The sequence below is a fragment of the Pongo abelii genome, chromosome 11 (genome assembly GCF_028885655.2).
Source record: "Pongo abelii isolate AG06213 chromosome 11, NHGRI_mPonAbe1-v2.0_pri, whole genome shotgun sequence".
Taxonomy (NCBI): Eukaryota; Metazoa; Chordata; class Mammalia; order Primates; family Hominidae; genus Pongo; species Pongo abelii.
The window spans coordinates 697,014-841,192 of NC_071996.2; the positions used below are offsets into that span (position 1 = coordinate 697,014).

Here is a 144,179-nt window from a genome sequence, read left to right on the forward strand (position 1 = left end):
TGTGTGTGTGTGTGTTGTGAGGTATGTGCTCCTCAAGAAAATGGAAATAAACCAACCAATGAGACAGACAGACAGACAGACAGACAGAGATACACTTACCCAAGTGTTCTGTCCTGTCCTCTGAATCCGCCTCCAGGTCGCAAGACGCTGTAAGCTCCAAGTCCACGCAGAGCCCGCAAAACGCTCCGGCCGCTGCTCCGCTCTGCGAAGATCTGAGGACAGGCCCGCCAGGGTGGGTTTAAATAGCCTCGGGCGCAGCCTAGCAGCGGAAAGGGCGGAGCTTCGCTCCTCCTTTCCATCAGTCACCCCCAACTTTCCCAGGCTACACCTCCTAGGAAACTCTTCTCCTGATTTGATTTCATGCGCCACATTTGGGACAATCTAAGAACTTACAAGATTTCTTGGTCAAATATATTATGAATGAAATGCACTGAAACACTGAAAACCAACTAGTGGTTCTGTGGTTCTCACCTTGTGGTTTTGACAGCAGCAGCGTCCTTGCAACCCTTAAACCCCGGAGATCCACAGATCTGTGTTGTAACAAGCCCTCCCCCGACCCTGATGCATGGCAGTTTAAGAATTACCCGTGGAAGCGAAAAGACTTTGAAGAAAACGTGGAGATATGCCTTGTATAAACATTCCTTTGCTCTGGAACCACGTAGAGACTTGGGAGCCAGTTGGGTGGAGCATTCGTTGGATGAGGGTGCTCGGGTTAGGAACATCAAGGTGTGGCTCCGGATAATTCAATCACCTAATTAAGTTTCCAGCTATGCTAATCTCTTTTAAAATTCCGTTCATGTAAATTCCTTTACTCAGACTGAGAATGGGAAAGCCTCAACCCCAATTTCCAGGGAGGGTTGAGAGCCTCAGGTTGAGTTGCTCACCAATAGCCTATGGTTTAACCCATCATGCCTATAGAATGAGGTCTCCATAAAAACCCGAAAGGACTGGGTTTAGAGGGCTTCTGGATAACACTTCCTGGAAGGTAGTGCGCCCCTCCCCACATGCCGGGCCCAAAGTCTTTTTTCTGAATTTTTGGCAACATCCGCTATAATAAAATGGTAAATGTAAGTGTTTCCCTGCTTGCTGTGAACTCTTCCAGCAAATTAATGCAACTAAAACTGCGAGTGGTGGAAACCCGATTTATAGCCAGTTGCTAAGAAGCAGAGGTAAAACAACGCTGGGCTTCCCATTGTTAATAGAGTGGGAGGCCAGTCTTGCGGGACTGAGCCCTTTGGAATCTAATGCTGTGTCCCGGTAGATAGCGTCATCCTTGAATTAGAAGACACACATATGTTGAGAATAACTTTTCTAGTCATTTGCTGTATGTCTTATTTACAATATGTAACCAAATTCTTTATCCTGACCTTATGGCACCTGGGTTGAGAACCATGATTTGAACCAAAGTGGGTCCGTCACATTCTGAGTTTGAAACTTTAGTTTGCCGCTAGCCTTCTGTTATTGTGTTTCCGTTTCGTTTCGTTTCGTTTCTAAGTTCTGGGGTATATGTGCAGGATGTGCAGATTTGTTACAAAGGTAAACGTGTGCCATGGTGGTTTGCTGCACCTGTCAACCCATCACCTGGTTATTAAGCCCGGCATGCATTAGCTGTTTTTCCTAATGCTCTGCCTCCCGACAGGCCCCAGTGTGTGTTGTTCCCCTTCCTGTGTCCATGTGATCCCATTCTTCAGCTCCCATGATAAGTGAGAATATGGTGTTTGGTTTTCCTTTCCGAATTACTTTGCTGAGGATAATGACTACACATCACAAGTGTTTTTTTTTTTTATTTTAAAAAATAGTATTTTATTGAATAAGATTTATTCGCAGAAAAATAAGCTTTAATCTACAATGAATGCCAGACTCTACAGCAGAAAGTAATTTTCTCAGCTTTCCGCACACAAAGGTTCCTACTCAGTGAAAAAAGCCATAAAATTTCATTCACAAATGTACTACTCTGTCTCAAAACATTTCACTTAATCATTCACCGTGCTAATACAATTAGATCAGATATTCAGTCAGGTTAAAGTATCCCTCTAATAACTGTTTTTTAAAATGCTATCAAAATCCACTCCCCAACAGTCTGCCACTGTTAATGGTGTACAGCATTATTGAATACAATGGAATTGATGAAGCCCATATCCACGGACAAACCGTGACTTATGATGGTTTGATTTATGATTTTTCAATTTTGTGATGGGTATATTGGGATATTAGATGAGTTTTTGAGTTACACAGTGTTTTTGAGTATGTGACCCTGTACTCCAGAAATGGCTGTATAAAGAAAATCAGGCGTACCTAATTAAAATATACTTAGTGACTCGGGAAAAACCAATAGAGGTTTACAATTGATGGAGAATCATGAATGAGAGACAGCGGTAAATAGTAACAATAACACAATTTTCCGGAAACTGCCGAGGATTTCCCAAAAAAAACGCAGAACGTAGGATGCAGCTAAGGCCTATGAAGCAGACAGGGCAGAAGGTGTAAGAGAGAAATAGGAGGAAAGAAGGAAGGAAGGAAGGAAGGAAGGAAGGAAGGAAGGAGAGAAGGAAGGAAGGAGAAAACACCCGGTGTTACTAAAACCAAAAAGAAAGAAAATGGTTTCCCACTGTGGGTATGGCTAGAATGTGGATGAATCTTGAAAATATTGTGCTAAGTGTAAAGTCAGTCACAAAAGTTCACATATTGTGCAATTGTGTTTATATGAAATGCCCACAATATGGAAATCTATGGATATGGGGTTGATCGCTCTATGTAGTTGTTACCTAGGGCTGAGGGTCAGGGAGAGGGTTTGAGAGAGAATGAGGAGTGACCAATGTTTACAGGGTTTTTCTCTGGTCGGTGGTGATAAAATGTTCTAAAATGGATTGCGAATTAAAATGGAATGTGCACAACCAGAAATAGAGTAAAAGCCACTCAATTCATGACTTTTAATGGGGGAATCTTATGTGGCACACTCTCATCGAGACCACGGCAGACATAGTGAAAGAGACAAAGGTGAGTAAATATCTGAAACGGAGGCAGAAACAGAGAGAATGAATAGCCCTGTGAATGGAAGAGAGAGAGAAAAGGGGAAACGGCCTTATGTACAAATGACAGATCTGCGAGTGGGGCTCACATCAACAGTGTCACTGCCAGGGAGGAGGGTCATGCTAGCCATGTCACCGGTAGTGTCGCCGGCAGGGACGCCGACGCGCTGAAGGTTCGTGTCCGCATGGGCTCTGGCAGCCAGGTGGGCCAGCAGGAGGGTCCCGCTGCACAGCTGTGGGGTGAGGATAGCCTGGGTGGTGATATCGGCCAATACAGGGGCCTCTTCTGCTGGCAAGAGTGTGACAGTAGCAAGTAGATGGACAGGCCTGTGTGTGAGGACGGAATGCAGGAGAGGCTCTTCTGCGGCTGGGTGTGGGGCCCGCACCAGAAATGTGGAGAAATGGCCAGGTAACTGCGTCATGTTGGCTAGTAGATTGGCCAGGGCTTCGAACTGAAGGACAATAACGGGGAGTAGCTGTCAGGCCCTGGGAGTGTCTGAGTGTAAGTGGAGATGGGTTTGGGGTCACTGAGGGATAGGTGGGAGCCATCCCTGTATAGATACAGGTCATAGGGAGATAGTCTCGTGAGGCCTGTGAGTGTCTAGGGTTCTCCTGGGTGCCTGGGGCTGACTGCGGCAGAAATCTGGGGAAGGCTGGAGAGAAGCTGGGAGACGCAGGAGAGTCCCTGAGGGCTGGGAGTGAAGAGGTGAAGGAAATGGGGGAGGGATGCAGTAAGGTCCGTGAGTCTGCAGGTGATTCCTGGGTGTGGGAAGCTGACTCCAGGTGAAATCGGGAGAAGGTTGGAGAGTAGCTGAGGGAGACAGAAGAGTCCCTGAGGGCTGGAGGTGACAACATGAGCGAGAATGGGGAGTAAGTCAGTGAAATTGGTGAGTTTGGTGTTGTGTCCTGGGTGCCTGGAACCGACTCCAGCTGGAATCTAGAGAACTTTTGAGAGTAGCTGAAAGAGACACAAGAGTCCCTGTGGGCTGAGGGCAAAGACCTGAGAGAGACCAGGGAGGATCTCAGTGAGGTCTGTGAGTCTGTAGGTGACTCCGGAATGCAGGAGGCTGACTCCCGCTGGAATCTGGGCGTGGCAGGAGAGTAGCTGGGACAGACAGGGGAGTCCCAGGGGGCTGGGGGTGAAGACATGAGAGAGACCGGGGAGTAACTCAGTGAAACTGGTGAGTTCGTAGGTGATCCCTGGGTGCCTGGAACTGACTCCCGCTGAAATCTGGGCGTGGTTGGAGAGTAGCGGGGACACACAGGAGAGTCCCTGAGGGCTGGGGGTGAAGACATGAGAGAGACCGGGGAGTAACTCAGTGAAACTGGTGAGTTTGGTGGTGACTCCGGGGTGCCTGGAACTGACTCCAGCTGACATCTGGGCGTGGCTGGAGAGCAGCTGGGACAGGCAGGAGAGTCCCTGAGGGCTGGTGAAGACATGAGAGAGACTGGAGAGTAATTGAGTGAAACTGGTGAGTTTGGTGGTGATTCCGGGGTGCCTGGAACTGACTCCCGCTGAAATGTGGGCGTGGTTTGAGAGTAGTTGGGACCCACAGGAGAGTCCCTGAGGGCTGGTGAAGACATGAGGGAGACTGGGGAGTAATTGAGTGAAATTGGTGAGTTTGGTGGTGATTCCGGGGTGCCTGGAAGTGACTCCCGCTGAAATGTGGGCGTGGTTGGAGAGTAGCTGGGACAGGCAGGAGAGTCCCTGAGGGATGGTGAAGACATGAGAGAGACTGGGGAGTAACGCAGTGAAATTGGTGAGTTTGGTGGTGATTTCTGGGTGCCTGCAACTGACTCTCGCTGAAATGTGGGCGTGGTTGGAGAGTAGCTGGGACAGACAGGAGAGTCCCTGAGGGATGGTGAAGACATGAGAGAGACTGGGGAGTAACGCAGTGAAATTGGTGAGTTTGGTGGTGATTTCTGGGTGCCTGCAACTGACTCTCGCTGAAATGTGGGCGTGGTTGGAGAGTAGCTGGGACAGACAGGAGAGTCCCTGAGGGTTGGGGATAAAGACGTGCTAGAGACTGGGGAGTAACTCAATGAAAGTGGTGAGCTTGCTGGTGATCCCTGGGTTGCTGGAACTGACTCCCGCTGAAATGTGGGCGTGGTTGGATAGTAGTTGAGAGAGACAGGAGAGTCCGTAAGGGCTGGGGGTGAAGACGTGAGAGAGACCGGCGAGGATCTCACTGAAGTCTGTGAGTTTGTAGGTGCTTCTGGGGTGCGGGAGAACGACTCCCGCTGAAATCTGGGCGTAGTTGGAGAGTAGCTGGGACAGACAGGAGAGTCATTGACGGCTGGGGGTGAGCTGCTGGATGATGGCAGTAGGAACATATGGTATATTATTGATGAATGAGGTGACTGTGAAGAATCTCCGGAGGAGGACACGGGAGAGCACAATGACATGAGTGATTGTCCTGCTTGGTTAGGAAAGGGAAATCTAACGTTGTGAAATTCTGTTGATGATGGATGTGAGAGTGGTGAAGCCCTGCGGGATGATGTAGAGTACTTCCACATCCCTGGTGGGGAGCTGACCCTTGGGTCTGAGTTTCTGGGAGGGGAGAGGGAGAAGCTGGGTGAGGCGGGCATGAATCCTGAGGCGTCAGGGACGGGGGACCGCTCACAATCTCCCGAAACCTGTGAGTCTCTGGGGGACTCCTGGGTGCATGGGGCTGACTCCCGCAGAAACCTGGGGATGGCTGGAGAGTAAGTGGGAGACACGGGAGAGTCCCTGAGGCCTGGGGTTGAAGAGATGAAAGACATACGGGAGGAGCACCGTGAGGCCAGTGAGTTTGTAGGTGATTCCTGGGTGTGGGGGGCTGACTCCAGCTGAAATCTGGGGTTGTTTGGAGAGTAGCTGGGAGACACAAGAGTCTCCCCGAGAGCTGGTTGAGAGCTGCTGGGTGATGGCAGTAAGAACATGTGGTATATTATTGATGAACCTGGTGACTCTAAAGAATCCCCAGAGGAGGACACGGGAGAGCCCAAAGGCTTCATTGATTGCCCAACACGGTGAGGAAAGGGAAATGGGAGCTTGTGGGATTCTGGTGATGACAGAGGTGAGGGTGGTGAATCCCTAGGGGATGGTGAATGGTAGCTCCGGATCCCTGGTGAGGAGCTTTCTCTTAAGTCTGAGTTTCTGAGAGGGGAGAGGGAGAAGCTGGGTGAGGCTAGCATGGATCTTGGGGAGTCCGGGCTGGGGGACCTTTCATAAGAAGAGGCAGACAAGACCCTACTGTTCTTAGGTGCAGACATGACTAGGAAACCTGTAGCTCCCAGGGACCCCTACCAATTTTCTAACCCGCAGAATGAACGAGTGTGTGTGTGTGTGTGTGTGTGTGTGTGTGTGTTTGTGTGTGTGTTGTGAGGTATGTGATCCTCAAGAAAATGGAAATAAACCAACCAATGAGACAGACAGACAGACAGAGATACACTTACCCAAGTGTTCTGTCCTGTCCTCTGAATCCACTTCCAATTCGCAAGACGCTGTAAGCTCCAAGTCCACGCAGAGCCCGCAAAACGCTCTGGCCGCTGCTCCGCTCTGCGAAGATCTGAGTACAGGCCCGCCAGGGTGGGTTTAAATAGCCTCGGGCGCAGCCTAGCAGCGGAAAGGGCGGAGCTTCCCTCCTCCTTTCCATCAGTCACCTCCAACTTTCCCAGGCTACACCTCCTAGGAAACTCTTCTCCTGATTTGATTTCATGCGCCACATTTGGGACAATCTAAGAACTTACAAGTTTTCTTGGTCAAATATATTATGAATTAAATGCACTGAAACACTGAAAACCAACTAGTGGTTCTGTGGTTCTCACCTTGTGGTTTTGACACCAGCAGCGTCCTTGCAACCCTCAAACCCCGGATATCCACAGATCTGTGTTGTAACAAGCCCTCCCCCTGACCCTGATGCATGGCAGTTTAAGAATTACCCGTGGAAGCGAAAAGACTTTGAAGAAAACGTGGAGATATGCCTTGTATAAACATTCCTTTTCTCTGGAACCACGTAGAGACTTGGGAGCCAGTTGGGTGGAGCATTCGTTGGATGAGGGTGCTCGGGTTAGGAACATCAAGGTGTGGCTCCGGATAATTCAATCACCTAATTAAGATTCCAGCTATGCTAATCTCTTTTAAAATTCCGTTCATGTAAATTCCTTTACTCAGACTGAGAATGGCAAAGCCTCAACCCCAATTTCCAGGGAGGGTTGAGAGCCTCAGGTTGAGTTGCTCACCAATAGCCTATGGTTTAACCCATCATGCCTATAGAATGAGGTCTACATAAAAACCCGAAAGGACTGGGTTTAGAGGGCTTCTGGATAACACTTCCTGGAAGGTAGTGCGCCCCTCCCCACATGCCGGGCCCAAAGTCTTTTTTCTGACTTTTTGGCAACATCCGCTATAGTAAAATGGTAAATGTAAGTGTTTCCCTGCTTGCTGTGAACTCTTCCAGCAAATTAATGCAACTAAAACTGCGAGTGGTGGAAACCCGATTTATAGCCAGTTGCTAAGAAGCAGAGGTAAAACAACGCTGGGCTTCCCATTGTTAATAGAGTGGGAGGCCAGTCTTGCGGGACTGAGCCCTTTGGAATCTAATGCTGTGTCCCGGTAGATAGCGTCATCCTTGAATTAGAAGACACACATATGTTGAGAATAACTTTTCTAGTCATTTGCTGTATGTCTTATTTACAATATGTAACCAAATTCTTTATCCTGACCTTATGGCACCTGGGTTGAGAACCACGATTTGAACCAAAGTGGGTCCGTCACATTCTGAGTTTGAAACTTTAGTTTGCCGCTAGCCTTTTGTTATTGTGTTTCCGTTTCGTTTCGTTTCGTTTCTAAGTTCTGGGGTATATGTGCAGGATGTGCAGATTTGTTACAAAGGTAAACGTGTGCCATGGTGGTTTGCTGCACCTGTCAACCCATCACCTGGTTATTAAGCCCGGCATGCATTAGCTGTTTTTCCTAATGCTCTGCCTCCCGACAGGCCCCAGTGTGTGTTGTTCCCCTTCCTGTGTCCATGTGATCCCATTTTTCAGCTCCCATGATAAGTGAGAATATGGTGTTTTGTTTTCCTTTCCGGATTACTTTGCTGAGGATAATGACTTCACATCACCAGTGTCTTTTTTTTTATTTTAAAAAATAGTATTTTATTGAATAAGATTTATTCGCAGAAAAATAAGCTTTAATCTACAATGAATGCCAGACTTTACAGCAGAAAGTAATTTTCTCAGCTTTCCGCACACAAAGGTTCCTACTAAGTGAAAAAAGCCATAAAATTTCATTCACAAATGTACTACTCTGTCTCAAAACATTTCACTTAATCATTCACCGTGCTAATACAATTAGATCAGATATTCAGTCAGGTTAAAGTATCCCTCTAATAACTGTTTTTTAAAATGCTATCAAAATCCACTCCCCAACAGTCTGCCACTGTTAATGGTGTACAGCATTATTGAATACAATGGAATTGATGAAGCCCATATCCACGGACAAACCGTGACTTATGATGGTTTGATTTATGATTTTTCAACTTTGTGATGGGTATATTGGGATATTAGATGAGTTTTTGAGTTACACAGTGTTTTTGAGTATGTGACCCTGTACTCGAGAAATGGCTGTATAAAGAAAAACAGGCGTACCTAATAAAAATATACTTAGTGACTTGGGAAAAAGCAATAGAGGTTTACAATTGATGGAGAATCATGAATGAGAGACAGCGATAAATAGTAACAATAACACAATTTTCCGGAAACTGCCGAGGATTTCCCAAAAAAAACGCAGAATGTGGGATGCAGCTAAGGCTTATGAAGCAGAGAGGGCAGAAGGTGTAAGAGAGAAATAGGAGGAAGGAAGGAAGGAAGGAAGGAAGGAAGGAAGGAAGGAAGGAAGGAAGGAAGGAAGGAAGGAAGGAGAGAAGGAAGGAAGGAGAAAACACCCGGTGTTACTAAAACCAAAAAGAAAGAAAATGGTTTCCCACTGTGGGTATGGCTAGAATGTGGATGAATCTTGAAAATATTGTGCTAAGTGTAAATTCAGTCACAAAAGCTCACATATTGTGCAATTGTGTTTATATGAAATGCCCACAATGTGGAAATCTGTGGATATGGGGTTGATCGCTCTATGTAGTTGTTACCTAGGGCTGAGGGTCAGGGAGAGGGTTTGAGAGAGAATGAGGAGTGACCAATGTTTACAGGGTTTTTCTCTGGTCGGTGGTGATAAAATGTTCTAAAATGGATTGCGAATTAAAATGGAATGTGCACAACCAGAAATAGAGTAAAAGCCACTCAATTCATGACTTTTAATGGGGGAATCTTATGTGGCACACTCTCATCGAGACCACGGCAGACATAGTGAAAGAGAAAAAGGTGAGTAAATATCTGAAACGGAGGCAGAAACAGAGAGAATGAATAGCCCTGTGAATGGAAGAGAGAGAGAAAAGGGGAAACGGCCTTATGTACAAATGACAGATCTGCGAGTGGGGCTGACATCAACAGTGTCACTGCCAGGGAGGAGGGTCATGCTAGCCATGTCACCGGTAGTGTCGCCCGCAGGGACGGCGACACGCTGGAGGTTCGTGTCCGCATGGGCTCTGGCAGCCAGGTGGGCCAGCAGGAGGGTCCCGCTGCACAGCTGTGGGGTGAGGATAGCCTGGGTGGTGATATCGGCCAATACAGGGGCCTCTTCTGCTGGCAAGAGTGTGACAGTAGCAAGTAGATGGACAGGCCTGTGTGTGAGGACGGAATGCAGGAGAGGCTCTTCTGCGGCTGGGTGTGGGGCCCGCACCAGAAATGTGGAGAAATGGCCAGGTAACTGCGTCATGTTGGCTAGTAGATTGGCCAGGGCTTCGAACTGAAGGACAATAACGGGGAGTAGCTGTCAGGCCCTGGGAGTGTCTGAGTGTAAGTGGAGATGGGTTTGGGGTCACTGAGGGATAGGTGGGAGCCATCCCTGTATAGATACAGGTCATAGGGAGATAGTCTCGTGAGGCCTGTGAGTGTCTAGGGTTCTCCTGGGTGCCTGGGGCTGACTGCGGCAGAAATCTGGGGAAGGCTGGAGAGAAGCTGGGAGACGCAGGAGAGTCCCTGAGGGCTGGGAGTGAAGAGGTGAAGGAAATGGGGGAGGGATGCAGTAAGGTCCGTGAGTCTGCAGGTGATTCCTGGGTGTGGGAAGCTGACTCCAGGTGAAATCGGGAGAAGGTTGGAGAGTAGCTGAGGGAGACAGAAGAGTCCCTGAGGGCTGGAGGTGACAACATGAGCGAGAATGGGGAGTAAGTCAGTGAAATTGGTGAGTTTGGTGTTGTGTCCTGGGTGCCTGGAACCGACTCCAGCTGGAATCTAGAGAACTTTTGAGAGTAGCTGAAAGAGACACAAGAGTCCCTGTGGGCTGAGGGCAAAGACCTGAGAGAGACCAGGGAGGATCTCAGTGAGGTCTGTGAGTCTGTAGGTGACTCCGGAATGCAGGAGGCTGACTCCCGCTGGAATCTGGGCGTGGCAGGAGAGTAGCTGGGACAGACAGGGGAGCCCCAGGGGGCTGGGGGTGAAGACATGAGAGAGACCGGGGAGTAACTCAGTGAAACTGGTGAGTTTGGTGGTGATCCCTGGGTGCCTGGAACTGACTCCCGCTGAAATCTGGGCGTGGTTGGAGAGTAGCGGGGACACACAGGAGAGTCCCTGAGGGCTGGGGTTGAAGACATGAGAGAGACCGGGGAGTAACTCAGTGAAACTGGTGAGTTTGGTGGTGACTCCGGGGTGCCTGGAACTGACTCCAGCTGACATCTGGGCGTGGCTGGAGAGTAGCTGGGACAGGCAGGAGAGTCCCTGAGGGCTGGTGAAGACATGAGAGAGACTGGAGAGTAATTGAGTGAAACTGGTGAGTTTGGTGGTGATTCCGGGGTGCCTGGAACTGACTCCCGCTGAAATGTGGGCGTGGTTTGAGAGTAGTTGGGACCCACAGGAGAGTCCCTGAGGGCTGGTGAAGACATGAGGGAGACTGGGGAGTAATTGAGTGAAATTGGTGAGTTTGATGGTGATTCCGGGGTGCCTGGAAGTGACTCCCGCTGAAATGTGGGCGTGGTTGGATAGTAGCTGGGACAGGCAGGAGAGTCCCTGAGGGATGGTGAAGACATGAGAGAGACTGGGGAGTAACGCAGTGAAATTGGTGAGTTTGGTGGTGATTTCTGGGTGCCTGCAACTGACTCTCGCTGAAATGTGGGCGTGGTTGGAGAGTAGCTGGGACAGACAGGAGAGTCCCTGAGGGATGGTGAAGACATGAGAGAGACTGGGGAGTAACGCAGTGAAATTGGTGAGTTTGGTGGTGATTTCTGGGTGCCTGCAACTGACTCTCGCTGAAATGTGGGCGTGGTTGGAGAGTAGCTGGGACAGACAGGAGAGTCCCTGAGGGTTGGGGATAAAGACGTGCTAGAGACTGGGGAGTAACTCAATGAAAGTGGTGAGCTTGCTGGTGATCCCTGGGTTGCTGGAACTGACTCCCGCTGAAATGTGGGCGTGGTTGGATAGTAGTTGAGAGAGACAGGAGAGTCCGTAAGGGCTGGGGGTGAAGACGTGAGAGAGACCGGCGAGGATCTCACTGAAGTCTGTGAGTTTGTAGGTGCTTCTGGGGTGCGGGAGAACGACTCCCGCTGAAATCTGGGCGTAGTTGGAGAGTAGCTGGGACAGACAGGAGAGTCATTGACGGCTGGGGGTGAGCTGCTGGATGATGGCAGTAGGAACATATGGTATATTATTGATGAATGAGGTGACTGTGAAGAATCTCCGGAGGAGGACACGGGAGAGCACAATGACATGAGTGATTGTCCTGCTTGGTTAGGAAAGGGAAATCTAACGTTGTGAAATTCTGTTGATGATGGATGTGAGAGTGGTGAAGCCCTGCGGGATGATGTAGAGTACTTCCACATCCCTGGTGGGGAGCTGACCCTTGGGTCTGAGTTTCTGGGAGGGGAGAGGGAGAAGCTGGGTGAGGCGGGCATGAATCCTGAGGCGTCAGGGACGGGGGACCGCTCACAATCTCCCGAAACCTGTGAGTCTCTGGGGGACTCCTGGGTGCATGGGGCTGACTCCCGCAGAAACCTGGGGATGGCTGGAGAGTAAGTGGGAGACACGGGAGAGTCCCTGAGGCCTGGGGTTGAAGAGATGAAAGACATACGGGAGGAGCACCGTGAGGCCAGTGAGTTTGTAGGTGATTCCTGGGTGTGGGGGGCTGACTCCAGCTGAAATCTGGGGTTGTTTGGAGAGTAGCTGGGAGACACAAGAGTCTCCCCGAGAGCTGGTTGAGAGCTGCTGGGTGATGGCAGTAAGAACATGTGGTATATTATTGATGAACCTGGTGACTCTAAAGAATCCCCAGAGGAGGACACGGGAGAGCCCAAAGGCTTCATTGATTGCCCAACACGGTGAGGAAAGGGAAATGGGAGCTTGTGGGATTCTGGTGATGACAGAGGTGAGGGTGGTGAATCCCTAGGGGATGGTGAATGGTAGCTCCGGATCCCTGGTGAGGAGCTTTCTCTTAAGTCTGAGTTTCTGAGAGGGGAGAGGGAGAAGCTGGGTGAGGCTAGCATGGATCTTGGGGAGTCCGGGCTGGGGGACCTTTCATAAGAAGAGGCAGACAAGACCCTACTGTTCTTAGGTGCAGACATGACTAGGAAACCTGTAGCTCCCAGGGACCCCTACCAATTTTCTAACCCGCAGAATGAACGAGTGTGTGTGTGTGTGTGTGTGTGTGTGTGTGTGTTTGTGTGTGTGTTGTGAGGTATGTGATCCTCAAGAAAATGGAAATAAACCAACCAATGAGACAGACAGACAGACAGAGATACACTTACCCAAGTGTTCTGTCCTGTCCTCTGAATCCACTTCCAATTCGCAAGACGCTGTAAGCTCCAAGTCCACGCAGAGCCCGCAAAACGCTCTGGCCGCTGCTCCGCTCTGCGAAGATCTGAGTACAGGCCCGCCAGGGTGGGTTTAAATAGCCTCGGGCGCAGCCTAGCAGCGGAAAGGGCGGAGCTTCCCTCCTCCTTTCCATCAGTCACCTCCAACTTTCCCAGGCTACACCTCCTAGGAAACTCTTCTCCTGATTTGATTTCATGCGCCACATTTGGGACAATCTAAGAACTTACAAGTTTTCTTGGTCAAATATATTATGAATTAAATGCACTGAAACACTGAAAACCAACTAGTGGTTCTGTGGTTCTCACCTTGTGGTTTTGACACCAGCAGCGTCCTTGCAACCCTCAAACCCCGGATATCCACAGATCTGTGTTGTAACAAGCCCTCCCCCTGACCCTGATGCATGGCAGTTTAAGAATTACCCGTGGAAGCGAAAAGACTTTGAAGAAAACGTGGAGATATGCCTTGTATAAACATTCCTTTTCTCTGGAACCACGTAGAGACTTGGGAGCCAGTTGGGTGGAGCATTCGTTGGATGAGGGTGCTCGGGTTAGGAACATCAAGGTGTGGCTCCGGATAATTCAATCACCTAATTAAGATTCCAGCTATGCTAATCTCTTTTAAAATTCCGTTCATGTAAATTCCTTTACTCAGACTGAGAATGGCAAAGCCTCAACCCCAATTTCCAGGGAGGGTTGAGAGCCTCAGGTTGAGTTGCTCACCAATAGCCTATGGTTTAACCCATCATGCCTATAGAATGAGGTCTACATAAAAACCCGAAAGGACTGGGTTTAGAGGGCTTCTGGATAACACTTCCTGGAAGGTAGTGCGCCCCTCCCCACATGCCGGGCCCAAAGTCTTTTTTCTGACTTTTTGGCAACATCCGCTATAGTAAAATGGTAAATGTAAGTGTTTCCCTGCTTGCTGTGAACTCTTCCAGCAAATTAATGCAACTAAAACTGCGAGTGGTGGAAACCCGATTTATAGCCAGTTGCTAAGAAGCAGAGGTAAAACAACGCTGGGCTTCCCATTGTTAATAGAGTGGGAGGCCAGTCTTGCGGGACTGAGCCCTTTGGAATCTAATGCTGTGTCCCGGTAGATAGCGTCATCCTTGAATTAGAAGACACACATATGTTGAGAATAACTTTTCTAGTCATTTGCTGTATGTCTTATTTACAATATGTAACCAAATTCTTTATCCTGACCTTATGGCACCTGGGTTGAGAACCACGATTTGAACCAAAGTGGGTCCGTCACATTCTGAGTTTGAAACTTTAGTTTGCCGCTAGCCTTTTGTTATTGTGTTTCCGTTTCGTTTCGTTTCGTTTCTAAGTTCTGGGGTATATGTGCAGGATGTGCAGATTTGTTACAAAGGTAAACGTGTGCCATGGTGGTTTGCTGCACCTGTCAACCCATCACCTGGTTATTAAGCCCGGCATGCATTAGCTGTTTTTCCTAATGCTCTGCCTCCCGACAGGCCCCAGTGTGTGTTGTTCCCCTTCCTGTGTCCATGTGATCCCATTTTTCAGCTCCCATGATAAGTGAGAATATGGTGTTTTGTTTTCCTTTCCGGATTACTTTGCTGAGGATAATGACTTCACATCACCAGTGTCTTTTTTTTTATTTTAAAAAATAGTATTTTATTGAATAAGATTTATTCGCAGAAAAATAAGCTTTAATCTACAATGAATGCCAGACTTTACAGCAGAAAGTAATTTTCTCAGCTTTCCGCACACAAAGGTTCCTACTAAGTGAAAAAAGCCATAAAATTTCATTCACAAATGTACTACTCTGTCTCAAAACATTTCACTTAATCATTCACCGTGCTAATACAATTAGATCAGATATTCAGTCAGGTTAAAGTATCCCTCTAATAACTGTTTTTTAAAATGCTATCAAAATCCACTCCCCAACAGTCTGCCACTGTTAATGGTGTACAGCATTATTGAATACAATGGAATTGATGAAGCCCATATCCACGGACAAACCGTGACTTATGATGGTTTGATTTATGATTTTTCAACTTTGTGATGGGTATATTGGGATATTAGATGAGTTTTTGAGTTACACAGTGTTTTTGAGTATGTGACCCTGTACTCGAGAAATGGCTGTATAAAGAAAAACAGGCGTACCTAATAAAAATATACTTAGTGACTTGGGAAAAAGCAATAGAGGTTTACAATTGATGGAGAATCATGAATGAGAGACAGCGATAAATAGTAACAATAACACAATTTTCCGGAAACTGCCGAGGATTTCCCAAAAAAAACGCAGAATGTGGGATGCAGCTAAGGCTTATGAAGCAGAGAGGGCAGAAGGTGTAAGAGAGAAATAGGAGGAAGGAAGGAAGGAAGGAAGGAAGGAAGGAAGGAAGGAAGGAAGGAAGGAAGGAAGGAAGGAAGGAGAGAAGGAAGGAAGGAGAAAACACCCGGTGTTACTAAAACCAAAAAGAAAGAAAATGGTTTCCCACTGTGGGTATGGCTAGAATGTGGATGAATCTTGAAAATATTGTGCTAAGTGTAAATTCAGTCACAAAAGCTCACATATTGTGCAATTGTGTTTATATGAAATGCCCACAATGTGGAAATCTGTGGATATGGGGTTGATCGCTCTATGTAGTTGTTACCTAGGGCTGAGGGTCAGGGAGAGGGTTTGAGAGAGAATGAGGAGTGACCAATGTTTACAGGGTTTTTCTCTGGTCGGTGGTGATAAAATGTTCTAAAATGGATTGCGAATTAAAATGGAATGTGCACAACCAGAAATAGAGTAAAAGCCACTCAATTCATGACTTTTAATGGGGGAATCTTATGTGGCACACTCTCATCGAGACCACGGCAGACATAGTGAAAGAGAAAAAGGTGAGTAAATATCTGAAACGGAGGCAGAAACAGAGAGAATGAATAGCCCTGTGAATGGAAGAGAGAGAGAAAAGGGGAAACGGCCTTATGTACAAATGACAGATCTGCGAGTGGGGCTGACATCAACAGTGTCACTGCCAGGGAGGAGGGTCATGCTAGCCATGTCACCGGTAGTGTCGCCCGCAGGGACGGCGACACGCTGGAGGTTCGTGTCCGCATGGGCTCTGGCAGCCAGGTGGGCCAGCAGGAGGGTCCCGCTGCACAGCTGTGGGGTGAGGATAGCCTGGGTGGTGATATCGGCCAATACAGGGGCCTCTTCTGCTGGCAAGAGTGTGACAGTAGCAAGTAGATGGACAGGCCTGTGTGTGAGGACGGAATGCAGGAGAGGCTCTTCTGCGGCTGGGTGTGGGGCCCGCACCAGAAATGTGGAGAAATGGCCAGGTAACTGCGTCATGTTGGCTAGTAGATTGGCCAGGGCTTCGAACTGAAGGACAATAACGGGGAGTAGCTGTCAGGCCCTGGGAGTGTCTGAGTGTAAGTGGAGATGGGTTTGGGGTCACTGAGGGATAGGTGGGAGCCATCCCTGTATAGATACAGGTCATAGGGAGATAGTCTCGTGAGGCCTGTGAGTGTCTAGGGTTCTCCTGGGTGCCTGGGGCTGACTGCGGCAGAAATCTGGGGAAGGCTGGAGAGAAGCTGGGAGACGCAGGAGAGTCCCTGAGGGCTGGGAGTGAAGAGGTGAAGGAAATGGGGGAGGGATGCAGTAAGGTCCGTGAGTCTGCAGGTGATTCCTGGGTGTGGGAAGCTGACTCCAGGTGAAATCGGGAGAAGGTTGGAGAGTAGCTGAGGGAGACAGAAGAGTCCCTGAGGGCTGGAGGTGACAACATGAGCGAGAATGGGGAGTAAGTCAGTGAAATTGGTGAGTTTGGTGTTGTGTCCTGGGTGCCTGGAACCGACTCCAGCTGGAATCTAGAGAACTTTTGAGAGTAGCTGAAAGAGACACAAGAGTCCCTGTGGGCTGAGGGCAAAGACCTGAGAGAGACCAGGGAGGATCTCAGTGAGGTCTGTGAGTCTGTAGGTGACTCCGGAATGCAGGAGGCTGACTCCCGCTGGAATCTGGGCGTGGCAGGAGAGTAGCTGGGACAGACAGGGGAGCCCCAGGGGGCTGGGGGTGAAGACATGAGAGAGACCGGGGAGTAACTCAGTGAAACTGGTGAGTTTGGTGGTGATCCCTGGGTGCCTGGAACTGACTCCCGCTGAAATCTGGGCGTGGTTGGAGAGTAGCGGGGACACACAGGAGAGTCCCTGAGGGCTGGGGTTGAAGACATGAGAGAGACCGGGGAGTAACTCAGTGAAACTGGTGAGTTTGGTGGTGACTCCGGGGTGCCTGGAACTGACTCCAGCTGACATCTGGGCGTGGCTGGAGAGTAGCTGGGACAGGCAGGAGAGTCCCTGAGGGCTGGTGAAGACATGAGAGAGACTGGAGAGTAATTGAGTGAAACTGGTGAGTTTGGTGGTGATTCCGGGGTGCCTGGAACTGACTCCCGCTGAAATGTGGGCGTGGTTTGAGAGTAGTTGGGACCCACAGGAGAGTCCCTGAGGGCTGGTGAAGACATGAGGGAGACTGGGGAGTAATTGAGTGAAATTGGTGAGTTTGATGGTGATTCCGGGGTGCCTGGAAGTGACTCCCGCTGAAATGTGGGCGTGGTTGGATAGTAGCTGGGACAGGCAGGAGAGTCCCTGAGGGATGGTGAAGACATGAGAGAGACTGGGGAGTAACGCAGTGAAATTGGTGAGCTTGGTGGTGATTTCTGGGTGCCTGCAACTGATTCTCGCTGAAATGTGGGCGTGGTTGGAGAGTAGCTGGGACAGACAGGAGAGTCCCTGAGGGTTGGGGATAAAGACGTGCTAGAGACTGGGGAGTAACTCAGTGAAAGTGGTGAGCTTGCTGGTGATCCCTGGGTTGCTGGAACTGACTCCCGCTGAAATGTGGGCGTGGTTGGATAGTAGTTGAGAGAGACAGGAGGGTCCGTAAGGGCTGGGGGTGAAGACGTGAGAGAGACTGGCGAGGATCTCACTGAAGTCTGTGAGTTTGTAGGTGCTTCTGGGGTGTGGGAGACCGACCCCCGCTGAAATCTGGGCGTAGTTGGAGAGTAGCTGGGACAGACAGGAGAGTCATTGACGGCTGGGGGTGAGCTGCTGGATGATAGCAGTAGGAACATATGGTATATTATTGATGAATGAGGTGACTGTGAAGAATCTCCGGAGGAGGACACGGGAGAGCACAATGAAATGAGTGATTGTCCTGCTTGGTTAGGAAAGGGAAATGTAACGTTGTGAAATTCTGTTGATGATGGATGTGAGAGTGGTGAAGCCCTGCGGGATGATGTAGAGTACTTCCACATCCCTGGTGGGGAGCTGACCCTTGGGTCTGAGTTTCTGGGAGGGGAGAGGGAAAAGCTGGGTGAGGCGGGCATGAATCCTGAGGCGTCAGGGACGGGGGACCGCTCACAATCTCCCGAAACCTGTGAGTCTCTGGGGGACTCCTGGGTGCATGGGGCTGACTCCCGCAGAAACCTGGGGATGGCTGGAGAGTAAGTGGGAGACACGGGAGAGTCCCTGAGGCCTGGGGTTGAAGAGATGAAAGACATAGGGGAGGAGCACCGTGAGGCCCGTGAGTTTGTAGGTGATTCCTGGGTGTGGGGGGCTGACTCCAGCTGAAATCTGGGGTTGTTTGGAGAGTAGCTGGGAGACACAAGAGTCTCCCCGAGAGCTGGTTGTGAGCTGCTGGGTGATGGCCGTAAGAACATGTGGTATAATATTGATGAACCTGGTGACTCTAAAGAATCCCCAGAGGAGGACACGGGAGAGCCCAAAGGCTTCATTGATTGCCCATCACGGTGAGGAAAGGGAAATGGGAGCTTGTGGGATTCTGGTGATGACAGAGGTGAGTGTGGAGAAGCCCTAGGGGATGGTGAATGGTAGCTCCGGATCCCTGGTGAGGAGCTTCCTCTTAAGTCTGAGTTTCTGAGAGGGGAGAGGGAGAAGCTGGGTGAGGCTTGCATGGATCTTGGGGAGTCCGGGCTGGGGGACCTTTCATAAGAAGAGGCAGACAAGACCCTACTGTTCTTAGGTGCAGACATGACTAGGAAACCTGTAGCTCCCAGGGACCCCTACCAAATTTCTAACCCGCAGAATGAACGAGTGTGTGTGTGTGTGTGTGTGTGTGTGTGTGTGTGTGTGTGTTGTGAGGTATGTGCTCCTCAAGAAAATGGAAATAAACCAACCAATGAGACAGACAGACAGACAGACAGACAGAGATACACTTACCCAAGTGTTCTGTCCTGTCCTCTGAATCCGCCTCCAGGTCGCAAGACGCTGTAAGCTCCAAGTCCACGCAGAGCCCGCAAAACGCTCCGGCCGCTGCTCCGCTCTGCGAAGATCTGAGGACAGGCCCGCCAGGGTGGGTTTAAATAGCCTCGGGCGCAGCCTAGCAGCGGAAAGGGCGGAGCTTCGCTCCTCCTTTCCATCAGTCACCCCCAACTTTCCCAGGCTACACCTCCTAGGAAACTCTTCTCCTGATTTGATTTCATGCGCCACATTTGGGACAATCTAAGAACTTACAAGATTTCTTGGTCAAATATATTATGAATGAAATGCACTGAAACACTGAAAACCAACTAGTGGTTCTGTGGTTCTCACCTTGTGGTTTTGACAGCAGCAGCGTCCTTGCAACCCTTAAACCCCGGAGATCCACAGATCTGTGTTGTAACAAGCCCTCCCCCGACCCTGATGCATGGCAGTTTAAGAATTACCCGTGGAAGCGAAAAGACTTTGAAGAAAACGTGGAGATATGCCTTGTATAAACATTCCTTTGCTCTGGAACCACGTAGAGACTTGGGAGCCAGTTGGGTGGAGCATTCGTTGGATGAGGGTGCTCGGGTTAGGAACATCAAGGTGTGGCTCCGGATAATTCAATCACCTAATTAAGTTTCCAGCTATGCTAATCTCTTTTAAAATTCCGTTCATGTAAATTCCTTTACTCAGACTGAGAATGGGAAAGCCTCAACCCCAATTTCCAGGGAGGGTTGAGAGCCTCAGGTTGAGTTGCTCACCAATAGCCTATGGTTTAACCCATCATGCCTATAGAATGAGGTCTCCATAAAAACCCGAAAGGACTGGGTTTAGAGGGCTTCTGGATAACACTTCCTGGAAGGTAGTGCGCCCCTCCCCACATGCCGGGCCCAAAGTCTTTTTTCTGAATTTTTGGCAACATCCGCTATAATAAAATGGTAAATGTAAGTGTTTCCCTGCTTGCTGTGAACTCTTCCAGCAAATTAATGCAACTAAAACTGCGAGTGGTGGAAACCCGATTTATAGCCAGTTGCTAAGAAGCAGAGGTAAAACAACGCTGGGCTTCCCATTGTTAATAGAGTGGGAGGCCAGTCTTGCGGGACTGAGCCCTTTGGAATCTAATGCTGTGTCCCGGTAGATAGCGTCATCCTTGAATTAGAAGACACACATATGTTGAGAATAACTTTTCTAGTCATTTGCTGTATGTCTTATTTACAATATGTAACCAAATTCTTTATCCTGACCTTATGGCACCTGGGTTGAGAACCATGATTTGAACCAAAGTGGGTCCGTCACATTCTGAGTTTGAAACTTTAGTTTGCCGCTAGCCTTCTGTTATTGTGTTTCCGTTTCGTTTCGTTTCGTTTCTAAGTTCTGGGGTATATGTGCAGGATGTGCAGATTTGTTACAAAGGTAAACGTGTGCCATGGTGGTTTGCTGCACCTGTCAACCCATCACCTGGTTATTAAGCCCGGCATGCATTAGCTGTTTTTCCTAATGCTCTGCCTCCCGACAGGCCCCAGTGTGTGTTGTTCCCCTTCCTGTGTCCATGTGATCCCATTCTTCAGCTCCCATGATAAGTGAGAATATGGTGTTTGGTTTTCCTTTCCGAATTACTTTGCTGAGGATAATGACTACACATCACAAGTGTTTTTTTTTTTTATTTTAAAAAATAGTATTTTATTGAATAAGATTTATTCGCAGAAAAATAAGCTTTAATCTACAATGAATGCCAGACTCTACAGCAGAAAGTAATTTTCTCAGCTTTCCGCACACAAAGGTTCCTACTCAGTGAAAAAAGCCATAAAATTTCATTCACAAATGTACTACTCTGTCTCAAAACATTTCACTTAATCATTCACCGTGCTAATACAATTAGATCAGATATTCAGTCAGGTTAAAGTATCCCTCTAATAACTGTTTTTTAAAATGCTATCAAAATCCACTCCCCAACAGTCTGCCACTGTTAATGGTGTACAGCATTATTGAATACAATGGAATTGATGAAGCCCATATCCACGGACAAACCGTGACTTATGATGGTTTGATTTATGATTTTTCAATTTTGTGATGGGTATATTGGGATATTAGATGAGTTTTTGAGTTACACAGTGTTTTTGAGTATGTGACCCTGTACTCCAGAAATGGCTGTATAAAGAAAATCAGGCGTACCTAATTAAAATATACTTAGTGACTCGGGAAAAACCAATAGAGGTTTACAATTGATGGAGAATCATGAATGAGAGACAGCGGTAAATAGTAACAATAACACAATTTTCCGGAAACTGCCGAGGATTTCCCAAAAAAAACGCAGAACGTAGGATGCAGCTAAGGCCTATGAAGCAGACAGGGCAGAAGGTGTAAGAGAGAAATAGGAGGAAAGAAGGAAGGAAGGAAGGAAGGAAGGAAGGAAGGAAGGAGAGAAGGAAGGAAGGAGAAAACACCCGGTGTTACTAAAACCAAAAAGAAAGAAAATGGTTTCCCACTGTGGGTATGGCTAGAATGTGGATGAATCTTGAAAATATTGTGCTAAGTGTAAAGTCAGTCACAAAAGTTCACATATTGTGCAATTGTGTTTATATGAAATGCCCACAATATGGAAATCTATGGATATGGGGTTGATCGCTCTATGTAGTTGTTACCTAGGGCTGAGGGTCAGGGAGAGGGTTTGAGAGAGAATGAGGAGTGACCAATGTTTACAGGGTTTTTCTCTGGTCGGTGGTGATAAAATGTTCTAAAATGGATTGCGAATTAAAATGGAATGTGCACAACCAGAAATAGAGTAAAAGCCACTCAATTCATGACTTTTAATGGGGGAATCTTATGTGGCACACTCTCATCGAGACCACGGCAGACATAGTGAAAGAGACAAAGGTGAGTAAATATCTGAAACGGAGGCAGAAACAGAGAGAATGAATAGCCCTGTGAATGGAAGAGAGAGAGAAAAGGGGAAACGGCCTTATGTACAAATGACAGATCTGCGAGTGGGGCTCACATCAACAGTGTCACTGCCAGGGAGGAGGGTCATGCTAGCCATGTCACCGGTAGTGTCGCCGGCAGGGACGCCGACGCGCTGAAGGTTCGTGTCCGCATGGGCTCTGGCAGCCAGGTGGGCCAGCAGGAGGGTCCCGCTGCACAGCTGTGGGGTGAGGATAGCCTGGGTGGTGATATCGGCCAATACAGGGGCCTCTTCTGCTGGCAAGAGTGTGACAGTAGCAAGTAGATGGACAGGCCTGTGTGTGAGGACGGAATGCAGGAGAGGCTCTTCTGCGGCTGGGTGTGGGGCCCGCACCAGAAATGTGGAGAAATGGCCAGGTAACTGCGTCATGTTGGCTAGTAGATTGGCCAGGGCTTCGAACTGAAGGACAATAACGGGGAGTAGCTGTCAGGCCCTGGGAGTGTCTGAGTGTAAGTGGAGATGGGTTTGGGGTCACTGAGGGATAGGTGGGAGCCATCCCTGTATAGATACAGGTCATAGGGAGATAGTCTCGTGAGGCCTGTGAGTGTCTAGGGTTCTCCTGGGTGCCTGGGGCTGACTGCGGCAGAAATCTGGGGAAGGCTGGAGAGAAGCTGGGAGACGCAGGAGAGTCCCTGAGGGCTGGGAGTGAAGAGGTGAAGGAAATGGGGGAGGGATGCAGTAAGGTCCGTGAGTCTGCAGGTGATTCCTGGGTGTGGGAAGCTGACTCCAGGTGAAATCGGGAGAAGGTTGGAGAGTAGCTGAGGGAGACAGAAGAGTCCCTGAGGGCTGGAGGTGACAACATGAGCGAGAATGGGGAGTAAGTCAGTGAAATTGGTGAGTTTGGTGTTGTGTCCTGGGTGCCTGGAACCGACTCCAGCTGGAATCTAGAGAACTTTTGAGAGTAGCTGAAAGAGACACAAGAGTCCCTGTGGGCTGAGGGCAAAGACCTGAGAGAGACCAGGGAGGATCTCAGTGAGGTCTGTGAGTCTGTAGGTGACTCCGGAATGCAGGAGGCTGACTCCCGCTGGAATCTGGGCGTGGCAGGAGAGTAGCTGGGACAGACAGGGGAGTCCCAGGGGGCTGGGGGTGAAGACATGAGAGAGACCGGGGAGTAACTCAGTGAAACTGGTGAGTTCGTAGGTGATCCCTGGGTGCCTGGAACTGACTCCCGCTGAAATCTGGGCGTGGTTGGAGAGTAGCGGGGACACACAGGAGAGTCCCTGAGGGCTGGGGGTGAAGACATGAGAGAGACCGGGGAGTAACTCAGTGAAACTGGTGAGTTTGGTGGTGACTCCGGGGTGCCTGGAACTGACTCCAGCTGACATCTGGGCGTGGCTGGAGAGCAGCTGGGACAGGCAGGAGAGTCCCTGAGGGCTGGTGAAGACATGAGAGAGACTGGAGAGTAATTGAGTGAAACTGGTGAGTTTGGTGGTGATTCCGGGGTGCCTGGAACTGACTCCCGCTGAAATGTGGGCGTGGTTTGAGAGTAGTTGGGACCCACAGGAGAGTCCCTGAGGGCTGGTGAAGACATGAGGGAGACTGGGGAGTAATTGAGTGAAATTGGTGAGTTTGGTGGTGATTCCGGGGTGCCTGGAACTGACTCCCGCTGAAATGTGGGCGTGGTTGGAGAGTAGCTGGGACAGGCAGGAGAGTCCCTGAGGGATGGTGAAGACATGAGAGAGACTGGGGAGTAACGCAGTGAAATTGGTGAGTTTGGTGGTGATTTCTGGGTGCCTGCAACTGACTCTCGCTGAAATGTGGGCGTGGTTGGAGAGTAGCTGGGACAGACAGGAGAGTCCCTGAGGGATGGTGAAGACATGAGAGAGACTGGGGAGTAACGCAGTGAAATTGGTGAGTTTGGTGGTGATTTCTGGGTGCCTGCAACTGACTCTCGCTGAAATGTGGGCGTGGTTGGAGAGTAGCTGGGACAGACAGGAGAGTCCCTGAGGGTTGGGGATAAAGACGTGCTAGAGACTGGGGAGTAACTCAATGAAAGTGGTGAGCTTGCTGGTGATCCCTGGGTTGCTGGAACTGACTCCCGCTGAAATGTGGGCGTGGTTGGATAGTAGTTGAGAGAGACAGGAGAGTCCGTAAGGGCTGGGGGTGAAGACGTGAGAGAGACCGGCGAGGATCTCACTGAAGTCTGTGAGTTTGTAGGTGCTTCTGGGGTGCGGGAGAACGACTCCCGCTGAAATCTGGGCGTAGTTGGAGAGTAGCTGGGACAGACAGGAGAGTCATTGACGGCTGGGGGTGAGCTGCTGGATGATGGCAGTAGGAACATATGGTATATTATTGATGAATGAGGTGACTGTGAAGAATCTCCGGAGGAGGACACGGGAGAGCACAATGACATGAGTGATTGTCCTGCTTGGTTAGGAAAGGGAAATCTAACGTTGTGAAATTCTGTTGATGATGGATGTGAGAGTGGTGAAGCCCTGCGGGATGATGTAGAGTACTTCCACATCCCTGGTGGGGAGCTGACCCTTGGGTCTGAGTTTCTGGGAGGGGAGAGGGAGAAGCTGGGTGAGGCGGGCATGAATCCTGAGGCGTCAGGGACGGGGGACCGCTCACAATCTCCCGAAACCTGTGAGTCTCTGGGGGACTCCTGGGTGCATGGGGCTGACTCCCGCAGAAACCTGGGGATGGCTGGAGAGTAAGTGGGAGACACGGGAGAGTCCCTGAGGCCTGGGGTTGAAGAGATGAAAGACATACGGGAGGAGCACCGTGAGGCCAGTGAGTTTGTAGGTGATTCCTGGGTGTGGGGGGCTGACTCCAGCTGAAATCTGGGGTTGTTTGGAGAGTAGCTGGGAGACACAAGAGTCTCCCCGAGAGCTGGTTGAGAGCTGCTGGGTGATGGCAGTAAGAACATGTGGTATATTATTGATGAACCTGGTGACTCTAAAGAATCCCCAGAGGAGGACACGGGAGAGCCCAAAGGCTTCATTGATTGCCCAACACGGTGAGGAAAGGGAAATGGGAGCTTGTGGGATTCTGGTGATGACAGAGGTGAGGGTGGTGAATCCCTAGGGGATGGTGAATGGTAGCTCCGGATCCCTGGTGAGGAGCTTTCTCTTAAGTCTGAGTTTCTGAGAGGGGAGAGGGAGAAGCTGGGTGAGGCTAGCATGGATCTTGGGGAGTCCGGGCTGGGGGACCTTTCATAAGAAGAGGCAGACAAGACCCTACTGTTCTTAGGTGCAGACATGACTAGGAAACCTGTAGCTCCCAGGGACCCCTACCAATTTTCTAACCCGCAGAATGAACGAGTGTGTGTGTGTGTGTGTGTGTGTGTGTGTGTTTGTGTGTGTGTTGTGAGGTATGTGATCCTCAAGAAAATGGAAATAAACCAACCAATGAGACAGACAGACAGACAGAGATACACTTACCCAAGTGTTCTGTCCTGTCCTCTGAATCCACTTCCAATTCGCAAGACGCTGTAAGCTCCAAGTCCACGCAGAGCCCGCAAAACGCTCTGGCCGCTGCTCCGCTCTGCGAAGATCTGAGTACAGGCCCGCCAGGGTGGGTTTAAATAGCCTCGGGCGCAGCCTAGCAGCGGAAAGGGCGGAGCTTCCCTCCTCCTTTCCATCAGTCACCTCCAACTTTCCCAGGCTACACCTCCTAGGAAACTCTTCTCCTGATTTGATTTCATGCGCCACATTTGGGACAATCTAAGAACTTACAAGTTTTCTTGGTCAAATATATTATGAATTAAATGCACTGAAACACTGAAAACCAACTAGTGGTTCTGTGGTTCTCACCTTGTGGTTTTGACACCAGCAGCGTCCTTGCAACCCTCAAACCCCGGATATCCACAGATCTGTGTTGTAACAAGCCCTCCCCCTGACCCTGATGCATGGCAGTTTAAGAATTACCCGTGGAAGCGAAAAGACTTTGAAGAAAACGTGGAGATATGCCTTGTATAAACATTCCTTTTCTCTGGAACCACGTAGAGACTTGGGAGCCAGTTGGGTGGAGCATTCGTTGGATGAGGGTGCTCGGGTTAGGAACATCAAGGTGTGGCTCCGGATAATTCAATCACCTAATTAAGATTCCAGCTATGCTAATCTCTTTTAAAATTCCGTTCATGTAAATTCCTTTACTCAGACTGAGAATGGCAAAGCCTCAACCCCAATTTCCAGGGAGGGTTGAGAGCCTCAGGTTGAGTTGCTCACCAATAGCCTATGGTTTAACCCATCATGCCTATAGAATGAGGTCTACATAAAAACCCGAAAGGACTGGGTTTAGAGGGCTTCTGGATAACACTTCCTGGAAGGTAGTGCGCCCCTCCCCACATGCCGGGCCCAAAGTCTTTTTTCTGACTTTTTGGCAACATCCGCTATAGTAAAATGGTAAATGTAAGTGTTTCCCTGCTTGCTGTGAACTCTTCCAGCAAATTAATGCAACTAAAACTGCGAGTGGTGGAAACCCGATTTATAGCCAGTTGCTAAGAAGCAGAGGTAAAACAACGCTGGGCTTCCCATTGTTAATAGAGTGGGAGGCCAGTCTTGCGGGACTGAGCCCTTTGGAATCTAATGCTGTGTCCCGGTAGATAGCGTCATCCTTGAATTAGAAGACACACATATGTTGAGAATAACTTTTCTAGTCATTTGCTGTATGTCTTATTTACAATATGTAACCAAATTCTTTATCCTGACCTTATGGCACCTGGGTTGAGAACCACGATTTGAACCAAAGTGGGTCCGTCACATTCTGAGTTTGAAACTTTAGTTTGCCGCTAGCCTTTTGTTATTGTGTTTCCGTTTCGTTTCGTTTCGTTTCTAAGTTCTGGGGTATATGTGCAGGATGTGCAGATTTGTTACAAAGGTAAACGTGTGCCATGGTGGTTTGCTGCACCTGTCAACCCATCACCTGGTTATTAAGCCCGGCATGCATTAGCTGTTTTTCCTAATGCTCTGCCTCCCGACAGGCCCCAGTGTGTGTTGTTCCCCTTCCTGTGTCCATGTGATCCCATTTTTCAGCTCCCATGATAAGTGAGAATATGGTGTTTGGTTTTCCTTTCCGGATTACTTTGCTGAGGATAATGACTTCACATCACCAGTGTCTTTTTTTTTATTTTAAAAAATAGTATTTTATTGAATAAGATTTATTCGCAGAAAAATAAGCTTTAATCTACAATGAATGCCAGACTTTACAGCAGAAAGTAATTTTCTCAGCTTTCCGCACACAAAGGTTCCTACTAAGTGAAAAAAGCCATAAAATTTCATTCACAAATGTACTACTCTGTCTCAAAACATTTCACTTAATCATTCACCGTGCTAATACAATTAGATCAGATATTCAGTCAGGTTAAAGTATCCCTCTAATAACTGTTTTTTAAAATGCTATCAAAATCCACTCCCCAACAGTCTGCCACTGTTAATGGTGTACAGCATTATTGAATACAATGGAATTGATGAAGCCCATATCCACGGACAAACCGTGACTTATGATGGTTTGATTTATGATTTTTCAACTTTGTGATGGGTATATTGGGATATTAGATGAGTTTTTGAGTTACACAGTGTTTTTGAGTATGTGACCCTGTACTCGAGAAATGGCTGTATAAAGAAAAACAGGCGTACCTAATAAAAATATACTTAGTGACTTGGGAAAAAGCAATAGAGGTTTACAATTGATGGAGAATCATGAATGAGAGACAGCGATAAATAGTAACAATAACACAATTTTCCGGAAACTGCCGAGGATTTCCCAAAAAAAACGCAGAATGTGGGATGCAGCTAAGGCTTATGAAGCAGAGAGGGCAGAAGGTGTAAGAGAGAAATAGGAGGAAGGAAGGAAGGAAGGAAGGAAGGAAGGAAGGAAGGAAGGAAGGAAGGAAGGAAGGAAGGAAGGAGAGAAGGAAGGAAGGAGAAAACACCCGGTGTTACTAAAACCAAAAAGAAAGAAAATGGTTTCCCACTGTGGGTATGGCTAGAATGTGGATGAATCTTGAAAATATTGTGCTAAGTGTAAATTCAGTCACAAAAGCTCACATATTGTGCAATTGTGTTTATATGAAATGCCCACAATGTGGAAATCTGTGGATATGGGGTTGATCGCTCTATGTAGTTGTTACCTAGGGCTGAGGGTCAGGGAGAGGGTTTGAGAGAGAATGAGGAGTGACCAATGTTTACAGGGTTTTTCTCTGGTCGGTGGTGATAAAATGTTCTAAAATGGATTGCGAATTAAAATGGAATGTGCACAACCAGAAATAGAGTAAAAGCCACTCAATTCATGACTTTTAATGGGGGAATCTTATGTGGCACACTCTCATCGAGACCACGGCAGACATAGTGAAAGAGAAAAAGGTGAGTAAATATCTGAAACGGAGGCAGAAACAGAGAGAATGAATAGCCCTGTGAATGGAAGAGAGAGAGAAAAGGGGAAACGGCCTTATGTACAAATGACAGATCTGCGAGTGGGGCTGACATCAACAGTGTCACTGCCAGGGAGGAGGGTCATGCTAGCCATGTCACCGGTAGTGTCGCCCGCAGGGACGGCGACACGCTGGAGGTTCGTGTCCGCATGGGCTCTGGCAGCCAGGTGGGCCAGCAGGAGGGTCCCGCTGCACAGCTGTGGGGTGAGGATAGCCTGGGTGGTGATATCGGCCAATACAGGGGCCTCTTCTGCTGGCAAGAGTGTGACAGTAGCAAGTAGATGGACAGGCCTGTGTGTGAGGACGGAATGCAGGAGAGGCTCTTCTGCGGCTGGGTGTGGGGCCCGCACCAGAAATGTGGAGAAATGGCCAGGTAACTGCGTCATGTTGGCTAGTAGATTGGCCAGGGCTTCGAACTGAAGGACAATAACGGGGAGTAGCTGTCAGGCCCTGGGAGTGTCTGAGTGTAAGTGGAGATGGGTTTGGGGTCACTGAGGGATAGGTGGGAGCCATCCCTGTATAGATACAGGTCATAGGGAGATAGTCTCGTGAGGCCTGTGAGTGTCTAGGGTTCTCCTGGGTGCCTGGGGCTGACTGCGGCAGAAATCTGGGGAAGGCTGGAGAGAAGCTGGGAGACGCAGGAGAGTCCCTGAGGGCTGGGAGTGAAGAGGTGAAGGAAATGGGGGAGGGATGCAGTAAGGTCCGTGAGTCTGCAGGTGATTCCTGGGTGTGGGAAGCTGACTCCAGGTGAAATCGGGAGAAGGTTGGAGAGTAGCTGAGGGAGACAGAAGAGTCCCTGAGGGCTGGAGGTGACAACATGAGCGAGAATGGGGAGTAAGTCAGTGAAATTGGTGAGTTTGGTGTTGTGTCCTGGGTGCCTGGAACCGACTCCAGCTGGAATCTAGAGAACTTTTGAGAGTAGCTGAAAGAGACACAAGAGTCCCTGTGGGCTGAGGGCAAAGACCTGAGAGAGACCAGGGAGGATCTCAGTGAGGTCTGTGAGTCTGTAGGTGACTCCGGAATGCAGGAGGCTGACTCCCGCTGGAATCTGGGCGTGGCAGGAGAGTAGCTGGGACAGACAGGGGAGCCCCAGGGGGCTGGGGGTGAAGACATGAGAGAGACCGGGGAGTAACTCAGTGAAACTGGTGAGTTTGGTGGTGATCCCTGGGTGCCTGGAACTGACTCCCGCTGAAATCTGGGCGTGGTTGGAGAGTAGCGGGGACACACAGGAGAGTCCCTGAGGGCTGGGGTTGAAGACATGAGAGAGACCGGGGAGTAACTCAGTGAAACTGGTGAGTTTGGTGGTGACTCCGGGGTGCCTGGAACTGACTCCAGCTGACATCTGGGCGTGGCTGGAGAGTAGCTGGGACAGGCAGGAGAGTCCCTGAGGGCTGGTGAAGACATGAGAGAGACTGGAGAGTAATTGAGTGAAACTGGTGAGTTTGGTGGTGATTCCGGGGTGCCTGGAACTGACTCCCGCTGAAATGTGGGCGTGGTTTGAGAGTAGTTGGGACCCACAGGAGAGTCCCTGAGGGCTGGTGAAGACATGAGGGAGACTGGGGAGTAATTGAGTGAAATTGGTGAGTTTGATGGTGATTCCGGGGTGCCTGGAAGTGACTCCCGCTGAAATGTGGGCGTGGTTGGATAGTAGCTGGGACAGGCAGGAGAGTCCCTGAGGGATGGTGAAGACATGAGAGAGACTGGGGAGTAACGCAGTGAAATTGGTGAGCTTGGTGGTGATTTCTGGGTGCCTGCAACTGATTCTCGCTGAAATGTGGGCGTGGTTGGAGAGTAGCTGGGACAGACAGGAGAGTCCCTGAGGGTTGGGGATAAAGACGTGCTAGAGACTGGGGAGTAACTCAGTGAAAGTGGTGAGCTTGCTGGTGATCCCTGGGTTGCTGGAACTGACTCCCGCTGAAATGTGGGCGTGGTTGGATAGTAGTTGAGAGAGACAGGAGGGTCCGTAAGGGCTGGGGGTGAAGACGTGAGAGAGACTGGCGAGGATCTCACTGAAGTCTGTGAGTTTGTAGGTGCTTCTGCGGTGTGGGAGACCGACTCCCGCTGAAATCTGGGCGTAGTTGGAGAGTAGCTGGGACAGACAGGAGAGTCATTGACGGCTGGGGGTGAGCTGCTGGATGATGGCAGTAGGAACATATGGTATATTATTGATGAATGAGGTGACTGTGAAGAATCTCCGGAGGAGGACACGGGAGAGCACAATGACATGAGTGATTGTCCTGCTTGGTTAGGAAAGGGAAATGTAACGTTGTGAAATTCTGTTGATGATGGATGTGAGAGTGGTGAAGCCCTGCGGGATGATGTAGAGTACTTCCACATCCCTGGTGGGGTGCTGACCCTTGGGTCTGAGTTTCTGGGAGGGGAGAGGGAGAAGCTGGGTGAGGCGGGCATGAATCCTGAGGCGTCAGGGACGGGGGACCGCTCACAATCTCCCGAAACCTGTGAGTCTCTGCGGGACTCCTGGGTGCATGGGGCTGACTCCCGCAGAAACCTGGGGATGGCTGGAGAGTAAGTGGGAGACACGGGAGAGTCCCTGAGGCCTGGGGTTGAAGAGATGAAAGACATAGGATAGGAGCACCGTGAGGCCCGTGAGTTTGTAGGTGATTCCTGGGTGTGGGGGGCTGACTCCAGCTGAAATCTGGGGTTGTTTGGAGAGTAGCTGGGAGACACAAGAGTCTCCCCGAGAGCTGGTTGTGAGCTGCTGGGTGATGGCAGTAAGAACATGTGGTATATTATTGATGAACCTGGTGACTCTAAAGAATCCCCAGAGGAGGACACGGGAGAGCCCAAAGGCTTCATTGATTGCCCATCACGGTGAGGAAAGGGAAATGGGAGCTTGTGGGATTCTGGTGATGACAGAGGTGAGGGTGGTGAAGCCCTAGGGGATGGTGAATGGTAGCTCCGGATCCCTGGTGAGGAGCTTCCTTTTAAGTCTGAGTTTCTGAGAGGGGAGAGGGAGAAGCTGGGTGAGGCTAGCATGGATCTTGGGGAGTCCGGGCTGGGGGACCTTTCATAAGAAGAGGCAGACAAGGCCCTACTGTTCTTACGTGCAGACATGACTAGGAAACCTGTAGCTCCCAGGGACCCCTACCAATTTTCTAACCCGCAGAATGAACGAGTGTGTGTGTGTGTGTGTGTGTGCGTGTGTGTGTGTGTGTGTGTGTGTGTTTGTGGGTGTGTTGTGAGGTATGTGCTCCTCAAGAAAATGGAAATAAACCAACCAATGAGACAGACAGACAGACAGACAGACAGAGATACACTTACCCAAGTGTTCTGTCCTGTCCTCTGAATCCGCTTACAAGTGGCAAGACGCTGTAAGCTCCAAGTCCACGCAGAGACCGCAAAACGCTCCGGCGGCTGCTCTGCTCTGTGAAGATCTGAGTACAGGCCCGCCAGGGTGGGTTTAAATAGCCTCGGGCGCAGCCTAGCAGCGGAAATGGGGGAGCTTCGCTCCTCCTTTCCATCAGTCACCCCCAACTTTCCCAGGCTACACCTCCTAGGAAACTCTTCTCCTGATTTCATTTCATGCGCCACATTTGGGACCATATAAGAACTTACAAGTTTTCTTGGCCAAATATATTACGAATTAAATGCACTGAAACACTGAAAACCATCTAGTGGTTCTGTGGTTCTCACATTGTGGTTTTGATACCAGCAGTATCCTTGCAACCCTCAAACCCCGGAGATCCACAGATCTGTGTTTTAACAATCCCTCTCCCTAACCCTGATGCATGGCAGCTTAAGAATTACCCTTGTAAGTGAAAAGGCTTTGAAGAAAAATTGGAGATATACATTGTATAAACATTCTTGTAGTCTGGATCCCCGTAGAGACTCCGGTGCCAGTTGGGTGGAGCATTCATTGGATGAGTGTGCTCGGGTTAGGAATATCAAAGTGTGGCTCCTGATAATTCAATCATCTATTTAAGTTTTCAGTTATGGTAATTTGTTTTAAAATTCAGTTTGTGTAAATTCTTTTACTCAGGCTGAGAATGGCAATTCCTCAACCCCAATTTCCAGGTAGGGTTGGGATCCTCAGCGTGAGTTGTTCACCAATAGCCTATGGTTTAACTCTTGATGCCTGTATAATGAAATCTCCATAATAACTGAAAATGACTGGCTTTTGAGAGCTTCTAGGTAAAACTTCCTGAAATGTAGTGCGCCCCTCCTCCCATGCCGAGCCCCATGAATCTTTTTTCTGAAATTTTTGCCACTTCCGCTATAATAAAATGGCAAATGTAAGTGTTTTCCTGCTTGCTGTGAGGTGTTCGAGGAAATTAATGCAGCTAAATCAGGAGTGGTGGAAACCTGATTTATAGCCTCTTGGTCGGAAGCACAGGTAAAACAAACTAGGACTTGCCATTTGTATTAGAGTGGGAGGCCAGTCTTGTGGAACCGAGCCCTGGGGAATCTAACGCTATGTCCAGGTAGATAGCCTCATAATTGAATTAGAAGACACCCAACTGATGTCGAGAGCAGAATGCATTGTGTGCTTGACTGACCGAGAGAAATCCCCGGACCTGTTGACACAGAAATCTTCTTTGTTAATTGTTGTGATATGAGAGTGGAGGAAATACAGTTTTTGTTTTCTTCACTCAGCCTAAAATGTAAACGGGTCTCTTTTCTCACACTATTGAGGTTCACTTGATTTACAATAAAAATGTTTAATCTTTGATATATAAAACGGATTTTTTTTTCATTTTATTGCTAACAATCAAGGTGATCATATTTGATGTCTTTTTCTCATTTTTCTTTTCACTGCCTTGTCACGTCTTTCACCCACTTTTTAATTATTTAATTTTTAATTAAAAAAATCTTTTGTGCCGGGCGCACTGGCTCACACCTGCCATCCCAGCACTTTGGGAGGCCGAGACGGGCGGATCACGAGGTGAAGATATCGAGACCATCCTGGCCAACATTGCGAAACCCCGTCTCTACTAAAAATTCAAAAATTACCTGCGTGGTAGCTTGCGCCTGTTGTCCCAAGTACTCAAGTGGCTGAGGCAGAAGAATAGCTTGAACCTGGTAGGCAGAGGTTGGAGGGAACCGAGATGGCGGAATTGTACTCCAGCCTGGCTACAAAGCTAGACTCCTCTCAAAAAGAAACAAAAAATTAGAGACAAGGTCTTGCTGTGTCATCCACGCTGAACTGTAGTGGTCCAATCACAACTTACTATAGCCTCCAAACCCTGGGCTCAAAAAATTCCCCTGCAACAGCCTCTTGAGTAGCTGGGACCACAGGCACACACCACCAGACCTAGCTGTTCGTCCATTTTCAAGTGTTCATTGTCCCCCATTCATTGTTTTATGACCATTTCCTCTTAAGGAAATTAGCTACTAACCGTCATATGTGTTGAGAATAATTTTTCTAGTCATTTGCTGTATGTCTTAATTGCAATATGTAATCAAATTCTTTGTCTTTACTTTATGACACCTGGGTTGAAAACCATTATTTGAACCAAAAATTGGTCTGTCACTTTTTCATTTTGAGACTTTATTTTACCACTAGCGTTTTGTTTTATTTTTAAGTTCTGAGGTACATGGGCAGGATGTGCAGATTTGTTACAAAAGTAAACGTGTGCCATGGTGGTTTGCTGCACCTGTCAGCCCATCACCTAGGTATTAAGCCCAGCATGCATGAGCTATTTTTCTTAATGCTCTCCCTCCCCCAACCTCACCCCATGACAGGCCCCAATGTGTGTTGTTCCCCTTCCTGTGTCCATGTGTTCTCATTTTTAAGCTCCCACTATAAGTGAGAACGTGGTGTTTGGTTTTCTGTTCCTGGATTTGTTTGCTGAGGATAATGACTTCACATCAGTAGTGTTTTCTTAAATGTCGGCATATTTCTGGGACTTCATTTCTCTTTTTGCTAATGCAAATTACATGCATGTTTAAGATAATATTTGCTTATGTTTTAATTTTTTTAAGTTAAAATGGATGTCCCCATTGCTATATCAACCTCTTCTATCTTGTTACTTTCTTTTTCCTCCCAAAATCACCGTTATTAACAATTTCACCTCAGTTGTTTCAGATCGGTTTCTATATATTTACACACATATTTGTGTATAGTTAGGAATAGAGCTTGGGGTTTGTGTGTTTGTTTTTGCTTAAGTGGTGGACGCCTGTCATCCCAGCTACTTGGGAGACTGGGGCAGTAGAATTGCCTCAACCTGGGAGGTTGAAGTTGCAGTGAGCCAAGATCACATGCCACTGCACTCTAGCCTGGGTGACAGAGCAAGACTCCATCTCAAAACAAAAACAAACAAACAAAAAAACCTGGCTTTTATTAATCCTTTTAGTCTTTTTCCATCAAGCGAATAATTATGGCATTACATTATGTTAATTTTTCCAGGTAGGAGATATTGGCCATCCTCTTATTTTTTGAGACAGGATCTCACCCTGTCTCCCAGGCTTGACTACAATGATACAATTAGAGCCTCAGGCGATCCTCAGTCTCTTGAGTAACTAGAACTACAGGTGTGCACCACTGCACCTGATAATTTTCTTTTAAATTTTTTGTAGAGTCGAGGTCTCACTATGTTGCCCAGGCTTGTCTCAAACTCCTGGGCTCAAGCTCTCCTCCTGCCTTGGCCTTTCAAAGTGCTGGGATTACAGGTGTGATTCATCTCTCCCTGCCTCTTCATCCTCTTATAAGCTTATTCCTTTGTATTCCCCTTGCTATTTACTCCTTGTTTCTTTCTGTTTAGGTATTCATCTTATTTATGAACCCTTTGTGTGTATTTTTTTCTAGGTTTTGATCTTTTTTCTTCTGTTATATGTATTAACAAGAAATTTACTTTTTACCTGTTGATTGACATTTGTTTTCATGGTGATATGTTTTAGAAAGTAATATTTCTTAATAAGATGAATTATATTGCTAAATGAAGTAATGATGAATTTCCATGCATTACTGTTGTACTGTAATAATTTTAATATGTTGATGGATTTTGTTTGCTGCTTTTCATAAAATTTTTCAGTTCTATTCATTGAGACATTTTCCTTTAGTTTTCTGGCTTTTTTTGTTGTTGTTGTTGTTGTTATTGTTGTTTTGTTGTTGCTCTGTTAGGGTATAATTTGGTTATCAAGATTATACTAGGATTTGTGGAAGTAATATAATAAGTTAAGAAGCTCCTAACACGTTCTGCTCTCTGGAAAAGTTTATTCTAATAATCACCTCTTTGTAGGTTTGTGTTATTTATCTCTTAGAGCATTCAGAATGGATTTCCTATTTGGGGATGAACCTTAGGTTTCTTCCGAGGTTGTTGTTTTATTTAGCCTTTATACTGATTCTTAAATATATTTGCATTCTCTATATATTCTCTGAGTATTATATTCTTCATTTCACCTCTGTTTCTTCTGTATTATCTGCTTTCCACTTTCTCTGGTTTTGTTTTGCTGCTGTATATCTGAGACATAGACAGTTCTGTGTTAAGAGCATGGGGTCAGATGCAGTGGCTCATGCCTCTAATCCCAGCACTTTGGGAGGCCGAGGCAGGTGGATCACGTGAGATCAGGAGTTCAAGACCAGCCTGACGACCTTGGTGAAACCCCATCTCTACTAAAATCAAAAAATTAGCGGGGCGTGGTGGCTCAGGCCTATAATCACAGCTAATTGGGAGGCTGAGGAAGAAGAATCGCTTGAACCCAGGAGGCAAAGGTTGCAGTGAGCTGAGATAGTGCCATTGCACTCCAGCCTGGGCAAAAAGATCAAAACTCTGTCAAAAAAAAAAAAAAGCTTGAGCTCTGGAAACTTCCTCTCAGTTTGTTGTACTAGATTGTTTAGTAATTGGTCTGTCTTTTACTAGACATGCTGTTCTCTGTACCTCAGTGTCCTCATCGATAACCTAGCAATATAAAAGTGCCCATTTTATAGCGTGACATGAGAATTAAATGAAGTAATACACATGAAAGGCTTAGAACACACAAACCCTCAATGCATATCAGATACCACTGTTATTACCACTTTCTTGAAGTGGAAGTTAAGTTAATTTATTTTCACTCTTGTGTTTCATAAATTTAACCAATGTTACAAGTTTTCCTCCGAGTATGATTTTAAGCTATTTTCCATTGTTTTGGATATGTACTTCTTTTGTTTTTATTTATTTTCAATAGTATGTGACTATTATTTTGATCTCCTCTTTAATCGAAGCCTGCATTTAAAGAGTGTCCTCAGTTTCCTTTCAATCTTGAGGTGAATAAATAACTTACAGACCACTCTTTATGTCCTTTTGTGAATTTAATTGCATTATGATCAATGAATGTGACCTACATGGTTTCTGTTCTGGGACATATGTTATCTATTGCATTCAAAAACTACCATTTGAGCCAGGCGAGTTGGCTCAGGCCTTTAATCCCAGCAGTTTGGGAACTTAGGCAGTGGAGGACGAGACCGGTCTGGGAAACATGGCAAAACCCTGTCTCTACAAAAAATACAAAAATTAGCTGCATATGGTGGCATGCATCTGTAATCCCAGCCACTTAGGAGGCTGAGACAAGAGATTCCTTGTCTCAAAAACAAACAAACAAACAAAAAACAAAACCTACTATGTGTTTAACTCATGATTCTATAAATCAGTAGTTTGAGTGTGCCTCAGCCAGGCTCACGCATGCATCTGAGTCCACTTCTAAGTTAACACTGCATAAAATAGAACTCACGCATCCTTGTCAACTGCACCAGCTGGGTCCTGGGATGGGGTGGGGCCCTCAACTGGGATCTCTGCCCCACTTGGTCTTATTCTCCAGCAGGTTACATGCTCACGAAGTCATAGCAGTCACAATGGCCCAAGAGACTGAACAGAGGTGTGCATTCTCTCAGATAAAGCAAGTCACAATGCCAGCTTTCAAGGGATAAGGGAATAGACTTTAGCTCTTGAAGAAATAAGGGGCTACAATGTCACATTGTCAAGAGTGAAGGATTTGGTCACTTCTGCAATCTCCCACAGAAAATAATTCTTGAGCTGTCATATGTAGTCTATATTTTGTTCTTCATCTTAGTTTCTCAGTGCTTTTTAATGCATGTTTGAAAACTATATTAGTTTCCTCAGGCTGCTGTAACAAAGTACCAGAAACTGGGTGGCTTCAAACACAGAGATTAATTATCTCACAGTTCTGAAGAATAGAAATCTGAAATCAAGATGTCAGCAGGGCCATGCTCTCCCTAAAAGCTCTAGAGAAGAATTCTTCCCTGTCTCTTCCTAGCCTCAGTTTCCAGCAATCTTTGGCATCCCCTGGCTTGTATCACTCCAGTTTTTGCCTCCATCTTAAAGTGGCAGTTTTCCCTCTGGGTGTGTCTGTGTCCAAAGTTTCTTCTGTTTTTTAGGACAGAAATCATTACATTAAGGTCCACCCTAAGCTAATGTGGTCTCATCTTAACTTGATTATATCTGCAAAGATCCTGTTGGTCAATAAAGTCATGTTCATTGGTACTGGGTGTCAGGACTTGAACATATTTTTGGGATGGGAGGGCACACGATTCAACCCACAACAAAAGCCATACATTTTTTTCTGGTCTTTGTGATATAAAAATTACATATACATGAATATTTACAGCATTTTGTATTTCAAAACCTTTGTATCTTTTCATTTTATGTCAATGTCTCTGTCACTTTTGGAAAGCAAATGATGTTCTTCATTCTATCACATTCATCCTACTCCACGGCCATTCACTAGTCCTTATTTAAAAAAAAATCAATACCTCAGTTTCCATGATCAATCTGCAACCCCATCCCTGAAGTTTATGCATCCTTCCCTCTAGTATCCCAACTCCAGCAATACCTTGTCCTGAGGGAAACTTCAGTTCATAAACCCATGAATTTCTATGACTTTATCACACACCTCATGTTCACATTTTTTTCTCCATACCCAATCCATGGTGCATTATAACCACAACATTTTATATATCCTGAGTTTTGTTTCCATTATCTCTGTTGCTCTTGTCGCAAAACTCTTATCCTTATTAAATGCAAATTTTTATAACAAACTTGTTGGACATGGTGGCTCATGCCTGTAATCCCAGCACTTCTGGAGGCTGAGGTGGGTGGATCTCCTGAGATCAGGAGTTCGAGAACAGCCTGGCCAACATGGTGAAATCCCATCTCTACTAAAAATACAAAAATTAGCGGGGCATGGTGGTGGGCACCTGTAACCCCAGCTCCTCAGGAGGCTGAGACAGGAGAATGGCTTGAACCCAGGAGGCAGAGCTTGCAGTGAGCCGAGATCACAGCATTGCACTCCAGCGTGGGCAACAAGAGCAAAACTCTGTCTCAAAAAATCAAAATAAACTACAACAGCAAGAAAATGTATCACAAGCTTACCTGAGCAGTGGCCGGAGAAAAAAACACACAATTGTGCTACCTGGTCTTCCTCTAAATTTCAGGGCACAGACAATGAGCCAGTGCTCACTGCTTCCAGGCAATCTCCCTTCTAGCTCATGACCTTGCTTCTCCTTTCACTGAGAAAGTAAAATCAATCAGGAAAAATATTCCACCTTCTACCAAGAAATCTAGCAAATTTCTTGCACTGAATCCCCATATGCCTTCATGTCACCATGGCTGGGCTGTGCCTCCTTCTAACTGTAATCCCCTCAGCTTGTGCCCAATATCCTATCTCTTCTTGCCTGCTCAAGTACTCTGTTCCTGCTGCTGCCCCTTCGATTCTCCAGCATCAACAGCTTCACTCTCTTTCAGTGCATTCCCATCAACTTAGGAACTTGGTTAACATCTCCAGTCTTGGTAGGCATGGAACGGTATTTGATTCCATTAGCCTTCCTAGCTACCCTCCCTCCTTTCACTGCTGTTCTTGACCACAAGTTGTCAAGAGACACTGCCTCAGCTTCTCTCATCCAATTCTTTTAAAACTCACTCCATTCATGCTTCCCACAACCTCCGCATCATCTTATCGGGCACACACATTTCCCCATAGCTGCTCTAGTTAAGATTACATCGCCAAATCCAGCAGTCAGTTTCCAGAGTCTCTCATCTTACTTCACCTACGAGTAGCATATGACACCACTTGTATCATTAGTGTGGATGATTGTCTTCATTAGTATAATGCAGCATTGTCTCAATCAGTATAATTATATTAATATGCATTAATATAAATTCTATTAATATTATTCACTATAAAACCATGTGGGAGGTTATGATTCTACTACCACTCATACAGTTTTTGTTTTCCTGGTGTTTCTAAATGCTTTTTGGTACATTATATATAGTTATTATTTCTCCGAGTTTTCAGTGTTTCAAATATGCTCTATAATGTATGGAGTCTACTTTGTCCAGATTCCAGCTTCCTGGATCCCCCCATCTTTATCCTTCCTTGAGGGCTGATTACCATCTTGGCCTGATTACTGTCTGGTTCAGTCTCCTGGGACTTCCTTTCGCTGTGATCCAGCAAAAAATCCAGGGTCGAATTTCCCACTCCCTAGATGCTAAGTCTTCCTCTTTATTAAATTATTACCTCATTTGCTGCAGCACACAATCAAGTAACAGCATGAGGGTTACTTCTCCTAAGAGTACATAAAGAGTACATAGGAAGTACATTTTCTGAATCCCAGTATTTTTCCATTTAGGCAATTTATAGTTTGCATAACTATTACTGGGTCTAAGTTGACAATCATTTTATTTCAGAATTTTAAACAAAAATATGAATTGATGGGCAGAATAATGGATGCATATTGCTGAATGTGCAAATTAGTGAGCTGGAAGATTAGGCAAGGGATTATTCCAGAGAGTAATGCAAGAAGATGGCACATTAGTATATATGATGGGTATATGATGGATATAAGGAGACATGAAAAAAGGAACCAACATATTGATAATTAGAGTATCACAAAGGTAGCGAATATACAATAATGGGGAGGAAAACCTCAAAAGAAAAAATAAAATAAAATATCCCAGAGCTGGAGGAGAGATTTGAGATTCTTATTGAAATTTCGTGCTGAGTGCTTAACAGGAAGAAGCAAAAACCTCATCAAATTAAATTATGGTAAAATTTCAGCTGATAAAGAAAAAAATCCTAAATGCCTCAAGAAAAAAAGTAAAACCCAAATATTACCTATTAGAGATTGAAGAATTAATTTGGTATCATAGTATTCATCAGTAATAAAAACTAAAAGAGAGAGAGATAATGTTTCAAAGTTATGAAGAACTGTAACTTGTGTCTAAGTATTATATGCCCAGGCAAGCCAACATTTGCTGTGAGGGAAGAATGAAGACATAAGACAAAAGGACGCAATGAACTTACCAACTTCAAACTGTCTGAAAAACCTTCTTAAGAATACTGTCCAGAAAAATAAATAAATTCAAGTTAGAGGAAGATGTACAGTATGTACAACAAGCAAGAATACACAGTAAATCTTAAGGTTAAATTTAAATAATTGTTATATGTGAGGAAAAAAGAAAATTTAGTGTTAAGATTCTAGGAGACATAAATATGGGAGATGAGAGGGGAAGAAAGGAAGAAAGCTTATTAAAAATAATTTTCTGGGCCAGGCCTGGTGGCTCACACCTGTAATCGCAGCACTTTCTGAGGAGAAGGTGGGCGGATCACGGGGTCAGGAGATTGAGACCATCCTAGCTAACACGGTGAAAACCCATCTCTACTAAAAATACAAAAAATTAGCCGGGCGTGGTGGCAGGCACCTGTAGTCCCAGCTACTCGGGAGGCTGAGACAGGAGAATGGCGTGATCCTGGGAGTCGGAGCTTGCAGTGAGCCAAGATTGTGCAATTGCACTCCAGCCTGGGCAAAAGAGCAAGAGACTCTGTCTCAAAAAAAAAAAAAAAAAAAAAAGAAAGAAAAAAATAAGGAAAAACACTTCTGGCCAGACAGGATGGCTTGTGCCTGTAATGTCAACATTTTTTCAGTCCAAGGTGGGAGGATTGTTTGAACACAGATGTTTCAGACCAGCCTAGGCAACACAGTGAGACTCTGTAAGAAAATTTTTAAAAATCAATTAGGCATGGTGGTGCACACCTGTAGTTCCAGTTACCTGGGTCACTGAGGTGAGAGGATTACTCATGCCCAGGAAGCTGAGGCTGCAGTAAGCAAAAGAGCAAGACCATGCATCAAAACAAACAAACAAAAACCAAAACAACGAACAGAAAACATTTTTTTTTTAATTTGGAAAGATGATATCAACACTGATGAACAATAATAAACTTTTAATTGAGGAATTTTATCACTTATATTTATAAAACATCATATTATGTTGCTATAAACGTGTGTGCAGCTATCTTTTTCATATAATGACTTCTTTTCCTCTGGGTAGATACCCAGTAGTGGGATTGTAGAATCAAATGGTAGTTCTACTTTTAGTTCGTTAAGGAATTACCACACTGCTTTCCATAGTGGTTGCAGTAGTTTACATTCCCAGCAGAAATGTAAAAGTGATCCCTTTTCAGCACATCCCAACTAACATCTATTATTTTTTAAATTTTTTATTATGGGCATTCTTGCAGCTGTAAGGTGGTATTGCATTGTGTTTCTCATTTGCATTTCCTTGATCATTCGTGATGTTGAGCATTTTTTTCATATGTTTGTAGGCATTTGTATATTTTCTTTGTAGAATTGTCTATTCATGTCCTTAGACCATTTTTTGATGGGATTCTTCATATTTTTCTTGCTAATTTGTTTGAGTTCCTTCTAGATTCTGGATATTCATCCTTTTCAGAGGTATGGATTGTGAAGATTTTCTCCCCCTTTGTGGGTTGTCAGTTTAATATGCTCAGTGTTTCTTTTGCTGTGCAGAAACTTTTTACTTAAATTAAGTCTCACCTATTTATCATTTTTTCTATTGAATTTGCTTTTAGGTTATTGGTCAACAAGTCTTTGCCTAAGCTAATGTTTTGAAGGGTTTTTCTGATGTTATCTTCTAGAATTTTTATGGTTTCAAGTTTTAAGTTTTTGTTCCATCTTGAGTTGATTTTTGTATAAGGTGAGAGATGAGGATCCATTCACATTCTTCTACATGTGGCTTGCCAATTACACCAGCAACATTTGTTTGAATAGGGGGCCTTTTTTTTTTTTTTTTTGAGACGGAGTCTCGCTCTGTCACCCAGGCTGGAGTTCAGTGGTGGGATCTCGGCTCACTGCAGGCTCTGCCTCCTTGGTTCAATCCATTCTCCTGCCTCAGCCTCCCGAGTAGCTGGGACTACAGTCCCACGCCACCACGCCAGTCTAATTTTTTGTATTTTTAGTAGAGACGGGGTTTCACCGTGTTAGCCAGGATGGTCTCCATCTCCTGACCTTGTGATCCACCCACCTCGACCTTCCAAAGTGCTGAGATTACAGGCCTGAGCTACTGCACCTGGCCTGAATAGGGGGTCTTTTCCTTACTTTATGTTTTTGTTTGTTTTGTCAGATATCAGTTGGCTGTAAGTATTTGAATTTATTTCTTGGTTCCGTATTCTGTTCCATTGGTCTTTGGTCTATTTTTATGCCAGTACCATGCTGTTCACGTGACTATAGCCTTATGGTATAGTTTGAAGTCAGATAATGTGATGCCTCCAGATTTGTTCTTTTTGCTTATTCTTGCTTTGGCTCTGTGGGCTTTTCTTTGGTTCCATACGAATTTTAGAATTGTCTTTTCTAGTTCTGGGAACAATGATGGTGTTATTTTGACGGAACTTGCATTGAATTTGTAAACAGCTTTTGGCAGTATGGTCATTTTTACAATGTTGATTTACCCATTCATGAACATGGGATGTGTTTCCATTTGTTTGTGTCATCTATGATTTCTTTCAACAGCGTTTTATGGTTTTCCTTGTAGAGGCCTTTCACCTCCTTGGTTAGAAATATTCCTAAGTATTTTTTTTTTTTTTGCAGCTATTGTAAAAGGCATTGAGTTCTTGATTTCATTCTTAGCTTGGTTGCTGTTGGTGTACAGCAGAGGTATGATTTGTGTACATTAATTTTGTATGCTGAAACTTTGCTGAATTCATTTATGAGTTCTAGAAGCTTTTTGAAGGAGTCTTTAGGGTTTTCTAGGTATATGATCATATCATCAGCAAACAGCAGCAGTTTGACTTTCTCTTTACTGATTCGATCGTTTCTTTCCCTCCTTTTATTTGACTGAGGTTGTTGTTTTTCATTTTCTTTCCTTTAGAGCAATGATTTTCAAGGGGTTACTGTTGGGTGTTCTGAATGGATGACTTCTTTGTTGAGAGAATTAATTTACAGATGCAATATGTTTAGCATTCCTTACCTCTGCATACTAAACTGATATCCCAGTCACTGGAGCAAGCAAAGATCACTCACACAATTCAAAGGAGTCTTAGGGAGGTTATTTCCTTCCTCTTTGAGAGTCACTGTCCTACTTTTTCATTTTCTTTTTCTTTTTTTAGACATAAAATCTCATGCTGTCACCCAAGCTGGAGTACAGTGGCACCATCATAGCCCACTGCACCCTGAACCTTCCAGGCTCAAGCCATCCTCCCACCTCAGCTGCTTGATCAACTAGGATTACAGGCCAGAGTCACTGTTCTATAGTTGGGAAATAGGAGAAGCTCCTAGATCAATTATACAAGCACTTTCTCCTTTGTTCCTAACACACCCATTTAAGTGTGTATTTTCAGACTAAAGACAAGCTCTTAGATCAGGTAAAAGTAACATTTAAAAATAACTATAATAATAAAGAGTATATAAATAACAAGGTAAAAAATGCTAATTTTAGGACAAAGTGAAAAATAAATACTAGATGAAATCTAATGAAAAGAAAGCACGTACGGTCGGCAAGGAAAAGTAAACTCAAGGTGAAAATAAAAAGTACTTAAAATTTTAATGAAATTTTTGGTCCATCAAGAACATATGACCATTATGAAACTTACACAGGGTCAGCATCACTAAATTTAAAAACCCAAAATATTCCACAATCTGAAACTTTTGAAATGTGAACATGACACCAAAAGAGGAAATTTCCACACCTGAAATATTTGCTTTCTTCCTCTTCTTTTCATTAATTGATTTTTCTTTGATCATACGATGAAGGCAATCTTTGCTTCTGATGGTTCAATGCACACAAAGATTGTATACAAACCTTGTGAACAAAATTAATCAAATAATTCTATAAAATTAATTTCAGGGAAAGTGTATAAGGTGTATAGGAAACACAAATGAATTTTGCTTTAGACTTGGGTCTCGTCCTCAAGATATCTCATTGTGCATATGCAAATATTGCAAAATCTGAAAAAAATAAAAAATCTGAAACTCTTCTGGTCCCAAGTGTTGCAGATAAGGAACAGGCCACTTCCATACCTAATAACACGACTTTTGAAAAGTAAAGCCGCTTGTATACCTAATAACACGACTTTTGAAAAATGAAGTAGGCTGGGTGCGGTGGCTCACGCCTGTAATCCCAGCAATTTGGGAGGCAGAGGTGGGCAGATCACAAGGAGATGGAGACCATCCTGACTAACACGGTGAAACCCTGCCTCTACTAAAAATACAAAAAAATTAGCCAGGCATGGTGGCGGGCGCCTGTAGTCCCAGCTACTCGGGAGGCTGAGGCAGGAGAATGGCGTGAACCTGGGAGGTGGAGCTTGCAGTGAGTTGAGATGGCGCCACTGCACTCCAGCCTGGGTAACAGAGCGAGACTCAGTCTCAAAAAATAAATTAAACAAATAAATAAAGCAAATTCTATAGAGAGAAAAATGACAAATTTACCATTACAGACTTTTTTTCTTTTTCTTTTTCTTTATTCCTTTTTTTTTTTTCTTTTTGAGTCAGAGTCTCGCTCTGTTGCCGAGGCTGGAGTGCAGTTGCATGATCTCGGCTCACTGAAACCTCCGCCTCCTGGGTTCACGTGATTCTCTTGTCTCAGCCTCCCAAGTAGCTGAGACTACATGTGCTTGCCACCATGCCTGGCTAATTTTTGTACTTTGAGTAGAGACGGGGTTTCACCATCCTGGCCAGGGTTGTCTTGAACTCCTCACCGCATGGTCTACCCACTTCGGCCTCCCAAAGTACTGGGATTACAGGCTTGAGCCACCATGCCCAGCCTGGGTGCCTTTTGACATGAACTTCTCAATCATTGACAGATGCATAATGAAAAAATCTAAGTAAGCACGAATAAGCACGTAGGAAATTTAAATAGAAACAATTAACAAGTCTGGTGAAAATATAAATGTATGCATATCCCTCTGATAGAGAACACATTGTTTTCCAATAGACACAGATGTCACAAAAATTTACCTTGTATTAGGTCAAAAATAAAAATGTTCCTGAACTCGTTTTTTAAAATTCAAGTATGTCAAATTAAATCAAGTAATCCTTCAACTTAGAGCAATATATAAGAACATCAAACATGTAAACATCAAAAGACAGAGATAAGCCAAAAGAATTGCACTGTCCCTTTATGTGCCCTAAGTTGCAATGTCAAGCTATAGTTGGATATTATTCAACCATTTCCTACCCATTGCCTAGAGGTGGGGGTCTTCACTTCCCTGTCTATTCTAGGACTGGAACTGCCTCACGACCTCTACAGCTTGAGGATGAGTGGAAAACGGAATGCCAGCCAGATATTCCAAGCAGAGCCTCTGCCAGCAGGACCAGGCGACCATTCCTAGGACAGAGATTGTTCTCACCCATTATCAAGGCTTTCCTCCAGGCTAAAACTGTGGGTCTCTAATGGAATTCTTATTCAATTTTCTTACCCCATTAGGGTACCCAAAATTTTCTTTAATAGAAATCTTAAATTTTTAAAATTTTATTATTATTATACTTTAAGTTGTAGGGTACATGTGCGCAACGTGCAGGTTTGTTACATATGTATACATGTGCCATGTTGGTGTGCTGCACTCATTTAGCATTAAGTATATCTCCTAATGCTATCCCTCCCCCTTCCCCCACCCCACAATAGACCCCGCTGTGTTATGTTCCCCTTCCTGTGTCCATGTGTTCTCATTGTTCAATTCCCACCTATGAGTGAGAACATGTGGTGTTTGGTTTTTTGTCCTTGCTATAGTTTGCTGAGAATGATGGTTTACAGCTTCATCCATGCCCCTAAAAAGGGACATGAACTCATCATTTATTATGGCTGCATAGCATTCCATGGTGCATATGTGCCACATTTTCTTAATCCTGTCTATCTTTGTTGGACGTTTGGGTTGGTTCCAAGTCTTTGCCATTGTGAATACTGCCGCAATGAACATACGTGTGCATGTGTCTTTATAGCAGCATGATTTATAATCCTTTAGGTATATACCCAGTAATGGAATTGCTGGATCAAATGGTATTTCTAGTTCTAGATCCCTGAGGAATTGCCACACTGACTTCCACAATGGTTGAACTAGTTTACAGTCCCACCAACGGTGTAAAAGTGTTCCTATTTCTCCATATCCTCTCCAGCACCTGTTGTTTCCTGACTTTTTAATGATCTTAAATCTTAAATGCAATAACATAAAGTAAAATAAAGCCTAAGTCCCAACAAGGGGAAATTTTCAGAAAGAATCTGAAAACTTCCCGCGTTTTCTTGTTATGTTGTAACGAGTACTCCTGTAATTCCCCTATTAAGGATTCAGACAATGGTGATTAATTCATTCTGCTTCTTCTGAGACTAGGAAACAAATTACAGGGTATGTTATATTGCAAGTGTAGATTATGCAGTCTTCATCAACAGAAACAAAACATGATGGGGGGCGGGGATGGAAATATTTAAGTGAATTTTAATTGAAAAGTCTCGTGGTTTTAACATTAAAAGACATGCCTATAAAATAAGTACCTATAAAAGTCTTCACTAAAATGGTAAAGTGCTCATTTCCAAGTAGTAAAATATTGAAACTTTTTCTTTTCATCGTTGATAGTGATTTATTTAACATTTCAATACTTTATCGTTATTATGATTGTCATTATTTTAGACGAATGCACGGAAGTCAAAGGACTTCCAAATGCACCGAAGTCAAAGGCTACCTTCACCCTGGTAGCCTTGCGAATGTCCACTGCTGCGCGCGGGGCTTTCTGGGGATTGTAGTCCATAGGCCTCCTTGCGCATGCGCCGTGGTACCAGAAGCTAGCTGCGGGCGACATTGTTTGGAATGCTGGGGTGAGTCCCGCGTGGACCGCGCCCCTCTCGGAAGCATAGCAAGGAGTAGGGCTGCAGGATGTGCAGCTGTGACCCGTCCCTGTGGACTGAAGTAGGAGGAGTGGAAGAGGGGACTGGTGACCAATGATAAGGCCTCGTGGGTGGGGTAGGCTGGGGAAGTTCAGCGGCCCCTACCTAGCCGGGGTGGGATGGGAAGCGCGTGGGCTCGGTTTGGGGAGCAGCCCTGGGTTTGACAAAACGTGCATCTTCACGTTTCGTGACAGCGACTTGCGCTGTGCCACCTTGGGTCGAGGCTTAGGGTCCAGTCTTGGAATGTGCATCTCTGGATGAGAGCAGAGGGGCGCTGGCTCAGAGTTTGGGAGTAATGGCTGGGGCTGTGCCTCCCTGAATGGGATGAGGGATTTGCTTAAGCAGCTTTTCTCTGGAGATAGAGGATGGCTTGGGCTATTCTCACTCAGTTTGGCGCGGGCGATTCTGGCTCAGCACCCCTAGGTTCCTGGATGGGGAATTGTCTTGGGTCTGAACTCTGGATTTTAGCAGCTCTGACTCCATTGGGGTATTTCTGACTTCAGGGCAGAGGTTCCGGCTTCTGGCAATAAAGAAACAACTCAGACTGTAATAACTCAGGAGTTTAATATCACCGCATACATTTTGAAAAGAACGGTCCCAGGCCTGGCGCGGTGCCTCCCTCCTGTAATCCCAGCACTTTGGGTGGATCATGAGGTCAGGAGATCGAGACCATCCTGGCTAACACGGTGAAACCCTGTCTCTACTAAAAAAAAAAAAAAAAAAAAAAAATTACAAAAAATTTGCCGGGCATGGTGGCGGGCGCCTGTAGTCCCAGCTACTCCGGAGGCTGAGGTTGGAGAATGGTGTGAACCCGGGAGGCGGAGCTTGCAGTGAGCTGAGATCGCGCCACTGCACTCCAGCCTGGGCAACAGAGCGAGACTCTGTCTCAAAAAAAAAAAAAAGAAAGAAAAGAAAAGAAAAGAACTTCCCCAAATTATTAACTCCATTCTCACCTCACATGCTGTGAGCCAGGGAGTACGGAATTTGAGTATTATAAAGCACATGAGCAAATGTAAGTGTTAAATTACACTCAACAAATTTGAAATTTCAATGCTCTCTGTATATTTGATAAAGTTAGAGGTTTAGTGTTAATTATTTTAGGTGTAATGGCAGCTTTTGTTACATTTCTGATCGTCTTTCTGAACAATTGCAGTTCCAGATTCAGCTGCACTTTTCCTCTAGGTCTTCATTCGCTGAAGAGGTTGATATGGGCATCTGGTCTCATTCGTGATGTATTCCTCAGATCAGAGTAGTTGTCAGGTTGAGGGATGAGAAAGGCATTTGTGTGAGAGAGCTGTGTGGACTTTGGCAGATAGGGAAAAAACAAGAGTCCTGAGGTGCCACGTGTCCCATGCCTTTGGCTCCCCACCTTTTCCACCCTGCTGTCTGCCCTGAAAGGCCGCCATTGCCTTCTGGCATTGCTTGTCTTTGGCCAATGGGAAGTCTCAACAGGAAGGTTTGGAGAGAGGAAGAAGTGTGAGTTGGAGGATCTTGTCCCCGAGTTCTCTCTCTGCAGGATTGTCACAGATTAGCTGCCCTGTTAAACAACAGGTCATGGTTTTGGTGGTCCCGGCCACACAGTCCTCTCAGTTCCAGGCTCCAGGGACTGCTCCCTCCCCTTACCTCTTAAGGCCCAGGTAGTATAATGGCACCTCCCTGTCACTTCCCAGGATAGAGCCTTATCCACTCTGATTTCCTTACCCCCAGCCAACACCATTGTAAGCCGTCTGTTTATTAAACTCACCTCAAATTTGAATGTGCCATCTGGTTACTGCCATGGCCCATAGTTGACACAGGCAGAGAGTGTCTGAAGCCAGAAATTCAGGAAACCAAACCCTCAACCATATATGTGTGACTGCATGTGTGGAGATGTGTGCTTGAAAATAAACCTGTCCCATTATTGGCTCTGAAGTGAGAACAGGTACTGGAAGTAGAGGGTGAGTTTATGTCTTTGCACGTGCATCTAATGTATAATATCCAAGCCAATTCTATTTGTGCATTTGTTAATATTAAGAAACACTGATTGAGTGCTTGTTAAATGATAAGATCCTTAGCAAGTACAGTGGATAAAAGACTACGGCTTGTTTTTGTTTGTTTGTTTGTTTGTTTGTTTTTAGGATTTGTAGTTTTTTGACAGGGGAAAGGAGGAGTGTTTCCTTGGTAGGTTTTAACTATTTTAAAATGATGTAATTCATGCTGTATTAATGACTTGAACTTTCCTTATTTTGGCCTTTGTTGGAGCCCAAAATAAGAAGTGATTAATGATGTCTCTTAAAGGTAGTAAAAGAGAGAAAAAGAGTCAAAGGATTTACCCTAAAGACATTTCATATTCTATTAACCTGATTCTATAACCCTGTGAGCTGCAATTCAAAGGGTAGCCAACAGACCAGTGCCAATAAATGATATTGGTCTGTGACCAGATAATTTGAGAACTTAAGTGTAGATGTTTAAAATTTTGTCTTATTGATTAACATAATAATAACAATTGGGCTTTAATTTGCATACCTTCTTAATTTCCTTTTTCCAGTAATTTCTTTTTACTGTATCTTACCAAAATATCAGTCTGTGACAGACTGAAAGTAACAGTAATAATAATAATAAAAACTAGTCTTTTATCACAGATAGTGTGAGAAGCACTATCTTAGAAGGCAGAAACCTGGTTTTTGGCTTTTATTTTTTAATCTTTGGAGTTTCCACAGTGCTTAAAGTGGCAATTTTATTCAGTAAGTTTCTCCACAAAGGCGAGAGGCAATTGTGTTTACAGGGTTTATCTGATGGAATCCCAATAAAAAATAGACAGAACACTCAAATGGGGTAATTTGAGAAGAGCTTAATAAAGGGACAATCTATAAAGTTGTAGGCAGGCTGTGGTAATCAACAAAGGGTATGGCAATATTTAAGAGCTAGTGATAGCAGGGTAACTTACTGCCTTTAGGACTGAAGGGCTAAGGGAGGAGGCAGTCGCTAAAACCTGAAGAAAGATTCATGGGATGACAGCTGCCTGATGGTGGCCATGAACTTTGGTCAATGGATATGGAACATAGCCATTCCACAGCAACCTTTAGGGAAAAACCTGGGGGAATAAATATCCTGACTTCACTCTTGTCCCTTCCCTGGATCTCTTGCTGACTTTCCCCATTGGCTGAACCCAACTGGAATCTAATTGGCAAGGGAATTCACTGATATAAGCAGTACAGGAAGGGGCTTTAGTGTATATGAAGTGGCGAGCTTAGAAGGTCTGTCTATCTACTTTGCTACTTGCTGTCTGAGAGCATGTATAGTTCAGTATACCATGAGCATTTCCAGAGCAGAGGGTGTGTCTTATATGTCATAGGTGTGTCATCAATATTTGCAAAAGCAGTGGATAGAATGGCTGCTGGAGAGATAGTTTAGGAAGCCAAGAGTCAAGGTGTAGATGTTTAAAAATTTGCATTATTGATTAACATAATAATAAAAATTGGGATTTAATTTGTATATCTTGGCTAATTGCAAGTTCTTTAGACCACAAGCCTGGCCATACAAGGTCAAGTCTTGCATGTAAAAGTGGAAATAGCAGAAGGCCCCTGTCATCCTGAGATTTCTCTCTTTTTTTTTTCTTTTTTTTTTTTTTGAGACAAAGTCTGTCTCTGTTGCACAGGCTGGAGTGCAGTGGTGCAAGCACAGCTCACTGCAGCCTCTGCCTCCCAGGTTCAAGTGATTGTCCTGCCTCAGCCTCCTGAGTAGCTGGGACTACAGGTGCCCACCACCAATCCCAGCTAATTTTGTATTTTTAGTAGAGACAGGATTTCACCATGTTGGTCAGGCTGGTCTCGAACTCCTGGCCTCAAGTGATCTACCTGTCTCAGGTTCCCAAATTGCTGGGGATTACAGGCGTGAGCCACTGTGCCCAGCCCTGAGATTGCTGCCTTATTCAGCAATTCTGGAGCCTTTTTTCCAGCATAATACAGATGTACATTATGTCAGTTCATTCACAAATCTGAGAAAAGGAAAAGAATGTGCAGGTTTTGACCCAAAAGCTTGAGGAGAGAGATAGGAGTTACACAGTGGTCTGAGATTGAGGGACTGGGGACAAATCTAGGGAAGTCTTGAGGAGGTGGGAGTTCAGTCTGTTCAGAACGAGAAGAGACGATATCTAGGGAGAGAAGGAACTGAGAGAAATTTGTACAGATAAGGAAGGAACCAATGTTCATTTATAACTTGTTGAATCCATGATCTCATGGATTCTTTCTTCTTTGCAGTTCTGCTTTTCCAGAATCCTGCCCTTTCCAAAAGGAAGATGGTATGATTAAGTTCCAGGTAAGTTAAGGGGTTCTTTCTCTTTAAATATACTGTTCATTCTGAGGAACCAGACACTTCTGCTTTCTGAAACGAGGTCAGCATTTTTTGAATGACTACTATGTATTAGGTACTTCATCTTGCTCATAATGACTTTGTGAGGCAGATGGTTTGACTCCCTTTATAGAAGTGAAGAAACAAACTCACAGATTTCAAGATGTCTACTTTGGTGCTACTCTAAGTGTGATTCCTGTAGCAGTACCAGTCCATGAACTGCTTATCACTGCCCCATGAGGGAAAAAGAATCAAGAGTAAGTTCAGAAACTTTTATAGCAATTTGGTGTTGCCGCAGCATCCGAGTGCATGGGCAGCATATACATGACCATACTCTAAATGTCACTGGTCTCGTTCAATAAGTAACAAGATTTGAATGGGTATGTATTAGTCAGAGTTCAATCAGCAAGGCAGAACCACTAAGAGATATATATTAAGAGATTTATCTTAAGGAATTGACTTATATGATTACGGGGGCTAACTAGGCAAGTCCAAAATCCACATGGCAGTCCCTCAGGAAGGATGGCCAGAACTCTTAGACACAGACTGAAGCCGCTGTCTATGGGTGGAATTTCTCCACCTCTCAGGGAAGCCTCAGCTCTGCTCATAAGACCTTTTAGTTTTTTGAATCAGACATACTCAGATTAGTTAGAATAATCTCCCTTAAAGTAAACTGATTATGGACTTTAATCACATCCCATCTACAATTTATCTTCATAGCAATACCTAGATTAGTGTTTGATTCAATAACTGAGGACTGTAGCTTAGCCAAGTTGTCACATTAAAAACACCATCACAGTGTGGAGGAAGGATTTTCTTTTAATCATAAAAAATTAATTATGAAAGTACACAAAAAGAACAAATGGTATTATGAATCTCCACTTGCAGTACCCATCATGCAGTTTCAATGGTTAACTTTTTGCCAAAGAGATTTGCTTAATCTCTTTTTCATTTTTTTCTTTCCCAGAGTATTTTTAAGAGGCATGTTATTTTACACTGTATTGGTTTTTCTCTGAGCACATCACTTTTGTATAGTACTTTATTATATATGCAACTAAAATGAATGAGCTCACACTTTTATCCTTCTGCCTGGAAACCATCTTGCCCAAGTCCAGGATTCATTAGGTACATTTTCTATCTTCTAAATTAGAGCAACAGTTTACCAAATGTTCACCAGTACATCCAGGTCACCATTTTTCCAGCCTCCTATAACAGTGTCGTCAATGGTTATGGCCTGGAACTAAAGCCGATGCCATGAATATTTGGTAGCACTCTGCTGGTTTTGGTTAGCTTGGGTGTGCCCTCATAGTGAAGACGGAGGGACAAGAGAGCAAGTGAACACGTGAGATCTGTCAAGGCCCAGGTTAGAACTGGCACATTCTCACTTCTGCTTCATTTTGGTAGCCAGAGTAAGTTACATAGCCAAGTCAAAACTAAAGGGGTAAGAAAACACACTCTGGTCCTTTAGTGGGATTAGTGAGCATGGAAGAGGATATTTCTAAACAGCAATCTAATTTACCACATCCTCTATGTATTTTAGTATGTATTTCTTAAAAATTGACTAATGAGATAATCAATAATTATTTGGGATTATCTAATACCCAGACAATAACCAAATTTCCCTGATTATCTCAAAAAATTTTTTAACAGTTGATTTGTTCAAATGGGATCTTACCAAGGTCTATACTATCATATAGTTGGCTGTTGTATCTCATAATCTCTTTTAATCTAGAGAAATCTGCCCCTCTACTTTATTCTCTCCTGCTATTGCCTTGTTGTAGAAACCAAGTTTGGTGTCCTGTGTTCTTTCCCACATTTGGAATACATTTGTTTGCTTCCTTTTCTTATCTTTCAATGTGTTATCTATCCACAGTATTTCTTGTAAGTGGAAGCACCAGATGCTTGAAGAGATTCACGTTCAAGGTTTTACAAGAATACTTCATGGATGGTTATACAAGAATACTTCAGACAGGAAAAGATTTATAGATTTTTGCAAGTGTTTATTCGTTGATAAATTTGGTTTCTTAATATTTTGGGGCTCTCCTTGTATCTGCATCCTATGACAATAGCTGCCTAGGCTTCCTACAAGGCATCCATCCAGCTACAAGGGTGGTGGAGAAATGAGTGTTTTGTTTTCCCAGGCTCTATAGTTGAGGCAGAGAAGGGAGAATGGGGCGTAGGCTGGGTGAACCTCTATCCCTAACCCCTTCTCCCTACATTTGAACACCCCAAGTAGACTTCAGGGTATCTGTATTTCCTGAATGATTAACACCAATTCAATTTTGTTGCCTCCCACAGAAGAAGGTATACAGTACTGTTACTGAGAGAGTGATGCTATTAGGACAACGGTGCTGACTCCCCTAGATTTTGTTTTTAATCATTGTCAGATTTTAGTAATTGGACAATTGTTAGGAACATATTCTTTGTGAAGTCCTTTGTAACTGCTTACAACTTTCGTTTGAAAGCTCTGCGTTATTTAGAGATGCAGAGTCTGTTGAGAGAACATATCTGTAAATACTTAACTCTGAGCAGTGTGATATATGCAGCGATAGAAATATTTTATGTAAAAATTGGTTCTTGATTAGGAGATGGTTATTAATATCAGATTATTCCCCACATCCTTTTATTTTGAGAAATTTCAATTTATCAGGAAAATGAAAGAATAGCATAATGTGTAATCTTCACCTAGATTCACCAATTGTTGACAATCACCCACAAACATATGCATAATATACGTATATACACACATATCTGTATTTTATTTTGATGACCCAGTTGGGGATAAATTGCAGGCATTATTATAATTCATCCCGAAATATTTCAGCTTGTATCTCCTAAGAGTAAGAGCATGTTCCTACATTTCCACATTATTGCTAATGTACTCAAGAAATTTCACATTGATACCACTATTTTTTAATACCTAGTTGATATCCAAGTGTTCTTAATTATCCTAATAATCTCCCTTTTCTCTATTGTGTTTTTTGAATCTAGGAGCCAGGCTTTTAGTTACCCTGTCTTCTTAGTTCCTTTTAACATGATAAGAATAGATTAATCTGCCATGAAAAAGTGAAAATACCAAATCTTGGTGTGTGATGAGAAATGAAATCATGGAACAGAACTAGACATGTGTATTGGCACAACAACTTAGTATAGATTTATCTGTGCCTATTTCCTGGGCCTTATTTTATAATTTGATTAATGTTGTCCTTTGGGAATCCCTGATCCAATAGGATTAATGTCCTTATGAGAGAGCCTCAACAGAGCTTGCTCTCATTCTCCCTCTGCCATGTAAGGACACAGTGAGACGACAGCTGTCTACAAGCCAAGAGAAGAAACCTGAATGAAATCTATCTTGGTGGTACTTGATCTTAGAATTTCCAACCTCCAGAACAGTAAGAAGATAGTTTATTTTGTTTAACCTAATCAGACTGTGGTATTATATTAAGGCAGCCCAAACAGACTAGGACCAGTCATTTGCGTGGATGATTGACGTGGCATGCGGTTGATGTTTTAGGAAAGGGTGACATTCAAGGACATGGCTGTTGTCTTCACCAAGGAAGAGCTTGCTCTATTGGATAAAACCCAGATAAACCTGTACCAAGGTGCGATGCTGGAAAACTTCAGGAACCTCATCTCCGTGGGTGAGTAACTGAGCATCAGACCACTGGACCTGTGTCCTGAAATCGTCATTTCCTACCAGATAGAAAACTCCAGTTAGATCACAAAGAGAAACTTTGACCACTGGAAAGAAAACTCCTAAGAGATGCATGTGCAGGTTAGAACCCTGCAGTTAATGAGTTTTTACAGATCAATGTGAGGAACTGGCCCCTTGCGATGGTTTTCTGAGGGAGCTCTCCCCAAATCTCATTCCCCTGGCCTGTGGGCATTCAATGCAGTTAGTAAGCACTCCCTCCCCTAATCACACATTTAGGCTCTCATTCTTTCCTCATATTTCTCAGAATGAGACATAAAATTCACACATCACCAAGAGCCTTGAACTATGGTTTGCTTCTGCAGAAAAATCAATGTTTATCCAATGTTTCGGATAAGCCAGTGTTAAAGGAACCAAGGGAGAACATTGGTTTGGTTGGCAGTTACAATAGCCAACACTTACTTGTATGTAGTAAGTGTAATCTAAGTGCTGGTTTATTTGATTACTTTTTGATAAATATCTAACCTCGTTTTCATTTCTCAGAGGTTCATATACAGTTATGTGTTACCTAAGTATAGTTTATGAGATAGAGATATGGTTTGGCTATATCCCTACCCAAGTCTCATCTTGAATTGTAGCTCCCATAATTCCCACATGTTGTAGGAGGGGCCTGGTAGGAGGTAACTGAATCATGGGGCAGGAGTCTTTCTTGTGCTGTTCTTATGAGAGTGAATAAGTCTCATGAGATTTGATGGTTTTATAAATTGGTGTTCTCCTGCACAGGCTTTCTCTTTGCCTGCTGCCATGTAGGATGTCTCTTTGCTCTTCCTTCACCTTCTGCCATGATTGTGAGGCCTCCACAGCCACATGGAACTATGAGTCAATTAAACCTCTTTCCTTTATAAATTACCCAGTCTTGGGTATGTCTTTATTAGCAACATGAGAATGGACTAATACAGATAGTTACTGCTATTATCCCTCTTTTATGGACGTATTACTCTGTTTTCACACTGCTGATAAAGACATACCCAAGACTGGGCAATTTACAAAAGATAGACATGTTTTGGGACTTACAGTTCCACATCCCTGGGGAGGCCTCATAGTCATGGTGGAAGGTGAAAGGCACGTCTCACATGGTGGTAGACAAGAGAAGAGAGCTTACGCAGGGTAACCGCCCCCCACCCCTTTTTTTTTTTGAAAGAGTCTGGCTCTGTAGCCAGGCTGCAGTACAGTGGTGTTATCTTGAATCACTGCAACCTCCAACTACCAAGTTCAGGCAATTCTCCTGCCTTAGCCAACCCAGTATCTTGGAATACAGGCATGCGCCACCATGCCCAGCTAATTTTTGTATTTTTTAGTAGAGACGGGGTTTCACCATGTTGGCAAGGATTGTCTCAATCTCTTGACCTCCTGATCAACCCACTTTGGTCTCCCAAAGTGCTGGGATTACAGGTGTGAGACACTGCGCCCATTCAGAATCTCCCTTTTAAAAACCATCAGATCTCATGGGACTCATTCAGTATCATGAGAATAACACAGGAAAGACCCGCCCCCATAATTCAATCGCCTCCTACCGGGTTCCTCCCATGACACATGGGAATTGTGGGAGTTACAATTCAAGATGAGATTTGAGTGGGGACACAGCCGAACCATATTATCCCAACCCAGCCCCTCCCAAATCTTATGCCCTTACATTTCAAAACCAATCATGCCTCCCAACAGTCCCACAAAGTCTTAACTCATTTCAGCATTAACTCAAAAGTCCACAGTCCAGTGTCTCATCTGAGACAAGCCAAGTCTTTTCCATCTATGAGCCTGTAAAATAAAAAAACAATGTATTTACTTCCTAGACACAGTGCAGGTACAGGTATTGTGTAAATGCAGCTGTTCCAAATGGGAGAAATTGGCCAAAACAAAGGGGCTACAGGCCCCATGCAAGTCTGAAATCCAATAGGGCAGTCAAATCTTAAAGCTCAATAGTGATCTCCTTTGACTCCATGTCTTGCATCCTGGTCACGCTTATGTAAGAGATAGATTTCCATGGTCTTGAGCAGCTCCATCCCTGTGGCTCTGCAGAGTATAGTCTCCCTTCCGGCTGCTTTTGTGGGCTGGTGTTGAGTGTTTGTGGTTTTTCCAGGCACACGGTGCAAGCTGTCGGATCTAGCATTCTGTGGTCTGAAGGACAGTGGCCCTCGTCTCACAGCTCCACTAGGTAGTGCCCTGGTAGGGACTCTGTGTGGAGGCTGTGACATGTGGGAATTATGGGACATGACACCTGGGAATTATGGGAGTTACAATTCAAGAAGAGATTTGGGTGGGGACACAGCCAAACCATATCAATGGATGAAACATCTGAGTCACAGAATTAATAACTTGCCCATGATCACACAGCTTATAAGAAGAACTAGGATTTGAGCCCCCCTAATCTTGCCCTAGTTTCTGTGTTTTTAATAAATAACCTCGTGAAACCAAAGTGTAATCTGTAAACACAGGACCTTCTACATAAATCTGCATATCCCTGCACGTGTTTCTCAAACTGCAGGAGAAAACCCTCTTGGTGAGTCCTGAAATCAAATTACTGTGTCATAACTAGCAATTTTTAAAAAGCAAAATAGATTAATAGAACAGAAAACAAAAGAATTTATCAAAGTGCATTGCACATCGTATGTAAGTATCAGCTGATAAAACTTCTGTTTTAGTGAGCAGTCTGTGTTGATGTTCGTGCCTATTCCTACTGAATCACAGTGCTGATTTTATTGTGGGTTACAATCAGAACAATTGGGAAACCACTGCTTAAAGCCCATTTGGGGCAGCTCATGGTCTCCCTTTCCCTGATACTATCTTATAAACTAAAGTCACTTTCAATAAAACAACCCAGAAAGGACCTTAAACCAGAAGCAGTATCCAGTGGGACTTGACCATGATATTCATGCCATTTTGAAACCCATCATAGGGCCCCAAAAATATGATCATCCTCTTCTGCCTCAGCCCCCTGTTTGTTATACCACAGTCTTGCTTCCCTGGGTGCCAGGCCATTGACAGTGCCACAGTATATGTTCCCCATTCTCATAGTCATGGCTGTTTGAGATTCTGCAATAACTTAAAAGGTCAGAACTTAAGGAAATGGATTATAGGATCTGAGTGGTCTCTATCTTTTCAGGAAGACAAAGAACGTCGGGGAACATAAAAAGGGATGTCTCTTAAAGCTTGTCTCAGAGGTTTACATATGCATCCCAGCACAATGCCAGGACCATGTTTCACAGTGTTTATCCCTATTTCAATCCCCATTGCCTTTTTATCCCCATACCCTTAAGGCTCACCATGTACAGTTGTGCAGGTTGTACACAAACATACATGATAGTCCTCCATATGACAGTGATGTGAAGGAAGGGAAGCCATCAGGAGATAGGACTTGCTTGTTTCTGAAACCTCTTGTGACACTTTGTGTCCCTTCCTCTGCCCAACATATAAAAAACACTCCATCAATATGTATTATTTCTATACACACATATACTACATAAAATGGGAGCCTTTCCCATACCTTTTGTAGCAAGATTATTAAAGTCTTTTTATTGACTACTCTTATAGCTGAGAGGTGAATTTCTTCCTTTATAAATTTTTCCTAAGATTTCCTTTTATTCTTTTTTGCTGTGTGGGTGTTGAAAGGTCTTGCTCTGTCACCCAGGCTGGAATACCGTGGCACAATCTTGGATCACTGCAGCCTCTGCGTCCCAGGATTAAGCAATCCTCCAACCTCAGATTTCCAAGTAGCTGGGATCATAGGCAAAACTGAGCCAATTTTTAATTTTTTTGTAGAGATGGGCTCTCACCATACTGCCCAGCCTGGTCTTGATCTCCTGAGCTTGAGTGATCCTCCCACCTCAGCCTCTGAAAGTGTTGCTATGACAAGCATAAGCCACTGCACCTGGCCAAGATTTCTCCTAATTTCCCTACAATACTTGATTTCTAATTAGCAGCTCAGGTTAGAATTACTGTGGCTCTAACTGTTTCACATGTCAATAGAAGCCAGGGACAACTTCCCACCCCATCATATTTCATTATCTCAAAACCTCTGGACAGGTGATTCACAAATTGTCTTTCTTCTCATGAGAGACGGGATTAAAAACAACATTTTGAATCTTCAGGAAAAGGGGTTAAATTACCTTTCTCAAGAAGTGCTTCATTGCTGGCAGATTTGGAAACAAAGGATCCAGGATTTAAGTGTGAGTCAGGATTATATCATGAACCTTAAAGAACAGTGTTCCCAACATTTAGAAGATGTTTCCCTCTGTGAAGAGTGGGCAGGCATGTCTCTTCAGATTTCTGAAAACGGAAACTATGTAGTAAATGCCATTATCAAAAATCAAGACATCACAGCACGGCAAAGCCTGACACAGGTTCTTACCCCAGAATCTTGGAGGAAAGCCAACATAATGACCGAGCCCCAGAAATCTCAGGGAAGATATAAGGGAATTTACGTGGAAGAGAAATTGAACAGACGTGCTCGGCATGATGACAGCCTCAATTGGACCTCACGTGATCATCATGAGTCCCAAGAACGTAAAGGGGAGGACCCTGGTAGACACCACAACTGTGGGAAAAACTTGAGTATGAAATCAACAGTTGAACAACATCATGCGGCCCATGTTTTACCACAGCCTTTCACATGTAATAACTGTGGGGTGGCCTTTGCAGATGATACAGATCCTCGTGTCCATCACAGCACTCACCTATGAGAAAAATCTTAGAAATGTGACCAGCATGGAAAGAACTTAAGTCAGAGCCAATATCTTATCGTTCATTGTAATACCCACTCAGGAGAGACTCCCTATGAATTCTACGAATGGCCTACAGGCTGCTAACAGAGCTCAGACCTTCCCAGATGTCAGAAATTCCCCTCAGGAGACAATCCCTACAAATGTAAAGAATGTGGCAAGGGCTTCAGGTGCAACTCTTCCCTTCACAGCCATCATCGAGTCCACACAGGTGAGATGCCCTACAAATGCGACGTATGTGGGAAAGCGTTTGGATTTAGGTCACTTCTTTGTATTCATCAGCGAGTACACACAGGGAAAAAGCCCTACAAATTGTGAAGAGTGTGGGAAGGGCTTTGAACAGAGCTCCAAGCTTCTTATCCATCAGAGAGTCCACACTGGAGAGAAGCCTTACAAATCCAGTGAGTGTGTCAAGTGCTTTAGTTCAAGCTCCGTTCTTCAACTCCACTGGAGGTTTCACACAGGGGAGAAACCTTATAGGTGTGGTGAGTGTGGAAAGGGCTTCAGCCAAAGTACACAGCTTCACATTCACCAGAGAGTCCACACAGGGGAGAAACCATACAAATGCAATGTGTGTGGAAAGGATTTTGCTTATAGCTCTGTTCTTCACACTGATCAGAGAGTTCACACTGGAGAAAAACCATATAAATGTGAAGTGTGTGGAAAGTGCTTTAGTTACAGTTCATATTTTCACTTCCATCAAAGTGACCACACCAGAGAGAAACCATATAAATGTGATGAGTGTGGTAAAGGCTTCAGCTGGAATTCAGATCTTCATGTTCATCTCAGAGTCCACACAGGACAGAGGCCCTATAAGTGTAAGGCATCTGGTAAGGGCTTCAGTCGTAATTTGCACCTCCTTGCCCAACAGAGAGTGCATATAGATGAGACACAGTACACACATTGTGAGCATGGCAAAGACCTTCTGACTCATCAAAGACTACATGAGCAGAGACAAACATTATAAACGTAGTAAGCCAGGGTTAAATTAGGAAAACAGAAGTCACACTGTATTCCAGATAATAGAAGCTTACTCAGCCTGTGGGAGGGCTGGGGGAGCAAAAGACAGGGACATTGCCATCGATAATGTCAGCCCACAGCACTGGAGTTTGCCAGGCAAGGCTTGTGGATTTCAAGAACTTCTGTATGCTACAATGGCAAAGTAGGTTACTCCTGACAAATGGGTGGTTTGTGGTAGTGTTTGTAGTTAGAGGTCAAATTTCCATTAAAGGGTGTGTCCAGAAAGAAAATTCTAATTGGGATGATTATGATAAGGTCTTCAGTTTAGCCAAAGTCCTTAGTTTTTTTTAGTCCCCAACAGAACAATACTGTCTGTATGAAGAACCTTCCAAAGTGTGCTCAGAAATGAAACGGGTGCTTTTACTATGAAAGAATATTAGTACTCAGGTTTTCCATGAGATTCTCTGCACAGGGGAGAAGCTCTACAAAAGTGGCATTTGAAGGGTGTGGCAAAGGCAGTGCTGTGTTTATCACACTGGTTCCATTTCCTTGCAAATAATACGACTCTATTTCTCAGTAACTCTTGCAGTTAAGAGTGTGCCCATGTTTGAGTTCTAGCCAATGGAATGTGAGCAAAAGTGATAAAAACCACTTTCAGGTCTAGCCATTATAAACAAACTCAGGCTTCTCTATCCCTGCCAAGGTGACCTTGGAGGCTGCTTATTCCAGACAGGGTCGATAGAAGGTCGCTATCTGATCTGTGTTGGATTTCTTTTTAGAGTAAGAAATAAAAATTCATTGTGTCTCATCACTGAGATTTTTGGTGGTTTATTTGTTACTGCAGCATTGCCTAGGCCATCCTGACTAGCATGGAGGGATTTCATAGCAATAGGCTTCATTGTCATACAGAATGTCAAACATATTGTTATAGCAATATGTTTCATTGTCCACATACAGAAGCAACATTGTAATTCAGAGTTCAAAGCTTTTAAGTTTTTACGGCTTGATGTGGCAGTGCAACCATCTAAAATGGTATGGATGGGACTTCTCCAGTGATAACTTTCATTCTTTAGTGTGTACACCAAAGAGAAATGTTCAAGATGATATAACTGTGGTAAAACTTTACTGAAAAGTACAACCCGCAGATGTAAGAAATCTCATACAATAAAGAAACTCTGTAGTGTGGGAGCTGAATAAATTTGTCAGCTCACACCTTAAATGCGATTAAAAATTAACTAGAATAGGTGTTCTGTGGTTAGTCTTAATAAAATTAATTGAATAAAACTAACATTTACTAAAGTGAGCAATAAAATGTAAAAAACCAACAGTGTTCATTGCAGACTGATGCAGTCTTCTCAGCAGACTTGTATAATAATGGGTTTTTAAAGGATGCTCTTTCTGTCAACTTCCTCCCAAAATTGTCATTTAATGGGAGATAATAGATGAACTCGAGAGGGGATCTCTTTGCTTTTTTTTTTTTTGGAAACAGGGTGTTGCTCTGTCACCCAGGTGGCTGGAGTGCAGTGGCCTGATCATGGCTCGCTGCTATAGCCTTGAAATCCTGGGCTCCAGTGATCCTCGTGCCTCAGCCTCCTGAGTAGCTGGGACTACAGGCATATACCACCATCTTCAGCTAATGTTTTCTTTAAAAAATTTACTCGTAGAGATGGGGTCTTGCTTTGTTTCCCAGGTTAGTCTCATTCTGGTTTGAATTGATCCTCCTACCTCAGCTTCACAAAGTGCAGGGATTACAAGTGTGGGCCACTGCACTCAGCCCACAATGTCTTTTATTTTTTTTCAAAAACAATCTCCTTTTTTGTTTTAATTGACTTATAGGTTTCTTCATTTGGATCATGGTTTATTCCTAGTTTTTCCTTCATTACATTTTCCTGCCAGTTATAGTTTGTAAATAGAATAGCCATTCAAGTGCAAATAAAACCATCCCTGAAGCGTCATTTTCTTACTGATAAGGTGGATAAGAGTGAAGTATTTTAAAAATTCTGTGTCAGTAGAAATGAGGAAATGAGTGTTCTTACATAAATTGGTGGGGAAAAAAACGGGTACAAAGTTGCTGGAGAGGATCTTGTCTATATGTATCAGATGTACAATTTGCATTGTCTTTGAGCCAATGATCCTGCTTCTCAGAATGTATTTTTAGGATGAAATTACATGAGTGGAAAAATATGGTTTCAGAAAGAAATATATTCTAAGAATTTTGCAATGAGAAGACTGTAAACAACCTGAAGCTTCATGTATGGGAGAGTAAGTAAATTAGGGCATCCCATATAATGGAATAACATGGCTCCATCAACAATGATCTAGATCTATAAAAATGTCCACAAATTATTGTCCACGTCCACCACATACTCCAGTCTTCCTACTTGCAAACAGTAGGTTAGAGAAAAAATCTGGGATACACATTTTCCCAGGAAGCTTTTGGGGTTTACAAGGGGTGCAACAATCCCTCATGACAGAATCAGCCCTCAGTCTTGGTGGAGGTGTCCCAGGCAATCCTCCAGTTTGGTCAGGAGCAGCCCTTGCATATCACATTAAGGTTTTTAAATAAATGATGCTAACAGGATTGTCTCCCTACTTCATAACATTGTTTGCTTTTCCTCTTGTAACAAAGTAGCATGGAAAAAGCAGAAATTAGTCTAGCTCCCAATCAGTGGTAGCCAAACTCATTTACAAATGTAGATTCAGAGATCCTAAATAAATATGAGCATGTCAAATCCAATGATTTGATAAAAGCATAACAGACTCTGCTTATGTATAATTTATCCTAAATATGCTTATCAGCTTCTGCCTCATAACCCACACAAGAACTGAGTAGCTCTAAATACAAATTTATTTAGCTCATGATGTGTGAGCTGGCAAGTTCAGTTGGCCTTAGCTGGGCAGTTCTGTTGTGGAACATGCTAGATTATCTTAACTGGGCTTTGTACATGCATCTGCATTCAGCTGATGGCTCATCTGGGCCTGGCTGTTTTATGATGGTCATAGATGAGACCACGAAGTTCTCTCTGTCATCATGGTTTCTCATCCTCCAGAAGACCAATCTAGTGTTGGTCCTATAGTGCCAGGGTTTCAAGAGCAAAAGCTGTTATCTCTTAAGGCCTCATCAGAGAACAGGCTCAATGATACTTCCACCACATTCTAAGATTAAAGCAAGTCACAACACTGGCCCAGATTCATGCAGTGGGATTAAGACAAGATAAAAAATGTTGAGACGTAATCGTTGGAAGGAAAAAGAAGGCACTATTTTTATGTTAGAGAATAATGTTCTTTACTTATAAAATTCAAATCTGCCTGTAAAATTTGACCAATTGAAGTCTGTTTTAAAATGATCAGGTCAAAAAATTGGTTTCACACAAAATTGGCACATGAAAATTCATAGCATTACTGTGTAAGTCTTTTATAAAATGTAGCCAAAATGTTTCATTCACAATAACAATTGTGTGCAAAGACCAGAATTGTACAAAGGTAATTCTGGGAGTTCCCTTTGAGATGCCTAGATGAGGAGCTCTCTGGAGCCTCAGACTCTCACATTCCTCAGTGGGAAGGGCTTTACATGAGCTCAACTTCCCAGCGGCTTTCTCTTTCTGATGGGAGGTGTTAGAACCTGGCTTTCTCATGCAACTTCTGTGAAGCTCTGACAACTAAAGCCAGATTGTCTGCTTTGGTCAATCTGTCAGATCAATTAGTCATTTGATCTGACAACTAAAGCCAGATTGTCTGCTTTAGTTAAGTATTCCAGATTACCTGCATAGTCAATTTGTTTCCTCACCAACCTGGATGCCTTCACAATTGCTCTTTAAGAAGGATAAAAAGATAGGGGTGAGGTGTGGTCTATCTCCTGCTTCACCCAGGCCCTGGTGCTTCTTCAAGTGGTGTGAGAAATTATGGTCCTGTGCGTTCTCTTCCAGACCCGTGGCTTATATGTTTTCCCTATAAAACTTAGTCCTAATCCCAGCACTTTGGGAGGCCAAGATGGGTGAATCATGAGATCAGGAGTTTGAGACCAGCCTGGCCAACATAGTGAAACCCCGTGTCTACTAAAAATACAAAAAATTAGCTGGGCATAGTGGCAGGCACCTGTAATCCCAGCTACTCAGGAGGCTGAGGCTTGAGCCCAGGAGGTAGAGGTTGCAATGAACCGAGATCGCAACACTGCACTCCAGCCCAGGTGGCAGTGAGAGACTCTGTCTCCAAAAAAAAAAAAAAAAAAAAAAAGAAGTCCCTTATGTGTGATGATAAAATTTGATGAAGAGCAACATTGGTGGACTAACACTACCAGAGATCAACATTTATTATAAATGTTCTATAATTAATACAGTGTAGTATTAGCTCAGGAGAGAAAAAATAGATCAATGGAAAAGAATAAGGAGTACAAAAACAGATCCACATGTATAGAGTGAGTCAGTTTATCAGCCTTGAAATGTGTTGGAGAAATAATAGTCATTTTAATAACTGATGCTGGGTTCACTGGCTACTTAACACTAGTTCTTCATACAATTGCAGGCAATAAATACAAACAGCATGCAGCTGGCAGACTGCGATCAGTGGCTATGCCTCCACTAGAATGCCCATAGAAGCACATAGTAACAGCTACCAAAGGTGTCTGATCTGTCTTGTCTTTTTTTTAACTCATTTTGTTTAGGTATAATTTACATAAAGTGCAGACTTTAACTACATTTGTTTTAACAAATGTACATATCCTTGTAAATAATGCCCATTCAACATGTTAAACATTTTCTTTGCCCCCAAATTTCCCTTTTGCCCCTTTCCCTTCATTTCTTTCCAAAAAAGGATATAATCACTGTTTTGCTTTCTATCACCATATGTTGGTTTTGCCTATTCTTGAACTTTATATAAATGAAATCATACTGTAATGTACTTTGTATTTGGCTTTTTTTTCATTCAACATGGTTTTCTAAATTAGTAATTTATAATAAAGATTATTGCATATTTTATTATTGTTTATAAATTGTGTTCTAAAAGCATTCTATGTTAGTAAAATTTATAGTAAACTTCTATAATGTACATACTTTTCTTTCTGGAGAGCCATTTTTTAAACATTAATTAGTATACCACTCACAGAGGAGATGTAAACCCAGAATTGGGCTTTTCCCTCTGAAGTCAACTGGCTTTGAATTAGAATGTAACATTAGTTATTATTCCTCACTCCCCACTCATTCTCTGTATCTACTTCCCCTATTTTTTTCTTTTATTTTTCTGCAGACACTATGGTTACTTAAGTGTCTACTACTCTTTTTCTGCATGTGTTTCAGTGGAGACACTGGTCACCTTTGTTCCCCACTGTCTTTTCAAAGGTGCATGTTAGGGAACAAAAATATAGTGTCTCCCTCTAGAGCAGTAGATTTGTTTATGGCCCACTCTAGTGAAGGCAGTGTCTCCCTCTAGGGTGAAAGACAGTGGTTTTTTTCCCACGGGCTATCATAAAAGATTCAGGTTTCCTAAGCTTAGGGTTCTATTCCACAGCCCGCTAGGCCTGTGGCACCTGGCCTTCCATGTTACTCTATGGGATTAGAATGCCAAAAACCATTACAAAGAATGACACTCTGGCTACTGCTGTGGTTGTGACTAATAAAGTCCTTTGTCTCAGAGCCAGGAGTCTCTTGTCTTGTGCCAGCATCTGTGAGACGGTCAGGCTAACTTGTGAGCTCATAAATTGGTTACTTTCAGATCCTTGGTTTTTGATGCAAATAAATGTCTCTTAATCTTAGATGCAAACTAGAGCTACCTGGAATGCTTTCAGCTTTTTACAATTTTTTACTGGTGAAATATACATAACATGAAATTTACCATCTCAACCATTTTTAAGTGTATAGCTTAGTAGTCTTAAGTATATTTACATTGTTGCAAAACCAATATCTCCAAAACTCATTTTATCTTACAAAACTAAAACTCTATCCCATTCAAGAGCAACCCTCAATTTTCCCCTGCTCCCAGCCCCTGGCAACCACTATACTTTGTGTCTCTATGCACTTGACTTCTCTCGGTCACATAAATGGAATCATACAGTATTTGACTTTTTTTTTTTTTTTCTTGAGACGGAGTCTCCCTATGTTGCCCCTGCTGGAGTGCTGTGGTTCCATTTTGGCTCACTGCAGGCTCCGCCTCCAGGGTTCACGCAAGCCATCTTCCTGCCTCAGCCTCCTGAGTATCTGGGACTACAGGCACATTCCGCCAAGCCCAGCTAATTTTTTGTATTTTTAGTAGAGACGGGGATTCCCCATGTTAGCCAGGCTGGTCTTGATCTCCTGACCTTGTGATCCGCCCACCTCGGCCTCCCAAAGTGCTGGGATTACAGGCGTGAGCCACCACGTCCTGTCCAGTATTTGCCTTTTTGTGACTGGCTTATTTAACTTACCATAATGTCCTTAAGGTTTATTTGTGTTGTAGAATGTGTCAGAATTTTCTTCCTTTGTACACTTGGATTTCTTCCACTTTTTGGCTACTGTGAATAATGCTGTTATGAACGTAGGAGTACAAATATCTCTTCAAGACCTTGCTTTCAATTCTTTTGGACACATACCCAGAAGTGGAATTGCTGGATCATATGGTAATTGTATTTTCAATTTTTTCAGGATCTGCCATTTTGTTTTCTATAGAAGCTGCCACCATTTAACATAATGTATTTAAGTTCGTTTATATTATTATGTTGTCAGTCTTCTTTTTATGTTCAGAGTAATCAGGAAATTACCACAGTTTGCCCATTCTCACCTTGGTGAACATTTGTTTCCAGGTTTTGGAAATTTTGTATAAAGCTACTAAGAATATTCTTGTATTGGCGTTTTTGCAGACATGTGCTTTGATTTCCCTTGGGTAAATACCTAGGAGTTGAATTGCTGTCATAAGCTAAGTGTATGATATCTTTATGAAGAATTGCCTGTCCTTGTCTATTAACATAAAGAATGAGGTAGTTTATTGTTCACTTAAAATCTTTATGTGGTTGGGCTGTGTGGGGCGGCACATACCTGTAACATACCTGTAGTCCCAGCTACTTGGGAGGCGGAAGAATCACTTGAGGGCAGGAGTTTGAGGCTATTGGGTGCTACAGTCGTGCCCGTGAATAGCCACTGCACTCTAGCCTGGGCATCTTAGCTAAAAAAAATTTATGTGGTTAAAATTTCAATGTGTTTATGAAATTTTTGTATAATGATTTTTTAAAAGAAAACTTTCCCACACTCCCAGGCACTAATTATTTTCAAAACATGAAGAATATGTTTTAAGTGGTGTCAGGCACAAATCTAATTTTAATTTTTTCCAGTTGGATAGTCAAGGCTTTCAACATTTATTGATGAGTCCTTTTTTTATTTACTGATCTTAAAGGTCACATTTATACTACATTAGGTATATCTATTCCTAGAGTCTCATATCTTTTATGTTTATTACTGAAATCTCTGACCATTTTTTTTTTTGAGATAGAGGCTTGCTCTTTCACCAGGTTGGAATGCAGTGGCACGATCTTGGCTCACTGCAACTTCCACTTCCTGGGTTCAAGTGATTCTCCTGCCTCAGCCTCCTGAGTAGGTGGCATTACAGGCGCCAGCCACCATGCCCAGCTAATTTTTGTGTTTTTAGTAGTAGAGAGGAGGTTTCATCATGTTGGTCAAGATGGTCTCCTGACCTCAGGATCCACCCATCTTGGCCTCCCAAAGTGCTGGGATTACAGACATGAGCCACCATACCCGGCCCATTTTTGTTTATTCTCAAACCACTATCTCATATCTTTAAGAATGATACTTTTTGTACAAGGCAAGTAACAGTGAATATGCTAAGTGTATGTTTAACTTTACCATTTCTAAAAATGACTATACAACTTTATACTTCCATTAGCAGTCAATGCAAGATCACTTGTTCTACATGCTAAGCAACACTTGGGATTTTTAGTCATTGGGATTATTTGTAGTGTCATCTCACTTTGGTTTAATTAGCATTTCCCTGATTAGTAATGATGTGGTTATCAGTCATTTTATCATGTGATGATTGGTCATTTTATATCTTCTTTGGAAAAGAACTTTTGAAAGTTTTGCTTGTTTTTTGTTGGTTTGTTTCCTTATTGTTGAGTTGTAAGATTTCTTAATATAGCCTAGATACAAATCCTTTCTCAGATAAATACATTATGAATATTTTTTCCTAGTCTTGGCTTGCCTCTTCATTTTGTTAATGTCTTTAAGAGAGTAAGTTAATTTGATGAAGTTCTGATTTATCTTTTTAAATTAGATTTTTTTCTCTTTTTTGCCTACCTATGAAATCTTTTTTTGCCCACCTATGGAATCTTTTTTTGCCCATCCCAAGGTTTTGAAAATTTTATCCTATATTTTCTTGTATAACATTTGTTGTTTTAGCTTTTCATTTAGGTCTGTTACTTATTTTGAGTCCTTTTTGTGTATGATGTGAGGTAAGTGTTGAGGTTCATAATATTTGAATAGGTGTCCAGTTGTTCCAGTGCTATTTTTTGAAACAACTTTCCCCCATTGAATTATGTTTGTGGCTGCACCGATAATAAACTGATCATATATACTTGGCTCTATTTTCTGGAATCAATTCTGTTCCACTGATTTATATAAATATTGTTAAGCTATTACTATGTCTTGACTACAGGAGTTTTAGAGCAAGTTTTGAAATCTGATACTGTTATTCCTCTAATGATGTTCTTCTTTTTCAAAACAATTTTGACTATTCTAATTTTTCTTAGTGGGCAGTTTTTTGCATTTCAATGTAAGTCTTAATATTAGTTTCTGCAAAAAGCCTGCTCTAAATTTGATTGATACTGTGTTGACTTTATAGATCAATTTGGAATTCTGGTTCTGGGTAAAATGGAGTAAGCCAGTGGCTGGGAAATTCTGGTCTAATGGTTAAATATGGTGTATTGACTGTTTTTGTATGCCCCCATGAAGTAATAATGGCTTTTACATTTTTTATTGAGACAAGTTCTCACTCCATTGCCCAGGCTGGAGTGCGGTGGCATGACCTTGGCTCACTGCAGTGTCAACCTCCTGGGGTCAAAAAATCCTCTTACCTTAATTTCCTGAGTAGCTGGGACTATAAGCATGCACCACCATGTCCAGCTAATTTTTTGCATTTTTGTAGAGATGGGGTTTTACCATGTTGCTCAGGCTGGTCTCAAACTCCTGAGCTCAAGCATTCTGCCCTCCTCGGCATGCCAAAGTCCTGGGATTACAGGTGTGAGCTACCACACCCAGCCTACATTTTTAAATATTCAAAAAAATCAAAAGAAGAATATTTTATGACATATGATAAGTATGCAAAATTCAAATTTCAGCATTCATAAATTTTGGTTGAGACACAGTCATGCTTATTTGTTTACATATTGTCTATGGCTGCTTTCATGTTATATTGGTACAGTTGTGTATTTATGATAGAGACCATATATAATGCTCTCATCACTTCATACTGCTACTCAGGGTATCATAAATCACAGTAACACAGTTATTACAAGTTGACAGATTTTTGAGTGCCATATGTATCACTCTACTATGATATTTTATTTATTTTGCATATCCATCGTGTCAAAACAAGAAGAGAAAATCAAATTTTGAGTGTCATGCTTTTAAGGTATAGTAAAGTGTAGATTATTTTGCTATAGAATCAGACGGCTGACTGTTGTGTTTGTTATACAGTGACAGCTGTAGAAGAAGAAAAATTATAGCATTAATACTGCCAGATTAAAAATGTATCCCAATATTTCCAAGTCACAGAGAATTATGGCCAAAAATAAAAAAATTAAAATGAAATATCTTATCAAAGCATAATTACTTTTATAAAATAACTAATGAAAATGAGGCTATAACCAAAGTAAGTTTTAGAGTGGCTAATCTGTTAGTCAAGCAAGAAAAGTTATTTACTGATAATGAGTTATTTGAATCATATTTTGCAGCAGCTGAAGAAATGTATCATATAAATTTGTCTAATACTATAAGCCTTTTGACAAGGACAGTTTCTTAAAAAGTTGAGAAACTTGGGAGCAGCACTGATAGTCAATTTAAAAAGAAGATCATAAAAGATTCCCCATTATTTTTGCCAGTGATAGTGAAAATTTATCAGCCATAAGTGAACACAAAACAAAACAAAAATGAAAGACAAAAATAGAAGAAAATTAAAATGAGAAAAACAGAGGATCAACAAATTTCTATTGCCACTTTGTATTTACCTCTGGGAGCCAAGAAACAATGCAACTGGGCTTAAGACCATCACTGAGGTGTACTTTTCTGGTGACAAACATTACCTGGATTTGTTACGTGAATCTATTTGGCATCTCTGTGGGACACCCAAAACTTTTAAAAAAATAATTTTCAAAAAATAAAATCATAATTCTTACACAGGTATGAAAAGACAAGCTAGGGAATGATAGATTATTTGCAAATCATATATGTGTAAAAGTCTTTTATAGAGAACACATAAAGACTCTCAAAACTCAATAGGAAAACAATCCAATTTTTTAAGCTAAAAGATTTAAACAAACACTTCACTGAAAAAGATATGCCTATGACAAAGGGGCACATGCAAAGATAATCAACGTCATTAGTCATTAGGGAAATATAAATCAAGACCACAATGAAATATCACTACACATCTATTCGAACAGCTAAAATAAAAAATAGCAACAATGTCAAACTCTGGCAAGGATGTAAAGAGACTGGAAGTCTCATAAATTTCTGTTGGGAATGTAAAGTAGTAGAACCACTCCAGAAAACAGTTTGGCAGTTCCTTAAAAAATTAAACATATCCTTACCATACAACCCCATAACTTCAATCCTGGACATGTACTCCAGAGAAATGAAAACTTACATACACAAACAAATGCACACAAACCTGTACATGTATGTTCATAGTAGCTTTATTCATAATGGCAAAAAACTGGAAACAACCAAAATGTTCCCTAATAGGTAAATGTTAAACAAATCGTGGTACATCCATACCGTGGAATACTACTCAGCAATAAAAAGGAATGGACTATTGATACACACACAACTTAGAGGGATCTTAAGAAAATTATGCCAAGTGAAAAATGTGAATCTATTTTATGGTTCTGGTTGTATAACATTCTTGAAATGACCAAATTGTAGAGATGGAAAGCAGATTAGTTGTTTCTAGATATCAGGAATAGTGGAAGGGAGGGGACTGGGTGTGACTATCAAGATGTAGGAAGAAGGAGGGCTTTGCAGTGACGGAATAGTTATTTATCTTGATTGTGGTAGTAGCTATATCAGTCTACAAGTGATAATATACAACTACACATATTCATGGCGTCAATATAATTCCCTGGTTTTTATGTTGTATTTTAATTAAGGACAGTATAATCATTGGGTGAAACTGGGTGAAGGTTACGTGGGACCTCTTTTTACTATCTTTTCAATTTCATATGAATTTGTGAATATTTTAAAATAAAAAGTTTAAAAAATAATTGGATGCTTAGGATCTCTATAGAGGATTTTATTTATTTCTGCCAGATTTACAAGCAATACAGGGTCAGGGATTGAGTTGACTTGGGCTGTGTGTGGGAGGGTCGGGGTGGGGGCATTGTTTTAGAGTAAATGACTTCCTGATGAGATAACAATCAAATACAATGGATCAAAATATTCGGATAATGACTGGAATAAACCAGCTGTAAAAGTATCTTTCCCCCAAGAAACAGGATTCAAATTGGGATGCATATTAGATAATACTAAGAATTATTAATTTTATTTCATAAGGTAACAATTTTGTGGTTATGTTAAAACATCATTATTTTTAAGTGATACAGATAATATTGGGAAGGGATAAGGCCAGGGATCTGCTTTAAAATATTTCAGTAACAAAATTCAATAGTCATAGATATTGCCTGTATGGCAAAATGTTGGGAAGTGTTGAATTTAGGGTAGGCGCATTTGGTGTTTCATGTTATCATTTTCTTTTTCTTTTCTTTTTTGTTTTTGAGATGGAGTCTCCTCTGTTGCCCAGGCTGCAGTGCAGTGGCGCGATCTCAGCTCACTGCAAGCTCCGCCTTTTTGTGTTAATATCGAAAGTTTCATTAAAAAAAATTTTTCCTTCCCAGAAGGAAAGTGGTAAGTACATACTTCCTGTAGTTTGACTTGTTATAGTTATCTGGAGTCCATCTCCCATCTCTACCTACCCACATCTTCCTGAATAACCATAAATTCACATAGCTTAAACAGATTTGTAGAAAAGATATGTTCATGTTAAATATATGAGGTCAACGGGCAACAGAGGAATAGCCAATTCCAAGCCTGATTTGAACGCAAAATTTCAAGACAGGAACCATTTTCCATAACATATTTTCTAAATTTCCTGCCAGTACAGCTTCCTTCATTTTTCAGATACAACTTGATTTTTCTGTGCTTGATTTCAGGACTGATTTGTCCTTGGAATTCCTTGTGGATTCTTGGCATCTTGAAATAAATTGTCCATGCCAGATAGCATAAGCAGAGGTCTAGATGACTACAGGCACTTATAAAGAGGCAATGGAGTTAAACCATATCTGAGATTCCATATTCCTTAAGGTTATGTCCAGTGGACAGCCCAACTCCCTTTTAGAATCTAGTTTTTTCTCATACTCATCACTTTTCCGCTAAAGTGTGTTTCTTTTAATACTAAAACCTTCGCTTTTATCCCCAAATAGTTATATTTTCTTTATATTTCCACATACTCGTTTTTTCTTGAGAAAAAAATTACAAAAATAAAAAGCCCAAGCGCTAATCGCGCTACAGAAGTGACCTTCAGTTTGAACGCACTTAACCAACAGAATGAGCTGTAGGAAGGCAGAAGCACTAGCCTGCTGGGTATTCTGGCAACTGTAGTCCGAAGCATTCTCGCCCAGGCTTGTGGATTCCTCATCATCGTTCCGCTTAAACATTCTGGGAAGTGTGGGTCAGACTTTTCATATAGTCGACAACACTTCCTCTTCAGGAGTACAGGGTGTGGCCCTCTCGTGTGACTCTGGACTCTGGGAAGTGAGTAGCAGCAACTTCCCCTCCAGGGAAAGTTGCAGCCATCATGCTGCATGCAAGACTTGAGCCCCAGCGAGGCTTCTGCGCCTCCTCAGCCTGGGTGAGGGACCAAAGATGGTCAAGGCTCTCTGTCTTGAGGAGGAAAAGTGGCAGCCGGTGGAGGATTAGGATTGGAAGTGTTTGCGTTTCCCTTGACTCAGCAGAGCTTTCTAATGTTAGGGGAGGTTCCTGAGTCCCAGGCTGGGGAATGAGGCAGGGTCTTGCATCATTGGGTTTGATAGTTTCTTGAGTCCTGTACTCCCGTAGACCTTCTGTTGGACCCACCAATAAGCATTGCCGCTTCCTAGGAAGTTTTTGAGGCGTTAGAAATATTCTGTAACTTGATTGTGTTGGTAGTTACATGTCTGTACATATTTGTTAAAATTCATTGAACTATACACTTAACGATAGTAGACTTTATAATGTATGTACATTGCACTTCAATAAATGTGACTTTTTAAAAGTGTCTGGAACTTTATTTATTTTTTTTAAGTGGCAGGACCTCATTACAGGTAAGTTCAGAACTACGTTAGGACTTACTATAATCCTACTAGCACCACCCTCATATAAACATTTTCATTTTGGTTTATTTTATACTTATGTAGATATTTGCTTTTTATTAAATAATGTGTAAATTTTAAATTAGTATTTCAGTTAGTAAAATACCATAAGTTAATTTTGCTGTTTCCTGCATTCTTCATAAAGTTCATCTTTAATGATTGTGTTGTATTCTATTGAGTGAATGTGCACTTGTTAAACCTGGGCATCTGGGATGTGTTTAAAAATTATTCTCATAATTTTATGTATATATGAAATGTTTTACAATTTAAGAGATATATGCTGACTTCCATGCCTCTGGTCATCTTTTTTGTCTATCCTAATTGGGGTAATCATTTCCATGGTCATACTATAGGCCTTAAATTAGCAATAGCTTCAATTCCTCCATAGTCTCCATTTAAGGCATTATACTCTGCTCTACATATTCTCTTGCTAGAACTTCCTATGGTTTACTGTGATATTGACTGCATCAATCTCTACAATTCATTGATCTTATTGCATTTTCAATATCCCTTATTGATCTCATATCCTTAATACCAACCAAATCTTTTCTCTTCTTTCTAGTATAAACAGAAGACTTACACTTACATCTAATTGTTCAAAATATTGTCCCATGACAACCGTAGACTTAAGGAACATTAAGAAAGTATTTTGAATTTCCCCCATGATTTTATAGAAGAGACATGCAGGGTCAAAGGGATTATGAATGGATGCTCTGTGAGCCAGTCAATAGCCTATGTCCCAAAGGCTACAGATTAAATATATTACCTGGCCCAGCAGCTTTAAAATCATCTTTTGGTCTCCTACTCTAGACAGCAAACTTCAGTTCAGGCACCGGTGATGTTATTATGTGAGGAATATTGACTTGCCTCTGTTTTTGTTTTTAAATAACATCAGATTTGGTACCAGTTATCACTTAAGAGTTATTTGTGAGACACTTTCTCAGTGTATGCAACTTGACTGGGAAGCATTGCTTTAGAGGTACAGAGAACAGAGGTCAGATAACTTTGATAAGTCGGTATGTGCAATGGTAGAAGTATTTTAAGCATGCCATGAAAGGGGATATTTCAATTCATAGCACCTATTTTTGGGGAAAAGGCTCCCAAATTCTATTGGCTCAGTCAATCAGATCACTTGTTTGGGGATAGGGTTGGTAATATGACTCTATGCACTGTGCATACTCTTAGATTCAAGGGTCCCCATTCAAGGAATTTATATTACGGGAGCACTCATTTAAATATCAAGAAAAAATGGACATGGGTGTTCACTAAAGGATACTTTTGTGAACCCAAAAGTATGTGAGACAGGTCTCAATCAATTTAGAGCATTTAGTTTATCAAGGTTAAGTATGCACCTGTGACACAGCTTTAGGAGGTCCTGACAACATGTTCCCAAAGTGGTCAGGGCACAGCTTGATTTTATACATTTTAGGAGAAATCAGGCATCAAACAGTATGTTTAAATTATACATTGCTTAAATCCAGAAAGGCAGGACAATCTCTAATGGGAGTGGGACCTTCTACATCATAGGTTGATAAGAGACAAACAATGGCATTATTTTGAGGCTCTGATTAGGCTTTTACTGAATACAAAACTCACACGTGAGAGGTTGGTAGATGAATAGTGACTTAGATCTTAATGTTGCTTAGTGAATATGCATTATTACAGAAACAATAGGGAAGAGGAATCAATCAGATATTGTTCAGGTGAACAGAGGAATGACTTTGAGTTCTGTCTGTCCTTTGTCCCACACCTGTGAATATAAGCTATCAATTTACATTACCAGGGTGAAATTCAACAGAAATGTTTTGGATAAAGATGTTCAGGCTCACAGGGAATTTCCTTGTTGACAAATTGTGAAGGAGGTATGTAGCTTTTTCTTCTTTATAGCTTTCTTATTAAGTAATAAAATGGGAGGTTTGCCTGACACAGTTCCCAGCTTGACTTTTCCCTCTGGCTTAGTGATTTGGGGGTCCCGAGATTTATTTTTCTTTCACACTTTGCAAGACTATGGGTGCTTAATAGGATGAGATTAGCAATTGAAAGAGAAAAAATTTTGATTCTTAAAATCTTCACTTTTCCCTCAAAGTCTTTGAACCTTGTTCTTCTTGTAATGGACATTTGTGTGCACGATTGAGGTGTAGTGTCTTAGGTGCTGTAGGAAACAGTAATATTGAAGGATGTGCTGTGATCTGCACTAAGGAGAAGGTGATGCTACTGAACAAGGCCAGAATAAACCTACCTATGGGGAAGTATTCTTGCCGAAAATGATGAACATTAATCTTATCTTCTCTCTAAATCTAAATTGTAGTTTACCAGAGCCACAGGAGATATTCAAGAAAATGTTAACCGGCAGCATAATGAAACATTTTTAAAAATCCAGAATGTGGGACATCTTACTTGACAACTGACCTGATGTCTTCTATAGGCCAAAAGCATGAATTTAAAGAGGATCAAAGGGGAGATACTCTTCCAGATTGAAAGAGACTCAAGAGAGAAAACAATCACATGCAAAGAATGGGTATTTTTGAGATGACCGGAAATTTTGAAGTTTCCTTTTGTAGGGTATAAAATAATATTAAGGAATTATTAACTTTCTTCAGTGTGATAGTAGTATTTTTGTTATATTAGAAAGTGTAATACTTTGAAGTATGCATGGGAGAGTTTAGGGGGAAAATAATACAGTGTCATGATTTTGTTTTAAAATTACAATAACAAAAAGGGCAGAAAGACAATATTGATAGATAAAGGAAGTGTGGCACATGTTGAAAATTGCTGAATCTGGGTGATGAGGTGATGGAATACTTCATTCTTTACTTCTATCAATGTTTGAAATTTTTCATAATATAAAGGTATGAAAATGTTTAGTTCTTGTCCAGAAGAAAAGTGGTAAACAGAAACTTCGTGTATTTTCATTTGTTGGATTTTCTGGATTTGCGTCCAACTGTCAATTGACTCACCTGAATGAAATACAGTTATTATTGTATTTATGATAATAAGAATATGGTGGAAGTGGGTGATGTGATATTTGAACTTGAACAAAAAGAAATTTCAATTTTTTATATATTTATCTCTTTTCATATTATAATAATTCCTCCACATGAACACACCTCCTTTCATTCGCCTCATGAGCCACCTTTTACAATGAATAATTAAAGTAAAGGGACACCCAAAAGCTGTTGCTGCTTCTGCTTTATACTTTAATAAACTTTGCATGACTTTCTTGTGGGTTCTTGTATCATGGAATGAATAGCTAATATCAGATAACTCCGCCAAGAGTTCTAGATGCATCCAACACACGTGGATTAAAGTAGAAAATTCAGTCAAAGAAGGTTTGAGATCTTGTGTTCCTTACATTCGTGCACAGTTTCTGACTTCTGCATTTTTAGCTCACACATATCTTCCTCTTTATAATTTATGCCTCCTTTTCATTTCAAACTGTGTTCTCTACTAAAGGGAATTGGGTGGGGGACAGGGTGGGAGGGGCGTTCAAATACATGTTTTTGTCACATGTGAAAGAAAAAACAATGAGAATAAGGAAAAAGAATGCTGAGCTTGACCAGTGAGATAGAATGATTCGGACTGAACCTAGTTATCCAAAATAAAAAGGGAAACGCTGGTGAGAAGCGCTACCTGAAGAGGATTCTGGAAACTGGTCCAAAGGATTCACGGCGTCAAAAACACTTGTTTCAGGAAAGCTAGCTTTAATGGTTGGGCTTCTGGGGGAACTATTAAGTATAAATTAGAATCCTGTTTTTGGAGACATTTTGGTTCAAAGAGGACAGTGCTGACTTTGCATTCTTCTCTAGAATATTGTAACATACATTCCAAATTCAAAGGGTAGTAGCCAGCCTTCCACCAGAGAAAGGCAACGACATTGCCAATTCTTTGCGAGGATTCTAGGAGCAGTAACCTTGGAGCTCTGTGTAGGCGGCAGGGCTTCCGCTACAGGAGGGCGTGGCTGTGACGATTATCTCATTGGGAATTCTGAGGTTATAATCCAGGAATTGTGGGTAACTACAGTCACTTCTGCTTCATGAAAGTGATGTCATCATTTCTTTCAGGAAGTTGGGTGAGGCCTGAGACAGCAATGTTTCGTTTAGCCTGGCGGTGGCCCTCCTTGTCTTCAAGAAGAGCATCTGCTTTTAGCAGTGGAAGATGGGGTTGTGCCCCAGGTGAGTGAGCCTTTGTCGAGTTGGCAGCATTTTGTCTTGGCAGGTTGAGGATCTCTTGTATTTGGTGCGCTCTCTTCCTACTCCAGGACTGACCAGGAAGTTCTTCCACCTTCTAGGGATGTGAAATTGGGAAGTAATTCAAACTGTATGTGCCTAGCATTCCTTTTATGTAACGAGCGGAATAGAAGTATCAAACTGATGCAGTTCAGTGGAGAATTAAATGAGATAGTCACAAGTAAAAGGTAGTACGTGTGGTTCATTTTATTAATTTTTTTTAATTTCCCGAGAAGCCCCAGTTACCTGAAAGCTTCTGTGACCCTGGGAAGGGATCAGATTGAGGTGACCACAGGACCTGGAAAGTGAGGGAAGAAATCCTAGGAAAAAGATGTCAAGCAAAGAATTGCCCCTTATTCTACATTAAACTCTGCCCAAATTTCAGACTGACTGACACCCAGAATATATAAAGACTTGTACAATACAATATTAAAGAGCCCAACATCTCAATTATAATGGGCAAAATTTGAACAGTTACTTTACAAAGGAAGACATACAAATTGTTAATATAGCCCGTGCAGAAGTGTCACATTATTGCTCATCAGGAAAAAGCAAATGAAAACTGCAGACAGACACAACTACACAACCACCAGAATGGCAGATATTAAGAATACTGATAATAGGCCAGGCGCGGTGGCTGACAGTTATAATCCCAGTATTTTGGGAGGCCGAGGTGGGCGGATTATCCAAGATCAGGAGTTCGAGACCAGCCTGGCCAACATGGAGAAACCCTATCTCTACTAAAAATACAAAAATTAGCCAGGCATGGTGTCAGGTGCCTGTAATCCCAGCTACTCAGGAGGCTGAGGCAGGAGGATCGTTTGAACCCAGGAGGCAGAGGTTGCAGTGAGTCAAGATCACGTCACTGCCCTCCAGCCTGCATGACAAGAGTGAAACTCCGTCTCATAAAAGAAATACTAATAACAGCAAATGCTTATTAGGATTCAAAACAATCAGAAATTGCATATATTTTGGAAGACAGTGTAAAATTAATCTTTTGGGAGATTATCTGGTGTTTTCTTAAGCAGTTAAACTCATGAAGCAATTCAAAACACAGATATTTATTCCTGAGAAAAGAAAGCATATGCCCACAAAAAGACTTTTATAAGTATGCTGCAGGATCTTTATTCATGAAAATATTTAGACAATTAAAATGTAAGCAAGTTTCCAAAGACATATATTCATGCAATAGAACATCACTCAGTAATAAAAAGGATCAAATGACTGATATGTGCATCAACATGGATGGATCAGAAAAACACTATATTCAAAGAATTGTAATGCAGAAGAGTTCTTACCATATGGTTCCATATATTTCATATTCTAAAATTAGTAAAATTTATGGTGAAAAAGTGGAACAGTGGTTGCCACTGGGGGAAGGGGTTAGAGACTGACTGGTAAGTGTCATGAGGGAATCTGTCGGGTAATGCTAATGTTCTGATGGATAAGTAATAGGTAAGATAGCTAGATGGATGACTAAGACATAAATGTTGCTAATTATAGCATCTAAGCTGAGAATATATGGGTGACTACTGTATAATTCTTCCAACTCTTCTTTATGTCATAAAATTTCAGAGCTAAGTACAGTGGCTCCTGCCTATAATGCCAGCACTTTGGGAGGCCAAGGTGGGAGGATTACTTGAGGCCAGGAGTTAGAGACCAGCGTGGGCAACATAGTGGGACCCCACCTTAGCAAAAAAAAAAAAAAAAAAAATAGCCAGGTGTGGTTGGGCACACCTATAGTCCCAGCTACTTTGGAGGCTGAGGTGGGAAGATGGCTTGAGCCCAGGTGGTCAAGGCTGCAGTGAACTGTGGTCATGCCATTGCACTCTAGCCTAGGTGACAAGGTAAGACCCTGTTTCAAAAAAATATTTTTTAGTAAAATATTGAGAAAAACATTGTTTTGAGTGACAAATTTTAACAGTTTTATAACACAAGACATATATATGCGTCCGAAATTCCACACATTTTGCTAAAAAGACATACCAACAACAGGCACACATTAAACAGATCGACCTGGCTACTGATTCTACAGGAGAGGAAATGAGAGTGGGTAGTGGGGGATATAATGGAACAAATAAATAATAAATTTGTTTTTTTCTTTTTAATATGTATGCTCTCAAACATTCCCCTATTCAAATAAATATTTTTATGTTCACATTTTATTCAGTATTTCTATGTAAATAAACTAGGAAGATGGTCTGTGGAAGCTTTATCTGTGTTGTTGCCAAAGACCTGTAATATGTCTTGAAGAATATTTTCTAGAAAGAATTTAGAAGTGATTTGCAACTGAATCTTGTATGCCAAGAATAGTAGACATGAACAAAACATTCTCTGACCATAGAAGGATCAATCTTTTCATCTCAAAATCCTATAGATTATTTTTATATTTTGTTACTGCTTTTAATGTTGCAGACAATAATTAAAATGAAAAGCTTATTTTTTCATTCCTTTGAAATTGACTCAATTCTTTAGTCTTCCACCTTACCATTAAAAAAATTTCTCAATGTCTACAAGTGCATTTCTAGGAGTCTCTTCCTCCTTTTTCTCTTACTCTTCCTCCTCCTACTTCTCCTCCTACACACCCTGGCCTTCCACCCACGTCTCCTCCATCTTCTTCTCCTCCTTCCAATATGCGATTTTGCCCATTTGGATAAATTGTTTATTCTCTCTTAATGATTTATTTATTACAATCTGCTTCTTTTGCTAATCCTTATTTTTTCTCATTAGCTTATAAGATACACCTGATCAATATGTTCATATTCATTTTAGAGTTCCTTATTATTTTTAGCCCTTCCCTCTAAGTTCTGAATAAAGTTCTATGCCATATATTCAGTTTCTTTTGAAATATATCATTGATTTTTTAAAATAGACTTTATTTTAAGAGCTGCTTTAGGGTTACAGAAAAAATTGCAGAGAAAGTATTAATATTTCCCTTATACTCTCCTTTCCCCTGCCCAGTTTCTCCTATTGTTTGCATCTTGAATGTGTTTGGCATATTTGTTACAACTAATGAAACAATATCGATACATTATTATTAACTAAAGTCTGTGGTTGACATTAGGGCTTACTCTTTGTGTTGTACATTCCATGGGTTTTGACAAAGCATAACGTCCTTTATCCACCATACCATATCGTACAGAATAGTGTCACTGCTTAAAAATAACCTGTGCTCTACCAATTAATCTCCCTGAACCTCTAACAACCACTGATCACTTTACTGACCTTTAGTTTTGCCTTTTCCAGATTATCGTATGGTTGAATTACAGTATGTAGCTCTGACAGACTGGCTTCTTTCCATTAACAATATGAATTTATGGTTATTCTATGTGTTTTCATAACTTCATATCTCATTTATTTTTATGGCTGAATAATACTCTATTGTATTGATGTACCACAGTTTGTTGGTCATATATCATTGATTTTTACGGATTGAAATATCACTTACATTCAGAAAAGCGTCCAAACCGTAAATATACATGTGAAAGTATGAACATAAAATGAACAGCTGTATAATCATCACCCACAACCAAAAATGGAGCATGGTAGAATTGCACACACCCCACTCTCACAGCATCATGATGCTTTCTTCCCCATGAAAAGAAACCACTACCCTAAGTTTTAAGGTTCCCCTGCTTTTCTTTATATTTTTACTATTTAAGTGTCCAAAATCATCCTACTGATGAATTTTGCATGTCTAATGAACTTCGTACAAGTGGAATCACTCTGCATCTACTGGGTTTGTCTAGTTATTTTGCTCAACATATTTATGGGAGTCATCATGGTATTGCATGTACAGCTAAAGTTTGTTCAATGTCCTTGCTCTTACCTTGTGTAAGTAACAAAATATATTTATCCATACTGTCATCGATAGACATCTGGAGTATTCTCAGCATGTCATTGTGATAAATGATCCTGCTATGAACATTCTTATATGTGTATTTTGGTACACATTTCTTATGGATTAATACACTGAGTAGATTTAAGTGTCATAAGAAATGCTTTTCAAATTAGGCTCTACAATCCACCAGCCTTAGATTGTTGCATATAGTGGGAGGTATAAGTCAATTTCAGTTTTATTTCACAATACTCAATTTAACAGCAACATGTATTGAATATTTGCCCTGTTTCCATGTGGCTGCAGTGCCACATTTGTTGCAGATCTGAAGTCAACATGAGCATGCATATAAAATTCAAAAGATCTGCACATAAAATATTAAAATTAATTAGATTAGTTGGCAAGATTGCAGGATAAAGGAGCAAATGTGGTATTTAGTAGAAATGGTTGGAGTGGACATCATTATTTTGTTCCCCATCGTAGAGGAAATGTTTTCAGTATTTCACTATTCCTTCTGATATTTGTTGCCATTTTTGTAGATCTTTACTATTGCTTAGTTGCCTAAATTTTCTTATGACAACTGGGTGATTAAGTAAACTTTCTTTTTCTGTTTCTGATACGTAGGTCATGATGTGTTACCCTTTTATATATCGTTGGCAACATTTTGTTTAGGATTTTTGAAAGTATATTTATGACGAGATGGACCTGTCATTTCCTTTTTCTTTCTTTTTTCTTTTCTTTTTTTTTCTTGAGATGTAGTCTCACTCTGTCACCCAGGCTGGAGTGCAGTGGCACGATCTCAGCTCACTGCAATCTCCAACTCCCAGGTTCAACTGCCTCAGCCTCCCAAGTAGCTGGGAATACAGGCGCGTGCCTCCACATCTGGCTTTTTTTTTTTTGTATTTTTAGTAGAAATGGGGTTTCACTGTGTTAGCCAGAATGGTCTGAATCTCCTGATCTCATCATCTGCTCGCCTTAGCCCCCCAAAGTGCTGGGATTACAAGCATGAGCCACCGTGCCCAGCCAGACCTGTCATTTTCTATTCTAATGAAGCCTCTCACAAATTTTATCAGTCTTATTATAGTGGCCTCATAAAGTTAGTTGGAAAGTGCTTCCTATTTTGTTATTCTCAGGAATAATTTTGAGACTAACATGGTTTCTTCTTTAAATATTTGGTAGAATTCACTGATGACACCAGATTTCAATGCCATACTTTTTATCTATGGATTACTTAAAAGTAGTTTGATTAATTTCCAAACAAGTTTATAATTTAGGGTCCACTGAGAAAATAGAAACCTTACCAATTATTTGAAAAGAAAAATTAGCATATTGTAGAGTTGGTAGCTAGATTTCTGAAAGAGCAGAAAAAGAACTCTAGGCCAGATGCAGTGGCTCACGCCTGTAATCCCAGCACTTTGGGAGGTTGAGGTGGGTGGATCACGAGGTCAGGAGTTCAAGACCAGCTTGGCCAACATGGCGAAACCTCATCTCTACTGATAATACAAAAATTAGTTGGGCGTGGTGGTGCATGTCTGTAATCCCAGCTACTCGGGAGGCTGAGGCAGGAGAATTGCTTGGAGCCGAGATGCAGGGGTTTGCAGTGAGCTGAGATGGCACCACTGCACTTCAGCCCGGGGAACTGAGCAACACCCTGTCAAAAAAAAAAAAAAAAACTCTAATATATGATGGAAGTAACAACTGCAGGAAGTAGCAACTGCAGCAAGCAGCAACCACCTGAGGTCTGAGGAAACAAAGTAAAGAGACAGGAATTACTAAAACTTAGAAGGTTGGAGGAAGGTCATGCTCACCTGAAACTCAGACCTCTAAGGAGAGGCCAGTGTTCAGCTGGTTCTGCTGTCTCTGAGCTCAAAAACAGGGCCCTGCAGTTTTAGGACTTAGACATCTAATGATCAGTCTTTGGGAAGTTGTTTAATAATGTTTATAAAGGGCCAAGATGAAATAGGTATTTAAGTGTTAGAAAAACTGAAAATTAGGCAGTTGCTACAAGAAAAAGTACTGCTGGCTGACAGGCACAGGATATACTATATCTCCCTGCCCCCACCACCCCTATACGCTTCAGCTAATCGTTGCCGAACACAGGACCAGATTGGGGGTGTGGAGGTCGGGAAAGATTGGCTGCAGATTCCCCCATTCCAGCCCCATGAAGCAGAGTGAAGAATGGTGGGTTTGGAGTTGAGACAATATTTATTAAATGCACACATGAATCATTTAGTTGTATTTTTATTGATTTCTAGCCAAATTTCACTGTATTCGAAAACATAGTATTTCAGTATTTTGAAATCCCATATCATTTTACTCATTTGTACAAATCTTATGTGCGCTTGAAAAGATGTGCATTTTAGTTTTTGCTAGAATCTTTTGTTCCCCCAGCTTCATATAGGTGTCAAAAGCGCTGCAGATCTTCTAGGCTTTTCAGATCCTAGACTAGACCAGCATCCCCAGGAGAAAAGTAGCCCCAAATGCATGACGCTCCCAACCGTTTCTGAATTTTGGCCCACCATTTCTCCATTATCTTGTCGTTTGATGCCTTTTGACATTTAAAAAGTTTGCTCACCTTTCCTCTGCTAGATGTTTGTTCCAAATCACTCATTTTATTATTACTGGAAGTGGAAGTATACAAAGTATTATTCTGTCACTTTTATTTTCAAATTTTCCTTTCATTTTATCAAAAAAATCACCTATTATCAGACTGATCCTCTTTAATATGTAAACCGTATGGATTTTCAAAAACATTTCCTTGGAAAGGAGTTAAATAAAGAATCAAATAGTCTCATCTCTTAATAGTGTCTTAAGCCACTGAGCATTTTCACAGATTGGTCGTTATTTCTTTTTATTTTCCTCTTCCTTTTCTGGATTGAGTCAACCCATTTACCGTCCTCCCTGAATCATCCTCCATAAGACAACATACAATATTTGCTATATTAAGAGTAGGGTGAAAATAGGTGATAGATTTTTCTCAAAGAAGAAAAAAATTTCAAGGTTTTAGAAGGGACTTATCCCTTCCTATAATAATAACATTTTGTCTGTATCAGTACAGTCCTACTATTTGCCTTATGACTTGCATTTCGTCATCAGTAGTTAAAGCAGAGAAAACATGGGAACCACTTGCTGTTTCTGCTTATGGCCTCATCAATGGTTGCATCTGTTTTTTTTGTGGATTATTGGCATCTACGTTCTTGTTAATGTTGCAACAAACACATTACGGTAGGTAGCAGCAGCACTATCCGTTTCAGACGCGTCCACACCAAAATGGAATAAAAAAGCAATCCAGTCAAAGAAAGGTTGAGATCCTGTATTCCTCAAATTCGGTGTCCAGTACAAATCAGCCCAATTTCCTTTAAGTGCCTGCATTTTTAGAACACACATCACTTCCATTCTGTAATTCTTTTTTTTTCTTCCTGTATTGCAAGCTTCTCTGTTCTCTCCTTTATGGGATATTTTCTTGGTAGGTAGGTAGGAAGGTAGGTAAAGTCCGCTTTGGTTGAGTTTATTTGGGTTTGTGTAGCGTTTGAAGAAAAATAAATTCAAACTCTAGGGGGAAGCCAGTAGAGCTGGACTAGCAGTATAAAATTAGAGGGCTAACCAAAAGAGAATATTGACTATACAAATACTGACTATCCAAACGAGAAAGAGATGATTGAAGGGGAAGTGCTGCCCTGCAAGAAATTCCGGGAATTGTCCAGAAGATCCACAGGGTCAGAGACACAAGAGCCAGGAAAGGCGCCTTTCATGCACGGTCCTCTGGGGAAAACAGAAAAATATATATAGGAGCTCTCTGTCTTTGGAAGCATTTCGATTCCAGGAAGGAGGAGTTAAGGAATTCCTTTGGGACTGGCACACGTGAAATATGATCCAGGCTCTCAGGTTGGCACCAGGAACTTGCGTCCTAGGTAGGCAGAGAAGTGGAGCGTTTTCCTAGGAATTCTGGGAAGTGTAGTTTGGGAGAACCGTGTAGTCGGGTAACTTCCGCTCTAGGAGGCTGAGGCCGTCTCCCTTATCCCGTCGGGAATTCTGGGAAGCGTAGTCCAGGAGGTCTCTGTAGGCAGAGCCACTTCCGCCCAAGATACGCTAGGGCACGTCCTTCTTTCCTCCCAGAAAGGTGACGCTTCCCGCTCTGCGTCCTGCTCCTTCCGTCCATACTGATATTCGTTTTGCTGGGGACCAGTAGCAACTGGACAGTAGCTCTACGGGAGGAGAATCCACTTGCGGCGAAGGGTGGGATTTGTTTTCTTGAATGAGCCTTCTCCATTGTGGGGCAGCTGGCGCATCCCCACTTAGAGCCAGGGGTCCAGGATCCTACATCACAGGGACTGGGGATCTCCTGGGTTCTGTACTCCCCCAGCCGTTTCCCCTGATCATCAGCCAGCTCTGCCATTTCCTAGCAGTATAATAAAAGGCGAGTATCTTAATCTCTCTGCCTATGTTTCTTTTTCTTTAAAATGGTGCTAGTATCTATCTAATGGAGTTCTTTTGAGAGTTAAATAAAAAGACTTGGAACAGAACCTGACAGGTGGTAGAAGATGTGCCTCTTGTTACTAGCACTTTTTAATTTTCTGAGAAGGACTCAGTTCCCTGAAAGCTTCTGTTAACCCAGGATGGGGTCAGAGCTCCAGCGGCAGAGTATCCCTGACCCTTTTCTGATCACTGAGAGATTTTTCTTTAGGAGAGGATTACTCCGGGCTGTCTGGGCAGTCCACTGTAATTCATGCAGGAGTTCTGATTTCTTCCATCCTCCTTTCCTTCTTTAGCCTTGACTTCTTGAAAAAGGCTGCAGGGAGAAGGAGGGAATGACCCTTTGGCACTTGGCACTGGAGTCTCACCTGAGTAGTACTTATCATCCTTTTTTCCCAAGGGAGACGATATTTCCTTCATTCATTAGCAAATTCTGCTCGAAGATGCCGTGATATTTGTTCAATAAATGCAGAAACGGATGAGGGAGTACTTGGGCATGAGTAATAAAGATAGTATTTAAACATTGAGTGCTGATCATTCTAAGAGTTTGATATGAATTAACATATTTAATCCTCACAAGAGCCCTTTGAGGCTGGGTTGGGTGCCACCATTCCCATCTTAAAGATAAGCAAAGAGACAAAAGGCATAGGTGGTTTATCTTTAGGTCACCCAGGTGGTAAGAGCCTGAGCTGGGATTTGAATTCAGATAGTTTCCATCCATTGCCTTAGTTCTTGATGTGTTTAGTGTCAGCTTCAGAAGACATGTTTGGATTTTCCTAGAGGACCGTAAAAGAGAGGTTAATGAGCTTTGAATTTTTGATTTTTTTTAGTTATCTGTAATTTAATTTTATTTGAAATATTTACAGTTCATATTCTGATTATATAAATGATTGCATATTGTAAAAGTTTAAGAAAGTATAGAAAGTGTAAAATAAAAAATTTAATTATGCTAACCAGAAGATATAACAATAACAATATTAATTCAATGTTTTCCTCTTTCAGTAGACTTCTTTTTGGATTTTTACCTATGTTTAACCAAATAGGCTTCATAGCTTTTATTTTTCCCTTAAGTTTTTACTATGGAAATTTATAAGCATAGCCAAATGTAATATGACTAAAATAATTCTGTGGAAGCATCACCCAGCTTCAACCTTCGTTAACATTTTCCAGTCTCGGATCAACTCTCTGCCCCTTTTTTTTTGTTTCAGTATTTTAAACCAAATCTCTAAAATTGACTTAGAATAATATTGTTTGATTGATTGTCATAATTGTCAAACACTGATGATCATAAATTGCTTATATCCAAGACCATGAAAGGGAAATGCCAGCAGCTACTCTAAGGTTTTCATTCGTTGCAGCTTACAGAATGGTCCTTACTTGAGGACGTTAGGGGACACAAGAGAGTTGTACCTTCGAGAAGGATGGTGATGAATTTTGGGTTCCAGCATAGAGTTTGCCTTGCCTAGTCTTATAGCTCTTTGTTTCTTATTTCTCTTTATCTAAATCCGTACACTGAAAGTTCTTCTATTTCTGGGATCATGTCATATTTTTCTCTATGTGTCCAGCACATCGTACAAAGTTGTTAAGTGTTTATGGTTAGAGTAGCTACTCAACAGACAGATGACATCAAGGATTTGCAGTGTAGAATTGGAATTAAGTATCAAAATAGAATAGAAATAACCCCTGGATATATTCCTTAATCTCACTTAATATTGGTAGGTTATATAATCCACCAACTATTTCAAATTATTGAAGAGTTGAAGAGCAATGATTGGTTATGTTTTGATAATCTAAAAAAAATTCCTAAGAAACAAATTGTTAGAAATGATAACAACATTGATAGACCATGCCTTATAACTGAGATTATGTTTCCAGGATTTTAAAACAGGTTTTTAAAAAATGTTTCTACAGTGAAATTGACTATTTTGTTATTTTTGGGGTACAGTTTTATTACAACACAGGCATAGTTTGTGTAACAACTACCGTAGTCAGAAAAAGAACATTTCCATCACCCCAAAAACTCCGCTCATGTCTTCCCTCATAATTACCCCTCACCATACCTGTAACCACTGGCAACTACCATAAGCACTAAAACTCTATAGCTTTGTCTTTTTGAGAATGTCATATAAATGGACTGATGCTATATGTAACATTTGAGACCGGATTCTTTTACTCAGCAAATTGCTCTCGACGTTCATCCAAGTTGTTATTCTTATCAATACTTCATTTCTGTTTACTTCTGGTTAACAGAAGTATCCACTTTATGGATATATCACAGGTCATCTATTCACTGGTTGACAGACATTTTCCCCCACTTTTTGGCATTTATGAATAGAGCTGATATAAACATTCATGTATAGATTTTGTGCTTATTTCTGTAGGATACGAAGCCAGGAGTGGGGTTACTGGGTCATATGGGAAATGCATGGTTAACTTTATAAGAAACTGCCTATCTGTACCATTTTGCATTCTCACTAATGATGTAGAAAGTTCCAGTATATTTACATCTTCATCAGCACTTAGTATTTTCCTTATTTTTTTTAGCCATTCTAAGCATTGTAAGTTTAATTTACATTTCCCTAATAGCTAAAGGTGTTCAGCAGATATTACTTTTTTGTTGTTGTTTCTTTGTCATCCTTATATCTTCTTTGCGGAAGTGTCTGTATGCATGCTTTGCCCAGTTTTACATTGGGTTATATTTTTCCTATTGTTGATTTTTGAGAGCTATTTATATATTCTGCATGTAAGTCCTTTGTTGGATGTGTGATTTGCAAATATTTCTTCTCAGCCTGCAGCTTCTCTTTTCATTCTCTTAATAGTGTCTTTTGCAGAACAAAATTTCTAATTTTAATGACATCTGATTTATCAATGTTATCTTTTTTGGATTGTGCTTTTGATGTCATATCTAAGAAGTCTGCCTAGCCCTAGGTCATGAAGATTTTCTCTTGCTCTAGCAGTTTTATGGTTTTACACTTAAATCTGTGATCCATTGTGAGTTAACATTTTAATAATATGTGATGGTTACGTTGGGGTTTATTTCTTTACATATGAATGACCAACCATTCCAACACCACTTATTTGGGTTTATTTTTGTACCATGTTCTGCTAAATTGATCTATGTGTGTATATCTTCACCATTACCAAGATAGCATATTTACTGTAGCTTGATAGTAAATCTTAAGACAGGAAAGTTTGATTCCTCCAAATTTATTCATTTTTCCAAAATTGTTCTTAGCTATTCTGGTTCCTTTGCCTTTCCATATGCATTTTAGAATTGGCTTATTTATATCTACCAAAAATTCAGCTGGTATTTTCATTGACATTATGTTAAATCAGTAGATCTGTCTTTATCAAATTGAGTTTTCCAGTTCATTAGTATAACAAGTCCCTTCATATAAGTGTTCTTTAGTTTCTTCCATTAGTGTTTCATGATTTTCTGCATACAGATCTATACATGTTTTGTTTAGACATATGCCCAAGTATAATCAGCCAACTGATCTTCGACAAAGTAAACAAAAACATAAAGTGGGGAAAGGACACCATTTTCAACACATGATGTCGGGATAATTGGCGAGCCACATGTAGGGGAATAAAACTGGATTCTCATCTCTCACCTTATACAAAAATCTACTCAAGATGGATTAAGAACTTAAACCTAATTCCTGAATTATAAAAATTCTAGAAGATAACACTGGATAAACCCTTCTAGACATTGGCATAGGCAAGGATTTCATGACCAAGAACCCAAATGCAAATGCAATAAAAACAAAGATAATTAGCTGGGACTTAATTAAACTAAAGAGCTTTTGCATGGCAAAGGGAACAGTCAGCAGAGTAAATAGACAACCTACAGAGTGGGACCCCTGACCCTGACCCTGACCCCTAACCCCTGACACTAACCCTAACCCCTAACCCTGACCCTAACCCCTAACCCTTAACCCTAACCCCTAACCCTAACCCCTAACCACAACCCTCACCTTCACCCTAACCCAACACTAACTCCTAATCCTTAACCCCTAAACTCTCTTAACCCCTAAATCTAAACATTAACTCCCAACCCCTAACTCTGACCCCAACTCCTATCTCCAACCCCTAACCCTAAACTTGACCCCTAACCCCTAACCCTAACACCAACCTTAACCCTAGGTTCGTTACTATGTTTGTATTGACTATGTCAATGTCGATTATTATAATTGCTGTCTTAGGACTGCACGGCAGCGAGGGGATTGCAGGTCTTATATTAATATTTTTGTATTGAGGCAGTGCATTAGCATTACAGGTGCTTGTTACATGAGAAATGGGGGTGTCACATTTTGGGTGTCATGTCTGCATTAGGAATGCTGCATTTGTCTTCAGAGGCAGCGGTGTGGATCTCGCACTGCGGCGGCCTTGCTTTGTCTGGGGAGAACCTCGGTGGGAAGGATTCAGAGGGGCTTTTGGTTTCCCGTTTTCCACACTGAACCCTTCTAACTGGTCTCTGACCCTGATTATTCAGGGCTGCAAACAAGAAGAATTTTATTCACCGTCGATACGGCCCAGAGTTGTCCCAAAGCGAGGCAGTGCCCCCAAGGTCTGTGCTGAGCAGAACGCAGCTCCGCCCTCGCGGTGCCCCCGGCCCGCCCGCCCGGGTCTGTGCTGAGGAGAACACTGCTCCTCCTTCGCTGTATCTCCGAAGTCTGTGCAGAGAACTCAGCTCCGCCCTCACGATGCTCTTCAGGTCTGTGCTGAGCAGAACGCAGCTCCGCCCTCGCGGTGCCCCACGCTCGCCCGCCCAGATCTGTGCTGAAGAGAACACTGCTCCTCCTTCGCTGTATCTCCGAAGTCTGTGCAGAGAACTCAGCTCCGCCCTCACGATGCTCTTCAGGTCTGTGCTGAGGAGAACCCAGCTCCGCCCTCGCAAAGGCCCAGCGCCGGCGCAGGCGCAGGGAGGAGCCCAGCAGCGGGGCAGGTGGCACCACCAGGGGGGTCCTCAGGCCTGGAGCTTACGCATTCCAGAGGCCACCCAGACCATTCCCCGCCGCCTGGGCGCCCAAGCTGCAGTCGCTCTCTGTGTGCAGGCAGCAGCTGCCTGACAACCCCCGAGCCCCCTCGCGCTCCCAGCATCGCAGAACCAGGGCCAGGTGTCCCAGGGGCTGTGGCCAAACCAGGCATTTTGCCCGGCGGCAGCGACTGCACAGGAGCGAGTACTGAGAACCCGCCGCTCAACTCCGCATGGGGTGAGTGCCGAGTGCCCGTGCCAGCGGCCCCGATCTCCCTCAGGTGGAGGAGTGGGCGGGAGGCACGGCGTGGGGGCCCTCAGGCTGGGCGCGCTGGCGATCAAAATTAGATTTTGATTAAATCTAATTTACATGTATTTTATTTTGTTATCTGTGCTTTTCTGTCATATTTCAAAATACACTTAAAACTCAGAGGTCATAAAGGTTTACCTTGTGTTTTCTTCTAAGAGTTACATATTTTTTGTCCTTAAATTTAAGTCTTTTATTAATTTAAAATTAATTTTTGTGTATACTGCAAGGTAGGGGTCTAACTTCTCTCTTGTGCACTGACATCCAGCTGTTGAAGAGACTGTTCTTTCCTCCCTTGACTAGACTTGGCCACCTTGTTGAACAGTCATTGACCGTATATGTGAGCACTAATTTGTAGGATCTCAAATCTGTTCTATTCTATTGGTCTAAAAGTTTATTGGTCTTATGCCAGTACCACACTCTCTTAACTACTGTAGATTTGTAGTAGGCTGTGAAACTGAAAAATGTGAGTTTTCCAATATTCTTTTTCAAGACTGTTTTGTCTGTCAGATCCTTTGAGTTTTTGCATGATTTTAGAATAAGTTCCTCTGTTTCTGCAAAAATGCCTTTGGAATTTTGATGGTACTGCATTGAATCTGTAGATTACTTTAGATGGTATTGTCATCTTAACAATATTGTCTTACAACCCATGAACGCAGAATGTCTTTCCAGTTATTTCCACTTTCTTTAGTTTTTTTCAGCAAAGTTTTGTGTATACCATCATGGTTAGATTTATGCCTGAATAACTTATTCTTTGATGCTATTATAAATGGAATTTTTAAAAATGTTTTCATAGTTCTTTACAACTATACAGAAATATAGCTCCTTTGCCTATGTTTGTTTTGGATCCTGCCTCTTTTATTAGTTATAAATGGTTTTGTGTTTTGTTTGGAGCTTTATACACATATTATCATGTGTAGATATAATTTTACTCCTATTTTTTATTTCTAATTTAGATGCTTTTTATTTCTTTGTCTTGCCTAATTGCTCTGGCTAGAACTGCCAGTGCTGCGTTGAATACAAGTGGCAAATACAGCATCCTTGTCTTGTTCTAGATGTTAGGAAAACAGCTTTCAGTGTTTCATCATTGATCATGATATTAACTGTTGGTTTTTTATACATCCCATTGTCATGTTGCAGAAGTTCCCTTCTATGCCTAGTTTATTGAGTATTTTTATTATAGAAAGGTGTTATATGTCATCAACATTTTCTCTGCATCAGTTGAAATAATCACGTGCTTATTCATTTTACTGTGACAGTGTATTACACTGATTGATTTTTTTTTGTTGAGCTACCCTTGCATTTTGGGGATAAATCTCACAGGGTGATAGTTTACAATCCTTTGATTATACAATATTGCTGCTAGTATTTTGCTAGTATTGCTAGTATTTTGCTGAGATTTTTGCTTATATATTCATAAGGGATATAATGCTGTAGTTCTCTCTTTTGTGCTCTCTTTGACTTTGGTATAAGGATAATGCTTTTATCAAAAAATGAATTAGCAAGTATTCCTTCTTCATATATTTTGTCAGAAGAGTTTGAGAAGAAATGGTATTAATTCTTCTTTAAATGTTAGGTTGACTCGACAGTTAATGCAGCTATTTGGTCATAAATGTTTCTTTGTTAAATCGCTTTCAAGTACGAATTCAATCTCCTAGGTTATAGGTCTATTCAGATTTTCTCTTTCTTCTTGAGCCACTTTGGTAGTTTGTGTCTTTCTAGCGATTCATCCGTTTCATCCAGGGCCCCTAATTTGTTGTTAGACAGTTGTTCACAGTATACTCCTGTAATCCTTTTCTATTTCTGTAAAGTTGGTAGTAATGGCTCAGGTTTCATTTATAATTTTAATAATTAGTCTTCCATATTTTACTCAGTCAATATAGTGAAAGGCTTGATCTTTCAAAGAATCTTTTTTGGGTCAAATAATTGTATAACTTCTGTGTATTGATTTATGTATTCCCCTATAATTTCTCCCTCTCTAAAATGGAAAATCAACTGTAATTCAACTGCTTTGCATGCAGTTTCTCAGGACTCCTTAAACCTGCGATTCCCTGGGCCACAGTCATTCATATAAGCTCAAAATAATCCTCTTTAAAATCCCTCAAAGAGTTTGGTTTCTCTTCTAAAATATTGTAATGTAAATTATATGTAAATCATGGTGGTTGGCATTTTTCCACGCATGAGTAAGTTGTCTCACAGTGACCAAACGCAACTTGCAGAAAATAACTTGATATTATCTTCAAAATAATAGCAATCTCACTTCAGATGTTCTTTATCCAACATAGATTTAATACCTAAGAGATAACCTATAACATAAAGATTCATTAATTATGTCATCTTCTCCACCATTATCCATGATGATCACATACTTTGGAATTTATTCTATGGAGAATAGCCTAAAGTGAAGTCATAATAATGATCACATTGATATGCATTATCTGTCCTTTCCTTTTTTATTTTTTATTTTTGAGACGGAGTCTTGCTCTTGTTGCCCAGGCTGGAGTGCAACGGTGTGATCTCAGCTCAGTGTAACCTCTGCCTCTGGTGTTCAAGTGATTCGCCTGCCTAAGCCTCTCAAGCACCTGGGATTGCAGGTGCACACCACCATACCTGGCTAATTTTTATATTTTTAGTAGAGACGTTGTTTTGCATGTTGGCCAGGCTGGTCTCGAATGCGTTATGTGTCTTCTGAGAGTGGTCAGGGGATTCATTCTAGCTTAATTGTCACTTCTTACAGTGAGTGCTGAGGTTTGTATTCAGATTTTACATTTCGAATGTATTCATTAGGAGCTGATTACACTCGTTTACACTCTGACCAAACTATATGAATTCTATAAATTTTAATTCTATATGACTTCTCCAGGTACATATCATATTTTCCAAGACCCATGATTATTTTCATGGTGGAGCTACAAGATTCAGCAAATAGTCATATAGAATATACTTAAGTTCAAGATTGTGATAAAAGTAATAATTTTCTATTATGATATCTGCATACTTGCATGCAATATGTGTATGCAATACTTTAAATGTAAATACACTAAATTTTATCTATTATTTATCTGAAGCTCAAATTTAACTGTATCTTTTGTTATCTCTCAACTCCAGTCCATGGGAACCGTGGTGTTCTTCTGTCCAAGATTAGCTCCAACTACCTCCAGGGATCCATTGGAGAAAGACACCAGTTTTTGAGCCAACTACTACAATTCTTATAATGTGGACACCATTGTGTCTTAAAGTAAATTTTTTTCTTACTATTCTTGTATCCAAAATGACAGTAAAACACAAACAATATGACTGTGTTGATACGTGTTGGTGGCACCTATTAATTATTTGGTTCTGGCACTGAAGATAAATAGGTGTATTTATGAGATTAATCTTTTAGCTCGAGAATAACAACCACTTAATAAAATATAAAATTTTCCTTTTCTAAACTCAAATTTAGATTAAATTTTTTTTTCAAGGTGATGGATTAGAGACTTTAAGCATGCTTCAGCCACATGGACATAGCACAGTAGTGCATAAATGTCAACTCTCTGAGCTTTAATTTAAGAAGTAGAATAGGAATCCACCAGAATCATGAAGGAGATGCCAGATCCCGGGAAGGAGAATGGAGGCAAACTGCCCCCATGATGACATCCAACTAATAAAAGTGAGTGAAGTACCAGTAAGTAAAATATATTTTAATATATTCTAAATATGTATGCAATATATATATTCTAAATATAAATGCAGCCAACATTGGAGCACACAGATTGGAACACACCTCAATGACAGTGTTAGACTGATCATTGATGCACAAAACTAATAAAGAAATTCTGCGTTTAAATTCAATGCTTGACCATTTGGAATTACAATACACTTCACTCATCAACCACAGAACATATACTGGAGTATCATCTGCGTGTAGATGGGTATACTGCTCAAAGCGATTTACAGATTCAATGCTTTTCCTATCCAACTACTAATGTCATTTTTCACAAAATAGAAACCATCTAAAATTTATATGGAACCTAAAAGGAGTCTGAATAGCCAAGCCAAAGCAATACTCAGGCTAGAGACCTCATATTACATGACTTCAAACTATAATGGAAGACTATGGTAATAAAAACAACATGGTACTGTTAGAAAAACAGACACATAGACCAATGGAACAGACTAGAGTACTAGAAACTAAGTCCACATGCCTGCCACCATCACATCGTTAACAAAGTTGATAAAAGCAAGCAATGGGAAAAAGACGTTTTATTTAATAAATAATGAGGGGATAACTGGCTAGTCATAAGCAGAAGAATAAAACTAGACCCCCATATTTCACCAAATACAAAAATTAACTTGAGATGGATTAAAGAGTTAAATGTAAAATCTCAAGCTATAAAACACCTAGGAAATATTTTTCTTGATAATGGCCTTGGCAAATAATTTATGGCTAAGTCCTCAAAAGCAATTGCACCTAAAACAAAAATTACAAGTGGGATTTAATTAAACTGAAAAACTTTTCCACAACATGAGAAACTATCAAGGTAGTAAAGAGATAACCCACAGAATGAAAGAAAATATTCACAAACTACTCATCTAACATAGGTTTATTATTCAGAACCTATAAGGAACTTAACAAATCAACAAGCAAGCAGCAAGTAACTCCATTAAAAAGTGGGCAACAGGACATGAACAGACACTTCTCAAAGAAGACATACACACAAGCACCCAACAAACTTATGTAAAAGTGCTCATCATCACTATTTATTAGAGAAATGCAAATCAAAACCGAAATGAAATACCATTTCACACCAGTCAGAATTTTTTTGAAAAGTCAAAAGAAAAAAAAGTCAAAAGTCATATCAGTGACGATTTAGAGAATAGAGAACACTTATACAGTTTCTGAAGGAATGTAAATTAGTTCAGCCACTGTGGAAAGCAGGTTGGGGATATCTTAAAGAACTGAGAGTTGAACTACCACTCAACCCAGTAACCCCATTACTGGGTATATACCCGAAAGAAAATAAATATCCTACCAAAAAGACACATGTAGCCATATTTTTATCACAGCAGTATTCACAATCACAAAGACATAGACTTAACCCAGTCGTCCATCAGTGGTGGTCTGGATAAAGACTCATGGAATACTATACAGCCATAAAAAACTCAAAATTATGCCATTTGAAACAACATGGATGCATTGTTTCCAGCAAACTTATGCAAAAGCAAAAAAACAAAAAACAAAAAACCGCATGTTCTCTCTCATAAGTGGGAGCTAAATGCTGGGTACAGATGATCATAATACAGAGGAGCAGGAGGGGCCGGGACTGGTGGCTCACGCCTGTAATCCCAACACTTTGGGAGGCCAAGGTGAGCGGATCACCCGAGGTCAGGAGTTTGAGACCAGGCTGGCCAACGTGGTGAAACCCCACCTCTAATGGAAACACAAAAATTAACCGGGCATCGTGGCTGGAGCCTGTAATCCCAGCTACTCGCGGGTCTGAGGTGGAGAGTCACTTGAGCCCGGGGGGCGGAGGTTGTAGTGAGCCAAGATCGCGTCACATCACTCCAGCCTGGGCGACGGAAAAAAACTCTGTCTCAAAAACAAACAAACAAACAAACAAATAAAAAACAAAGAGGGAGGAGGGAGGGAATGCAGATTGATTAAAACTACCGATTGGTTAGTGTCCTCTCTACCTCGGTAATGAATTCATTCATTTAATTCATAATTCATTCATTCAATTCATAATTCCGTTCCCCCTGAGAAAAAAAATATTCACTTGTCATTAAAATCTCTCTGCATCTTACTGATTTCAGATAGAAGTTAAATTTCACCTTAATAATAGAAACAAAAGAACTACTTAAACTGAAAAAACTAATAAACGTTTGCTCAAATTTACTGACAGAGTCATGGGTACTTCATAATGTAACATTCTACCAGTTTTAAGTAAAATAAATAAGGAAACAATCTTATTTCCATCGCCTACCGGGAGGGACGTGCCCCCGCTCCCAGGTGAGTGGGACCCTGCGCTCTGGGAGGGTTGCGCAGCGGACTCTGACACCTCTTGTTGGCAGCGTCGCCGTTGCAGGCACAGGGCAGGCATTGGGGGGCAGGCAGCGGGCCAGGCCCAGGCGACTCCTTTGCCAGGGGCTGGGCAGGTGCGGAGAGGGGCGGAGCTGTGCTGCCCTGGGTGAGGGAGCTTCGCGGTCTGGATGGTTCGCCACCCCTGCCCCAGGAGGGCGCTGCAGGAGCTGGGTGGGGAAGCGGAGGGACGAGGGGACGCAGGCCAGGCCAGGTGGCCCCTTAGACCTGGGTGATGCAGGAGGGGCTGTGGGAGACCAGAGAGAACCCGGAGCAGAAACCGGGAACTGATACCTCTGGCTGAATATTTGTCCTCTTGCTGAAGTTTGAAAGTCAGTTATTTCATTAAAGTTTAATTTTATTATAAAAATAACAACTATTAAAAATTCCCTGTAGTCACTGGAATGATGAATTTTGGTACAGTTTCAGCATAACAATCTTTGGAGTTTTTAGATATTCTAATTATTCAAATTGCAGTCATGTTTCAAAATATATGCCGTATATTTTTATGGCATCCACCCCTGTGTCGCTGTGTCCCGCATCTTCCTCTGGGTTCCTGCTGGCTCAGGACACGAGCTTCTTCCTCCTTCCGCAGACTCGGATCAAGCTGTCCTCCCTCCGGCGCCTGAGGCGGTCATGGGGACAGCCTGCCCTCGAATAGCACGAGAAAGCCCGGCCTGTGCCCTGTGCTCGGAGTGGTGTCCTGGCTCGTGCCCCTCAGAGCACAGGTGCGGCAGGTGTGGAAGGACCCAGTACCAGGAAGCAGTGAGCGGATGGATGATCCAGGGATGTGGGCCTGCTGGCAGTCAAGAACCCATTGCCAAATTCCATGGCATAATTTTGGATATTTTTCCCTTATATTTTTGTGTAAGGCTTTCAGATTTAAACATTTTGAGTTTTTTAAAAAATATAGTATAAACTACAATTCTGACTTCTGTATTTTACATGTTGATAGCAAGTCTTCACACCGTTTTTTGTTAAAGGGGGCTATTCCTCTCCATAAGTTGGCCTTTGCACCCTTGCTGAAGATCATTTTGACCATGTATACAAGGCTTATATGGAGAGGGGTGTCTCTATTATTTACTATGTCTACATGTCTTGATTTAATACATTTCTTTTTAGATTTTCTCCTTTTTACTTTTTGAGACAGGTTCTCTGTCATCCAGGCTGGGGCGCACCGGTGCAACCATGGCTCACTGCAGCCTTGCTCTCCCAGGCTTAAACAATCCTCTCACCTCAGCCTCTGGAATAGCTGAGACTACAGGTTCATGTCACATTGCCAGGTTAATTTTAATTTTCATTTTTTTTGTAGCAATGGGGGTTCTCACTATGATGCCCAGTGTGGTTTGATCTCCTGGGTTCAAGCAATCCTCCTACCTCGGCCTCAAAAAGTGCTGAGGTTACACGTATAAGCCATAGAACCTGGCCTCAAAATACCACATTTGAAAAGAGTTCAACAGCACTGCAATTAGTTTTTGATTTAAAAATTGTGAGGGCTCCACACTTGACATTCTTTTACAAGTTTAATTGGCTATTTTCAGTCTTGAGATTTCATATGTTTTAGAATTTTGTATTTCTGCAAGTAAATATTGTTATGATTTATATAGCTATTGCATTTAATCTGTTGTTGAATTCATTAGTATAGACAAGATCATTGTTTTCTAATTTATGAATATGGGATATCTTTTCAATTGTCTAATCTATAAATATAGAATATCTTCCCCATTGTTTGTGACTTTTCTTCAGCAACATCTTGCAACTTCTAGTATACTAGTCTTACATCTCTTTGCTTGTTTATTCCAAAGTATATTCTTCTTAATGCTATTTTAAATGGAATTTTAAAAACTTGGATTTTACACTGTAATGAAGAGAAACTCAATTAGTTTTGTATTCTGCAATTTTGCTAAATGCAACTATTAGTTCCAACAGGTATTGTTTTCAGCATTTAGGATTTTTTGTAAATAACATTATATCATAAGTAACAGGAAATTTTACTTCTTCCTTTAGAATGTGGATCTTTTCTTTTTTTCATTGCCTAGTTGTTTTGCCAGGACCTTCACTGCTATTTTTGAATATATGTGGCAACAGTGAATATCTTGCCTTATTATTAATCTTAGAGGATAAACTTTCCACACTTCAGAATTCAGTATAATATTAGTGATGATTGCTTTTTTTGGGGGGGTTTTTTTGTTTTGTTTTTTTGAGCTAGAATCTTGCTCTGTCACCCAGGCTGGAGTGCAGTGGCATAATCTGGGCTCACTGCAACCTCCCCCTCCCGAGTTCAAGCTATTCTCATGCCTCAGCCTCCCTGATAGCTGGGACTGCAGGCACACACCACAACGTCCAGCTAATGTTAACATTTTTTGCAGAGACAGGGATTCACCATGTTGGTCAGGCTGGTCTGGAACTCCTGACCTAAAATCATCCACCCACCTGAGCCAACCAAACTGTTGGGACTATAGGCATGAGCTGTTGAACTCAGTTGGTGATGAGTTATTTACATATCTTTTGTTATGTTAGTTTCTTTTTATTTGTAGTTTATTGAGTGTTTTTTATCTTGAAAAAATGATTAATATTGTCAATTGACATTTCTCCATTATTTGAGATGATTGTGTGGTTTACATCTTTACTCTGTTAATATGATATATTAAATTGATTGATTTAAACTCTCATTCCAATATGGCCAAATAGAAAGAGCTCTTGTCTGCAGCTCCCAGTGCGATCAATACAAGATGGGTGATTTCTGCATTTCCAACTGAGGTACATGATTCATCTCATTGGGACTGGTTGGACAGTGAGTTCATCCCATGGAGGGTGAACTGAAGCAGGGCAGGGCATCAACTCACCCAGGAAGTGCAAGGGATTTGGGGGATATTCCTTTCCTAGCCAAGGGAAGGCATGACAGACAGCACCTGGAAAAACAGGACACTCTTACCCAAATACTGCACTTTTCACACAGTCTTAGCACCTGGCAGACCAGGAGATTCTCTCCTGTGCCTGGTTCATTGGGTCCCACACACATAGAGCCTTGCTCACTGCTAGTACAGCAGTCTGAGATTAACCTTCACGCTGCAGCTGAGCATGTGGAGCTGAATCCGCAATTTTTGAGGCTTGAGTAGGTAAATAAAGTGGCCAGGAAGCTTGAACAGAGTAGAGCCACTCACAGCTCAGCAAGGCCTACTGCCTTTATAAATTCCACCTCTGTGGGCAGGGCATAGCTGAATAAAAGGCAGCAGAAACTTCTGCAGACTTAAGCATCCCATCTGACAGCACTGAAGAGAGCAGTGGTTCTCCTGGCATGGTGCTTGAGCTCTGAGAATGGACATACTGACTCCTCAAGTGGGTCCCTGAACCCCATGTAGCCTAGCTAGGAGACACCTCCTAGTAAGGGCCAACAGACACCTCATACAGGTGAGCGACCCTCTTCAACGAAGCCTCCAGGGAAGGATCAAGCAGCAATATTTGCTGTCCTGCAGACTTCTCTGTTGATACTCAAGCAAACAGTGTATGGAGTGGACCTCCAGCAAAATCCAACAAACCTGCAGCTGAGGGACCTGACTGTTAGAAGGAAAACCAACAAACACAAAGGAATAGCAGCAGCACAAACAAAAAGGACATCCACACCAAAACCCCATCTATAGGTTACCAACATCAAAGACCAAAGCTAGATAAAACCACAAAGATGGGAAGAAACCAGAGCAGAAAAGCTGAAAATCCTAAAAACCAGACCACCTCTTTTCCTCCAAAGGATTGCAGCTCCTCACCAGCAACGGAACAAAGCTGGAGGGAGAATGACTTTGATGAGTTGACAGAAGGAGACTTCAGAAGGCTGGTAATAACAAACTTCTCTGAGCTAAAGAAGCATGTTCAAACACATCGTAAGGAAGCTAAAAACCTTGAAAAAAGTCAGATAATGGCTAATTAGAATAAGCAGTGTAGAGAATACCTTAAATGACTTTATGGAGCTGATAACCATGGCACAAGAACTTTGTGACACATGTACAACTTCAATAGCTGATTCAATCCAGTGGAAGAAAAGATATCAGTGATTGAAGATCAAATTAATAAAATAATGTGAGAAGACAAGTTTAGAGTAAAAAGAGTGAAAAGAAACGAACAAAGCCTCCAGGAAAAATGGGACTATGTGAAAAGACCAAATCTATGTTTGCTCGATGTACCTAAATGTGACAGAGAGAATGGAAAACACTCCTTAGGATATTAGTCAGGAGAATTTTCCCAATGTAGCAAGGCAGGCCAACATTCAAATTCAGGAAATACAGAGAACACCACAAAGATACTTCTGGATAAGAGCAACCCCAAGACACTAATTGTCAGATTCACCAGGGTTAAAATGAAGGAAAAAATGTTAAGGGCAGCCAGAGAGAAAGTTCGGGTTACTCACAAGGGGAAACCCATCAGACTAACAGTAGATCTCTCAGCAGAAGCCCTAGAAGCCAGAAGAGAGTGGGGGTCAATATTCAACATTCTTAAAGAAAAGAATTTTCAGCCCAGAATTTCACATCCAGCTAAACTAAGCTTCATAAGTGGAGGAGAAATAAAATCCTTTACAGACAAGCAAGTTCTGAGAGATTTTGACACCACCTGGCCTGCTTTAAAAGAGCTCCTGAAGGAAGCACTAATCATGGAAAGGAACTACTGGTACCAGCCTCTGCAAAAAATATGCCAAATTGTAAATACCATCGATACAATGAAGAAGCTGCATCAATTAATGGGAAAAACAGTGAGCTAACATAAAAATTACAGGATCAAATTCACACATAACAATATTGACCTTAAATGTAAATGGGCTAAATGCCTTAATAAAAAGACATAGGCTGTCAAGTTGGATAAAGGGTCAACACCCATCAGTGTGCTGTATTCAGGAGACCCATCTCACATGCAGAGACACACATAGGCTCAAAATAAAGGGATGGAGGAAGATCGACCAAGCAAATGGAAAGCAAAACAAATTAAAAATTAAAGAAAAGGAGGGGTTGCAATCCTAGTCTCTGATAAAACAGAATTTAAACCAACAAAGATCAAAAGACACAAAGAAGGCTATTAAATAATGGTAAAAGGATCAATTCAGCAAGAAGAGCTAACTACCCTAAATATATATGCACCCAACACAGGAGCACCCAGATTCATAAAGTAAGTCCTTAGATACCTACACAGAGACTTAGACTCCCACACAATAATAATGGGAGACTTTAACACTCCACTGTCAATATTAGAAAGATCAACAAGAGAGAAGGTTAAAAAGGATATCCAGGACTTGAACTCAGCTCTGCACCAAGTGGACCTAATAGAAATCTACATAACTCTCCACCCAATATCAACAGAATAAACATTCTTCTCAGCACCACTTCACACTTATTCAAAAACTGATCACATAATTGGAAGTAAGCCCTCCTCATCAAATGTAAAAGAACAGATATCACAACAAACTCTCTCTCAGATCACAGTGTAATCCAATTAGAACTTAGGATTAAGAAACTCACTCAAAACGGTACAAATACATGGAAACAGAACAACCTGCTCCTGAATGGCTACTGGGTAAATAACGAAATGAAGGCAAAAATAAAGATGTTCCTTGAAACCAGTGAGAACAATGACAAAAAACACCAGAATCCCTGGGACACATCTAAAGCAGTGTGTAGAGGGAAATTTATAGCACTAAATGCCCGCAGGAGAAAGGAGGAAAGATCTAAAATCGTCAGCTCCACATCACAATTAAAAGAACTAGAGAAACAAGGGCAAACAAACTCAAAAGCAAGCAAAAGTCAAGAAAGATAAGAGCAGAACTAAAGGAGATAGAGACACAAAAAAACCCTTAAAAAATCATGAATTTAGGAGCTGATTTTTTGAGAAGATCAACAAAATTGGCAGACCACTAGAAAGACTAATAAAGAAGAAAAAAGACAAGAATCAAATAGACACAATAAAAAATGATAAATGGTATATCATCACAGATCTCATAGAAATAGAAACTACCATCAGATAATACTATAAACTCGTGTATGCAAATAAACTAGAAAGTCTAGAAGAAATGAATAAATTCATGGACACATACACCCTCCCAAGATTACACCAGGAAGAAGTTGAATCTCTGAATAGACCAATAACAGGCTCTGAAATTGAGGCAATAATTAATAGCATACCAACAAAAAATATCCAGGACCAGATGGATTCAAGACTGAATCCTACCAGAGTTACAAAAGGAGCTGGTACCGTACCATTCCTTCTGAAACTATTCCAGTCATTAGAAAAAGATGAAATTCTCCCTAATTCATTTTATGGGACCAGTATCATCCTGATACCAAACCCTTGCAGAGACAAAACAAAAAAAGAGAACTGTAGGCCAATATCTTTCATGAACATCGATGTGAAAATCCTCAATAAAATACTGGCAAATGGAATCCAGCAGCACATCAAAAAGCTTCTCCACCACGATCAAGTAGTCTTCATCCCTGGAATGCAAGGCTGGTGCAACATACACTAATTAATAAATGTAATCCATCACATAAACAGAATCAATGACAAAAACCACATGACTATCTCCATAGATATAGAAAAGGCCTTTGACAAAATTCACAGTCTTTCCTGATGAAAACTCTCAATAAACTACATATTCATGAAATGTATCTCAAAATAATAACAGCTATTTATGACAAACCCACAGCCAATATCATACTAAATCAGCAAAACTGGAACCATTCCCTTTCAAAACTGACACCAGGCAAGAATGCCTTCTCTTACCTCTCCTACTCAAAATAGTGTTGGAAATTCTGGCCAGAGCAATCAGGCAAGAGAAAGAAACAAATGTATTCAATTAGGAAGTCAAATAATCTCTATTTGCAGATGACATGATTGTATATTTAGAAAACCTCATCATCTCAGCCCAAAATCTCCTTAAGCCAATGAGAAACTTTAGCAAAGTCTCAGGATAAGAAATCAATATGCAAAACCCACAAGTATTTCTATACACCAATAACAGACAAACAGAGATCCAAATCATAAGTGAACTCCCATTTACAATTGCTACAAAGAGAATAAAATACCCCGGAATACATCTTACAAGGGATGTGAAGGACCTCTTCAAGGAAAACTACAAATCACTGCTCAACGAAATAAAAGAGGACACAAACAAACGGAAGGACATTCCATGTTCATGGATAGGAAGAAGCAATATAGTGAAAATGGTCATACAGCCCTAGGTAACTTACAGATTCAATGGCATCCCCATCAAGCTACCAATGACTTTCTTCACAGAATTAGAAAATACCACTTTAAAGTTCATATGGAATCAAAAAAGAGCCCATTTCACCAAGAAAATCTAAGCAAAAAGAACAAAGCTGGAGGCATCACACTACCTGACTTCAATCTATACTACAAGGCTACAGTAACCAAATAGCATGGTACTGATATCAAAACAGATCTATAGAAAAATGGAACAGAACAGAGGCCTCAGAAATAACACCACACATCTACAACCATCTGATCTTTGACAAACCTGACAAAAACCAGCAATGGAGAAAGGATTCCCTATTTAATAAATGGTGCTGGGAAAAGTGGCTGGCCATAGATAGAAAGCTGAAACTGCATCCCTTTCTTAAACCTTATACACAAATTAATTCAAGAAGGATTAAAGATTTAAATGTTAGTCCTAAAACCATAAAAACCGTAGAAGAAATTCTAAGCTACACCATTCAGGAAATAGGCATGGGCAAAGATTTCATGACTAAAACACATAAAGCAATGGCAACAAAAGCCAGAATAGACAAATCAGATCTAATTAAACTAAAGCGCTTCTGCACAGCAAGAGAAACTACCAACAGCGTGAACAGACAACCTACAGAATGGGAGAAAATTGTTGGCAATCTATCCATCTGACAAAGGGCTAATATCCAGAATCTACAAAAAACTTAAACAAATTTACAAGAAAAAAACACCATCAAAAAGCGGGCAAAGGATATGGACAGACATTTCTCAAAATAAGACATCTATGCAGCCAACAGACAGATGAGAAAATGCTCATCATCACTGGTCATCAGAGAAATGCAAAACAAAACCACAATGAGATATAATCTCACGCCAGTTAGAATGGCGATTATTTGAAAGTCAGGAAACAACAGATACTGGAGAGGATGTGGAAAAATAGGAAGGCTTTTACACTGTTGGTGTGATTGTAAATTAGTTCCACCATTGTGGAAGACAGTGTGGCCATTCCTCCAGGATCTAGAAATAGAAATACCATCTGACCCAGCGATCCCATTACTGGGTATATACTCAAAGGATTATAAATCATGCCACTATAAAGACACACGCACACGTATGTTTACTGCAGCACTATTCAGAATAGCAAAGACTTGGAACCAACCCAAATGTCCATCAATGATAGAACTGATTAAGAAAATGCAGCAAGTATATACCATGGACTAGTATGCGGCCATAAAAACGGGTGAGTTTTTGTCCTTTGCGGGGACTTGGATGAAGCCGGAAACCATCATTTTCCGCAAACTATCACAAGGACACATAACCAAACACCACATGTTCTCACTCATAGCTGGGAATTTACCAATGAGAACACTTGGACACAAGGCAGGTAACATCACACAATGGGGCCTGTCAGGGGCTGGAGGGCTAGAGGAGACATAGCAGTAGGAGATAGCAGTAAATGATGAGTTGATGGGTGCAGCAAAACAACATGGCACCTGTAAACCTATGTAACAAACCTGCACGGTTTCCACATGTACCCTAGAACTTAAAGTATAATAAAAAAAAATGATTGATTTACATGTGTTGAGCAATACTTACATTGGAGAGACAACTCCTTCTTCGTCATGGTGTATAATCCTTGCAATATGTCATTGAATTTGGTGTTCTAAGGTTCCGAGAAGAATTTTTACATCAATAGTCAACAGGAAAATTGATTTGTAGTTGTATTTTTTTTCCTTAGTGTCTTTGTGGGGTTCGGTGTTGTGTTAATGCTGGCCTCATAAAATAAGTTGGAAATTGTTTTCTCTTTTTGATTTTTCTGAAGTAGTTTAAGAAGGGTTGGCGTTAACCCTGCTTTAACATTTTGAAAAAAAAAAAAATTTAATGAAGTGATCTCAGCCTGGTCTTTTTGAGGGGAGGTTGTTGTTACTACTTATATGCCTATTCAGATTTTTTTATGGTTTATTTTTAGTATAATCTATATTTCCAGACATTTGTCTATTTCTCTTAGCCTATCATATTTTTTGGCATATACTTGGAATTAAACTTTTATAATCTTTTCCTACTTTTATGGCATCAGTAGTAATAGCTCCCCTTTTATTTCTGAATTTAATTATTTGAGATATCTTCTTTTTTTCTTTTAATCTAACTGTTTGTCAGTTTTCTTAATCTTATCAATTAATCCAAACTTTAATTGATTTTTCTATGGCTTTTAATTGTTGTTTATTTATAAATACTGAAATTTTTATTCTTTACTTATGTTTGGTTACATTTACTGGTTGATTTAGATAGATTTTTTTAAATGTACATATTTACTACTACAATTGAATACAAGCTTCAGATGTATTCAATAATTTTGTTATGCTTTCTCTCCAGTTATGTTGAAATTTTCACTGTGATTTCTTCTTTAACCCATAATGTTGTTTAGGAGCATGTTACTTGATTTTTATGTATTTGCAAATTTTTAATTTTTTCTTCTGGTATTCACTTCTAGTTCCATTCCATTTTAATTGTAAATGATACTTCGTATGATTTTAATTTTCTCGAATTGATTTCTTTGTGGTCTGATTTGTGATATAGTCTCAAGAATGTTCCATGTGTGCACCAGAAGCATGTGCATTTTGTTGTTGAGAAGACCGTTTCTAAAAGTCTGTTGGATTTGGTTGAATCACTCCTTGCTCAATCCTCTGTGTTCATTTGGTCTGCCAGGTTGTCCTCTCCGTTATGAAACTCTCCTATCATTTTGGGGGTGGTCTCTATTCCTCCCTTTATTTTTATTTATAATTTCGTTTTTTACACAGACGAAGTGTTGCTATCTTGCCCAGGTTAGTCTCAACTCCTGGGCTCAAACCATCCTCCTGCCTCAGCCCCCGCCAAGATGTAGGGATTACAAGCAGGCGTGAGCCACTGTACTCAGCCTATTTCTCCTTTTAATTCTTTCATTATTTGTATTATGTGTTTGGAATAGTTGCTGATACATGTGCATATTTTAATTATGATGTCTTCTTGGAGATTTATTTTTATTATATAGTGTCCTTGTTTGTCTTTATGACAGTTTTTTGCTTAAAGTCTAATCATCTAATGTAAATGTGACCAACTTTTTTCTATTTTGGTTGCTATTTAGGATGATTTTTTTACCATATAGAATATAATTTTCCATCCCTGCATTTTCAATCCATGTTTATGCTTAAATAAACAGAATTTATTTGATTTTATATTTTTAGTTTTATAAACAGTTTATAAACAGAATTTATTTGATTTTATATTTTTAATCTTTCAGTGACCTTGTGTCTGTTATTGGAGAATTTAACATTGTTACCTATAAGGTTATTATTTGCAGTTAAGGAGTTACTACCGCCATTTTGTTAATTGTATTGTGTTTCTTTTGTAGTTCTTTTATTTATTTACTTTATTTCTTGCTGTCTCCCTTTTTGTCTAATTAATTTTTGTACTAATATGTTTTTATTTCTTTTTCTTTTGTCTACATTCTACATGTATTATCTTTGTGACTACTATGCAGATTACATGAAACTCCTCAAAGTTATAACAATCTACTTTAATCTGATGTTATCTATCTCCAGCAGCATATAAAAACTCCAGTCTTTTACGTGACTGTCTTTGCCAACACACACATTGTTCTTGATGTCACAAATTAGGCCTTTTTTATGATGTATTCTTTAACATACACATAAAATATTTTTGTACATTATTTGTCAAATTCTATAAGGGAATTAAAATTACTTACCAACATCACAATAATACAGGATGCTATATTTCTCTATATATTTGCTTTACAACAGAGGTTTATAGTATTGTATGGCTTTTTTAGTATTCTCATTTTTTAATCTCAAAGGACTTTCCAGCATTTCTTGAAGAACAAACCTAGTGGTCATAAACTCCTTCAGCTTCAGTTTATCTGAAAAAATCTTAATTTCACCTTCATGTTTCAATGAGAGTTTTGCCATATATAATGTCCTTGGTTGGTAATTTTTCTCTCTTTTTTTTTAACTTGAATATATCATCCCACACTCTGAACTGCAAAATATCTTTAAAGACATCTGTTAATAGAATTAGTGGGCCTAAATTGTATGTGTTTAATTTTCTTTCTCTTGAAATTTTTGAAGTTTTTTCTTTGAGATATTTAACAGTTTTATATTGTGTCTCATTTTGGTTTTCTTTAAATTTATGCTGGTCAAAGTCCACTAAAGTTCTTGAGTGTGTTTGTCCATTTCTTTTTTCAAATTTGAGCAGTTTTCGTCCGTTAATTTTGTTTGTTTATTTATTTATTTTGAGATGGATTCTCACTCTGTTGCCCAGACTAGAGTGCAGTGGTGTGATCTCAGCTCATTGCAACCTCTGCCACCCGGGCTAGAGTGATTCTCTTGCCTCAGCCTCCCAAGTAGCTGGGACCAAAGGTGAGTGCCATCAGGCTTGGCTAAATTCTGTATTTTTTTTTTTTAGTAGAGAAGGGATTTCACTATATTGCCAGGTGGATCTTGAACTCTTGATCTCAAGTGATCCATCTGCCTTGGCCTCCCGAACTGCTGGGATTACAGGTATGAGACATCGTGCATGGCTTGCCTTTTGTATTTTTAATAACACATTTGGGACCTGTTATTTATTGCTTCTTGCCTATTTCTCCCTTTTGAAACAGCAATGTCTGTCCTTTGCCTTTCCCACCGTTGTATTTCAAAAACACACAACATGTTAGATTTCATAGATCCACAGCTAAAGAAAAAATTGCATTAGAATGAATTATACCTTGACTTTCACCCATATGAGGTTTGGACAAGACTTTGAAGTCAGATTTTAAAGTTGATTCTGGAGTGAGTTTAGAATTATAGAATCTAGTAGATGGAATGATTGTATTTTGTGTGGAATTAAAAATAAATTGGGGACATAAGGCATAGTTTTCATGTTTTTGTTTCCCTTAAAACTTTATGTTGAAAATTAATCCCCAAAGCAGCAGTATTGGGAGGTGTGGTTTTTCGGGATGTGTTTAGGTCAGCAGTGCTCTATCCTCATAAATAGATTACTGCTCTTATTAAAACGTTTGATGAAGAAAGCTTGGCCAATTACACATTTTAACTTCTCTCCACCTCGCATTAATTCGTAGAGTGAAAAAAACTGACCAATGGATTGTCTGCTTATCTCCAGTCATTCACATTTTTATAAAACTTAACCTAACACTGTAACAATTGTGCAGATACAAATGCTCATAAGTCATTGTCCATGATCTTGTGTAATTTAAGAGAAGATATAACAATAAACTAAAAACTTCCAGGACACATGACACTTACAACTGTTCAGGAAATGTGAAGATAATAAAAGTACAAAAAGAGGGGGCTTCAGTGGCATCACTGCATGTTTGATGTTTATGGGAAGTGAAGGAAAGAGCAGGCTGGGGGGATGGTTCACATAGGGTTGCTAGGGATGACTCAGGACTTTTTGATTGAGGTAACCATGATGGTCAGCACTGAGGAGAGTGGTGGTCTTGGTTGACATAATCACAGAGATTTTCTAAGAAGAGACTTTGTTTGCTGTCCTGTTTGTTTTTCCAGATATGCATTTACTTTTCTGATAAAGGGCACATCTTCAAATATTAGTGCTATAAAAGTGCTTTTTATTCCATAGAATTGGAATCTCTGTCATGTTCCTTCCTGTCTTCTGGATTTTTCCTGTTTTTTGGGTTGCAGGCGCAGGTACTATGACATGAGCATCAGTAACTAGGCCTTCATCTACATAGTGATGCTCCTACCATGACAAACTTGTTCTCTACAGACAAAGATTGGGAAGATGTTCTCTAGAGTGGCCTCAAATAGAAGCCTGCTGTCTATCTTAACATGATAATGAGCAGCTTCTTCCCATGCACCACCTGCTCTTTGAACATACTACAAGCCATTGCCATTAATCCCAGAACCTATTGGTTGGTGAATTTCAAACTCACTCATTTTAGTTATACACTATGTGTTTTCTTACTCTCATGGATTACCAACTTCTGTATTAGTAGTGACTGGCTCTACCCTACTAAAGCTAAATCAAATGTAACCTGGGCAAGAATTATTTTTCTTATTTACTCATCTTTTACCAAATTTACTCTTTTAATTAATATAACGCTTGGGATAACATTTTCTTTTATTCTTCCATAAATGGGCTTCATATAGATATATCACACATTGTGTATAATTTGACACAGTGTTAATATTATTTTGATCTTTGTACATTGGTTTTGTATCCTGAGACATTGCTGAAGTCGCTTATCAGCTTAAGGAGATTTTGGGCTGAGACAATGGGGTTTTGTAGATATACAATCATGTCATCTGTAAACAGGGACAATTTGACTTCCTCTTTTCCTAATTGAATACACTTTATTTCCTTCTCCTGCCTAATTGCCCTGGCCAGAACTTCCAACACTATGTTGAATAGGAGTGGTGAGAGAGGGCATCCCTGTCTTGTGCCAGTTTTGAAAGGGAATGCTTCCAGTTTTTGCCCATTCATTATGATATTGGCTGTGGGTTTGTCATAGATAGCTCTTATTATTTTGAGATAAGTCCCATCAATACCTAATTTATTGAGTTTTTAGCATGAAGGGTTGTTGAATTTCGTCAAAGGACATTTCTGCATCTATTGAGATAATCATGTGGTTTTTCTCTTTTACACCAATAACAGACAAACAGGGAGCCAAATCTTGAGTGAACTCCCATTCACAATTGCTTCAAAGAGAATAAAATACCTAGGAATCCAACTTACAAGGGATGTGAAGGACCTCTTCAAGGAGAACTACAAAACACTGCTCAAGGAAATAAAAGAGGATACAAACAAATGGAAGAACATTCCATGCTCATGGGTAGGAAGAATCAATATCGTGAAAATGGCCATACTGCCCAAGATTCAATGCCATCCCCATCAAGCTACCAATGACTTTCCTCAAAGAATTGGAAAAATCTACATTAAATTTCATGTGGGACCAAAAAAAAAGCCTGCATTGCCAAGTCAACCCTAAGCCAAAAGAACAAAGCTGGAGGCATCCCGCTACCTGACTTCAAACTATACTACAAGGCTACAGTAACCAAAATAACATGGTACTGGTACCAAAACAGAGATATAGATCAATGGAACAGAACAGAGCCGTCAGAAATAATGCCGCATGTCTACAACTATCTGATCTTTGACAAACCTGAGAAAAACAAGAAATAGGGAAAGGATTCCCTACTTAATAAATGGTGCTGGGAAAACTGGCTAGCCATATGTAGAAAGCTGAAACTGGATCCCTTCCTTACGCCTTATACAAAAATCAATTCAAGATGGATTAAAGACTTAAATGTTAGACCTAAAACCATAAAAACCCTAGAAGAAAACCTAGGCATTACCATTCAGGACATAGGCATGGGCAAGGACTTCATATCTAAAACACCAAAAGCAAAGGCAACAGAAGCCAAAATTGACAAATGGGATCTGATTAAACTAAAGAGCTTCTGGACAGCAAAAGAAACTACCATCAGAGTGAACAGGCAACCTACAAAATGGGAGAAAATTTTTGCAACCTACTCATCTGACAAAGGGCTAATATCCAGAATCTACAATGAACTCCAACAAATTTACAAGAAAAAAACAAACAACCCCATCAAAAAGTGGGCGAAGGACATGAACAGACACTTCTCAAAAGAAGACATTTATGCAGCCAAAAAACACATGAAAAAATGCTCACCATCACTGGCCATCAGAGAAATGTAAATCAAAACCACAATGAGATACCATCTCACACCACTGAGAATGGCAATCATTAAAAACTCAGGAAAAAACAGGTGCTGGAGAGGATGTGGAGAAATAGGAACACTTTCATACTGTTGGTGGGAGTGTAAACTAGTTCAACCATTGTGGAAGTCAGTGTGGCGATTCCTCAGGGATCTAGAACTAGAAATTCCATTTGACCCAGCCATCCCATTACTGGGTATATACCCAAAGGACTATAAGTCATGCTGCTATAAAGACACATGCACACGTATGTTTATTTTGGCATTATTCACAATAGCAAAGACTTGGAACCAACCCAAATGTCCAACAATGATAGACTGGATTAAAAAAATGTGGCACATATACACCATGGAATACTATGCAGCCATAAAAAATGATGAGTTCACGTCCTTTGTAGGGACATGGATGAAATTGGAAATCATCATTCTCAGTAAACTATCACAAGAACAAAAAACCAAACACCGCATATTCTCACTCATAGGTGGGAATTGAACAATGAGAACACCTGGACACAGGAAGGGGAACGTCACACTTTGGGGTCTGTTGTGGGGTGGGGGGAGGGGGGAGGGATAGCACTGGGAGATATACCTAATGCTAGATGATGAGTTAGTGGGTACAGTGCACCAGCATGGCACATGTATACATATGTAACTAACCCGCACATTGCGCACATATACCATAAAACCTAAAGTATAATAATAATAAAAAAAATTATTTTGATTTATTTAGATGTTTGCATGTTTATTTTATCTCAATGTTTGTTCTCAGGAAGAGTATTTTTCTTCATAAACTAAATTTTCAGGAAATTTTAAATGCATTTTACTGAGGTAAATATACTCAGTTTACATTACCTTTGTGTATTAAGGCACATTTTTCTTCAATCCTGAAAATAACTTTTGAAACATATGTAATTATAAATTTACATGTTTTTCCCTCAGAACTTTGAAGACCATAATCTACTGGATTATTGATCTTATTCACACATTGAGCAATAGGTTTGTTTTCATTGCTTTATAATTAATTTGAATTTTATCTTAGATGGCTTTATGTGATTTTCTCTATTTTGGTATTACGTTTTTAACTATTATTTTTCTTTTAATAGGTACGCCTTTAAGCTATTATAATTAATTATTTTAATAATTATATTTTTTATTCCCTATTTGACATTCACTCCATTTTATTTATTTAAACTGGGACTTAAACTACATGACTTATTCTAAATTTTTATGTATTTTAATTTTTCATATTGTTTATTTGTTTATCCCTATTGGGACTCCTAAATATTCACTTCATCCTACCTTCTAATTCATAATTCCTTTTTTCATTTATGTAATTTTTCTATTTATTCTATGGTTTACGATGAAAATTTTTTTACATTTAAAATTTTTACCTAATTATTTTCATAATATACTTTATTATTTTCTTACTTTTAAACTTTTCCTCTACTATATTTAATCATTATAACTACTTATATTACTTCCACACTATATATACAATTTTGAGATTTATTATGATCTAAAGGTACAGCCGTGTTTTGATTAGTATTTTGTTACTGAATAACTTTCATCTTGATTACTTTTGCTTTGTATATCTGGAAAAGAATAGTAGATTTCATTTTATTATAAATGACCAACCTCAAATAATGGGGTCATTGAAGATTCTGTGTCGAGGTATTTTATTCCACTGAAAAGATATCTGTAATGTGAACAATGCTCCCTTTGCAGACAACTGAAATGATTAAGTCAATGTATTTATCTAAATTGTCCCGGTTAAAACACAGGGTGTACATATGAACCAGAAACTAATGTGAGTATTGGTGTTAATTCCCAAATCAACCAAAGAGGAGAAACATCACCTCCACTAACTACTCTAACCTATTTTTTCTAAACTTTTGAAAATGTAAGGATTCTTATTTTAGATAGCATAGTCAGATCCAAATACTCCTGCATCTATGCTGCTGTGACATTATATGCACCAATCAGACATGTTCAAGTCTAACAACCTGTGCTTCCCTTATTAGCAATTCCAAAAGGTAGCATCAACTTCTAGTCTAATTTTTATTCTACAGCTGTGCTTCTTTATTCTTTCCTGAAAAATTATTTGTGGAGGTAGATGCCTTTGAAGATTCTCATCATATATGGTTATTTCAGGTTAAAAAGATAAGATTATCTAAATTTTTGCCAGAAATTCTGATACCGACATTATATCTTTGAAATCATTGGTTGTCACACTGCTGCTGACCTGTGCATTTAGGAGAAGCATATAAATATCAGTGCTTTGCAGTCTCTGAGGGTTTGAAATAAACAATACCGGCCATCTTGGCCACTGAGGCTCACATGTAGATTTTCATTCCCAGTCCCGGCACTTAGATTCAGGGGCACCTTCCTGAGGGGCTTTTGGTGGAGGCCTTCTTCAGAAACTTCTGCTCAGATCCCTGTTTCTGGGGAAGAAATGGAACTTTGATAATAATTTTTATACATTCTTATGAATACCCCATGCTTTTTACTCTTGCTCATGCATTCTCCTCTACGCTCTCCTGCCCCCTTTTTCACAACATTGCAGGCCTGTTTTTAATGAGGGGCCACCTCGGCAGTGAGACAGTGCCCCATGTTTGCGCTGATCCATCTGACCCTTTCCTGGTGCTTCTCCATGAGGAAAAAATGGAACAATGAGGAGTCGGTGCTTCATGTGATGTTGCCTGTTGCTTGCCACAATCACAGATAGGAAGACAAAAAGGCTTAACTCTTACTTTGATGTGGGCCTCTTGCTTTAATTTCCAACTCTGATATCAAGCAGTTTAGCTCTTCCCAGTTCAGCTCAGCTATTGAAATTTCAAGGAAGAAATTCTGTTTTTATTGGTCTAAATTTTGTGTCTTTTATATAGAAAAAATGGTAATAAAATTGCATCATATATTTAAAAATTGAATGCCTTATGTTTTGCCATTTTACTGAGGAGAAAATTTGTGTAGCCTATTGGAACTATTAACGGTGAAGCTCGAAGTACTAATATTTAGAAAAATTAAGGAATCAAAATCCAACAGTTTCTCATAGCATTTCTTTTTTTATAAACTTTCTATTTTATAGTTTGTAATTTAAAAACTTCTGTAGAAAATTGTTTAAAATTTTCAAAGTTAATACAAAATTAATTTTAGAATTTCTGTTTGCATAACCGTTACTTGTAAGTAGCTAATATTAATAAATTGTAATCAGCAACTATTATCTATGCTGCACATTAAAAACTGTGTTAATATTTGCTGCTGCCTAAAATATAATACATATTTACATAATCTAAGTTACTAAAAATTACATAATTTTGCAGAGTAACATACACACATATAAATAATGAATATACACAGGTCAATTTTTTCTATTTCTTACTTACATTTTCTGTTTGATATTTGTATCAGAACAAAGGGTTTATGTCCTACTATCATAAATGGATATTTGCCTATTTTGCATTTTGTTACTTTAAATAATCAGACATATGCTTAGCTTCCCCTAGGTTAAATTTTTTACATAATTGTTATTCACATAAATAATCCAGAAAATATTTAAAGTTTTTAAAAATTTCCAGTGCCCTCACCGTACATAATATAATTCTATTTGTCAAAATGTTAGTGCTGTTTGCATGATATAAAACAACATTTTAGTGGTATCGACTAACTACATTCCTGTAGGTATAGCTTACTTTTGTTTTCCTAGAAGTGCTTGCAAATCAGTTCCAGGCCACAAGGCTTTGTCTTCAACCAAATAAGAATGTCTCAGAGACCCACAGAAATAACTGCTCCAAGTAGTCTTATAAACAGGCCTTGATAGATTGACCTATATAACTTTGAGACACTATCACTGGACTAAGTTATTTCTCTAATTCTAGCACAGAAGCATATGTGCTTACAAGATAGAGTAAAACAAATATTAGTAAAATAGGAATAAATGAACTGATGATGGATGATAATAGATTTTGTTTGGAATGTGAACATAAAACATTCCTGCTATTATTTCCTTGATATCTAAACATGAGTTAATGAGAGCTGCTGTTACATGTTATACAGCCTTTAGAAGGCTTGTGGTTTTTGTTCTTATCTATATTCATAGTTTTCCGTATTTGTGATTTACAATCTCAGCGCTTTTCATAATTATAGCTATATTTGTAGTTGCATACAATTGAGTTGCATAGTTGTAGTCAGTAGTCAGGGGATGGGCAAGGAGATGCACACAATTCCAGAGTGTTATTACCTTCTGTTCCAGTGGAAGTTCTTGAGGCTTCATTGCTACCTGGCACTCATCTTTCATGAGATCCTTTGTGTTTCTGAGGCCTCTGTCATACACCTAGGGTGTGGGTTTGCCTGGAAGCCAGCATCTACCTGTAGAAAACAGGGTTTTCCATGACCCAGTCATTGAATAGACTCTTCATCTACTTCTGCTGTTGAGAAAATATTGTTTCTTCTTCAGGAACTTCCACCTTCTTTATCAAGGACATCGTGTCATTCTTCAGGGTCACAGAATGCTCTACAGCCTGCTTTCTGGTATCCACAATGGAGGAGATCAGTTGCACCTGAATTCAAGGAAGATCCGAGAGGGGTTACAGTTGCAGAATTCCAAGCACCCTCAGTCTGACAGTGCTGATGTTAGAAAGACACATGGGGACCTGCTACAAGGGAGGCATTTTGCAGGGAGGCCTCAAACGTAGGGCACACCCCTACAGGAGGGCTCTTCTTGTAACAGTCACTTAGCCAGTTACAGAAAGGCAACACTTAGAAAATTTAAATGAGGACCAAAATACTAACTTTAACCAGTTTATTATCTCAAAGAATTGGAAAAACAAAATTTTCCAATAATAGGGGATTAGAAGAGTAAACAAGGTATGCATCTCCCTTGGAGCTACATATATGTATTAAAATGGGATATATAAATAATTTTTTTATGATATGGAGAAGTGCTTATGAGAAGATATACCATTAAACATATTAATTAAAGGCATACATTAAAAGGTATAACCAAACTTATACATTAGAGCTTAAAATTTAAAATGTGCAGAAAAATGACTGAGAGGAAATATGCCGAATTATAAGAATTGAGGTGTTTCTTATAGGAATCAGGATCCTGTGAGAAATTGAATTGCCTTATTGATTCTCTTGTATTCTTATAGTTTCCAAAAGTTCTACAGAGAGTGTAATGTAGGACCGTAGTCAGGAATAAGCATCTCTTTAAATAAGCAGTAGTGAAGTTCAAAGGAAGGGTGCGGTATGGGTCTGTGTGTTTCTTTTAGGATCTAATTTTTTCCACATAGTGCTTCAGAAAGGAGAAGGCAATTTCAACAACTTAACCCCATCATCAAGAGGGTGTTACTTAAGTACATTATGGACGGTCATAGATAAACAACCAGGCAGCCACTAAGCATCAGAAAGTCCGTGATGTCTATTGGCCTGTGAGATGATCTGCATTTCCTTGAAGGAAAAAAGCAGGTTTTAAAACACCAGAACCTAGTCAAATGCTAAGTTTAAATAGAAAGATTAGAAAGGCTTATGCATGAGAAAAAGATTCAGAGTATTCAATGGTTAATTCTGGCTATTTCTGAGTAATTTAAAATTACCTTTAATTTTTTAAATTTTAAGTCCAGGTGCGGTGACTCATACCTGTAATTCCAGCACTTTGGGAGGCCGAGGGGGGTGAATCACTTGAGACCAGGAGTTTGACAGCACTATGGGCACCATGGCAAAACCCCGTATCCACCAAAACCACAAAAATTACCTAGTTGGTGGTGTCTACTTGTAGTCCCAGCTATTTCGGATGCTGACGCATGAGAATCGCTTGACCCTAGGAGGTAGAGGTTGCAATAACCCAAGATCTCACCACTGCACTCCAGCCGAGGTGACAGAGCAAGACCTTGTTTCAAAAAAAAATTATTTTAATTAGGAATCAAATAAGTTAATTGTCAACTTACACTCGATTTACTTTTTAAACATTTCAAGAATTGATATTCTAATTTTGTGTCAGTTCCTTATAAGAATCAATAAAATTATTTTTAAAATCCAATTAATTTTAAAGCTGCTATTTCATTAGACTCCCTGGCAAGAAAGCCAGAGGAGGTTAGAAAATTTGGAGAATGTAGAGGGAAGTTTGGGAAAAGTAGAGGAATGTATGGAGGGCAGAAGGGGTGAACATCAGGGAAACCCTCCCCTAGGTCAGTCTTCAGATGTGTTGGTGGACTTCCCCACTCAGCCTGGGTCACGTTTGCCAATGACCACATCTTGTCTTCTGACTGAATGCTCCTTTCAAGAAGCTGGTGTCTAGAAATCTTTTCTCAATTTTAGTGTCTTTTATTATTCAGAGGTTGAAAAGCAAGCCTCCACCTAAAGTGCCAGTCCTGGGGCCTTGATGAGACCCTTTGCTGAAGAGAACCTCCACTTGACGTGGGGGTTCTTATTTTATACAAAATGAGGACAAGAGGGAGCAGTCAAGCAGCAGTAAACCAAATCTTAAGCAAGAACCAAACTCTTGGGGGAGTTTGTTTCTTTCTGTCACATAGTGCGCAAGTTCTAGACAGATTATAGAGGTGAAGAATAATAAAAGATTTTATTTTTGAAATATCTTGCATGGTTGTCCAAGTTGGAGTGCAGTAGCATGATCATAGCTCACTGCAGCCTAGAATCCCTGGGCTCAAGTGATCCTCTGCCTGAAACTCCCACACAGCTGGGACTACAGTTGGGAACCATCAAACCTGGCCAAACTTTTTTAATGTTTAAAGTTTTTTGTATAAATGGCGTCTTCACTATGTTGACAAGGCTGGTATCAAATTCCTCGCCTCAAGCAATCCTATCCTCTCAGCCTATCAATATACCAGGAATACAGGTATGAGCCACCGTCTCTGGCCAGGCCCTTTTTAATGTTTTATTCTCCCAAATTCTTCTCAGAAAAGTCAACATGCACCAAGTATCAGCTGAGATTTGAACTTCAATCCTGAGGTGAAATCAGTTGCAAAATTCTCCATTCCCAACAAGGGTCAAATGGAGAAAGAAATGGTGAGAGGGAGCAGCTTGATTCTGGCCATGCTAATTGGGAACCTATTGTGTGCTGACAAGACCCACAGAGCTCCTTCCAAGCTCCAGCTGCATCGGACAACCATGATGTAGAAGGCATAGCACAGAGGAGGGAGCCTTAGCAAGCGGAGCACCCCTCCATGGAGTATTGACACTCAGCCAATTATTTCCATCAATGCTGGTTTCTTTCTGCACAAGGGAAGACTTTTGGGTTCTCAGGAGCATCACACTAAATGTTCTGAAAACTAGTAGAAGGTATGAGAGGTTGCACTAAACCATTGTGCGCAAGAAAATGTATTCAAACTTCTTTGATTTGGTTAAAACAAACCTTTACTAAAAGGCAGCAGAGAGTAAAGATTGCCTGTGGGAATTTAAAAACATCTTAGAAAACCACTCGTTTCTCAGTTTAAGAGGAAAAGCTAAAGGCTTCTGTGGGATAATAAGAAAAAAGCATATTTATGTAATACTTTGAGTTTCTATTGGTCTTAACCACCTTGCTACATAATTATTCCAAAATATTTATCTTATTTACACACGCTACTGTTCAAAAGTACCTCACCGATACTGTAACCTCCAACTAACCCACCCCATAGTCCCTGATGACCACAGAGGCCTATTGTCCTCTGCTTTTTACTGTCACTCTCCCCAGTCCAGCAAACTCATTTCTGCATAAACCTTCCTGCATAAACGTCCTGCATAAACCTCCTGGGTATCTGCCCTTATTTATCTGCACCCTCTGCTGAGATTGTTTTGTCTTCACCCATCCCAAACCCATCCATACTTCCAGTGCATTACCAGGGGTAATTATCTCATCCACCCAGCCTGATTTTTAAACTTACCTTCCTGCCCCCACCCTCTCTCCACTCTGAACAAGCTTTTACTTGGTTCTTGTTAAGTTTTGTGGTTCAGAGAATCTGACAGTGTGAGTTTCCCGAGGTAAAGATAATGCCTTAATAATTTTCACTTTAATTGCCTTTTGCACAGTGTTTTGCACATAATTTAACACACTAAATCCTCCCTAGGTAAATGTATAAATCTTTGCAATGTCGTATTTCACTCCCTTAGAGTTTGACTCTTTTCCCATAAAACCATCCAGTGTCCCGTCTAACCAGAATGAAAATGCTCGTGGTGGTTACCTAACATTGCTGAGAATTCCCCATATGTATGGGGCAAATGGCTGCTTCTCAGAAACTCCCTCTTTCTGGCAGACATCCCTGCTGAGAATGGAAATAAATGCTGTCTATGCCAACTCTCTAGGACAGTATCGGTTTCATCTAGACTAGTTTTCAAAATGAGGAAACAGCATGCACACAAGTACTTTATTCTCACTCTTTGGCCCTTGGGTTTATTAACAAGGTGAAATTATACAGACGAATAAATTAGTTTAAATGAAAAAAACAAAAAAAATGTAACTGAGGGAAGAAATTGAAAATGCAATAAAAATAGAAGATATTCAGGAATTCAATGTTATTGGTGCATAGAAATGCTACCGATTTTTGTACCTCTGCTTTTTACTGTCACTCTCCTCAGTCCAGCAATCTCATTCCTCTTCCTGCATAAGCCTTCTGGGTTTCTGCCCTTTTTTATCTGCACCCTCTGCTGAGATTATTTTGTCTTCACCCATCCGAAACCCATCCATACTTCCAGTGCATTACTGGGGTAATTATCTCATCCACCCAGCCTGATTTTTAAACTTACCTTCCTGCCCCCACCGTCTCGCCACTCTGAACAAGCTTTTACTAGGTTGTTGTTAAGTTTTGGGGTTCAGAGTATCTGACTAGTGTGAGTTTCCCGAAGTAAAGGTAATGCCTTAATAATTTTCACTTTAATTGCTCTTTGTGCAGTGTTTTGCACATAATTTAACACAATAAATCCTCCCTAGGACAGTATCGGTTTCATCCAGACAAGTTTTCAAAATGAGGGAACAAGAAACATACAAGTATTTTATTCTCAGTTTTTAGCCCTGGGGTTTATTAAGAAGGTGAAATTATACAGAAGAATAAATTAGTTTAGCTGAAAAAACAAAAAAAAAATAGGTAACTGAGAAATTGAGAATGCAATAAAAATAGAAAATGTTCAGGAACTCCATGTTATTTGTGCATAGAAATGCCACTGATTTTTGGACATTGGTTTTGTGTCCTAAAACTTTACTTGCTTATCCATTCCAGGAGGCTTTTCAAGTTTTCTCCAAAAGGAGTTTTGGAGAGGCTTTAGCATTCGCTACATAGAGACTCATATTGCAAATAGAGAGAGAGGAATCAATTTTTTTTTCTATTTGGATGCCCTTTTTTTTTTCTATTATCTGATTGCTCAGGTAGGATTTTTAAATCTAATTAAATTGTGTTTGAGCGATTTTTGTACATTTTAATATGTCTGTAATTAATTTTATATCTGAATAATGTACCCTTATAAAGGAATACGTAGCTGTTTGATTTAGTTGTTTTATTATTGATGCACATTTGATTTGTTTTCAGTTTGGAAAAGTACCAAATAATGCTGCTTCGAGCACTTTTCTGCATTGCAAACTATGCTGGCATTTCTATTATACCTAATAGTGGAGTTGCTGGGTCCTAGAGTGTGGTTAAGTACATCATGTAAGTTAGGAGACACTACCCAGAAGTTTTTGAATATGGTTATAACAGTCTACACACAGAACAGTATAAGAAACTTCCAGTTGCTTGACATCATCACTAGTATTTAATTTTATCAGTTTTCAAAAATGTTAACTATTGCATAGTGGTATTAAATTGTATTTGTAGTATGCATTGCTCTGATGCATAAGGATGTGGATATGTTGATCTACTTGTTGGCCCTTCGGTTCTGTATGTGGAATTCCTAGTCATATATTTGCCAATTGTGTTCAATGTATTGCATCTTTGTTTATTAATTGATCGTATTTAGTTAAATAACCTAGATATAAGGCTTTTGCCACATAAATATATGGCAAATGTTGACTTCCACTCTGTTCTTTCTTTTCTACTCTCCTGAAGGTTTAATTTCTATGAAGAGAAGGTTTTAATTCTAATAAGATCCAATTTATAATATTTTTGTCTTGATGGCTAATGCACTTTGTGTCCTAAGAAATCTTGGTCTGTGCCAAGGTCATGAACATATTTATCGATGTCATCTACTAGAAATATTGTTTTCAACTTCACCTTAAAATTTAAAATCAACTTATCATTGAAATTTGTTAATGATGTAAGATAGTATTTCTTTCTCACATAAATAACCAGTTGACCCAAGGCTATTTACCGAGAAGACTGTCTTCTCTCCACTGCTCTTCTGTGCCTCTTTTGTAATATACAAAATATCCAATTGTGTGGGTCTGAGTTGGACTCTCGAGTTTTTCTAGTTTTCTTTGTGCCTATTTTGGCATTACTAACATACATAGCTTTTATTACTATAGCTTTAATCTAAGTCTGAATATATGCCATTGTAAGCTCACAAACTTTGTTATTCTTCAGGACAGTTTTTACAGTTCTCTGATTTTTTATATGTATTTAAAATTTTTAAATTGATTAGACAGCTTCCACAAGATTTTTGCCAAAATATTGTATTGTGAAAATACAAATCTATAAATCAATTTGGAGAGAAGGTACATAGAAACAAAGCAAAACAAAACACTAATAACCTCCAAACCAAACTTAAGGAGAACCCCACAATAAGAAAAGAAGTTCCAAAATTGGAATAAATATTTGCAACCCATGAAATTACAAAGGGGCTCACACATACACTGTACAAAGATCTCTATCTTCTTTTTTTTTTGTTTTAACAGAGTGTCGCTCTGTCACCCAGTCTGTAGTGCAGTGGTGCAATCTCAGCTCACTGCAATCTTCATCTCCCAAGTTTCAGCAATTCTTCTACCTCAGCCTCCTGAGTAGCTGTGAGTACAGGCATGGACCACCATGTCTGGCTAATTTTTTTTGTATTTTTAGTGGAGACGGAGTTTCACCATGCTGGCCAGGTTGGTCTTGAAATCCTGACCTCAAATGATTCACCTGCCTCCGCCTCTCGAAATGCTGCAATTAAAGGTCTGAAGAACCACAGCCGACCTGTAAAGATGTCTTAAAAATTAGTTAAAAAACAAACAAAAGAGAAAAAAGAAATATCTATGCAGTTAAAAAGAAAAAGAAAAAAAGGCAAAAGATATTATTTTATAGGTCTAGTACCCTGTGCCCCTCACTGTAATGGGGATGGACCTGGGCTTCACAGGACATGAAATGCATCAAACAGTTGCTGGTTGAACGTGATAAATTCTTGTGGGACCAGCCTCAAGAGCAGAGCCCGTGGTGCATTGTTTCATCCCCTAGCCCTGCAAAAAAAACTGGCTGCGCCGTGCTCTATGCTTACCTGCATTGGCCATTTCCAGAGCTCTGAGCACCTATGGACACTTAAGTCTGCCCAAACTCACCCCATCCCAATATTGTATCTGGTATTGAACATGACAACATGTCGTCACTGAACATGTGCTTATACAGTTTTGTGTTCAACTCCTTATTTTACAACAGGAAGACTGAGGCCCAAAAAAGCCAAAGACTAGTCCAGATCGCAGAAATTGGGCAGAACACAGAGTATTATGGAGGGAGCCAGCTTCCTAGGCTTTGCATGCATCCCACCCATCAGATTTGCTTTGGAAATTGGCGTCCCTAAGTCCTGGCAAACCCTGTGCTCTACTTTCTACCTGGGCATTCTACTATTCCACTTCTCACATAGGTGTGCAGGCATGCACACACAAACACCACACACACACACACAAGCTTCTAAAGTGGAGATCATGGAGGTGAGGTTAGGGAAGAGGAAACCAGAGAAGTGACAAAAGGGGAAGAAATAGTAGAGACAGCTTTGCCATGATGCAGAGGCATCCTCCCCCCAGCTACACTTCCAGGAGCTGACAGCATGGACTGAAGGATCCTCCAGGTTCCCTGGGTTCTGCCGGGCCTGGGGACCTCCCCAACTGTTTCAAGAGGACAGGACTGGGGTTGTGACTGCCACCTCTGTGGGCACCTGGAACTAAAATGAGCTCTGCCCTTTCCCCACCACCCCGTGTGATATAAAGAGAGGCTACGGGAAAGAAAGAATCCGTTTTTTCCCTCATAAATAGAGGTATTGAAGGGAATAATATCAAGGATTCCAGATACTCATAAGTGTCTCCTCGCCTTGGCTTTTCATTGGTAACTCACTGCGCTTTGCGACTCTAAGAAGAGGCTTTTCAATTTCGAGAGGTCCTTCAGAGAAGAGAGAGGCCTAGAGACTTGGGCAGATGAGGACTTGGAATAAAGCAGAATGTGACAATTCACTGGGCTCTGGAGTGTGGGGCCCAGAAAAAAAATACTAGTTTTTGGGGTGTCCTTGACGTCCTCATTCGGAAGTGGAAGAAAATAGTGTCTCTGAATGCTGTTAAAATGTTTAATGAGTGCACCGCACACCCAAAGAGGCTGAGGAAAATAGGAATCAAGGGAGGTTTCCTAGGTCACTTTTATGTCCCTTGGAACCTTCAAATACTGCTCCTTTTTCCCAGGGGTCTCTGAAGAGCCACTGCCTTGAGAACCCCCCAATACGGGTACCTGTTTTGTGATGCTTCACCCTGGGGCTACAGTGCTAGTGATAGCCTCTAGGTGACGGCAGACTCCGTGTTTCTTGTGCCCGCTGGGCTTTACTGGATCAGCTGGAGCCAGAGGCAGAGTCACTCTGAGGTCCTGCACCTCCTGTTATCATTCATGATCTCCAAATTATTGGGTGGCCAAAAGCAGGAAGAAGGTCTTTGTGATTTTCCATGTTATTTTACCCAGCGACTGTTCCCCTAGCACTCACCCTGTGGCAGCTATCTTTGTAGGTTCACCATTTGATACCAAAAATGTTTATGTTATCCCTGCCTCTCCGCGGGGAGTCCACAGTCTAAGGACTGCAGGACAAAAACACTAAAGCAAGTACATGCAAAATAAAAGAGCATTTTATAATGGAAATAAAGTAGAATGTTGGGAGGGGGGGCTGGGGAGAGGTTGCCTGGAGGGGACATGAATGCCTTGCTGAGGTGACATTATGTTGTGACCAGAACGGCAACAGACAGCCAGTCTTGTGGAAAGTGTGTCAGGAAAAAGCCACTCTTTGTGAAGAGACTCACAGGCACAGGTGAGTGCGGCAGAGGAGGTCAGGAAGGGACCAGTGTGGCTGCAGGCAGCCTGAGAAAGAAAGGAACAGAGTGGAGGGAAGATCCTGGGGCCTGAAAGAGGAGGTTAGTCATTTGCTCCTCTCTGACAACATGGCCCTGAATTTTAGCACATTTTGACAACAAATACTATCTCACAATTTTTGTGAACCAGAATCTCGACATAGCTTAGTTTGGTGTCACTGCCTCAAGGTCTCTTACTTGGGTGGGGCTCTGATTTCAACTGAAGCTGGATATTGGGGAAGATCAGCCTCCACTCTGCCTCATGGAAATTGGCACGATTCAGCGTGAACTGAGAGCCCGAGTTCCTTCCTCTCCACTGGTCTGGGCATCTCCTCAGTTCTCTATCATGTGGGTCTGTACCTAGAGCATCTTAGGACACTGGAGATCGCTTCCTCCTCTTGAGGATTACAATAGAGAGGTGAAAAATGAAAGAGATAGGCAGACGTGTGCACAGAAAAAGAGAGAAAGGGAGACAGAGAGATTGAGAGAGGAAGCACAAGACAGAGCAAGTAGGAGAAAAATAATATATTTTTAAAAAATATAACTTTGGAAGTTGCAACAGACTATGTGATTTCCTCCCCCATTCACATTCCAGAACCTTAATGCCCAGTGTTATGGCCTTAAGAGTTCAGAGGTAATTAGGTCCTAAGAATGAGGCCCTCATGATAGAGATTACTGGCTTTGTAAAAGAAACCGCAGATGGCTGTCTCTCCCTCTCTCTGCTAAATGAGAATACAACCTGAAGTCCACCATGTGTATTCTCACCTCTGTCTCCCATGCAGTAACGCTATCAGTTTCCTCATCTGTCCTTTCTACTCTCTTTAAAAGAGGATGCTGATTTCAGCTAATACATGACAGATGCATTTCAAATCACAGAGGAGTTTCTTGAGATATACGTGATTTTAGTCTTAAGTAGAATTTCCTGAAGAGTTTTAGTTACAATACCACGTTCAACAGGATGGTAGTGAAACTCATAGTAAACACTTGGCAAAACATAGGTTATGGGGCAGCCATCTCCTGGAAACACTTCATAGGGGTTTATATATGAAATGTGAAATATCATAGGTTTAATCCTGGCACAGAAACAAAACCGAGTGCACTGCACTTGAACAGCTGACCAGTCCCCAGCACAGGTCCATATCAAGAAATGGAGAAGAAATAATCCATTTAACCCCAGAAAGGTCTTCATTTGCCCAAACTGAAAACCAAACTTCACTCAGGAAAATAATGTTGGATTAAATTAAATATAAGTCGGTCATATGTTTTCAAAATTAAATTATATATGTGTTTGTTTGTCTCTATACATATGTCCCCAACTTTGCTCATGGCTCATCTTCTATATTTTTTGGCTGATTTTCAATGGTTTTCTTATATTGTATGGATGAATAGTCACTGAAATAGTCTTAATTTCACCATGTGCTTAATTATAAATCTATACATCCTTTGTGTGAGAGAAAATCTTTTGTGAACCAAATTTAATTTTTGGAAAGCTTTATAACTCCATATTTTTTCTTTTAAAAATTGTAATTGTGGTAAAAGCTCATAATGTAAAATTTACCGTCTTAATTCTTTTTAAGTATATACTTCATTAGTGTTAAGTACATTCACATAGTTATGCAAAAGACCCGTAGAACTTCTATGTCTTGCAAAACTAAAATTAAATGCCTTTTAAGACAATTGCCCATTTTACCATCTCTTCAGCCCTTGACAAAGGCCACTCTAACTTTTTTTTCCTATGAGTTTGTCTACTTAAGGTACCTGATTATGAATGGAATCATACACTATCACTTTGTTGCTGGCTTATTTCAATTAACTTGATATTCTCAATAATTATCATATAATGTGACTTTTTAAAGACTGAATAATATTCCACTTTGCGTATGTGCCACTTGTTATTAAACTGTTCATTGGTCAAGGGACATCTCGGTTGTTTCTGCCTTTTGGCTTGTTTTAATAATGCTGCAATAAATTTGGATGTGCAAATATCTCTCCCGGATCATGTGTTGTATATTTTAAATATATAGCTAGAAGGGGGTTTGCTGGATTATATAATAATCTCATTTTAATTTTTTTGAAGAGCTTTCACACTATTTTAAAAATCAGTTTGAGATGATAGATTATTGTGATTTTGCTTTGCATTTTTCTAGAAGAGTGATGTCGAGTATCCTTTTAAATGCCTAGTCATTTCTATATCTTCTTTGGAGAAAGTCATTTCAAACATTTACCATTCTAAGTCAAGTTATTAACTTTTTTTGCTGTTGAGTTTTAGGAGGTTATATATTTTGAAAATTACCATCTACCAAATATGTGAATAGAAAATATTTTTACTCTTTTTTGTTGTATGTATGTATGCATGTATATAACCCTATAAAAGACAGGGCCTTGCTATGTTTTCATGGCCACTCTCAAACTTTTGACCTCAAGTGATCGTTCTGCCTTGGCCTCCTAAAGATCTAGAATTATAGGCATGAGCCACCATGCCCAGGTTTCACCCACTTATTAGGTGACATTTATATGTCACTAAATGTTTTCTTTGATGTGTAGAATACTTGAAGCTTAATGTAGTCCCTTTTTTTGTTCTTTTCTTGTTTCTTATGCATTTGATGTCATACTTAAGCAAAGTTTTAAGACTTAGGTCATAAGCCTTTCCTCTATATTTACTTCTAAGAATTTTATTAGTTTTTATGTTTAAGTATTGAATCCATTAAAAAAACTTTTCTTTTTGTATATGATACAAAGGAAGCATTCAACTTTATTTTTTTCTCTGTAAATATTCAATTTTGAAAATTCTTTGTTAAAGAGATTTTTATTTTTCTTTTTTGTGGTCATGGAAACTTTATGGAAGACTATTTTATCACATATGCAACGGTTTATTTCTGGGATCTTTATTCTGTTTCATCATCTATGTATCTGTTTTTGTGGCAATACCATATTGTTTTTATTCTTGTAGCTTTGTATCATGATTTTAAATCAGAAAATGTAATAACTCTTTGTCCTTTTTAAAGGGTGTTTGGCTAGTCACAGTTCCTAAACAACTTTTAGAATTATATACAAAGGTTCTGCAAAAAAAATACCATTGGGATTTTGATGAAAATTACATTACATTTTTATATCATCATGAGTAGTACTGATAACCTCCTTTTTTTTTTTTTTTTGGAGATGGAGTTTTAGTGACTCACTCAGGCTGTAGGGCAGTGGTGTGAGCTGTGCTCACTGCAGGCTCCGCTTCCCAGGTTCAAGCAATTCTCCAGTCTCAGCCACCAGAGTAGCTGGGATTGCAGTCATGCACCATCACTTATAGCTAACTTTTGTATTTTTGGTAGAGATAGGGTTTTGCCATGTTGGCCGGGCTAGTCTCAAACTTCTGATCTCAAGTGATCCACCCACTTTGGCCTCCCAAAGTTCTGGGATTACAGGTATGACACACGCACTGGCCCTGACATCTTAATATTAAATCACCTCACACTTGAGCAAGACTATATGTATGATTTTGAGTAATTTCCTCTTATTTACATATTTGCCACATTTTCTTGCTTTTGATTTCTAGTTTATTTACATTATATGACTTCAGTTTTCTTAAATTTAATAAGACATGTATCCTAACAGATTGTACCATGTGTGATTGAGAATATTGCATATTTTGCTGCTTTTGATTGCAGAGTTCTGTAAATGCTGGTTAGGTCTATAATGTTCAGGTTTGGCTTTCTTCCTGATATTACATCTGACTATTCTAGTCATTATTGAAAGTGGAGTCTTGAAGTCCACAATTATTGTGTTGCTATATATTTCTTGCTTGACTTCTGTCAATATTTGTTTTACATATTTGAAAGACGAGAATCAGTTGAACCTGGGAGGAGGAGGTTGTAGTTAGCCTATAGCAAGATCGTTCCACTGCCCTCCATCCTGGGAGACAGAACCTCTGTCTCCAAAAAAAAGGAGAGATGTCAGCGTTATCTATAGTAATATAAAAATTTAATGTATTTTTTGTTAAAATCCCAATGGTATATGTTTGCAGATTTTTCAAATTATATTTATATGATTTATAAATTATTGTTATAGATTCCTTTCAAGTTAACACATCTCACCGTTACATAATACCAATCTGTCTCGTTAACACTTTTGACTTAAGATATATTTTGTTTAATATAATTATGACAATGATGCTCCAATTGTAGTTACGTTTTGTATAATATATATTTTCTTTATACTGTTACTTTCAAGTTATTTGCGTCCTTAGAGCTAAAGTGACTCCTGTAGAGAGCACATTGCTAGATCTTGTTTGTTCTTAATCCATTAAATAATTTATTCATTTTCTTTAAGGTATTTAATTTTTATATTTGAAGCAATTACTGCAGTTAATGAAGTTACTATTATTATTTGTAATTGTCTTCTGTGTTTCTTGTAGATGTGTTATTTATCATTTTTTCTCTTACTGCTTTATTTTTGTTTGTTGATTTCATAGTGACGTGATTCAATTTCTTTCTCATTTGCTTTTGCATACGTTCTACAGGTTTTTTTGGTAATCATCTTGAGAAATAAAGACTATATAAATCATCTTAAAGTTATGACAATATATAACAACTATATTTCAACTGAATGCAAAGTTGTACCTTTTCATACCCCCCTGTGTTATTAATATCACATATTATCTTTTCTTATTATCTATGAACGCACATTTATGCAGATTTGTGCTGCATTTTTTAAACTCCATGGCAATATTTTGAAAGTTCTGTGCACCATCATTATGATAGTAGAGATTTCTAAACCTGTTTATATATTTATCTTTAATAGAGAGTTTTCCATTTTCATGTGCTTTTATGATGCTGGGCAGCATCATTTCATTTTTGGATGTGATAGACTTTCTTTAACATTTCCTTTAGGACTGTTCTAGTGGTTAGTAACACACTCAGCTTTTATTTATTTTGGAAAGGCCTTTTTTTTATTTCTGAAGTGAAATTATTCCAGTTGAAGAATTTTGTTTGGCAGTATTTCTTCTTGTTTAATTATCTTGTCATCTGGGGATTTCTCAGCTACTTTTTAAAAATAACCTCTTTATTACTTTTCTCCTATATTGTTTTTCTTAGACTCCTTTTATAAATACAATGGTCCACTTGATGGTGTGCAGTACGTCCCATATTTTTTCTCTATTCTATTTAAAATATTTGTTTTCATGACTCAATATTTACAACTACAATGTCATTAATTGTGTGATTTTTTCTGCTTTATTAGTCTGCTTTTGTGAATGTTGATTGAAATTTTAATATAGTTATTGTGTTCCTCAGATTCACAGTTTTTGTTGGTTTCTAAAAATCTTTTTATTGATATCTCATTTTCTTTATGTATCGCTTCTTCTAATATTATTTTGTTGTCTATGTTCTGTTTGTGTTCATTAAGCAGTTTTTTTCAAATTACATTTTGTTGAAAACTGCACTCAATGCTACATGTCCATCTTTACAATAAACATCTAAAATAACGGTAACTCACACTAAAACAAAGCATACTTCTGATAGGCATTATTTTTCTGTTTGGGACAATTTTAAAGTTTTTCTTTTGTCACAAAAACAGGAATGTACCTAATGAAAGGCTCAAAACAGGCCATCTTTTTAAACAAAAAGGCAATTATTCACAAAATACTATGAATAGAACATGTAACTAATTGATATAAATCTAATAGGATTTGTTAAAATCAGTCACATCCATTACATCTGAAGTGTTCTTGTATAAAATATGTGAAGAAAAGATTTTATCAGTGTCTTAAAAAGTGGGTTTGTTCATAGACAATCTGACAAGTTACCATTAAAAGTGTTTCCTATGACATAAGGAAATGCAATATTATTTTTCTTGAACCCTTTTAGTGCAAGACTTTCCACTCAATAAGATAGCAGAGCATCTGAAACTGAGAAAATATATTTGATTACAAACAGCTTGTGAAATTTAATACTGCTTTATTTTTTATTTTTTTTTGCATTATCGGAGGCTTTTACTGAACTTACAACCAACTTGCCCGCTCAGTATGCAGTTCAGATGTGAGAGACGTTTCTCTGTACAGGAGCCGGTACTGTCTTCAATCCTATGCGTGCAGATGTCTAACACAGGCAAACAGTTTACTCCACATTTTCTAGTAATGTGATCTTCCTATTAGCAAAAAGCGGTAACCAGTCCCTGTAGACTGAAGGGACTCAAGTCACAAGATGTGGATTTCCTTCTCATGGTTTTTACTTTGATGTTTGAAGTCTTGATGCAACATTCTGAGCAGGGTATTCCGGACCTGCTGTGCCCAAGGGACTGATAAAGGAAAAAGTTCTATTTATTCTTTGTGGTTTGACGCACAGATAAAAAACTTAACACACAATAACGGAAGTTGGTGGTTAATAAATCACACCGTGTTCTTTCAGAGCATCCGTAAACAGACGACATCTTCAGTTTTCTAACTCTTGTAGTTTTAACACTGCAACATCAATGATGCATAGGTCCATAATCAGCTAAAAAGAGCGTCAGATTCTTTTTCTGTTAGTTCATTTATTTTTCACTGTCCTTGTTCCCAAGTGTATCAGAATGATTACCCTCCGGCATTCTCTACTATTTCTCGTTGGGGTGCTCTCGATTGTCACCGTGATTGTGGACTGGTTGGGAGAGGGAGCTTGGGAAGTATGTGCCACTGTCGGGAGGTTGTCAGTCACCGGGATGCATCCAGGGATGATCCCTTCCATGGATGCAGGAGGTCCTCCTGGAGCCACGCCCACGATGACTGGATGAATTGCTTGCTGGTCTATTACTGACCAAAGCACAAATGTGACAAAGAATTGCTTGTTCACACAGTTTCTTAAGCTTCCTGGGACGCGACCTGTGATGGTTCAGCGGATCTCGGTGGCAGCTGCCTCTTTCATCTCCAGTGACGCCTGCTCGCTGTAGCAGGCAGTGTGAGGAGTGCAGATGAGATTCGGGACATCTTCAATGGACCCTGAGCCAAGCTAAAGGGCTATGACTCATTCACGTCGAGGGCTGCCCCTCGTATCCTGCCCTCCTTGAGGACCTGTGCTAAGGCTTTCTCATCCACCAGGCCACAACGGGCTGTGTTCACAAGGAGTGCTCCCTACCTCATCTGCTTTCTGGTAAAGTCATTGATGAGGTGGTGTTTATGTTCGCTGAGACTGCTGTGCAAGGAGACGCAGTCGCTCTGATACAGCAAATCCTGCTGTGTGCAGACCCTCTGCAGGCCCAGGAACTGCTCGATCCCATCCTGCAAGTAGGGGTAATAAAATATGACGCTGAATCCAAAGGCAGTGGCTGGAACTGCAAAAGCCTGCTGCGTGCGACTGTAGCCGATGAGGCCCAGCGTCTCCCCACGAATAGGGTCCACTCCCGAGGCCGCCTCGCAGATCTGCTCCACGCTCTGAACCCGCTTGCCTTCCCACAGTGCCTGTTACAGCCATGTGTTCCTCTGGTGCATGTTGAGGATGTGGCAGATAGTGGAGTAGGCTGTCTCTTCCACGGCTGCGGACGAGATGTTGCACACAGAAATGCCGAGCTCGCCAGCAGCCTTGATGTTCACGTTGTCGTAGCCACTGCCAACCCGCACGATCACTCTCAGGGCCTTGAAATTTACCAGGTCCTCCCTGGTGGGGGTTTTGGTGTGGTACATCATGGCGCCCACGGCTCCGTTTAGAACCTTCTCGTGGATCTCCTGCGTGGACTGCACGTCACAGAAGGCCACGGTGGCCAGGTCCTTCAGGATGGGCATGTCCACAATGCAGTCGCGGCCGTCCAGCAGCGCCACCACAGGGCGGGGGTACAGGGGGCCTTTCACGACCTGGAGGCGAATTCCTACACAAATTCTGTCCAATCGCTCTCTCTTAAGTTTGCGCTTATCCACAAATGTCATTCTTTAGGGAACTTTGCAATTCTCAGATCAAAAGTCAAAGCAGTCCTCTAAGAACTTAGGGGAACTCGGAGGCGTCTGCGTGCATGACACCACTATGAATCCTATATAAATTTGTTCAGAAAATCTATAGTTCACACGATGGGCTGTCCATCTTTGTAAGGGAATACAGGTTCATTGGTTCAAAGCAATTTAAGTGATGAAACCTGTTTGCTTGCAACTCAGCCACCATCAAACAATCAATCAAAGAATCTCACCACGACCCCAGATCTGGAGCTCCTGGAATCCGCGAACGCTGGAAGTGGAGGCGGTTTCGGCCCGGTGCAGCCTGGTCCTTGCTCCTGCTCTGAGCCTGGGGCCACCAATGTGTCCGGCATGGTCTCCAGGCTCCTCCTTTCCCGGTGCCCCGCGGACCAGAGGAGTGCCCGTCTCATTAAGCGGCCTTGATAATTATTTTGATTTTTAAACTATATAATGCAAAAACAAAAACAACAACAACAAAAGAATAAACCTACAGATTTTGATCTTTCAAGATCAACAAAGATTTTTAAAGGTCAATATTTGTAGGTTTATTTTATTTCTTTAATTGGGACATGTTTTCTCTGTTTTCTGCCTTCTCTGTATGCCCTGCAATCTTTTGATGAGATTCGGAAATTTATAAAACAACTGTGTAACGTAGTATGTAAAAAGTTTCTTACTACAAGATAATACAGCAGTCAGTGAGGCTGAATATTCTGGTGCTTCATTAACAGGGTCTTCGATGTGTCTTCTCTGGCCTTGTGTGTGTATTTTTAAGGTAAAGATATTTTTCCCCTTATTTTCCAGACAAGGTAGTCCTTTGCTTCCGCAGTTGATTGCAGTGTTTGTTTCCCTGAGGCTGTGATAAGCATTCAGCTTCTTTTCTCAGCAGTCATATGTTGTCATTCTTATTACTCTGCCATTTCCTTTAGCACTCCCTGTTGGGGGAGACAGAATCTAGTCACCAGAGGTAGCCCCAAAAGCCAAACCTTTGAACATATGTTCCACTATTCTCATTGTATACTGAGGGAGATACTAAAAGTTGGACGTTTTCTCTTGAGCCCAATTTCTGGGAAAGAAGAAAGGATGTGGTGAATGTAAGCCAGACCTGGTTGCCTTGTACAGCAAGCTTTTCCAACCCGACTTGTACTGTTATTTTTATGGCTGTGTTTTATTTTAGGCTTTTAGCAGCCTGCAACCATGGTTTTCAGGTTCTGTCTCTAGTGATAAGCAGAAAAGGGGGATGAGGAAAGGGCTTTGCTGGCTCAACCAGAAACAGAAACTAAGAACTCATGGCTGTGGTCTCCCTTGGACGCCCCTGTTCCACAGTAAAGGAAATATCTTTGGAATGTAAAAAGAGAGAGAATAATAGGCATCACCCCAATAGGAAAGAATGAACAAATAACAAAGATGAGAGGTGCAAAGGCCAAGGAGAAAACCTTAAAAATGTGGTGTTGGAAGTTCTGCTTCAAAGAAATTGGTTCTGGAAAATCCTAGATTTACTTCTTTTGCTGCTACAGATGGAAATTTCCTACCTTATGCTGATTATGCTCCTAAATCTTCTAAGGCTTCTCCTGTTCCTCCACTAATATTCCAGGGCATTCACAGCGAGAGCCAAAGTTCTCCTCTTCTTTCTGTTATTCCCATGAAGGCCTTGTGGTCTGAGTGCTTTTCCATTGTTTTTTGGGATCTGAGGAAATCTGCACATTTTGCGAGACTTTTATTTAAAGCTGTTTTGTAAAATCTGTGCCTCACGTCAGAAGTTTGTGAGAGTAAAAGTGCAGACCTTGGGTTTTGATTCACATATTTCAGAAACACCAAGGACACATGCTTCTGCTTCATGATTTTCAGTCCTGTGATTTCAAATGTGATCGTGTAAAAATATCGGAAAAAAAATTTATCAGAGCCCAAAGCACTTCAGCACATATGATAAAGTTGAATCTTCTATTTCACTTTATTCTTTTTTTCATCTCTGGTAATGTAGGTCAAAAAGTTTTCTTTTCTTTAGTAGAAACTAACTTAGAAATGTGAACTCTCTATGCCAAGCGCCTCACTTGTGGAATAGTTTATTGTAACCACTCATTTCAAAGAATTTTTAAAGACCTTAATGCCATTAAAAAAAACTTAGAAACTTGCCAAGAATAGAATAAATTCTTAATTGTTACTTTATTTCTTAATGAATTATTTTATTAATTAATCTTATATAAAGCTTAGTGGGACTGTGATCTGTACGTTTTCCCTGTCTTATTTTTATGTATGCCAAATTAGCGTATAATTTTAGCTTCAGGGGTTTCAGAATAGCACACTTGAATTTATGTGTTATATAGAAAGTGAATTAGATAGTATGCACATCACATTAAGAAAAGTTTTAGTTTGTGCCTAATTTCACTGCATAGAAAAACTTATCATTAGTGTTTCCATTTACTTTCCTCAACATTTATCTGAATGATAGTATAATTTATTTGTATTTGCTTATTGTATTGTGGTGTTCCACAGCACATTTTACAATATTCATGTTGTTCCCGTATTTAAAAATGTAAGTCTTTTCTTTGTTTTTAAAAAAATAAATTATAAGCCAGTGCAGTGGCACACGCCTGTAATCCCAGCACTTTAAGAGGCTGAGGTGGGTGGCTCACGAGGTCAGCTGTTCAAGACCAGCCTGGCCAACATGGTGAAATCCCTTCTCTACTAAAAATACAAAAAATGTAGCCAGCCGAGCGCGGCGGCTCACACCTGTAATCCCAGCACGTTGGGAGGCCGAGACGGGAGGATCACAAGGTCAGGAGATCAAGACCATCCTGGCCAACATGGTGAAACCCCTTCTCTTCTAAAAATACAAAAAAATTAGCCAGGCGTGGTGGTGGATGCCTGTAGTCCCAGCTACTCGGGAGGCTGAGACAGGAGAATGGCATGAACCCGGGAGGTGGAGGTTGTAGTGAGCCAAGGGCTCACCACTACACTCCAGCCTGGGTGACAGAGAGAGACTCTGTCTCAAAAAATAAAATAGAAGAAAATAAGTTATAGCCTTTCCATTTGTATAAAATGAGGAGTAATATATAAAGAACATAATAAAAAATGTTTCTAATATTGAAATCTTTATTAAAACTTTCTTCTAAATGCTCTTTATGGGAGATTATAATGCATTTTTTGTGAAATTTTGTTACTCTAACCACATGCTAATAATTCAAAATCTGCTGTTTATAGGTGCCCAGTTTTGGTTGAACATTGTAGCTATCTACAAAGAGTCTTCTTCAGTTGTGTGCTTTGTTTATTCAGTATTTCACAGGTTAATGTTTATTTAATTTTGTTTTCTAATATTTTATATTCCTATATTTCCGTGTTAACATAGGCTGCCTTACATCATTTAATTGTGTTTTTAGATTCTGCCTATATATTATAATTTTGTATGACTATATTCAACTGTATACACTTTCAAGGAGTGTAGAAAATAAGTCAAATATTGATCAACCATATGCCTATTGCCAACATAATTCTCTGTTCATTTGCCTGTATAAACATTACTCATACTTTATTTATGATTTGTGTATTTGTTTTATGAGTTGGTGGTCAACTAATTTTTTAATCGTCTCTGGGTGAGTAGTTGTGGAAATTGTCCTAATTTCCACTTCTATGAATTAATGAATCTATATTACTTTTGTGTGAAGGAAATACTTCTGCGATTTGCAGGTAATTTTTTTTTTTGACCTCTGAACTTTTTATTGGCCCCCTTCTCCCCAAAGGACCTTGCTTCTGCTGGCTCAGCATCTCAAAACGTCAGCGTTGTTGGTCTCAGACAACACTTTGCCGTCCACTGTCCTGCGGGGGCGTTCTTTTGGATGGTTTTCAGGTATTTGTTGCTGTCCAGAGCATCACCAAGGGTGAACTCCTCCCCGTCTTATAGCAGGCGGCAGTAGGTGGCAATCTCAGTCTCCAGTTTGACCTTGATGTTCCACAGGGCTTCGTGCTCCTGGGCCTCGTTCCTCTCTCCCCGGGTTTGTGCCAGCTCTGTCTCCAGGTGCAGCAGGATCCTGTTGAGCTGCTCCATTTGCATCTATCTCCCTCAGGCTGCTCTCCAAGCTGGCCTTCAGATTTCTCATCGAGTCCAGGTCAATATCGAAGGACTCGACTGTACCTCTCAGCTCCCTGAACATGCTCTCAGCAGCTCCGATCTCACCGGACTGCATGGTGACTACTGTCGTGCTCTCCTCAGTCTGCTGGCACCAGTACTTGTCCAGCTCCTCTCAGTTTCTCTCAGCCATCTCCTCATATTTGGCCTGGATGCCTGCCATGATCTTGCTAAGGTCCTGAGACTTGGGGACATCTACCTCCATGGTCAACCAAGAGCTGGAAATCAGGTCTTGTATACCTTTAACTTCCTCCTCATGGTTCTTCATGAAGAGCCGCTCTTCCTTGAGGGCCTCGATCTCTGATTCCAGCAGAGACTGAGTGACACTGGTGTTATCAGTGATGTCGCTCTCCACAGACTGGCACATGGCCAGCTCTGCCTCACACTTTAAGCTTATCAGCAGCAAAATAATCATTGTCAGTCTGCAGGACGATGCAGGCACTGTCTGCAGAATTGGCAAAGATCTTTTTATTAGCCTAGTTCTCTGACTTTCTGACAGTAACAAACGATTTTGATTACTGTAGATTTTTAACATGTTTTGAAATCAGTAATTGTAATGCTTCCAAATCTTTTTATGTGGTCCCTTGAAATTCCGTATACTTTGGGGAGTCACATTCTCTGTTTCTGTCAAAAATAATATTAAGAATTTCATAGGGATTGTATTAAATCTGGAGGTCACTTTGTGGATAATAGACAAGTTCAAAATATTAAGTTTTCTAACTCTTGAACAAAAGCATGTTGAAGAGTAAGTTGTTTAATTTTCATGTATTTGTGAATTTTATGAATTTTCTTCTGTTATTGATTTTTAGCTTTAATCCATTTTGGTCAGAAATTATAGTCTGTAACCTTCAATTTTTTATTATACTTTAAGTGCTAGGGTACATGTACAGAAAGTACAGGTTTGTTACATAGGTATACATGTGCCATGTTGGTTTGCTGCACCCATCAACTCATCATTTACATTAAGGGTTTCTCCTAATGCTATCCCTTCCATAGCCTCCAACCAACAAACAGGCACTAGTGTTTGATGTTCCCTGCCCTGTGTCCATGTATTCTCAATGTTCAACTCCTACCTATGAGTGAGAACATGTAGTGTTTGGTTTTCTATCCTTGTGACAATTTGCTAAGAATGATGGTTTCCAGCTTCATCCATGTCCCTGTAAAAACGTGAACTCATCCTTTTGTAAAGGCTGCGTAGTATTCCATGGTGTATATACTCCACAATTTCTTAATCCAGTCTATCGTTGATGGATATTTGGGTTGGTTCCAAGACTTTGCCATTGTGAACAGTGCCACAATAAACATACGTGTGCATGTGTCTTTATAGTAGCATGATTTATAATCCTTTAAATATATACCCAGTAATGAGATTGCTGGGTCAAATGGTATTTCTGGTTGTAGATACTTGAGGAATTGCCACACTGTCTTCCACAGTGGTTGAACTAATTTACACCCCCACCCAGAGTGTAAAAGCTTTTCTATTTTTCCACATCCTCTCCAGCATCTGTTCTTTCCTGACATTTTAATGATTCCCATTCTAACTGATGTAAGATGGTATCTCATTGTGGTTTTCATTTGCATTTTTCTGATGACCAGTGATGATGAGCAATTTTTCGTATGTCTGTTGGTTACATAAATGTCTTCTTTTGAGAAGTGTCTGTTCATATCCTTTGCCCACTTTTTGATGGGATTGTTCTTTTTTTTTTCCTTGTAAATTTGTTTAAGTTCTTTGTAGATTCCAGATATGAGTTCTTTGTCAGATGGGTAGATTGCAAACATTTTCTCCCATTCTGTAGGTTGCCTGTTCACTCTGATGATATTTTCGCTGCTGTGCAGAAATTCTTGAATTTAATTAAGTTTCATTTGTTAATTTTGGCTTTTGTTGCCATTGTTTTTGATGTTTTAGTCATGAAGTCTTTGCCCATGCCTATGTCCTGAATGGTATTGCCTAGGTTTTCTTTTAGGCTTTTTATGGTTTTAGGTCTTACATTTAAGTCTTTAATCCATCTTGAGTCAATTTTTGTATATGGTGTAAGGAATTAATCCAGTTTCAGTTTTCTGCATATGGCTAGCCATTTTTTCCATCAACATTTATTAAATAAGGAATCCTTTCCCCATTGCCTGTTTTTGTCACGTTTGTCAAAGTTAAGATGGTTGTAGATGTGTGGTGTTATTTCTGAGGCCTTTGTTCTGTTCCTTTGGTCTATATATCTGTTTTGATAGCAGTACCATGCTGTTTTTGTTACTGTAGCCTTGTAGTATAGATTGAAATCAGGTAGCGTGATGCGTCCAGCTTTTCTCTTTTTGCTTAGGATTGTCTTGCCTATGCAGGCTGTTTTTTGGCTCCATACGAAATTCAAAGTAGTTTTTTCCAATTCTGTGAAGAAAGTCAGTGGTAGCTTGATGGGGATAGCATTGAATCTATAAGTTATCTTGGGCTGTATGGCCATTTTCACGATATTGATTCTTCTTTTCCATGAGCATGGAATATTCTTCCATTTGTTTGTGTCCGCTTTTATTTCATTGAGCAGTGGTTTGTAGTTCTCCTTGAAGAGGTCCTTCACATCCCGTGTAAGTTTGATTCCTAGATATTTTATTCTCTTTGTAGCAATCTTGAGTGGGAGTTCACTCATGATTTGGCTCTCTGTTTGTCTGTTTTTGTTGTGTAGGAATGCTTGTGAATTTTCACATTATTTTGTATCCTGAGACTTTGCTGAAGTTGCTTATCAGCTTAAGGAGATTTTGGGCTGAGACGATGGGGTTTTCTAAATATACAATCATGTCATCTGCAAACAGACACATTTTGGTTTCCTCTTTTCCCTAATTGAATATCCTTTATTTCTTTCTATTGCTTGATGGCCCTGGCCAGAACTTCCAACACTATGTTGAGTGGGAGTGGTGAGAGAAGATATCCTTGTCTTGTGCTGGTTTTCAAAGGGAATGCTTCCAGTGTTTGCCCATTCTGCATGATATTGGCTGTGGGTTTGTCATAAACAGCTCTTATTATTTTGAGATACGTTCCATCAATACCTATTTATTTAGAGTTTTTATCATGAAAGCCTGTTGAATTTTGTCGAAGGCCTTTTCTGCATCTATTGAGATAGTCGTTTGGTTTATATGGTTGGTTCTGTTTCTGTGATGAATTATGTTTGTTGATTTGTGTATGTTGAACCAGCCGTGAGTCCCAGGGATGAAGCTGGTGGATAAGCTTTTGATATGCTGCTGGATTTGGTATGCCAGCATTTTATTGAGGATGTTTGCATTGATATTCATCAGGGATATTGGCCTAAAATTCTCTTTTTTTGTTGTTGTTGTGCCTCTGCCAGGCTTTGGTATCAGGATGATGCTGGCCTCATAAAATGAATTAGGGAAGACTCCCTCTTTTCTATTCATTGGATTAGTTTCAGAAGGGGTGGTACCAGCTCCTCTTTGTACCTATGGTAGAAGTGTGCTGTGAATTCTTCTGCTCCTGGACTTTTTTTTGTTGGTAAGCTATTGATTATTGTCTCAATTTCGGAGACTGTTATTGGTCTATTCAGAGATTCAACTTCTTCCTCATTTAGTCTTGGTGGGGAGGTGTATGTGTCCAGGAATTTATCCATTTCTTCTGAATTTTCCAGTTTATTTGCGTAGAGGTGTTTATAATATTCTCTGATGTTAGTTTGCATTTCTGCGGGTTCAGTGGTGATATCCCCTTTGTCATTTTTTATTGTGCCTATTTGATTCTTCTCTCTTTTCTTTGTTATTAGTCTTACTAGAGGTCTATTTGTTAATCTTTTCAAAAAACCAGCTCCTGGATTCACTGATTTTTTGAAGGGTTTTCTGTAACATTCAATTTTTTAAAAGTTCTGTTAAATTTTTTTTTGCCTAATATTTATTTTTAGGAAAATGTTTTATGAGCTTTTGACAAGACTGTGAGTTTTGTTTTTGTGTAGAGTGGTCTCTATGCATCTCTCACATCTAACTGCTTTAGAGTACTTTCATGTCCAGTGTTTTCTTTTGAATATTCTATCTGGCTTTATTATTAATTACAGAATTGTTGTATTAAAATATTGTTCTCAGTATATTGCTGTTTTTTGCTTGTGTTCTGTCAAGATATTATTGATTTATTTTAAAATCCTCATGTGAGGTGCATATATGTGTGTGTGTATACATAATTAGATATATACACACAATTATATAAATGTGTATAATTGTCATAGATTTCCAGTGAATAAACCCTTTTATTATTTTCTCCTTAGTTTTCTTTGACAGTTTTAATCTATAGTACATTTAATAAACTAAGACCGTTATTTAAAAAATATTTTGCATAATATAATTGTGACATAGCCTGTCTTCATTTGTTTATGATTTGCATAAAATTGTTTTGATTCATCTCATCACTTTTAGTCTGTTTTTGTTACTATATATTATGATGGCTCATATCTGTCATCTTAGTATTTTAGGAGATTGAGGTGGGAGGATCAGTTGAGTCCAGGAGTTTGAGACCAGCCTGGGAAACAAAGCAATACCATGTCTCTAAAACAAATAAATAAATAAATAAATAAATAAATAAATAAATAAATAAATAATTTGAGTCCCCTGTAGACAGATGTAGTTAGAAGTACTTTTTTTAATCTCTGTACTCATTTTATGACTTTTGATTGAGAAATTTAGTTTGTGAGTAGTTACATAATATCCTGCATTTGAAGGAATTACTTCGGACACTTTGTGGAGTAACAGTTAAATATTAAATTTGAGCTCAATTTAACATGGTCTCAAACAATGGTCACCAAGTCCCAGAACAGGTTGTGTGAGCCCCCGAGGCCTCCATCCAGCGCTGTTTCAGATAACTCTCTATTTCAATTTATTCCTACATGTTAGTTATTGAAAAACAATAGACAATCACAAAAAACAAGTTGACCTTTTTGTGTTCCTTGAGCCCAGTCATGAAGCGCCCTCCTGACTGGACTTCATGCCAAATAACTCATTACAAAAACAGCTAGGGTTCCAGACTGCGCCAAAGCTTCATGAGATCCCTCCTCATCTGTGCATGGACCAGTGGCCAATCTGGAGCCCAGACTGTTGCTTCCCAGTCTGGTGGTGAATCCTCCATAATCTGGTGGGTGTAAATATATATATATCTCTTTTCCCTTCTCCCCGTCCCGTAGCAAGTTGCTTATTATATATTTGATTATTATATCTGCATTG

At 40.9% G+C, this 144,179-nt stretch overlaps 1 protein-coding gene and 1 pseudogene across 5 annotated transcripts; one reads left to right on the plus strand and one right to left on the minus strand.

Annotated features, from left to right (window-relative positions):
* Positions 1–47,477: 47,477 nt before the first annotated feature.
* On the plus strand, positions 47,478–96,797 carry LOC134759352 (zinc finger protein 285-like). 5 transcript variants are annotated; one of them, XM_063712654.1, is made up of 5 exons: positions 47,478–47,519; positions 51,827–51,884; positions 55,432–55,558; positions 78,963–79,073; positions 95,832–96,797. In XM_063712654.1, the coding sequence occupies exons 1-5, from the start codon at positions 47,512–47,514 to the stop codon at positions 95,936–95,938; spliced, it is 411 nt and encodes a 136-aa protein (XP_063568724.1). In that variant the 5' UTR covers positions 47,478–47,511; the 3' UTR covers positions 95,939–96,797. The 5 variants fall into 5 exon arrangements, with proteins under 5 accessions (XP_063568724.1, XP_063568726.1, XP_063568727.1 ...); XM_063712656.1 differs by lacking the exon at positions 95,832–96,797 and adding an exon at positions 79,364–81,870; XM_063712655.1 differs by lacking the exon at positions 47,478–47,519 and adding an exon at positions 47,522–47,610.
* Positions 96,798–133,545: 36,748 nt separating this feature from the next.
* LOC129053956 (C-terminal-binding protein 2-like) lies at positions 133,546–134,848 on the minus strand (annotated as a pseudogene).
* Between the last annotated feature and the right edge of the window lie 9,331 nt (positions 134,849–144,179).

Coding starts and splice junctions, on each gene's coding strand:
- LOC134759352 (XM_063712653.1), top strand. CDS start 60,400: ATGAATTCTACGAATGGCCTACAGGCTGCTAACAGAGCTCAGACCTTC.